Below are 144,179 nucleotides of genomic sequence, written 5' to 3' on the forward strand. Positions count from 1 at the left end.
ATGTTTGTTATATCAGTATACATGCTGTACATTTCTGATTTTGTTTAGATCATAAAAAATTCTTATCAATGGGTGATCTTAAAGTTTGTATGACATCACTTTATTAAATAAAGAAATAAAATATATATATAGTGTACGAAGTCACTTCTTGTTTTGCAATTAGTGATTATGTTGTTATACTTAACCCCCAGAGCTTTTTTGAATATGATTTCTATTAAATTGCCAAATTATGATTTTGTATAAAATCAGCCAGGAATAAAGTAAATGACCCCCCACCCCCTGAGCCAAAAAGTAAATATATGTTCCTGTAATATAACACAAAGCCGCAGGGTTCATAATAGAGTTGTGTAGGAGAGAGAAGTTATTTCCACCAAGTATACAATGAAGATAATAAGAGGGTCACCGCTGCTCCCAACGCACGGCACCTGCTGCTTTAAATACTTGGGATTTATTTCTATACTTAACTGAACATTCACCATATTGCTATATTTGCCCGTCATTGGGACATTGAAAGCCACCACCGCTTGATCCCTTCATATTTATCTGATAAGCCGGGATGAGCGCCATTGTTTTTTTAATGTTTGACCTACGTTTGTCCAGCGCGTTCACACAAAGAGATCTATAGAGTCACGATAGGTATGTCCGTCCTCAGCTGTTCTCGTGTTTTTCGATTTGCAGTCTCTTGATGGTTGGCATTCCTCCCACATTTTTATAATGTATAGGCAATGGACGTTTCACGCCTCAAAGTTATACCAGCCATGGATTCCTTCATCACACATTCCCTTCCGAGGTTATATATATACTCTTTATGTTAGATTACTGAGCACTGCTGTTACTATTTAAGTTTATTTTGTCATGCTGCATCAGCTGTTTTTATAGTATCAGGGATGGAAACCCCGAGTCGTGCTTTCTGTTTTTCTTTTAGACGTTGTGTCTTGTTGTTGGGACACTGCCTTCAATTCTCAACAGTGACGGGCTGAGAGTAAAAATCAGTCTTATATTGTATTGAGTTGGTGTAGGATACAAGGCACACGTTTATAAGGGTACTTCAGTGCACACAGAACCTGGATGTGGTGTTACTATGGTTACTATGGCCTGGAAAGGCCTTGCGCTTCTCCTACTCTCCCTACCTGATACCTCTACCTGTTCATTAGAAGAAACGCGTGTGGTATGAAGCAGGTTAGTGTAGTTTGAAGAAGATTTTGTGAGATTTTGGTTAATTTTTATTAAGATTTATATTTATGTTCACTTTTGGAGCTAAGTTGTCTCGAAACGTAACATATTTGCCCCATCTGATATTATTTTATTGACTTGTGTGGGTTGTAGTAATATTACCGACGGAGTTTGAGATAATGAATGCCAATTAAGGCTAATTCTTTATTTGTTCAATATGGTACATAATCAAATGTGTAATCTTCAGGGGTAAAAATATTAGTAAACATAACAATAGCGATTATTAGGGTCAGGAACACGTTGGTAACCAATCAAATGGCAGATAAAAAACATTTGTCAACTTATTTAAAGACCTTAGACTTTACGCAATCCTTAGTTTTGTGTTATTTGGGTCCAAGGAGAGCGGAGGTGAGATTAGGACGGGTGCTTGATGGAACATTACCGGCAGAATGCCGAGGATAGGTTTTATGGGGATAAATCTAGCTCCCCATTAGGATCTTAAAATAAACCCAGAAAATAACGAGGATGATGATGAACGCCTGGTTTTCAGAAGCAAAAGCCAAAATCTGGAATTTGTATGGATTTCTGTTCTAAAGCAACAAAAGCAAACGGTTTTATTAAAGATACAAAACCTCAGATCAGGGCATTTCGTTTCCGCATTTATTTTCAGTAAAGGAAATGTCAGGAGAGCAAATGGAAGCTGTAAGCAAGCGATTCTGTCCATCAGATAATGGAAAGCCTCTCCGTAAATCAATGTAATAAGTTAAATACAAATGCCCTCTAGTGTAGGCATTTAATGTCACCGATCTCTTTTCCATAGCCGTTTTATTCCAGAACCACGGAGAGATCAATGATCCGCTGGCAGCGAAGCGCCTTAATAGATATGAAAATTTCAGATTTAACAAATCAGGGCTAAACTATTTTAAAGAAGATAGATATAAAATATCTGATATATTTTTCTGTTTGTTCCTTTGGAAATTCGGCTACTATATTACGGTAAATAGCGATTTTACATCTCGTAGGTTCTGGAAAATAAATTAAATTCACCTTCTCTCCGTACTAAATATTAGGGATGGTGGTAATTTTCTCATCTTTGTGAGCAGTCCTGCCTAATAAAATGCACATGCGCAACAGCTTGCATTTGATGAATTTATTCTTTAGGCCGTCCCACTAGTTGGCGTGAGATACCAAGAGCAAGTTTTTGGTTTTCAGTGTGTGTGCCCACAAAAAATTGCCTTATTCTACAGAAAATGACATTAAGTGCCGGGGAAGCTGCAGTACAGAAGCAATAGCCCTTGTGCAGCAGTGAGTATTAGCGGAAGCTGAATCCCTGTTCTTCTTACCTGTGTGAATAACCCCCCGCCACACTATTATATATATATATATATATATATATATATATATATATATATATATATATATATATATATATATATATATATATATATATATATGGTCTTGAGTGCTAAATAAAATCCAAGTCTTTTTCTTTGTGATCTTTTTTATTCAAAAGTTTTCAAAAGAAACAAAAAACAGAAAAAAAGCTAACAATTGAATCAAATTTACAGTTCAAAAATTTATTTTGGCGTTTTAACAATTCCTAGGAAAACAAAAAACTACAGAGTTTTCTTGAACCGGACATATAAGTTACCACTGGCAAGTTTGTGGCACTAGTAAAACAAAAATAAAAAATTAACTCTCTTGATCATATAGATATCTCTATGAAAATCTTTTTTTTTTTTTTTCAATCTGTACAAAAAAGGTCTTTCATCATAAATTAATTTTATTTTATAATTTAATGGCTGTCTACTATGTGATGTTTAAGTAACTGATTATGTTTTATGTACAGAGGCTATGTTTTTATTTCCAAATCTAACCCAGACACAACGTATGGCACCGGTTCAGACATTCGCAGCAGTGATTTCCGTCCCCCGACTGAACCACTCGGTACTTAAATTAACCGGGTTCCGCTTTAAAAAAACGTTCTAGATCAAGATTAATAATAAATTCAAGGGGTTTGCTGCAAAATCTGGACTTTAAATCTGCTTAAGGGGCCTGTTTAGAATCCAGAATGATTAAAACATATCCCTCAAGCAGCAATGGTTATTAAATTAAAGCAATTAAATCTTAGGGAGCATTGAACCAATTATACCACAACTTTTGTTATGTTTTTTTTTTCCATTTCCTCTGTAAAAAATAAAATTGAAAAACTAAACAAACAAAAAAAAAACACTTCTCATGAATATGCATTTTCCTAGAATCTAAATTCAGAGCAGCAATTACTTTTGAAACTATGAAATGCCGCTGGTGGCTATAGGTTAATACACATGCGGTTTAAATAGGAAAAAAAATATTTTAAAAAAATAAAATAAAAATAGGGAAAAAAAAAAAAAATACAAAGAGAAAGAAAATAATAAAACTGCTTAGCCCTAGCTCCAGCTAGGTGGATTTGGTCAGTAGGGACAGGCAGTGCCAGCAACCCGTCCCGTTATAAAAGGAAATAAATCTTTGAGGTAGATAACTGATCATACACTGCTGACCAGGCAAGTACATAGTTTTGGAAGACAACATAATCTCTCTCTATTACATTTGCAATTAGAATAAAAAAAATAGCCACACACTAAGATTGATCTCATGTGTCGCACAAAAATAACAAAAAATAAATAATAGAAAAAAAAATTAAAAAAAAAATATATTGTGTATTTTGCCAAACCAAGAATTTCATAGTTTCAAAAACATGTTTATATAATTTTTTTTTTTTTTGTACAATTAATACTTGTAGTGATGTGAAGTGTGGCACTGCTTGGATCCAAGTCTTCCTTCATGCTTTTATTGTGTCCATACATTTATTAAAACTATTAAAAAAAAAAAAAATAAAAAAAAAATGCAAATGTACAAAAAAAGGCACATTCTCCTAACCGCAAACTGGTCCGGCAAAATTAAAGAGTACAGAAAAATTTCATGCTGAGAAAATTCAGGGAAATTGGTTACTGGCTCTTTGTTCTTTGGTAATATTACCTTTAAAAGTGCCAACTCATATATATATATTTTCAATTTTGTTTTTAAAGATATTGATGCCTAATAGAGAGCTAGTTCCCAATATTCTGACAATTCCACTTTATATCTCAGCTTATACATATTTTTAAGACCTTTAACTTTTTGCCATGTTGCTGTAACAGCAGGTTTCTGTTTGCAAGGTTTGAGCACAATCAACTATCTAAAGCACATCATTAAATCGTATAAAGAAACGAAAAAAAGAAAAAAAAAAAAAACATTCGCTGATAAATCCCCTACCCCGATTCCTATATTCTACATACACTAAAACATCAAGTTAGTCTAGGAAAAGAAGGCAAAAAGTTTTTACATTGCTTTTTACAGCAGATGTCCTAAAATCGCTTAGACTATCAGAGAAAATCGTTGGCGTAAGGCCTTACAAAGAACCAATTCTATTAAAACATACCCTTATCAGAAAATGTATTTCACACAAAAAACATTTTCCCTCCAGCCCTCCCCCCCACCCACTGCAATCCACTACCATACACATTACGAGAAAAAATAAAATCATTAAAACACCAACTACACATTAAAAAAAGCCAGGCTTTCAGCAATTTTACTTACTACCTTTTTTTTTTTTTTTTTTTTTTTTTTTTTAAAGCCCTATGCTGCTGTTTTACAAGGCGTAACTGACCGGTTTACTCGGCCAAAGCATTCTACACGGGTGTACTAATTACTTAAGAGGGGAAAAAAGAAAGCTACAGCATCGAAAGTTTTAAGGCAAATTGGAATTCATTGGAAAAAGATAAGACACTTCACGCTATGAGAAAGAAATGACAGAGTCAAAACGGACAGCAACTGCAACACTGCACTACAGCAACACACTCACACTGCAAGCAGAGACATCAAAAACTGTCTTAATTCACTTAAGAACCAGTTCGACGACAGAGGGTACGAGTGACGCTTCGCTTTTTAAATCTCGCCTAGCGACCCATCACTAGCATCTCCGCTGGTGAAATGGTTTACCTTCAGATAAAACAATTCTTTTAAAAAATAGAAAAACAGAAGAAACTCATACATTTAAAAAAAAATAAAAAACAAAATCTTGTGTTACGCACATGTGTTCACCCAAACGGGCGTCTGTGCATACCCAGAAAATAAAACGTCTTTTTTTATTATTTTTTTTTTTTTTAATTTTGTGTTAGAACTTGATAAAAAATCTCGTAATAAAATAAACTTCAGGGGAACAGCCACTAGATGAATTGAAGGATTTTTTTTTTTATGCACCTCAAAGAACTTATAGCAAAAATAGTTTGAGTTGATTTCATTATAAATAATGTTTTTTTTTTTTGTTTTTTCGAAGAACCTGTGCAAAACTGTCAATTCATAAAGCACGATTGTTCAGAAAATTCCATGATTGTTTCAGCCTCTGAACCTTTTTTCCCCCTAGTCAGTCATCACACAACCTGCAGAGAGAAAACAAAAAAAAAATAGCGACTTTAGAATAGAAATAGAGAGGAAAAAAATAATAATTAGAATTCAAATTATAAGCCTGTTATATTCAGTGTCGTCCACTAGATGGCAGTGCAGAGGGCATTTTCTGCTTGGAGAAGCGATCATCTATAAGACCTTTTAAACTTCTTAAATCTGACACTTTGTTTATATTATAGTAAATATTACTATTTATAACAAGACACGGGGTGATTTAACAGCGGCCGAAGGATTTGTAAAAGAGCGTTAGCAGCAGTATATGCCTCCTTACCTAAAATTACTTGTTTTGTTGGTAAGTGTACGGGGAATGGTCACTAGATGTCTCCACTGCCACTTGTTGACCACTAGGTTCCTGTTGTGGGGGGAAAAAAAATGTATGAGGACGATTAGGAAATAGTAATAGCAAGCGAACAAGATGAGATAAAGGACACAATTTCAGAGACGGGCCGTGAATTTGCGTAATGTTCAAAGATCGCCTCTCACACATACATATTTTTAATGTCCGTGACCCAGAGCAGTGGTCAATCTTTGGCCACCCAGCTGCTGGCGACTATAGTTCCCAATATGCCCAGCAGCGAGTAAAGCTTGCAGAGGATAGTGAGAACTGTAGTCTGATGGCTAAACTTTAGACCTGGAGTTGATGCTAAAATTAACCCCTGAAAGTTTAACAGTTTTGGTTCTGTAAGGGAGATTATGCAAATCTATTAATTATACCTGGAAGCATTGAGAGGACTTCGATTTACATTTTACATTTGTCTATCACACTTTTTTGGTACCATAATTGGAAAAGACAAGTCATTTATTTTATTATTATTTGCGTTATTTTTATGTGACTGTCAAAGAGCTCATTCGAATCGTCACGCCAAGTCTTATGAAAGGAAATGTCAGGCTGCAGTATTAAAGATCATAATCAGTATTGCTTGGATGCTTTTACAGTAAAAACTCTCTTATGTAGCCTTGGAGGCATAACAAATAGAATCCTGTTTTATCGTGGAAGGGTTAATGTATAAAAATAAATAAAGTTAATAAAAAGCCAAGTACATGGCAGGTGGCGAATAAAGAAGAGTATTGCAGGAGTTTTGGAAGAGAAAATATTTAATGTTCTAAGTATAGCAAGAGTGCAGAACATAGAACAATCCGGAACAAATAAGTAACAACGATTCCGAGCCAGGTTAAAACATTATAGTAGCTGCAATGCTTTCCTGTAAGGGAGCAGGACATACCCAGAAAGCAATTAATAAGTGGCCAATGGCTTGTGATAGTTCAAAGGAAATTAACGAGCAAGAATCGGAGAGGATGCCCGGCTGGGAGCAGAATTAATTAAAAGGGAAATACGAGGTAAAGAAAAAAACAATACTTGATATAACACACAGGAATACCAGTGTCATCCCAATACAAATTCACTTTTTAAATCAGAATATTAAAGAATTCATTTAATTTGGATTTAATTATTTTAAGAGACATTTTCTCATGCAGTTAATGCAAATTTGGCATTTTGACTATTTCGCAGTTCACTTTCCTCCCCGTTTGCATACTTCCTTCCTATACGCGACATGAGAAGTCTCTACTAACCTCCACGGAAACAGCAGCTGTCTGAACATGCGTGTACTGGGGTATGTAGGCTCCTTGCATAGCTGTCGTAGCGGGCATATACTGCAAAAAGAATAAATAAATAAAAAATTAATATAACCAAATTTCACGTTTCTACAAAAAACTAATTCACAGACAAGGGATAACGGGAGACCATCATGAATAACAGACATTTGTCTTCTTGTGCAGGGGGCTATTGTTCGATAATATAGGTGGGGTCAAAACAATATGGCGTCCACTTTTCCAACACCAACGTACGTTAACGATGTATGTTTTCGCTATATGCATGGTGGCATATTTCACCGTCGACATGATTAAGGAAGCTACGGTATAATACTCTCGCTGGAGTTTCACCATAGATATAAATGCGGCGTTATAATAACGAGGTTCCGCATGTTGACGATACTAATTGTATAATGGATGGACTTTGTTCTAGGTTTCGGAGATTCCAGGAAGTAAAACATGGATATTTCTGTATTGATTAAGCAGGGCATCTCAGAAGCGCTGCCAGAAACAATACTATAAAGTTATGAATAGATTGGAGCAGCATATTTGGTACAAGGCCAGCTATCTAGTGAGGTTGTCTGGCTGCAGGCAGAACAGGTTTGGTATAACTAAATTATATTAGTCATAAGGAACACTGCCAATGGGGAGTCCATACTGCGTTACGGTGCGGTAACCGATCACCACTCCTTAACGGCTGGAACGCTACTCTTAAGCCGCCAGCTACGGTCACAAATTTAAAGGCAAGAACTAATAAAGTGCCCGCTTCTTAATTACACAAAAGTTTAATGCTCCCTGATGGGATTTAGAGATAAGATAAGCAAGGAAAGCAGACCCCTGACAATGCTATATAGTCACACATATACACACACGTACACATACATACTCTGTCAGCTTTAGTTTCCGTTAGTTTTCAGGTGTCTGTGTAATTTACTGATCTACCGCGTACCCTTATATGCATGTACCGTACTGTTCTATCTCAGGACAATATACGGTTTACAGCGATACGATGACATCATATAGTATATTTAATGCAATGTTCCCAGAATACATTGTATAAAGTGATGCTTGGAAAAAAAAAGTGGGAATTCTGCAACAGAGTTATACCGTACAGATAGAGGGCCCAAATTGGGGCCAGACCATGGATTATATGAGAATTTCATTATCTGCATTATGCTGGGGACGTCCATTAAAAAGTCATACATTAAAGCCACAATTTAATGTGTGATCCCAGGACCTTGGAGCCAGGAGATTTGGAAACATAAGCACCGGATTCTTCAAGGAAAACTCCAAGGAAACTCAGTAGTTGTATCGCTGCAGAAGAGCGGACGCGGGGTTCATAAAATTTTATTATTTTATTTCACGTATTTATTCTGGATAATGGAGTAATGCAGCCTATTGCATAATTCTGCGGAGCGTGCACATTCATGCACTTATTACCAACACAAATAAATAAAGCAAAAATGACATGGCCTGTGCATGCCGCCAGCAATAAGGCACCACTTACTGTTCCGCTGCTACTTAATGACAGGTGACTCATCTGCTGTGTCAAAGGGCTCATCATGGACGCTGGCTGAAGAGACATAGTGTGATCCATGGATGGAGTTAAAACGGCACCCTGGACAAAGACACAAAAGACACTAGAATTGGTATACACAAGTGCATAGCTGCGATCGGCATGCGTAATAGTTCAGAGTATAATAGAAACACAAGGCAACAATAACGCAAATAACCAAACCATTAAATAAACGAGGGGTCCATTAAGCGCCTGCTAGTGGAAGCATTCAGGGCCGAGAGCGACAACTTGGGTGCCGTTAAGTAGCAAAGGTTTGTTAGGCGTCTATAACTAGTTAAAAAGGCAACCTACAGGAGGGCTGATGTTAACTGGAACAACATGAACTAAAACCTTGCTTTTGCTCAATACTAAATTCCATATATATTATACTCAAGAAAAAAACATTTTTTAATGAAACTTCCATCTTAAGGGAGAGACTCGGCTTTCAACGTTGGCTCGAAAGTCTGCAAAATGTTCACAAAAGTTATGTTTCCACCTAAGCGCGGTAACAGAAAGCCAATAATCGGGAACCGCTGACCCACTTCTTCTACACTGGCAAGCCTCCGCAACAACAAGATCCGAGACGGGCGTACGATATATAACGGTATCTCTCCGAGAACCAACTCTGGCGTTCCAGAGCGGCCCCCATTCTATAGGCTGCGAATTTCTGCCGTGAAATTCCTGTCCTTATTAACACATTAAAGTGAGTTAGTGGTTTTTAACCCGTCTATAAAGTTCAGATATAGTTGACTACCAGAAGCAATCAGGTCGTTAGCTGAAAAATAGATGGTAGGTAATTAGCGTCGGGTTTCATACTGATGCCCTTGAATTTAAACGGGATCAGTTGGGGCGTACTGTTCATTAACTGAATCACAATGTGCTCCGAGAGGTCTGTTCAGACTGTTCCATGTACATTAGCATTCTAATGAGCTAAATTACCAAAGGGGAACCAATGTTTAAGACACGGCCTCTTCTAGGTGGGACGTTTTATCGAACATTTACAGTCCTATTCAGAAACACGAGGCATGTGACAAACGGAGAAAGGCGCCCGAGGCACTCCATGTACTCAGCTTTTTCCTGTTAAGAGGAAACGGATGTAGCGTGATCTGCGGCTGGCAGTTATTCTCAGCAGCAAAAGGAGAAAAAAAATACTGATACACAATAACTTTACTCTGGGAGGGAGGGGGTTTGGGGAGTGAAGAGGATTCATTCATTCACAAAATAAAACCACAAAGATATTGCAGCTCAAAAAAAAAAAAAAAAAAAAAAAAAAAAAAACAACACAGAAGTGTGTTTCTATGCATCGTTCAGCTCTAGCCCTCGAAGGGTTAACAGCCTGACAGTATAGATGCAAACCACTTCAGACCCTCTAGCTCGGTTAAACTGGAATAACAGATGGGGAAGCGAGAGGGCCTGAGGCCAAGCGAAAGAATAAAGAGGACGATGTTTATTTAGAGAGGTGTGTTACTCTACGCATAAACAAAACCCCAGAAAAAAAAAAAACAAAAAAAACATATAAATAAAACTTTACGGCCAGTTGTTTAAACAGTTGCCCAACTTACAATGCAGCCTATATATAAACGCAAAGTGGGTTACCCCCATGGTAATTACGTAGCTTCGGGGTTATAAACTGTACACAGAAAATTAGCTTTTTTTACTTTTTTTTTTTTTTTTTTTTTTTTTTTTTTAAAGGAAGAGTTAAACCCTCCTTGCATTGTATTAAACATATCATCATCTGTTGGGGAACCAAGGGAATCACGGTCCATCATGCCCCCTTTAGTGTTACGCTCACAGAACAGAAACATGCGGCTGGCAGCTTATATTTTGGGCTAAAAGTATAAATATATACATTTTGGAGCAAAATGACCAATAAATATATTATATGTCATTGGGATTGGGTAGCATTGTAAGTTGGGAGCAGAGCATTTAGGATGCCCAGCTATGCAGGTAACCAACTAGTAATCTAATAGAAGGGAAAATGCGCCACCGCGCCGGAGAAACATTTCATTAAGTGCCATTTTGAATACTTTTAAAATAATTTTTTTAGCACATTTAAAAGTCTCCTCTTTTGGGCCATAATAATCAAGGCGCAACTGCAGAAGAGTCTGAATCATTTATCATAAAAAGCGTGCAATTATCATTTTAATTATTAAATCCCTGGGAGAGATGTAATAAGAAAAGAATTAGAAAATAATTGTATTTTAAGGTTAAGAATTAGAAGACTTCTGCCCAAAAACTAGATTATTGCATGCTTTTTAACCTAAAAAAGTTCACGATTTTTAAGATGCGGCTAATTAACCAAGTGGAAATAAGTCCACAAAATGTTATTTGGGTGATACCTAATTCTAACGTGGAGGGGAAAGAAGAAGGAAAAAAAACCTGTTCCATGAATGAACACGGCTGGCAACGCTCTGTATAATCAGCACGGAGCCCAAGCCAAGAGACTAAACGGAGAGATAATTAGAAAAAAGTGGCAAGAACAAAAATAAGAAGCCTTAGGAGAAACAGTGGAAAAATACAACCAGGAAGAGTCATCGGCAATCAAATCAAGACGATGTTAGTAACGAGATGAGAGAGACACAGAGCAACGGGGGACGCCGCAGAGTACTGAATCACGGAAAGTGGAAGACCGCAGGTTGGTAAACTATTACTATTCAAAGGTCACGGAAATAAAGTCACATGAATCCGATTCCAATTAAAACCTGTCCTGCGTTGGTTTTCTGTCCGCAAAGCTCCTAAAGCCCGTCCCCGCTTTGCTCGCCCCAAAGGCAGGGAGCCTCCAGGTTCGATACTGGCCAAAGCCTTAAGGGCAGAGGGTGTGTTAGGCGCAGCAGGATTTAGTTTAGTATGTATATGTATATGTATATGTACTAACGTATATTCGGATTCCAGGGACTGTACCCCTACAGACGGAGACATACTTACAGCATGCTGCATGATGTAGGGCTGAGGCTGCATCCATGAGGGACTCTGCACCTAAAACAAAAATTGGTATTCAATATTTGTCCAGTTTGCACTTAAATCTGTCTTTTTTTGTCTCGTTTATTTGTATAAAATGCTTTTTTTACTTTGAGGAAACGGGGGAGAGCTTTAAATAATGACATTTCCAGGCAAAACATCACAGGAGACGTAGTCCAAAAACCGGGCAGCCTGTTCAATAAGATCTCCCGCTATCAATCAGCTTTTTTTATTAGGATACTCCCTTTTTAAGCTCTATTTATAAATAAACATTTATTAAAATACAGATAATTATAATGGGGCACAATAACTCAGTTTCTCACCAAGAATTCAGTTCTCCTTTTCTCCCCCCCCTATCTTTTGATAGAGTGCCCTTTGCCTATATCCGAGTATGACTGACCAATCACGTGTGAGATGCCATTCTATACATTATTAAGCTTTGTAACCCCCCTCTCCACCCTTATCATATAAACAATACATGGCACCAGAGGTGCAGTCACTATGGTAACCACCACTAATACTTCTCACTGATGCTGCAGGCACCAGACCGAGATGCACAAAAATCTTTTAGCGGTCAGTGGATTGCGTTTTCTCTACAGTAAAGATATTCATGCCTTTCCAAAACCAACTAAATTATTAAAGTAGCTCTCGAGCTGGCAAAGTTAAGTCATTCGTAGCGATAAAGGAACATCAGCATTCGGAAGGCCAGCGAGATCTCAGCATTTCCAGTAAGAATGTTAACTAGCCCAGCAGGCTACTACAAGCCGCTGACATTTAATGCAAAAAACAATGCCCCAAAGAAAATGCTCGCTGGATATTTTGTTTGGAACATTCAAAAAGGTGCCATATGTGAATTTCCACCCAAAAAATATATAACTGGCGCTGCGTGCAACCAAATTCTAGCCCCGATACACAAGTAAATGCTAACCACATGTATTTTAAGCCCATAAGTAATGTGGTTAAGATATCAAGATGCACAAATATTGTTATACGCGTCTGCGCCAAGAGCCGAAGAGAGGATAGTAGGATTTGCCTTCAAGACTACTTTCCCGACGGATAACAATTCCAGCTTAGTACACGCAAAATAAGTATAACGCAGATTTTGGCAGCCGTTAAATATTCTTTATGTGCCGATCCAATTGCTTCTCGGTTTGGCTCTTAGCTGGGAATCTTAAGGCAGATCACATTCTTCAAACAACATGTTTGGTATTCATTCTTCAGCATGAAAAAGAATCCCGCCGTGTTGCACATATATATACGTGGGCTGGAAAGAACTGCTTCGGAAGAAGTATTTCAAACCGCTGTTATGTTTCTTAAAGTTGTTTTTAAGTTTGAAAGTACTCTCGAGAGCGAACGCCCCATCGGCGCAGTAAAGCAATCATCGAGGGGAGACTCACCGGGTACGTTGAGACAGGAGATGCAATATAGGGTGTGATGGACGTTTGGGTGATCATCCTGTTGGTGGCGATGCTGTATGGTGACGGGTAAAATCTGGGGCGAGAACAAAGCGTACGTTTTAGATCCCCCGTGGAAGGCTGGGACCGGCAAAAAAAACAAAACACTTGAAATAAAAGATTAGAGTTTGGAAAATCACCTTCTGACATACCCATTTTGAATAGCAGCGGTGGGGTCGTAAGTGAGCGTCATTCCGGCCTGCAAAAAAAAAGGAAGGACAGGAAATAAGTAGGAAGTCTGATTCGTTTGCGGCAGTAAATCTGACCGCGGGGTCTGTCATCTCTGATCCTGCTTGTTAAACAAAACTTGGAATATCTTTTCGATTCATTTTCTATGCTTTTGGGCTGACTTTTACTAAATCTCCATCCTAAAGTACTTTACAGCTGGAAACATGACTACATGGGGATTTAATGGCTATGAATATATTGCTCAACCACCTGGCACACAAAGTGTTAAAAGGCAACTTCTGAATGGTACAGTTTGTTTGATTAGTTACAATCTCCCATCTTATGTCCATTAAGCCAGTCGTGCCCTAGAGGTAAGCAACTCCCCAGCCAACCCAGCACAGCGGTCCTTGCATCCCTCCTCTTAGGCATTTATTGGGACCCCGTCAAAGAGTAGAAACTTTAGCTGGTTCTGGCCCGGCTCCAGCTTGCGTTCCTTACCACTCTTTGCTGGGCTGAGCCTGTTTTGTCTCCTGGAATCCCTTGATATCATCATTTCAGTTGACTGCCAAAAGCTTTTCCACTCCAACGTGAATTCCTTGATTAATACTAACGACTGCAGAGGGGAACATCCCGAGAAACAGCCCATTCCAGTCGCCTTCACACTTTAAGGTTAAGTATAATCTTTAGACTTGGAAGTAAAGCCCTAAAATGGCCAACTATTCCGTAAATGGTAACCGAAGCAAACGGGGAGGCTGTTATTCCAAAAAACTGGTGTTTTAATAAATCGGATAAACAAGTTGAAAATTAGAAACGTAAGAGCTTTTAGCGAGCGTGATGTGAAGACGTACAAACTACTAGAATGGAATGGTATGAATCTAACACACACCCAGGCAGCTGAACGCGCCAAGCCAACAACCCTTTGCGTGAGTCATGTTTCCAGCTATTTATTATTCACACACCCACTCCGAAGTTTTATGGAAAGACTTACAAGTCTCACCTCGCCCTCTCTAGGCCAGGCTCTTCCATTCTGGACGTATTTGTTCTGATTCTGCCTCTTCTTTTGTCCCCCATCCGCAAACTTGCACAGCAGGGGCTCTGTGGGAGCTGCAGAGAAGCCACATTCTATTCAATTGTCCTTAAAATTACACCCAAAGTAAGAAAGTCCCCCAAAAAGTTCTCCAGCCGGTCAAGAAACATCTTTTTAAGACATCGGGCTCCCGATAGGAGAAGGATCACAAAATAAAACAAACATGATACACAAATATTGGGTAACTTTGTATCCATGTATATACATTTAACACTTTTTGGTGAACACAAGTCTTTTTTATTTGGCATTGCATTGTCGATCTGTACTCAAGCAGAAGGACTCGATGGAGTGAAAACTCCTGGGTAGTTTGACACAGACACGCTTTTGCGTTGATGAATCAGCGCTGGAGATTTTCCTGGTGTTTTAACTCTGTAGGTTTTTTACATTTTTGTCACATTATCCCTTAAGCGTCAATTCTTCTGCACAGACAAATTCTCACCTTATTTATATAATATTTATACACTGGAGTGCAAAGAATATATTAGACAAGGAAACGAATCAGAGGTCTACACGCTTTACATTGGCAGTGATTGCATTTTAAAGTAATATCCACTAAAACTAAATTCTGAAAGCTGTGAGTTTACATTTGCTTATATGTCGGCCCAAAAAGAGTATCAATTTCAACTAAAGGATCCATTTCTGTAGGGTTAATAAATATATATATCGGTTTTCCTTTCCAATGATCTATTGACAAACATATATAGATATATGTATCGTTTTCTAGATAGTAATCTATATATAGACACAAACTATGTACATAAACTATTTATAAGAGTCCATACACCTGAAAATAGATTGTGTTTGCCAAACCTTACGCATGTAGCTTACACAATGTAATTATTGTACGCTGTGTTATATATAGAAAACCGCTTGTTCAACATTGTTGGCTTAACCAACAGGTGACGGGGTTTGAAGGTAATATATAACAACAGGTATGTCTGGCGTTTTGTATATCAAGATATACGTCGGTGATATCTAACCGAAGGAGTGTTTTTTTCTTCTTCTTCTGTTTTTAATTCGCAAAGCCCTTCACACTCGCCCTGTAGTACCAGAGTAGCGCACATTGCAAAGATTCTTGTAAGTGGAATGTGTTGCTTGTCGGGCTGGTAGTCAAAGGGTTAAACTCTGGACGATAGGCTTGGCGGGGGGGGGGGCGTTACAACTGAAGGCAATTTAGTTAGGTTATTAGCCAACATTATGCCTGCTTTCAGAGACCAACTGATGGTTTTGCCATTAAGCTTTTGAAGGGTAGAGGTGGAATGCATCCTCCATTGGAAACTCCCAAGGGGTGTGCACAATGCCATGAAAGAGCGGCAAAGCCAGCGGCGGCTCGATTAAAGAGCATCTTGAAAGTTAAGGTGTGTAACGCTTACTATTTCACAATAGCACTAGTTAAGCCTCTGATGTCCTTATCAAGAAGCCTGCAGTTCTCTCTGGGGGCCCAATTTAAACCTCTATAGACTCATGCCTACTATGCAGACCTTCGATGGAACGCTCAGAGAACACTCTTCAAGTCCTCGTGATCTACCTGCCGGGTACAGAAAAAGCATCCGGTATCACAACAAACTCATTATTCCATTCCCTCCGTCCTCCGCTCAATCTCTCTGCAGCCGACGGGGCTGCAAGCAAGCTGGCTTCATAAGAAAACGGCAGACAGAGAAAGCGGATAGAGCCTAAGACGCTGCTATCCAATTAGTCCGCTGCTCAATATGATTAAAAAAAAGCCATGGAGCCTGCTTAACAAAGCGCTGTTAAATGGTTCCAATCCGCTTCTCACTGCGCAACAAGGGGTGCTTAACCTTTGCACTGCCAATAGGACAGACACTGGCTATTCCAACTAAGAATATTTCTGCTGCAAATAATGATATAAAAATATAAAAACTATTATATCCGACGGCATTACAATAGATTATATTCATCTATATAACACATGCATTGCGCTATATTATACATATTCTACTGAGATTTATGCAGAGGTAGCAGAACTGCACTCAGTAGGTGGTTAACTATTTGCTTCCCCAAGTCAAAGTGCTGTAGCTATGGAAACAGAGGTTTATAAGCTGAATGACTGCATCTCCTATCATGCCCAGGCAGACACCACCTCTATAGGGTGTTTACTCTTCTTTTTCCCTTTGCCTCCTGGATCTGTGTAGTTCTTAAAAGGTGCCTGATGGATTCACGTATAGCCATATATTCCCAATGACATCATAGAAATATTTATACATCAGCCTTTTAAGATAGAATTAATAAAATCTTACGCATCGCTCCATGTTATACTAGACTCATACTGATTGGGATAAAATGTAAAAACTGAATATGTTCTTAACATTATACACGGCTCAGAACAGAGGCCAAAATCCAGAGAAGAGATTTACGTCGGGGTGGCTGGATTTTCCAGGAAAGCACATACGATTAAAAGGGTTTCGTGTTAATAATTCACTCGTCGGGGAAAATGAAAACCTAGAATGCCGTTCGTTGATTATGCCAAAGAATTTGTAACTTCCCACCTTTGCCTTCGGTATTGCCTTTACAATGGAACGTACGTTTTTTTGGTTGTTTTTTTTTTTTCCTTTTTTTTTTTTCTATAGTTAAATTCTTTGAGCTGTGACATGAGTTTATTAGAAAGGGTAGCGAGTACAACCAACTATTACATTTCAAGACAGCTCCCCGGAGTAAATGCATTCCCTGAAAATACGCAAAGAAGGCATATTTACGACTGTCTTTTATTAATGTCTACTAACCACAGGGTGTAGAATTTGGTGCGACAAACAAATTTCCTTGGACTAACAGGCTATAATTTGAATTTCACAACTTCATCAAACACTCCTTTATCTCATCACACACCCCTCGCGAGGCGTGCCCGGCTTTGCTAAACACAACGCACCGAACGCTCCGTCTTTATCTGCGTGACAAGGTAACGCCAGCGGAGAGCGTATCTGGTGGAAATCTGTATTACGGGAACGCTTCATCTCCTTGCAGCGCCGCGCAGCTCATAAAGCGCTTCCAAGCGCATGCCGTAATTACAGCTTTTCAGTTTAAGAGGTGCGCCTATTGATGTCTCTGTATTTATGTATCTGTAATTACGTTCATTTCTAAATCACTACCCCTGGTGATTCATAGAGCCCCGGAACAAGCGGCGCGGTCTGTGGAATTAAATGGATACATTACAAGTCGCATGGTCGCAACGCAGCGCTTTTATTCTGTAATAGAGGGGTTTCAAGCAATCCAAACGTAAATGACTACCTATGGGCCTTTTAAACCTCCCCCCGATATTTCCGCGTTGATCACATTTTCACGTCGTAACATCTGAGCTTTGATTAGTTCAGAGGCTACAGAACACCGAGCCTTTACGGCTTCTTATTTTGAAGGGCACAGAGATCACGGAGAATTTCTTAATGTCCTAACCGAGTGCTTAAAGCTTATACTCCAATCATTACATGTTTTTTGCCTTCTCCTGCATAAAAGGAAATATTGCGAACTATAGACTTGAATGTTATTTATGAAAAGAAACCGATACGAGGCTGACACTTGTGTGCAGACTAAACGCCTGGGGTTAAGAGGATTCTTTTGGTTCTCATCGTGAATAAGTAAGCTTTCAGCAAACATTTTGAGGCTGCGGGTTCTCCTTTTGGCGGCTGCTAGGACAGGTGATGTACTTGCAAATCCAACTTTCAACCAAGATGTTTTCACTAAATACGGAGGCTTCGGCTTCCCAATCTTTTAACAGATATTTGGTGTGAATCGATTCCTGCCAAGATACAGCGATCTATCCCGGAACCCGAGCTGTGACAACTTAAGCTTTCCTGGAAAGGCCAATTCTCAGGAACAACGTGGTAGAGGACTCCAAAAGCACCTTTAGCTTACTGGAGAGACTTCTGAGTTCCCCTAAGGGATTTCTTTATGTTGTGTACTTTGGGCGGCAATTTCCAAGTAATTATAACCTGCTATACTTGATTTATGGTCCACAGAACCATCCCTGAAATGTTACTGGGTGGTTTATTGGCTGTAGTCACTAAATGGGAATTCCAACGATATCTACATTAACATCTCATTCAGATAATCGCTTTCATCTGGCGGAGTTGCTTAGGCCTCTCCCTTTTGCGTTGAGAACAAAAGTTGAAAGCTTAATGGAGCGAATTAAAAAAAAGTCAATAAGACACAATCCATTTGTAATAGTTGTGAAATTGCATTTTGTTTGCACTGTAGTAAACTGGTGCACAGAGACGTAGCCCGTAACAGCAGATAAGAACCATCTACCTGCCCATTTTAAACATGGTACATTTCACCGGTTACATAGGTTACGGATCACTTCGCTGCCATACGGGACCTTTCCAAGTAAAGTACTGCAGATGTGGCTATTTAATCTATAAATTAATTGCACATAAAGTGAATTTTGCCTTTTAGGTAACTTCATCAGGGCCATGTCCGTTCCGCATGTTAAAAGGGATACCCCAGCCTTTAATAAAGGCATCGAGAGATTTGGCATTGCCCCCCCCATGCGTATGTCTCTTTACTCACCCCCTAGCCCCTGGGCTTGAAGGACATGTCTCGCTTTTAGACTAATTAACCTTCTACTGTTATCAAGTTACTAGGATTTGGCAGATCTCTTAGCAGTAATGTCTTAAAACGAGGCAGACACCAAACAAATAGCAAAGCAGCATTTTCATTAAAAAAAAAAGAGCTCGTTTGACTTTTGAAATGAAAATGTGTCAAACTATCATAAAACACAATTTAAGGTCAATTTCATCTTCTTTGCTTCGTGTTCTAGAGCACTTACATATTGATTTCTATAGGAAGCATTCATCACTTTTAAAGCAGCATTAGCCTGGCTAAAAGCCCCTCTGGTTACCGAGCCTCTTACACAAACGACAATAGCCTAAAATGACTAAAAAATCAACGTACCAGACACTCCGGGTAGCGGCTTAATGAATTTTCCATTAAAATGAGTAATCACGGCTTCACATTTCTCTGTGGATTCCATCCTGAAGAAAGAGATAACGCAGTATAAAAGGCACGGTATACGGTTGTAGCTCGGAAAGAGTTGTGGCTAAATAAAAATGATCTTACGCTGAAAATATATATTTTTTTATATATAATAGCCATAGGAACTTATTGACTAAATTCTCCATTCTAACATACATGTAATATAAAGACACAGAAGCCAACATATGGAGAGGTTTATTGATGCAGAATCTGTGATGCCAAATGTGCCACCTACATGCAGGGATATATAAAGTACGGACTAAGAAAAGACACAAAGTGAGGAACATTGAAGAAGGTCATCATCCGCTAGGAGGACAAAGATTCTTACCTGGCAAACCCAACACCACGGCTGGTTCCACTAGAATCACGGAGAATCCTGGTAGAGATCACCTGTCCAAAGGGTTTCAGCATGGCCTCCAGCTCCTGTTCGTCCATGGACAGCGGCAAGTTGGAGATATATAGGTTGGTTGGATCTTGTTCTTGTTGCTAAAAAAACCCAAAACATTCATTTATATATACACTCCTTCCAAATATATAAAAAAATAAAGCGTTGAAAATGAAAGCAGATGGGGGAGAATATTTGCGGCGGTATTACAGAATTTGTCTATCTTCACTTGGACACCCATATCTTCAGTTCCGTAGAACATGTAGTATGGCAAAGAGACAACTGGGTGTTAGCCTATTTCTTCCATAATATCTTAAAATATTAAACGCCTTTACGGGTTTCATGATTCCGGCAGATAGAGACCATCCCCAGGATGAAATAAAGACAGAATAGTTCAACATGGAAAATACACCAAAAGGTGACAAGTCCTCCTTGTGCTCATCATGTTTAAAGACATAATATGCGTAATAAATTGATTTCACTCATTAAAGCCCTTTAACCCAACTAAAAAATGTTGCTTTGTCTATCTAAATAATCAACGTTGGGTGTGAAAGTTTTTGCATATGGGGTGAGGTCACAACGAAGGCAACGCATTAAACACAACCGAACAAACTTGTTGCGTCAATGAAAATATTACTCGTCTCCCAAAATGCGACAGCACTCTACTATTTAACCTTATAGAAAACGATCACCCGGAAGTCATTAAGCGCGCCCCTCACGCCCTTCTCAACGGCCCCAGCGGCTTAATCATTTGCTAAGAGAGCTTTAAATGGGTGTGTGATTTACCAAGAATATCCTAGTCCTGTTCAGTTTGACGCACTCGAAGGGTGAACACCGCCTCACGTAAACTCTCTAAATAAATATATATAGTCATTTTAGCTCGCTCGTAAATTACAGATTATTTTTCCAATACTTTTTCAGCTACTAATACTTTTTCTACACATTTCAGTTATCCAGGTATTTTATATTTTCTTATACATATCACAAATGAAAAAAATTTATAATAAAATAAAAATAGGATGAGTCAACTGCAGACGGTTTCCAAGTGACCCATTCACTCCTCGATTAACTAGAGTCTGTAAAGGCACATATTTTGAAGCAACGCCAAGAGCCAAGCCTCGGGAACACTGCAGACAGGCCGAAAGATTCTCAGTTTTGGAAAATACGCGTAGCGGAGATATCAGGAAACACTCCGCCACTGACAGGGGTTTCTATGACCTCACCCTTTCACAGGAATCGTCATTTCCATGGAACAAGTGATTTACGTTTTTTTTCTTAAATAAGTCTTTATAAGACCGGATCTCTGGTAAGAGAAGCTTTACGATTTAGTAGTATCTTGCTTTTATTATTCTTTTGCATAGGTTTATCAAAGTAACTGAGAAAAAAGGTATATACGCTTTCTATTTTACAGGACTTACAACGTTAAATTGGGATGCATCAAATAGCCCCCCAACATTTTAGGTCTCTAAATTGGGACAATAGCATTGGTGGTGTCGCGTGGCCACTAGGCATTCCCAAAGAGCCACCTTGTGGGGCTCAGCTACAGGGCATCACGAGGTGGCCACAGAACAGACCTGATTTTTCAGCCCCCTTGGGAGACATCAGGAGACATCTAAAGACCTCCTAAAATGATCCCCACTGCCTGCCAAAAGAGGGGCAGCTCCCAGGACTGTTGGGAAGTATGATATCCGATACGAGTCTGTAACATCCTTTGAAAATGTAACAAATTATATTTAATTACAGGCCCCGAACTCGCAGCTACTATATATTTGGAGACTATGTATCGAAGCTCCGTTATAGAGATCCAGGGTGGTCACGCCACAATTCTAAAAGCTCGGATCGCTATCGAAGCGGCATCAGAACACGGATCGATGCGTCTCCTCCGAAATGCAGAAAATTCATTCCATTAAACAACCTCACCCAAAAGGACTGCTGAGGTGAAGAAACGCTTTGGCTGTTTGTCAATCTTTTGAAGTATTACATTCCTGGAGAAATGCAAGTTTCAGCATGTTTAGGATTCTTTTTTTTTTTTAAAAAAGCTTTTTTTCATAATATCTTATTTGAAGCTACTTTAGTCCAGTAGCATCTTAATATTTAACATCCTTGTAAGAGCCAGAAAAGAAGCAAGCACTATAAATAAATAAGATTGGCTGTAATTTGTAAACAATTTATTATTTTGGTCACTTCAAGAAATCAAAAATATGATTTTACCAGCAGGTTTCACTTTTTCCATGTTCTATGACGAAAACGGTTATTACTGTCCTTGCACCTTCTGACATCACATGCAGTCATTGCTGCAATTACTATTTAGTAAGATCACCTAATAGTTCTGGAAATTGGCAGAAATTCGCCTTAATTTCCTATCCCGAAGTTCATTTCCTTCTCCTGAACCCAACCAAGCAAAGGCTGCCTGAGCCGATGGAAAACAATCAGCACCTTAACAGGGCAGAGATAATGTTAATGGGGAGGAACAGGCATGCAGGTCCCGAGAACAAAAGGTGAATGAGTTTCCCCCTCGTTAAAAAGGTTGAAGTAAAGCAAAATAAAATATATTCATTTATGTTTAACGGTGTCCATTACTTCCTACACTACAAATTGGAGAGGAAATCAAAGTTTCTTGGCAACATGGATAATGGGTCCATGTTAAAATACACAAAAATAAACCGTTTAGATACATATAGAGTTACTGCCGGGTTCCTGGCATGGGAAACAAAATGATAAAAAAAAAAAAAAAAACACAAAAAAAAAAACACAAAACAAAAAAAACTAAAAAAAAAAAAATCACCCATCTGAAAGAAATTACCAAACCTCTGTGTGTGCGTGTGGAAGAGAAAGACACAGAAAGGAGGAGGGGGAATACTTGGCACATCAGGAAGACATCTGTTTTCTCTTGCCGTGGAGAGGATCACCAGCTAACAGAGCGATATTCACCATCATGTGACCCACGGCCGCTCTCGGCGTGGACGATCCTCTGGCAGCGCAGAGAGACAATCTATCTCTTCTATCTCCCAAACCGTTCCTTAATTTGCGCTTTAGCGGAAGGTCAAACTATAAAATTCTCCTACTTGTAGATACGTCTGTGAGTCCAATTTATTGAATATGGATAAAAAAAAAAGCATAGTATTTGGATAGAAAGATTTTCTCTGGCAGGGTTCCTCCTGATATCCAACCTTTTAATAATGTAACAGCTACTCTTCCGGCCCGATTGGGGAGTTGATTGCAGGAAACATCAGACTAAAGGTATGGTCTTGAAATGGTTTTATTTTGGGAATAAAAAGGCCTCCAAATAACGGTAGCGCTAGGGAAAGGCGGATATGGTCTGAAATGTAGATTTCTTTTACGTAGAATGGGCCTTGGCTACAAAAATATTTAGGATATAAACCAACACTTTGGACGCAAAGTAAATGGAGTGTTCCCTGAAACTCTTTTATAAAAAAGTTACTTGCGTAGATCATTCTGTAACAAGTGTGTGGTTGCCTTGTTGTTTTCATGAAAAACAAGAATATTTCTGGCTGTAACATAGTTGCAAAAGGGTTTTCCAACAATCAATTATCCTTTTAAAAACTTAAACTTGGATTAGCGAACACAACGTGCCATTGGAACGCAGGAGTGATGGGAGTGATAAAGGGCCATTGGAACACAGGAGTGATGGGGGAGTGATAAAGGGCCATTGGAACACAGGAGTGATGGGAGTGATAAAGGGCCTCTGTACGCCTATGAAGATATTCCATAAAAAAAATCAGCCGTTTCCAGCTACAATCGTCATTTACAGCATTAACAATCATGACTATCATAACAGACTATCATGTCATTTAAATGTGTGTTATGCCTATGCAGGAACTTTATGCTTTCACTTAGCGATAGGACTGCCAATGTTACAAGAAACAGAATGGCAAAACTGCAGTCGCTTGAACAGGATTATTGGCCAAAAGTGGAATTATTTACCATCGTGCAGATAATATACCATCCATTGCGCTCCTGTTTGTGCGATGCATTCTTTACCTTTATGGCACTGAAAGCACTAACTAAAAAGAACTAAATACATGAAAAGGCAATCGGTAGGAACCGGTGTTTTAGCCGTTTATCGGGCACTTTGATGTCGTTTCTTTGAAGGCAGGAGAACTCTTCTAATAAGAAGCTGGTGTCTTCAGTGCCTTTTGATTTATTTATGAGTGTACAAACCAGTAATCCCCACAATGCGCCACTTACGCAAGTTTATTACGGATTGGCATAGCAACTAGCAACGCTCTGCTTCCTGGCCGCGGCAGATATGTAAACAGGCTAATCTCACCGAGCTATGCACCTTCAGCGATCGACAGTCCAGAAAATATTTACTTATTTCAACATCTTCCAAACGCATTCCGTGTATCTCCGGATGTACTTGGCGACGCAACTCAAACAAGCCCACGGATCAGATTTCTCTTTTGCATTTATAGTCCCTCGCTGTTTAACTCGCTTGTCCTATACACTCGCCTTCCCATATAGCATAGAGCAAATAATCGAAGGAGAACGCGGAGAGAATACTTTAGAGATGGAAAACGAGGTGTGTAGCCAAAAAAGGCATTTAAAGCCTTCACATATCATCCATTCTGAAGCTAAATCTTAAGGACTTGGCTGTCGGAATAGGTAATTTATATAATTGAAACGTGTAGATCTTTCTGGATAAGCTAAAATATGTTTCATAGATGAATACATGCGTCAGAAAACCTAAGAAACCAGATGTTTCAGGATAATCACCCTTTTCCTGGCAGTACATGCATATAACATGCGGCTTTCATCGTATCTGAAATGCCAGCTTCCATTGGAAGGATTGGGTTATTTGCTCTTCCCGTTATGTATATTTCAGAATGATTTACGTATAAATCTTATATACTCATAACATATTCTTACAACAGCGTTCAAGTCAACATTGGCTTAAAAGAACTTTGTTTGCAAACAGTGCTTAGGAATTATACTTGGACAACCTGTTTCACTCATACCAGACTGAACAAAAAAGTGTATTCAATATATATTATATATATATATATATATACACACACACATATATATATATATATATATATACACATATTATATGTTACAATATGTATACTTTGGAATTCTGTTATTAAAGGCTCACTTTCTAAGAAGTGGAAACATAGCCTAGGAATAGGCTGCTACGGTTGCAATAAAGGTTCTATATTACAATATATACAGTATGTGATTATATAGATATATATATATATATATTCTCATTCATTGTTTGGGTGGAAGTCTCATTTGTATTCTGAAGGAGTATCTCGTATACAGTACAACCCTGTTTATTGAGTATCCTTTTAGCAAGCAGAAAAATGAATGACATGCAGTTTGACAGAAAGCTGGGCGGCTAAAGTTAGTTAATCACTAGTCTGATTCAGAACGCTTACTCAACTCGTTGGAAGATCAGATTTCGTTGCAATATCAGGACCTGATTAATTAATCAGGTTAGCATGACATTACACAGACAAGAAGCTCCGTGATTGTATGTGTATACCTGGGAGCTTCCAGAATAAGTAGACCCTTACATAGACCATCATAAGTACTGAACGTGTAGAAAGCTGGTCCTCATGGGGACCTGAACGCGTCCAGATATGGGTTAAGATGCTAGTAAGAAACGCAAGTGAGATTTTCCAGGTACCTAGCTAAGCCAAGAATACAAATATGTAATATTAATAAAAAGATTGTTTTCATATGGTATGCAGATACTGAAAACTAAGATCACAATGATTAAAAAATGGAAGTCCCTTTCCCTTATAGGCAACTCGACTGCACCGTGCTAGTGAGGAGAACCCTAATTTGGGGAATTGAAACACTTTAATGAAAAGGACCTGTCATAGTCCACACCAAACACCGAGAACGCCAGGTGAAAGCCATCTGTCCACAATGTCTCCACCAGGTAACCTGCTGGGGATTCCACCTTGAGTGGTATCGGATTTCATGGTTAATCACGTTGGACCGGGTTCCATTTTCACATTTTGCATAATATTTATTTAGATGAGTTGTGTTTTAAAGCAGGCTTTGGGTGCATTCATTGGATAAAAGGCCAAAAGATAATGGGTCAAGTCAGTAAATGTTATATGGGCTTCACACGTGAAATATAGTCCCCTTGAAAGAGGGGTTGGAGAAACCTTCTCTGGATCACTGGAAAAGGACAAGTGACATTCAGAAGAAAAAAAAAAAAAAAGGAAAAAGAAAAAGGAATGGGATTTGTTCTGCTTCACCTGTATCTCTAATTGCAAAGAGGAAAGAGGCTTTAGCTGGAAAGGACATAAATCAGAAGAGTTAATCCAACAAAATGATGGATTAATCCCACCACACAGTCTCATTCACAATAAACTGAATGGAGTCGGGTTAATTCTCCCTCCCCCTATTTGTCATACAACAGCTGCCTTCAACGTTCTGTGTTCTCCTGATGTAATTTGTCACTTTAAGTAAACTACTGATGCTTGCTCTGGCAAGGACAATGTTATTATATAGCCTGCATTTCCTCAGAGCAGTCAAAGGGAAAAAGGAATAGCCCAACAAATACACAATCCTGGAGCCAGGTATCGAGGGCTCGAGTGTTGGACTTGATCAGGCTTTCTGGGGCGGACTAAGGGTTTGGGAGCTGTTCTTTAACATCAGATGGGCCACATCTGGCTCAGACCAAACGCAGTAGGGAAACAATCCCATCTCTAAAGTTTAGGCATCTGTGTGTCATCTCCTGCAGCTTCACACATGGTCCCCTTATGGTTGCTTGGTGCCTCCTTAAAGATATCCTTAGGAATTCTGCATTAGTATATTTCACGGTTAAGCTAGAAACAGGGGATGTAAGGGTTAAAAATAGATCCTAAACATATCCACTCAATCAAAGCGAACAGTAATGTCACTTTAGAGCCTTTACTGGCTCCTACTCAGCTCTCCTAACCACCCGGCGTCATTCTTACAACCCATCAGGTCGTAAGAACTAGGTGTCCTACCGGCGTTTCTCAAAACACACATATAAAACATATAATACTAACAACTAACCCATGAGGTATATTACCAGTTCAATCATAATATGTCTTTGATGCTCTGTGGATCTATTACCCCATCTCATGACTCTGCAAGAATTAGCCCATTGAAAATGATATTGTCCATGGCAGCCATCTTGGTTTTATAATAAGCATAACTGCTGGTCCTCCCCCCACAACATGATTTTATTTTTCATTTATTTTTGAACAAATATAAGAGAAAAAAACATCAAAAGATATGAATGTCAGGAAGCCGCTAGCCCTACTACAAACACATCTGAACGTTTATCAGACTTTACCTTTGCCATCTGCGCTTGGACTCCAGTAGCCTTCAAAGCAGAGACCGCTTTCTGAGCAGCTGCGGGGCTGTCAAAGTCTACAAATCCATAACCTGTAAACCCAAAACACAAGTTAAACACGTATGACAAGAGGCCTGAGAAGCACAGATAGACTCGTTCTGGGCTACGCTGCTTAATGACGCAGAATGCAGTCTGATTGTTAGAAGAAGTCATAACCTAAAAGTAGCAGGTCATAGGCTTAGATGTAATGTAAGGAGGTTTTATTTAGATGAGACACAGACGGTGGTAGATAAGTAGAACAGCCTCCTGGCAGACGTGGTAGAAACTAATACAGTGAGAGAATTTAAATACTGTACATATGGCATACAGCTATCCTGAATCAAAGCCGAGACCAAAGACATTTAAGGTTTGGGTCTTTACATCAGATAAAACAAGCTGAATAGATGGGCTGAAAGGTTCTTATCAGCCGTCAAATTCTATTTTACTTTGTTGCTATGGGTAATAATGGATCCAGTGCGGGCGTAGCTGGGCAGCTGTTTGGGTACAATAGGAAAGTGCGATGTAGGCTGTTATCTGACCATTCCTATGTGCACTACAGCAAAGGAGCTTTCTGATTCAACACTGTGGTTCATTAACCTCACTGGCTTTCGATATCAGATGTCGGTTGCCCTCTGATTTCCTCTGTATAAGATAAAGCAAGGGTGGAAAAATGTGCTCACAAAAATGCAGTTACAGAAATATGTTCATTATCAGAGCAACTTCAAAAGGAATAAGATAAAGGGAAATGTGCAGAAAGAGAAAGATTTGGAGAAAGCACAATAGAAGTCAATATTCCAGCACAAAGCGAGCGTCCGCCAATAACACGAAGAGCCGCTGCGGAAGCGCTGTCAGTAATAATTGCAGGATTGGACATGACATGGTCAATTAAAGCTACAGAGCCAATTATTCTCAGAGGCAGGCAGCCAAATGTTGGTCTGGATAGAGTAACATTAAAAAGATGGGAAATATTACATTTTTGAAGGATTTGGCAAAATTAAAAATAGGTTAATCCCTCCAAGCTGGACCCATGGCATGCCATTTTACTCTACTCCTCTCCAGTGGTGTCATATCGCCTTACCTATAGCTTTTCTCTAATATGGGGGGCATAATACTTCTTTTTTTATATAAAGAGCTATTTTAATTGAAGATGTTTTGCTCTACAAAAAAATTGTATTGAAAACATTGGATTTGATTCCACTTTTACGAACTGTTAGTTGTGCCACAACATACATGCATGCACTCCCTTCTCCTCCAGACACAAAGCACGTCGGTCTCTCTGAAGGGGCAACAAGATACCTCTGCCCTAAACAGGATCACTGCTGTTGGATCTATAAAAATGGCCACAGGCTATCCCTAGGAGGCCAACGTGTCTTCTCAAGAAACCCCAATGTCAGAGGGGGGGGGCGAAACATGTACAAGATAACGCTGGATGTGACAATTGCATCAAAGCCCAGCATCGGGAATAAAAAACAAAATTTGGTAATGTCATATTATGAGATGATTACTATCATTCTTTATTCTGCATCATTAATGCAGTCAGGAGGTATCGCCAATTCCCCCTTTTCAGTTTAACGTTAATAACGTCCCTGGAGAGGAGCCCACATACTGGCAAAGGAGTCTAATACACGGAATCCACATAGTAACGGAATAGGTTCTGGGATTATTACATGGAATGCAAATGACCGATTTCATGAATAATGTAAGAAACGCCTTTTCTTTCATCCATTCTGAATCAAGGTCCGAACTCCATAACCTGTGTCTTTAAAAAGAGTCCGCACTACCTGTGACGGGATTAGGTAACATGCAAATAAACGAACGGTATAATATAATATTATATAACACGAATCACAAAAAAAAAGAAAAAAAACAACTCGATGCATTAAAATCCATAAATATTTTTCCCCTGCATAGCATCCGTTAAGAGTCAAACGTTAATTGACTCGGGGTTATCGATTCTTCTTTTGGTTGAGATGCATTACTATATAAATAAATATATCTCTTAAAAGCCCCGGTGCTTACTCATGGGTCAGCGTTGAAATCAATGTCATCTGACTGAATTCCGTCCTTTAGCCAGGGATGTCCTCCCCCCCCTTTTTACTAGCAGGAGGGATTTCTAGAGACACAAATAGCAGTGAATATGACCCTTTAGTATTTGCACTCGGTCTCCGCTTCCCACCTGTGATCCTGCAATATTAGCCAATTACGACGCGGAGAGCAGCAGGTTAAGCCCCCCGATTTCACATGACGTGTACCCCAGGGGGAAAAAATAAATGAATTGGTTCAAAGGGAGGATAGCTGCGTTAATTAAAAGGGATAAAAGGACACCATTCGGCAAAACACTTCTGAGAACAAAGAACAAATGGCAAAGTGAGACTGAACACATAATTGAGTGGTGCTTAAAGTGACCCCCTTCTAATTAGATAGTTTGCACAAAGTGATCTTGTCAAATTATTAGTACTTCAAATTCACATGAAAATTCTGTCCTGTCTTAAGTAAATCTTTAGGATTATTTAGGAAAATATCAGGAGTTACGGATACAATGGGAGTTACGTCGTTCTGGAACCAGCAGCTCCGCATTTTCATGCGCTGTCACTTTAAATCCTAAACTCTATATAACCATTCATTTAAGGCTCATGGGGATTCTTACCGAGGGGCAAATCAAATGAGAATTGTAGCCTAATGGTGGTTAGAGGGCAAACGAAAACAACCCCTGCTGTATGCGGATGCCCCCATTGCAGTCAATGCAAATGGTATTTTGGACATGCAGGGAGGAAGAGATTAAGTCAATCTCAACTACTTCAGTTCATTAACGTTTATCGGAAACCCCTATTGTTTGCCGAGTGCTAATGTATTAATTCCAGGAGGAAAAAAAAAAAAACAAGTTTTATGAAGGACACAAAAGTTGCAAAATTCACTCTAAACCCTGAGCGACATCGCTAGCGACTTGCCTAAAGTAATTCTTAGCGACCCATGGTGACTGGGGGGCTATTATTGTATCTTACTGAGCACATACAGTATATAAAAATAGGAGCCAAGCAGAAACGGGATCCATTCATAGCGATCAATATAATATATTTCAAAAAGTCGTGGCTATCTGGCTCCAAGGACTTTTCCAGCCCTGGTGGCAACAAAGAAGCTTTAGCAATCCAAGCGTTAAAGCACAGATGAGTTTAGGTTTTATTAGGCGGTTGAAACTTGCGTAGGGTGGTCTTACGTAGAATTCCAGTGCCATCTGTGTAAACATACCTTTGCATTTGTTTGTTGTCTTATCCAAAATAGCTTTTGTGGAGACGATTTTGCCATACCTGGAAAGCAAACAAATGGGACAATTAGAAAAATGTCTTTCAGATTTACTTTTACATTCTTTTTCTTTTTTCATCCCCCCCAGCTCTCCGGGTTTATTACATACAATGTTTAAGCATATTGTGCAAGGGGCGCGTATCATAACGTTACTTTACTTACTAAAACAAAGGCTCGAATATTTGACGACATGAAGTCGTGGGTGACCTAAACGGACGACCATAACAAGAAGAAATTAAGGTCTAAGTGTAGATTTTGTGGTTTTTCAGCCACTGTATTGCGAAATCCACTGTGTATCAGTGGACCAGTTTTAGCGCTAATATGGCACCCATCTCATTTTACTGCCAATGCCATCGATTCCAAAACCGCAGCACAAGCAGTACAAAATTCTGCAAAGTCTACACACAATTACCTGGGCAGAATATTCTGTATATCAGCCTCTTTGCTTAAGCAAGAGCTAAATACATCTGATCATTTGGACTGCAATCCTACAGCAACACATGGATACCAGAGAGCACGCAGAAGTCACGCGGAGATCAATGTCCTCGGCAGAATTTGAGCTCTCATTACCAGACAGCTTGCTCAGGATCAGTGTTTGGCTACTAAAGGACATTGAAAGTCCTCAATGGCTAACATGAAACAACAGGAAAAAGCACTTTTGACCAACGGTACCAAAGTCTGGATTTGGGATCTTATAAAACATGCGCACCTGACGTAAAATGTTATAACTGGTAAAAGTATGGGAACTCTCCAGCTTTTCCCCGGAGTAAAGCTCAGATTCTCCAGGAAATTTCCCTTTTCCTCCCTTTGGCCGTGCCCTCTCTCCACTCTCACCTTCTGCCAATGCCCACCCACTCCGCTCCCACTCTACACTCAATATAAGGCTATTTGGGGCTAGCCCTACATAAAGCCAATTCCCCTACAAGGTGGAGCGCTCTGAATAGCCTTCTTTGGCAAGTACCCAGGTATACTCCCTGGGCGCATGAATTTTCAGTTTCATTTCTCCTCTCTGTGTACATAAGGCCTTTCCCTACATAATACAGGAAAGCCACAGCACCGGGTGGAACAAATCCACGTGAAAAAGAAGGAGAGGAACAATTCAAATCCGGACACATCTCATGGCTAGGATCTTCAAGCCTCACTGTATTATAGCAACATCTCGTCCTTTCCAGGGCCTTTGAACACTTGGTGATTTTGCTACATTGTTACACTAATCAAAGTGACATCATTAGTTTACTTCCTGATCTCACATGAGACTTTCTATCACTCATACTCCGTACAACAACCCCACTGCAAATTGGCTCAATCAGCACCACCCAACCCTTAAGACCTCCACGCTGCTGACTTATTCACGTGACTCCGGCACAAATCATCCTTACTCAAGCAGCCCCTCGCTTACCATCTCAATCCTCCAATTACACTATAAGTGTGTGTACGTAGAGCCCCCTTCTCCTGCTGTACCAGTATGCCTTAAGAGACTTTGGGCTTTCACCCAGCATCTGGGAGGTTTCGGTTCTTCACTCGCTCAGATTTTTTGTTGCAAACTAAGATCTAATGCACACCGAGAAGAATTCCTAACGAGACTTAACCATAGACCAGGCTGCACTAGAAACATCAGGAACTTAAATCGGACTCCGAGGAGGGGATAATAAGACAAATTCTTCATACTGAAGCGAACCAAGGGACTTTGCTAAAAGGTTTGTGAGATCAAGTGTTGCTTCATGTGGCTTCCCATCATATTCACTGCAAATTAGGAGATAATGTTACAGGAACCTGCTGAACGTATCGTTTATAAGAATACGATGGGCAACAAGAGAACCTTGGAGAAGGTAGGAAAGTTAAAGGTGCTGTCCCACTTGGACAAAACATTAAATGCACTAGTTGTTCCGTTTCTATGGCCACAAATCAATGCTTGCTTTTTTGTCACATGACATTTACTGTTTTCCCTGGGAAAAAAAAGAATTTTACTCGCTGGGAAGGCTTTGGGCATTTAAAATGGACTAGAAATGTGTCTTATGTTACATATAATTACAGAAGTAACAATATGTACAATATTCTGATTAAGTGGGTGTCACAAGATGTACGAAGGAGAAAGAACATCCCAAAGTGACACGGGGTGGAAAACAGGCTCACGGGACAGGATTTATACACATTCCAATCGTATACGCTCACTACAGATGTTTGTCTAACTCATTATTAGCACATTATAAGAGATAGTATCATACAGGCCAACCCAGGCAAACACCCTCCTGACTGTCCTGAGGGCATTGTGCTCTGGCAATAGCTAGTAATTAAACCTTTTTCGGTATCATCTTAGTGGGACGCACCCATGTGAACTCCAAACCGAAGGATTCATTTACAACAGTGGCGCTTTGTAAATGTGAAAAGGCAATGAAGGGGGAGGGGGGGTTAAAAAAAATAAAATAAAAAAAATCTCAATTTCTTAATTTTTTTGCCGTTGGTCCGACGGCAGAAAAACAGGAAACTGATTTACATTATACAGATTATTAAAATGATGTTTCCTCTGCTTGAGTTTGATATATATATTCCTGAAAGTCTAACTCTATGTGGTAAAGAATAAGCGGCTGAATAGACGAGAGAGAGAGAGAGAGAGGAACCTGGAGGAAGAAGCTTTCAAAGATATTAATAAAATGGAGAGGTTATACTGGCGCTGCATCTCTTCACGGCAGGTACCAATAATGACCAGGAGCTGCTCTGTGCAAGAGCCTTATTGGAAACGGCCGTGAACAGACAAGCCGGAATATAAAAGTCTTAATACACGAAACATCCTGATTACTCATAAAATGAAGGATCGCACCGGAAAACCACGAGAGAAAGCGTCGCCAGCGGGGCTTTCCACAGTCAAACTGTAACTGAGAAAAAAAAAAGGCAATAGCTTGTGTGGATTGCTCAATGATTACTGCCATCATCTCCGGACGAAGCGGCGACATTCTGCAGCCTGAGCGAAGCCCCAAGATTTTAACGTTACAGTAATAGGTCTCGATCAACGTTCCTGTTGGTTATTCTCAGAATTCTGAAAGTGAGCCAAAGATCTGAAATTGAGTAACCCAACTTTCCAAGCTTGGAAGCCATCATCAGGTATGAAAACACAAGGGTAGCCCCTGTGCTTATTTGCATACCTGGGAACTCTCTGGGTTTGACCGCTTCTCCCGGGTAACACCCAATTCCTCCGCGTCGCGGGGTGTTCACACACCCCACTCATTACCCTTTTAAATGCCTGCCGACGTCAGCGGGGTAGGCTCCGAGTAGCCAGAGCTCAGAAGTTCCCAAGTACGCTTATTGGAGCCAAATTGACCGATCTCATTGTTTTTGCTGGTGTAGTGAGATTTTTTTTTTTAAAAGTTTGTATTTTAGTGAATTCACCCCAAAGAGACCGGAGAATTACATTATAAATGGTTAGATGAACTGTGATTATTTCAACCACTGGTTTAACCAATTTGCCTTCAGAACGGTCAAAGAAACCGACTAGGTATATAGTTATTAGGATTAAAGATCAAGGACCGGTAAATCGAATTATATTGAGTTGCACTTCTCTCGGTCTTTAAAACATTTCCGTCACACTTGTTTATTTAACCAATCACTATTCATCATTTTCATTAGTTCCAAAAAAACCTCTTCTTTTTTCCGCGAAAACCGAGAAATACAGAACAGCTGATATATAATCAAAACACTGCTTACAGCGCTAATCGGGGAGGTGAAAGTGGCACTCCTCGCCATTTTGAAGGTGCATTCATTCGCCTTGAACCAATAAAAGAACAGTTCTCCATTTGTAACTACACCGCAAATTAGGGATTTCATTTCTTTCAACAGGGCCGAGGTGAAAGGGTTACAAAAAACATTGTCCCAGCTAAAGTCCTTTGTCAGTCAAACGCAAATAGTGCAGAATAGGCCTATTCAAGGCTGGAGTATGTATTTAGTGAGCCGCGAATGTGTACACATTTAACAAAATGCAATGGTTTAAATGACAAAAATGTGTCTGCTGGCAGAGTGGTCAACAACAAAAGGCTTATCCCTTTATAGATTCAAAACCCCAATCCTTCCAACGCTATACATCACGATGTACGGACCTTACTGAACTATATATATATATATATATATAAAATAAAAAGAATAAAAAATACAAAAATAAACTAACATTCGGTTGGAAACCTTATTATTGATGGTTACCATACAAGTTGAAAATATAACAAGCCAACGTGTGCTGCGATTTCGGACATGGCATTGCGGGGTAAACGTTCTTTAAGGATGTCACCAACAAAATCATTAAAGCTAAAAGGTCCAATAGAAGCCCTCATATTACTCCTGGGCTATATTTTTTTCAAATAACCCCCTACCGCCTCTGCAATGGTAGATAATGGTAATTTTTTTTAACCATTACATTGTAACAATAACATTGTTAAAATGAAATCGGACCCGGTATGTGAAGCACCTACCCTAGCCGAAGGGTCAGAGCCTGGTTTAGGAACCAACAGAATTTGGGAAAACGTCATTCCCATCTTCCTCCTCACTGCACAAACACCAGCAAGGAGACAAGATGTATGGGAGAGGAGACAGAAGGTGAAAGGATACTCTATGTCTGCACAATCCCAGGCAAACTGAAACACGACTAACAACACAAGAGAAGCCATGTCTCACCGGGATAGAACGGCGAGACGAGGCTCAGTGGCGGAAAGGAAAACCGTATATTACCACGGCAATGGAGGCATTCCCTTCAATGTCTATTTTTTAGAATTAGGAGGTGGACATGCTGGTGCTGGAGGTTTTGGATTACTAGCTAACCCCTAGGACATGGCGAGGAAGGATAACCATACCAGCATTGATTTACCGAACGTACGCGGCTTCGATACTGAATGTATCAGTGTGTGAACACAATACTGCATTAAGAGAACGCCTGACCTTGCTTTTGCCCTCAATACGGTTGAGTCACACACTCACAAACAGCTCAATCTTTAAACGCGCTCACGTGATGTAGAACGTGGAACAAAAAGGGAAAGTTTTGTATGATGTGTATGTAGCTCTTTTGCATTGAGGGGTTCACATGATTATGAAAACCTGCAATTCAGTAATATTAGTAGAATGGGTGGTTTATACCTGAGAAGTATAAGTCCGCTCATTTATAGATAAAAAATAAAATAAAAATAAAAAATTAGCTTAATCAATGCGAAAACATTTTTTTTTTTGTGCTGAGGTGCCATTTAAATTATATTCTATAACAGTTTGCTTGAAGATTCACTTTCTGTATATGGGTAACTTTTTTAGAACAAAAATCCTGTGGTCAAGAACGAGTGCTAAATTCTGTTCATTGATTCTACACAATTAATTGTTCCTTTATAACAGGATAAAGCAGCGGAGGCTGAAATAAGGCAATGAGGTACACTGCATATTTTAGTGGATGGCAAATGTAATTTTCGAGGTCATTTAAAAATGCGTAATGCAGATGAATACATTATTGATACTATCGCCACTGAAAGGGTTAAAGCAAGAAATATAACCATGTAGCGCCTACTCATTAAATCACGGAAAAGCAAATACACCAAATTTATTTAAATGCAAACCAGACCCAAAAAAATACATGGGCACCGATTCCTATATCAAATAACCAAGTATGAATTGCGCTTTAGTCCCACTGGGGGAAAGGCGCTATATAAATATTAGTGATGTTGCTAGTTTTTACAGATTGTGTTCTCTGGGGGTAATTAATGTTCTCGCTTCGTTGGCTGTTGCCTGTACCGTCAGTCAAGAAAAGAATTAGATTTAAATAGATATTTGGTTTGCTTTTTGAAAACTCCAAAGCAAGAAATACGCAGATGTTGCACATAAAAGAAATTAAATTGAGAACCATCAGGTCAACCCATTATTACTTATTTCTTCGTATTCAAATAAAAGTTGAGATGATATTCTATTTATAGAAACATTCTTTAAAAAATGTGATAAAAGGAGTCTTAAGATCAATACGTATATCAATCCCGTAAAATACCATCTGCGCCGTTTAGTTGTTGTAGCAAGGCAATAAAACTTGACATTTTTATGGCATCACAGCTGCTTACTGACCAGCTGAATTCTGATTCTCACACAGTGTGACATCATACAGCAGAATTAGAGCTCTTATCCGATCAAACCTCTAGCACAGCCGAAGAGTAAGAGACCAAGGCTACCATTTTCATCATTGTCCTTTGGAACGGGTCTCCGTCTGCGGACACCGAGGCAATTTTCTAAAATTCACTTTTATTTGAAAGCAAAGAATCAGGAAATCAATACGGTTCACTTTATGGAATATAACAAAGCTCCTTGCCGTCCGCTGAAGGGACAGACTCATAAATAAAATATGAAGATAAGAAATGGCTGAAACACGAGGAGGAGTCGAGGCGTCAGTTCTTTTCATTCTGATGAAAGATCCCGAGACACAGTGGGGAACCTCATGCCGGGAACGTAGGATCATGCACAATTTAATCGCCCCTCTGGTACACTTAGAAAATGTCACCTAATGTCACAATGGTAATTTTGGCAGCCAAAGCCATGCGTGACATTATATAGGTCTCGTCGCCAGTTTGCTTAGAGCTGAAGAAACACATTGGCACCTTAAAGTGAAATTCACAAGCAGAACAGTAACAAGCACAATAGGTTTGGACACTTAGAACCCTAATTCCAGTAGGATCAACAAAAACCCAAGGCTGAAGGTAACCGGAAGGTTAAACTGGACATAACGAGGTTATAGTACGATGCACATGGTCAAGCCTCACGGGGAATCAGTAGAGACATTAATGCCCCTCATATGTCTACGCAGTCCATAACACATCCCCTCCGGAAAAACCATACACGTTTTGGGGCAGCGGCTCGGAGATACAGAACCCGGAAAGTGTTGATGCCGGCTGCGTTCTGAGCAAACGTTTATCAGCCTGTGTTATTGGACATATCTTTTAGGAACTGATTTATACAGCACCATCATATTCTGTGCAACGTGAACATTACTTCCTTAGGGGGAGGAAATTCATGAGTTTGTATGCGCGTAACATTGTATATTTACAGAGTCAGCAAGGTTCTACGGAGCTGCTGATGGCAGAAAATCCGAGACATAACGCCGGCATAGGATTGGGAAAAGGGCATTGTTAATGACGTCACAGGTCGTTAAGGGTTGGTTATCTCACATTTCGCTGACCCAAGATGTTCCTTTATTAAAATGATTTTACACGTATTTAGTAAGTGGAAATCAGTAGTAACACGTGGGAGATGATCACCATACATTTAATCATAAAAATCAATGCTATCGAATCCATACTTACTCATTAAAACATGCGGATATACAAAGTGTTAGCATAATCGGAACACGTCATTCTTGGAAGCTTTACTTCTCAGAGGTGGATGTGAAAGCTACATCTAATTTTGAGTTACAACCATTACTGAAAAATATTTTTATATCAAATGTCCAGTGGGTTAATATCTTGGCAAAGCCACCAGCCGCTGCGGGCATGCAATGTGTGAACATATTTGTAACTGGTGTTTACTTAATCATCTTAAGACAAGTATGTGCTTGCAGAAGTAGAAAAGTATCTCAATGATGGGCTATTTGTTTTGAGTAGGTTTTTTTACTTGCGCAACTGCATGGTAGGCTGTGAAAATCTGGTCTCTGTGCAGACACAAATTATACTCAAACGCAATCTAATTATTATAACATGGGCTATAGAGCATTATATTATATGGTATACTACTATATACGCCGCACACTGCATCAAATTGGTCTGCATTGATTGATTCTTCTAAAGATGATGCACAAGAAAGCCTGCAGTTTGCTGAAGACCAGCAGACTAACGACATGGGTTACTGGAACCATGTCCTGTGGTCCGATGAGACCAAGATAAACTTATTTGGTTCAGATGGTGTCAAGCTTGTGTGGCGGCAACCAGGTGAGGAGTACAAAGACAAGTGTGTCTTACCTACAGTCAAGCATGGTGGTGGGGGTGTCAAGGTCTGGGGCTGCATGAGTGCTGCCGGCACTGGGGAGCTACAGTTCATTGAGGTAACCATGAATGCCATCATGTACTGTGACATACTGAAGCTGAACATGATCCCCTTCCTTTGGAGACTGGGCAGCAGGGCATTATTCCTACATATCGACCCAAAACACACCTCCAAGATGACCACTGGCTTGCTAAAGAAGCTGAGGGTAAAGGTGATGGACTGGCCCAGCATGTCTCCAGACCTAAACCCTATTGAGCATCTGTGGGGCATCCTCAAAGGGAAGTTGGGGGAGCGCAAGGTCTCTGACATCCACCAGCTCCGTGATGTCGTCATGGAGGAGTGGAAGAGGACTCCAGGGGCAACCTGCGAAGCTCTGGTGAACTCCATGCTCAAGAGGGTTAAGGCAGTGCTGGAAAATTATGGTGGCCACACAAAATATTGACACTTTGGGCCCAATTTGGACATCTCCACTGATACTCACTTTTGTTGCCAAGGTTTAGACATTAATGGCTGTGTGTTGAGTTATTTTAAGGGGACAGTAAATTTACACTGTAATACAGGCTGTACACTCACTACTTTACATTGTAGCAGAGAGTCATTTCTTCAGTGTTTTCACATGAAAAGATATAATAAAATATTTACAAGAATGTGAGGGGTGTACTCACTTTTGTGTAGTAAAAATTACCATGCCTTAATTTTAAATGGTTTAAAATTCATGAATTTCTAGGTTACAGATGTCCTTGAGCTTCACGTTATGATTTTCCAAGATCGCATCGAATGCGGAGTGCGTTTCATTCTCTTATACATTAGGATGTTGCGATAATACTTATTTGCTTCACTTGTATTTAAAGCATTAAGGTCATTTTCGCCCCAGGGGTACATTTTGCCATTTTGATTTATGTAGTCTGCCCTTACCAGGCATCCAGAAAATGTACAAACTAGATTATTTTTTCAATATATGAACAAATTGAAGTGTTTGATATACTCCAAGTAAACAATTTTAAACAATATTCACAAGGAATTTTTGAAGTTCGCAATTTCCTTGTATTTAACAACAAAATAAATGGGTGATACAGGAGCTAAAGCGTTACGTTATTAACCATAAACATATGCATTATGAACGAATGCAAAATCTTCATTTATAACCATATGAATCCATTATCTACCTCCTCCTGTTTTTATGAACGCCTTGGAAAGCTGGGGCCGTATAAAAGTTTAGACAACGAGCATAAAATAAAAAGAGTCCCTTCGGTTTATTATCCACTAAAATCCAATAAGCGGGGAAGATTCTTGATGCATTATGAAGATTCAATGTTCTATCCTGGAACAGTACAATGGTCTGCAGGGGTAATTATATCTCTAATGGCATTATTTTCCACCAGCTGCTGGCCTAGTTGTAATCCAATTAAATGTCTATTCCGTACCCACGGCAGCAACAACATACAAAGAGGCATAAAAAGAAAGAATTGGGCACAAAGTTTCCGCTTTTAGAAACATTTCCCGTTTTATATGAATTATTGGGGCAATCGCAATGAAATATCAGTGGCAGCAGAATGTCAAAGAAAAAGAAAATATAATGATAATAATTTAGCTTTATTATTAGGAAATTATGGTAGGTATTTCAGAAAATAATGCAAACGGAGATCATGTGCTCAACGCTGATTTAATATTAGGTAATTTGCTTGACCTGAATTTGAACAGATCGTCTGCTTTTTTTGATTTTTAGTATTATAACAAGGAAGCCCCAAGTTATAGGAAGAAGCCGGACTTCTTGGATAAAAACATTTCTCTAGAATTCATTTTTAAAAATTCTGTAAATATAAAAGATGTGTTCTCGTTCTTTTAATATACGACATTGGACTTGCGCAGGTGCCGTACGCTCTTTTATGTATGGCACGCAGGTATTCTTATTTTGCTAATATGTTACAGATAATTGCTAATAAAAACAAGCACCCAAAAAGTGTTTTGACGTTACAAACACAAATACATTGAGTTACAAAATTGTGATAGCCAAGTAGCTACTTGCCACCTGTTGTAGAGCTACATTGTAATTCATGGTTAGCGGTATACATAAATAAACACAAATAATAGTAACAAATAATAAAATAATAATATTGACTTTATAGCACCATCGTATTCCACAGTGATGTACAACGATACGTAAGAGGCAGGTGAGGAGGGCTCTGCTCCAGCAAGCTTACAATCTAATTTATAATTAAATCCGTTATTTTTGAAGATATTGCTGCACTGGCGATTTTCAATCTGTTGGTAATTAATGCATTCATTCGTGAATCCAAATATGTAAAATGCAATAAATCTGAAGCATGTAGAGTTATACGACACCTGAACTGCAAACACAATTAAACATTGTGCATTAAATATTCGCACAGCTGCCATTATCAAATGTATAACTTCAGATTGTTGTGTGTATATTATAATATATAAATAATATTATATATATATATATATATAAAATAAATAAATAATATTATATATACACTAATTTCAAAGATTTATGAAACCAGATTCAAAATGTAGAATTAAAGTGTTATTTAAATTATAATATTTTTTCTTTCCCTGGTGGCAATAGTTATTCCTCAAACATTTTACACGTGCAGGTTACCAGCCATCAAAAAATGAACATTGGACATGATATGTTGATGTATATATAGTGGTGATTTTACTTTCAATGCAGGGGAGGAAAAAACAAGCCAACGGGGTATACGAATGACTCATCACCGGTTTCATTCATTCTAGAACATATGGCTTCATTACGCTCCAATAAAGACATATTTGATCTGTCACTTAACAAGGATGAACTCTCAACGTCTTGTTTCGAAGTTCTAGTCAAGCACGGAAAGTCAGCCACTTTAATCCGCCATGAGCTTTTCTCGTTGTGTTCTAATAGATGAATACGATTGTATTCCTCCAAGAGCTCTGTACCATTTCTCAGATTTACAGACTAGATAATAAACAGAGGACAACCAAGTCGGATAGTTAATCGAGTGTTAAGCAGATCTCAGAACTACCATACAGAGCGCGCTGTGTAACGTTTGACCTTAACGCAGAGACGCTTTCTATAAAGTTCTTGTGGACGTTTCACTATCACATCATGAATTTACCCTTTAGTCGAACAAATGAATCCTATCATTTTCCTGCGGAGGTTTAACCTCTAAAAACACAGAAGAAGACACTTCTCTTGCTTTCTACGGCAACAACCTATCAGTGTCTGCTAAATGTTCCCGGCAGAAACTATGAAGGAGTCAACACGATTACAAATTTCTGGGAAGGGTTTGGTCATCCAAAAGTAATGAGAATAATGTCTCTGGTGCTGTATTTAGCTACACAAGTGTCACACTCAGCAAAGTAAGTAACCACTCAGCTTTGACTCCCATGAAGCTCCGCAACAGCAGCACTTCGGTATAACGAATGAAAAGGTCACCGACCATTCTGGTTTGATTCCTTTTAATGGAGTACATGCGCCAACTCCCAACTGGAAATGAATAATAATGGAAGCGAGGACTTACGGTTGACACAGCTTCACTAGGTCCTGGTCTGTGGTGTTTGGAAGCAGTCCTCGGATATAGAGGTTTGTTTTGCTTAGCTGATCCCATCCTGAACTGCTGCTGCTGCTGCTACTGTTATTGTTGCTGCCAGTTGTACTGGGACTGGGAGGCGCCATAGGGTGGGCAGGCACAATGGGTTGCTGGGGGGGAAAAATTAAGTATCATTAAGAAACATACATCAACGCACATCATATATAGGTTAACATCAAAAACAAACGGGAAACCGACAGAGTGACATACTCTACCGGTAAGCATTATATTATGTCATTCTATGTACATAGAACATATATAGCAGTTATAGGCAATTAATACAGTATCAGTTACTACATCTTAACCATGGCTGCGATCTTTATGTTGTTGCCACCACCCTGCTGTGTTTATCGTCAATTGATCTATCAGTAGAAGGGGTGCCCTAGTTTTCGGAAAGGAAGGTGAACATTGCATTGACTCGTGATGGGTTCCATATCCGGTGCGAAGTCAAGAGCGTAAAGGTAAGCACTGAGAGAAGTAGAATAAAACGTTGCTTTAGGAACAATATCCCCAGTTTTTACATCATACCCCTGATTTTTACTTAATGCAGCTTAAGAGTACTTAAGATAGGAATAAAGATATAAAAAAAAGAAAATTTTTAGGTGTTCAACTGACACACAGAACATATAACCAATTTAATCTCAAAAACCACATAAAAGCCTACGGGTAGCTCCAGGCCGACTGGTTTGTGTGTCCGTTTTTGATGTAGGGCTACAAGGAATAGAGCGTATAATTCAATGTATTCTTTTTAGTAGAGCCCTTTCACATAGCATGCAAGCGATACGACACAAGTACCAAGTAATTAGTCTTTGCGATGCCCTTTAAATTGCGAACAGAAAACATACTGACCTATCTATTACGGAACGTGGAGTTACTCGCTTTCAGTGCCAAAGTAGAAGAAGCATGTCGGGCACTTCAAACCTAACCAAAACGCCTGCAGGCAACACGCTACCAGGCTTTTCAACGTTACAATCCATTGATAATGTCCCAAAAACAGCGACAACATCCCCAAAGGGAATAAAAATGCCAATTATTATTATTATTATTATTTTTAATTTTTTTATTTTAAAGAAATGGAGATTTTCAAAAATGATTTTGCCTTATTTTAAAGTATTTTTCCAAATTTTGCTTCTCGTTGCCAAGTCTCAAACTTTTGAGTCGCATTCATTATAAATTCGATCGATCAAACATTCTATAAACGCCAGACTAAATACAGAAAATATCATTTGAATTCTTTATGATCACATAACATGCATGGAAGAACACTCGCTCCCTAAACATTTTCAATTACTCCACGCACTAAAAAGGACCGAACGCTTTACAGCCAGGGGCAGCGGAAGTCAGATCACAGTTATGATGCCAAAAGTAATACGTTTTTTCTGAAAGTCACCTTTCTGATTAAAACTACACATTATGCAGGGACAGCTCGATCCTTCTCGTAGAGGAATACACCCAAGTTTACCTTTTATAATGCAGAGTGAATGTAAGGGGTTAAAACCTCAACTCTCGCTTTAGTGAATAAACCCCTTTGTTTTACAAGCCCTTCCTATTCTTGGGAAATCTGAGAAACGTTAGAATACTTGCGCCGCCATAAACACGATAAAAGGCAAAAATACTGTAACAGGCTGATCGATTTGGTTGGAAAATGGATAAAACAAGAGAATGATATTTTACATATACAGAAAGTAACCTTGTTGAAGAGTTAAGCATAAATGAATCTGCAGCATTAGAAAAATACACAGCGAGCCTAATCTTTAATCATACACACAAATAGGATTATGGGGTTCGTATTAGGATATCAGACCATGATACCGTCGCTAATGATCAGACACCGCTGCTTGGAATTCAAGAGTCTTTCCCCGAATCCTTTCAGCAAACAGAAGAAAACACGGCTACATGGAGAAGAGGATTAAACTCCCACACAATATCACAAACCCCAAGGGGCGAGCGGAGCAGATCCTGATAATTCCATTTTTAGGAGAAAAGTCGTACAAAATGTGTACCGTTACTCAGTTACCCCTCAGTTACCCCTTAATGACAAAGCCCGTACACGTACGGGCTCAAGATGCATTGTTTTCAATGGGTTTAGGTACCGCCCGTTGTCCTTAAGGGGTTAAGCATCATGGACGCCGCCATGTTGTGCCCCATTCCTCCAGAACATTTAATAGAAGTTTGGTTAAAACTCGATCATTTTAATTACGTTTAATCAAGTCGATAAATGGAAACCAAAACTCTTTGGTGAAGAGATTAGTAAAGACCCCCAATATCTGTTTTTTTGTATTAATCATTTGGCACACGAAGGAGACAATGGCGAGGCTGGAAGGAAATAAGCAATCAAAACTATTGTCCCATTCTTTTTCCGTAACAAAAAAATATACATAAATAGTAGCTAAAATTTAGCAGTGGATGGAGATATTTTTGGAATAGGAAATTAAAAACGCAGGACGTACGGTATATAGTACTGGAGACACCAAGTCCGAGATTAGCAGGAGCTATAAAAACGCTTTTCCGTTGGAGATCGGTTAGTCTCGGAACGGCTAATCAAGATGTAGGTCACAAAAGGACTCAGGAAATTGGTATATACCAGAAAAAACACATGCAAAAAAATCAAATAAACTCTGCCTATATTATCTAGGTTCTGTCGGCCATCTATCCAACAAAAAGACAGGTTGAGACCTTGGGTGGTTGATTAATTCTCTGTACAGATAAAGGTGTCTGATGTGTGGCCATGCCATGCACGCCACCACCCAGCCGTCAAACATACAATGGATAACAGGATAAAAAGACAACTTGTTTAAAAGGTTCACAGGCTTCAATGGGGGAGATCAGAACACTTAGCTGGCAAAGAATCAATTAAGATTGATGTGTAAAGGCACATTGGCAAGCAATCGCTCGATCCCTCCAAGTCAAGCGAAGACCGGCATTCATTGTCAGGGGAAGTAGAATAATCATGAAGTTCAGTGTTTTCAAAGTAATTAGGATATATTTTCCAACAGAACAAGTTTGTAACAACGTGAAAGAAAATCTTACAGTGAACAGGTCATAAATTTTTTTTAAATAAAATAAAAAAAATCAGATTTTTAAGTAAACGCCATGCGGTTCCTGTAATAGCTGGGAGTAAAAACATTTTAGTTTCAAGCAGAAAAAGGTCCAGTTGAAGAAAAAAATATCAAAGTCTATGAAATTATCAAAAATTAAATTAGGTGCATAAATTCTATATGCAAGGAAACGTATAATGGGGTTATAAATAACTTTATATCGTGGCCAAATGGATACATAATATCAAACTTAGAAAGACTGACTGCTTTTGTTATCATTATACATTAAGCCATTTAAACAACTACGTATTGTAGCACTACATATTATAACAGCAAAGTAATAAAGTCTTCAAGAAATGGGACATCAACAGAAAGCTTGTCAACATGCACGGTATTACTTTACTATGGTGAATAAAAACCACGTAAACCCTAACAACTGAGAAAAAATTTAAAAGTGGGTTTCCAGAAAGGCTCTTGCTGGGAAGCGAGAAAAACCCACCATAAACAAAAAAAAAATATATATATAAAAAAAAAAAAAGAATAATATCTTAACTGCAGCTACATAACCATCCCACATCAAAGTACACGCTAACACGGTTGTATGTATACGTAAATCAGGACTTTTGCCTTAGCGCTTATTATTTCCCGCCTTGGCTTTTTTGTAGGCTGCTGTTCAGGAACTCAACAGGAAGGACGTTTTTTCTTTTAACATTAAGCAACGTATTTCATAATTTATTTTGGCTACTGTTTGTATACTTATGCTATTTCTTTTTAATTTTGTTATAAAAAAACACAAGAAAACAAAACAAAAAAATATACATGATAGAAGACGCACACACGCCTTATTTAATAAAACTGTTAAGAAGTTTTGATGCTACCAAGTTAGGCAAGTTAAAAAAAAAAATATATATATATAAAAATACACATTAGTACAGTCATAACGCCTTAATTTAAACATCAATTATCTATACTAAGAGTATTTCCCCCAGTTTATGGATATTAGCTCCGCGTTAAAAAATCCATGCAAGACCCCAACCTTTCCTAGACTGAAAAAAATGTATACGTTCATATTTTCAGGGTTTATAGTAGAATTATTCCAACATGTATAATTAAATCAAATTCAAACAAAAATGCGAGGATCCGCCTCTTCCAATTTTTAATTGATGGATAACGTGTTTTAATCATGCTCCAGGTACCCAAAGATGAAGATTTCCAATTCTTTGCAATTGTCAATTTCGTGGCTATAAAGACGTGGAATAAAATTTGCTTAGGTAAATTCAAACGGAGATGAGCCAACACTGGCGTTCGTTCTAATTAATGATGTTATTTTTTATTGTGTGCTTTGGCACATGCATTCCCTGCTTATTAATGCTTTAATTGTCTTCCATTCGAAATATTTTGCTACTGTAAAAACTGTACTGTGAACATTCTTTTAGATGACGCAATGGTGTGGCCGTGACAACATATTGAAATCTCTCTTAAACCCATCAAACGGAGATGAGCCAACACTGGCGTTCGTTCTAATTAATGATGTTATTTTTTATTGTGTGCTTTGGCACATGCATTCCCTGCTTATTAATGCTTTAATTGTCTTCCATTCGAAATATTTTGCTACTGTAAAAACTGTACTGTGAACATTCTTTTAGATGACGCAATGGTGTGGCCGTGACAACATATTGAAATCTCTCTTAAACCCATCTAGTAAAATTACTATTATCTGTACACCCATATAGCCACATAGTATGTGCGAGATATCTATCTATCTATCTATCTATCTATACACACACACACACACACACACACATATATATACACAGATACACACAGAAAAATATATTTATATTTATAGAAAAAGTAATATGTATTATAAGAAAAAGATTCAAATATTCTTTGCATGGAGTGGAACATGTGAATAAATATGAAAAAGAAAATGACTTGCCATCACATTCATAGAATCCATTTGCAGACAATAGCGACCACTGTTCCCAGCAATGATTCACATACGTTTCTAACAAAAGGGAGCTGTAAGCCTTGCATTATAAAAGGAACCCTCCGAGCCAATCGAAGGTCCCACTTTTTTTTTTTCCCCCCTTTTTGTGAACTTTTATGGAAGAAGAAAAAAGAAAAAAAACCCCTTTGACCAAGCCCGTTCGCTTGTTCCTGTGGAATATTAACACGCATGACTGTAACCGGTTCTACATTTCAGTAGTTCTTCCCTTTTCCATTTCATTGATTTCATAAATTATTAACCCCGCTGGACACTGCCTTTTTCCTGAATTATACCATTTTCCAGTAAGACATTTGTATGCATTCTAGTCCTATCATAGCCCGATCACACGGTGTAAACAAAATGGCTCAGTCTTAATCACCCAGCGGCAAACTCTGACTAATGAAAGTCTGTAGATGAAAGCTGCCATAAGGAATCGGCTCAGTGCTGCACGTAGAATCAACCAAAATATCACAACTGCCCCAAAAGGGCAACAAACTGCAACAAACGGGGTAAAACCAGATTTTCGTTAATGCTAAATCTGCATTACTGTAAACATTTTCTTTCCATGGCAGCTCCCTTTGAGGTCCTAAAAAGAAATATCAAGGACAATGTAAAGAAGTTATGTGAGCTTAAAGGGTGTCTAAGAGGGTTACTGTGAAGCTCTCTAAACCCCAAAACAGGCTGAACACCCAAACAATGAGGTTTGGGGTTCTTTAATCGGTGTGTAACAGTGTAAAAGAAGCACAGAAAGTATCTGAATATTGAAAATTCTATTAAAATATGGGGCGGCATAAAAAGCAATCCATCCCGGCTGGTATTGTGTTCAGCTGCCGTGCAGACATACAAGAGGCGGACACCGAGGTTAAATGAAATCCTTTAGGATATCGTGGATCACGACTCCCCCTTCTTACGCGTTTATACATTTCCCGAAACATACTCTATCTTAGTTTCCGCTAATCTCCAGTTTCCTGCCAACGCTTTCCACTACGCCCTTAATTTTCTCCTTCGATTTTCCATTATCGCTCCTCTAATCTCCTTTCAGAAGTATTATGGCTCTAGAGGCAAATGGCAGACGTACACATACAATTATAGAAATTAACAAATGTTTGGAAGCATCTCAGGTTATTGTTTTAAAGTGGATGAAATGAAAATAAATATTTGATGCAACATGAAGCATTTAGTATCCCATGCTGTTCTACCCCCAAAAAAAGCTCTGCTTCTTTTGTCTATGCCTTAACCATACAATTCCCAATCCACCCAACAGAAAGTCTAGTTTTTCTTTCATATGGCTTTGGAAAATACATAAAAGGCCGCTGCGTGCTAAATGTTTTATCACTAGTATCCCTACAAAAAGAAAGCGATAAGTGGTCGAGGAGAAGCAAACAGACTTTGTACAGAAAAACATGCCCTGTATGTCTCAACCCTTTAAAAAAAATTGGGTCTTCATCCAGGCAAAAAGAAAACTCGAGCAACACTAAGATGACCAACAGGATCTCAGTAATCTTGAAATTGTGACCAAAAGTGCTGCGTTTGAACATTCACAACACTGAGCCAAAAGCCGCTGGACTGGAGCAAGTCAGTAGCCCATAATCCGCCCATGTACGCATGGGAAAGCCTGACGGACGGCAGCGTTGCCCAGGACCTTAGTCAAAGATGGAATCTTCTACGCACTGCGTGTCTCTGCAGCGAGCGGCAAGATGCCACATCCTAGATATCTCCGTCTCGGAAGAAGAAATGGTGCGTGGGGGTAAGAAAATAGGGATGTATCTGCTAGCCAGAGTAGACAGGACAGTTACAAACGGGATCTCTGAGCTCCTCGTTGGCCATCAGAACCCCGAATGCCTTATAGGTCCACCGTCCCCTGGGCTTGCCACCCGAGAGCGCCCCACGGCACAATTACCGAAAAACAAAACTCCAGCGCTATCAAGAAATCTGTTTAGTGTATTCGTCAATACTTCATGCGGCTTACAATGTGCAACGGAAAGCTGGTCAACACACAACACACGAATACCTACAGGGAAACAAACAGAAAACACTGACGAAGGAGCCACGCCGCCCACAGCCGTCTACCGTTTGTGACACTCACTGCTTGTCAAAAAGGTTACGCTACAGATGGGTCCAGCCACGAAACTAATTCCCACTTACTCTTCTTTCTTAAAGAATAAAAAGTCCAGCATCGAAGTCGGAAAAAGTCTCCAATGGTTCAAAAACATATGGATATATACGTATTATTCATATGCCGTTAGTTACAGGAAGTATTTTCTTGTCCAATTTAGCACTAAATGAAAAAAATTCCAGTATCTGCAAACGGAAACACACGTATTATAATATATGTAATAAATGGCGTACATGATCACTCGATAATACGCACACCCTGTGAAGAATGTGTTTCTGTACTGGATGAAAGTGTAGAAGTAAACAGGAGTAAAACAAAAAAAAAAAATGTAAAACAGCCAACAATATCATCTGTTTCCAGAACACGTGAAAATGCTAAAAGACAAACTGTGAAAGTAATTAGAGCGTTATGCGAGTGGGTGCCAATAGACTGCATCAGAAGTAGCAGATCTGTTTAGCTACGAGAGACATGAAGGCAACGCTGGATTTTCATCAGCCATTTTTAAAGGAAAAACATATGCACATCTTAAGAGTTGGGTTCAGCGTGTTGCGCAATACCGCAATGTAAAAGAACACTGAAAATAGTCACGTTTTGTGTTTTATGGTTACATTAATTGTATAATTGTACGTTTCTGCTGTCCCGGAGGCTGCCATTGTAGGTAGTTATGTCATATAAAGAAACATAACTTGTTTACTGCAATAAAACATGCTAAGCTTTGATGAGGAGTTCAATAGAGCTGCATTAGACACAAATATTCTATTCGATTGAAATCAACATTATTGCGCAATAGAGTGTTTAGGCGATACTAATAATTATAATTATTTAATGAGTGTTCAGAACATAAGCCGACATCAGCCAGTAGCACGTCCAGGTATATGAGAAGCCCACCCGGGCAGGGCATGCCTCATAAACATCTACATACGATACTAAGAAGTCACCCGAGTGACACCGTAGGATCCCGAGGCTCCTTCTTTGGGTTCGGCCAAAGCGTGCCGTAGTTTGCTTTACTTCTAAACGATCTCTCACCAAGCTCACAGTCTCGGCTCGTTCCTCCTGTCAATTTAATGCTTTTGATGTTGCTGCGCTCTAACATGCTGTACAGCGTGGCTCCACCATTATTATCGCAGCGAGATATCTTTTCAGGGTTTTTTTTTTATATATATATATATATAGCCCCTTATAGAACCATTGGTTTAATTCTATAGATTTCCACGCACTTGAGACCACTAGACATGCTCTGTGGGTATTACAGATATGCCATACTCTATAACTTTCAATAAATGAACACTGCAAGTGCTTCTTGACATTATCAATTCCATTTTACAAAATAATACAAGCCCTACGGGCTAAATAATCAATCCTTCCCTTTTTCTAGTAATCATTTTCAGGAGGATCGATTTAGGGATGCAAGATCTTCAAAAAACCAGAAGCGCTAAGCACAGTAAAGCTAGGATTTTCAGCCTGGCTGTTTTTTTTTTATTATTATTTCAAATTAAAAATTGACAGAAATTAACGATCTGATGATTAATGCTGGTTTCTTAAGGAAGGGTACATCAACATATCACATCTTTACAGCTCTTACTGTACACAACACACGCCGTTTTACCTTCGCTCATATAAAATGCGTTCCCTAGTAAACGCTACCTAATTAAGTAGACGGTCCTGTTTAACCCCTACACGTTCAAAAAGCAGACTTGTATATTAGCCATGATGTCATCTAGCTTTTAATGGAGGACAGCTGGATTTGCCAGTTTAGAAAATGTGAGAATCTTCCTTAATCTGTAGCGCGCTAAAACAGTGGCCAAGGGGTTAAAATTACGCAAGCGTTTCACAGACGCGAAAGCTCTGTGTGTTGGCCTCTCCTGTGTGTATCTGTCTTGTAAAACATCTTGAAAATGCCACATTGCGTTTCCATTTATCATACTTTCTACATGGAACAGCCGTCAAAAGGATCTTTTCCAAAAGTCCTGGAATAAGTCAGCGAGGAGAGATTCCTCTTTCTACCACCACATGATATCCCTTTAAAGAAACGCAAGAAAGTTGAAGGCTTGGTCACGGCTTTTTTTTTTTTTTTTTTTTTTTGAGTTTCAATTATAATTTACGGCTAAAACCTCCTCTTTGCTCCCCGCTTCCTGCATCACAAAGATAGAGAGGTCTTGATGCCCTTGGTCTGTGGAGCAAATTGAAAACCCTAAAGGGGGGCATTAGAGATGCATTACGCTTCGCTACAACTAACTGTATCTTTTGTATGTTTCCTGCTGGAAACTCTTGGTCCAGCAAAACCTACAGATATCAACTAAAAAGGAAGTATCCGGACCGACGTAGGCTCAGCTACTAAATATAACAAAAGCCATTAAAAACATACGTCCGAAAAAAGAAAGTAAGAACGGGGAGAAGCGAGCATTCCGATCGCAAGCCACAGGATTGTGGAGCAAGTCTGATCTTTATGGATATATAAACGAGGTCAAAACATTTGACATGTCCATCTCAACTCGGCCCATCCTCCCAAACGCAGTACCGGCTGGAACACCAGGACTCCACTGCTATGTAGTTTCCTCCAGTGCTTGGATTCACCGTCACGTCTATAAATACCGGCTGACCGCACCGGCGAGTCATTCATAAACGACACCTACGTTCCCCTGCAGTCTGATGTCATCACACAATCAGCAATGACGCGGCTGTTCTTGGGAAATCACAGTTACCGGCATCGTTGTGGTAACATCGCCTCTATGACTAAAGCCATCCCATTAAACTATTTTACCGAGTTGTTACGAAGCTCTCTAACGCGCCCATTAAAGCCACACAGGCAGGAGGTTCAACAAACAATACAAATAAAAGTACTTTAAGTACTCTTATATTCATTGACTAATGCTAAAAAAATTAAACTGACTTAACCCTTTAAGAGAAGCTGCCGTTCTAGTGTTGCAGTACCTCCTCCGTGGGCCTAAAGCAGCCAATCAGTGGCAGGAAAGTTCTCCCACTAAAATAATTGTCAGGAAAGGGTCTCAAATGCTCTCCAGAAGGCTCACGGAGTCAGAGCTGACTAGAGGAGGGTCTGTATCCCTCCAACCAAGGGGAACACCGTGAAAATTTAAAAAGGACCACTCAGCTATCTTATGCGTTATAGTACATGCGATTGCTTGAGTGTCCCTTTAAGAGATAATGCATTGAAAACCTTTCTGCCCTTCCTGATGCATAACTTATAAGCGCCTGGGGGTTAAAGGGACATCTTTTGTAAATGTGTCATTAGTTTCAAAAATCACCCAGTTAAAGGGATACTCCGGCCATCAAATGCACTTTAATGCATAGGATAGCAGCACGGTCCCTTTAAATTTTTGTAGCGTCCCCGCATGTGATATACGCATCGCCCATCAGCTCCAGCGTGGAAAGCCCTGCCGTTGAAGCAGCCAGTGTCAAGAATTGTTGGGCCACAGACGAGGAGAGCAGCAGCAGGGCTGCAGCTGCTACATCAGGTGAGTATTTTTTTTTTTTTATTTTTTTTTTTTAGAATGCATACTAAAAGCACTCATAAAATACTCATTTTACTGGGACTGTCAGGGGCATAAAAACCGTCCCTTTAATCCACCAAAGCCAGCTTTTGTGTGATCGCTTTACTGTAACGTCCGTTTGTTCGCAGAATTTGGTACCAGCAGGAAGGAACCTGGGAGTTTCCAGGGACCTTTGCGTTGTTGACAATTCAGAATGAAACCTTAAATTAAAAAAAAAAAAAAAAAAAAAAGCACGGTTGGCTTGTGTATCGTTCTATGATACTTTAACACGGAATCCTGACTGCTGATGTAGCAAAAAGGGACTGGTTTATAACGGTGTGATAATGTTGAAGACGCCCTGAACGTACAAAACACGCTTACCATCTACGGGTAAAACCACCATAATGGCACAAAAAAAAGCTACAAATCGTTCCAAGTTGTAACTAAGTGAAGTTTGCTATTCTAATTTGCGTGCGAAAAAACCAAAATACGTTTTACGACAGGGAGAAGGAATTTGGCTTTGGTATCATTTTGCATATGAGAACATTTTTCCCCCCGGCCCTAAGGGAGATCTTAAAAGCTCGCTGCTTTGTAGAACCGCGGGTCTTCTTGACCGGAATATCTTCCATGAGCTGTGCTGGTCGGGAAGGCCAGCTGCTTTATAGAGAACCTCCCAACATCTGTTCAACAATTACACAAGACAGGAAGGGCCGGACACACATATATATATATGCTGAAATATTCATGACTTTTGCAACCAAACCCCTTTCTTTTGCCAAAGGCACAGATTGGAAGCAATCTACAAACACCGGTATCAGTCAACACGCCGCATGCTGTGCCAGCCAGACATGCAACATGCAAACCTGGAAACAAAGAAAACCTTTAAAGAGACACTCCAGTGCCCCAGGGAGCCCCCTAAACAAACAATGCATATGAAAGAACTTTAATAAAATTAAAAAAAAACTTTGCTTAGTGAGAAGCTGCAGCTTCCCTTCCATGAAGCAGCCAATCAGCGGCAGGGAAGCGCTCCCATTGAAATCAATATCAGCGTTTTCCACGCATGTGCATCTCTCTCGTCTCGATATAAGCCATTGTGCGGGTGTTTCGGTAGCAAATATATTTTATATGCATGGGCTTATTCGGTCTCAGCATTTTTATTTATTCCTTTTCCCAGCAACAGCCTTTCAGCCGATCTGTATAATTTCTCTGTCACATGGCTAAAAGTTAAACATTCCATGAAAAAAAAAAAAAAATAGATGATTCAGGCAAAATTTGACAGGCATAAAAAATGACTTCTTGGCGTAGTTTGCGAATCCAGTAGTAACACGATTGTTGTTTCTAATGCTGGATTCGGTTATCGCGTGCGTGTCATATGCAGTAGAATAGGTGAAAAACACCAAATACTAAGGAAAAAGGTAATCCAAAAAAGGGTATCTTTCACCTGAGAAGGTTGTGATCCAAAGTTTAAGAGAAGCTTTTCTTAAAGCATGTTAAATGCATAAAAAAAGGATCCGACGCCCCTCAGTCTTTCCTCGTGCATGTCACCTCGCTACTATGCTATAGTTTTAGCGTTACAAATCATTTCTACGCTCTATGGTTACCATAGTAACTGTAGTCTCTATAGGGCTCTGGGGAGGCATCCATTTTAACTTCCCCAAGAACATACGATTCCATAAAATTAGATCTCCTGAACAAAGCCAGGAATTAAGAAAATTAAAATGATGCCGTGGAAAAGAATATTTAGGAACGTATAAAATCGCAAGCAATACACTGTACTTACGCACATCAATGTTCGATCGAACAGCTATTAGAAGAGTTTTTCTCCCATTTCATGTAAATTACTTAGTGCTATTGTAAGCGTTAAGGCCTTCCGGCTTCTTCCTCCGAAAACTCCATTCAGAGGAGGGATAATAAAGAGAGACGTTAACTGAAAAGTTTACTATTTGCCCCAAAACAGCGCGCCGTGTATTAAGAGGCCACAGTGAATGGACTGAAACTCCGGAATGAATGTGCGTGAAGGGGTTAACTCAAGAGTTTCAAAGCCAGACCAAAACACTTGAAATGCTGCTAAATTCCTCACGTGCGGTGCGGGTAACACCCGGTTAATCTACTTGAAAGTATGTAAATCGACTCTGGAGATAACCCCTTAGAACCAATCAAAATGCAAAATAGACGGGAAAAGGTCCAGAACATATAAAAGTTTTGATATTTTTTTCTCCTTTCTAACTTTTTATCATGGGCAAGATTTCCTCAACATGTAGGCTTTGGCATCAAAATTTGCCAATTGTCCTGTTTAGGGCAACATATGTTACTGTATCCATAATTAGGAAACAATCTGCTGAGCTCTCTGTGTTTTGGGGGTCTATCACCTAAATAAACAGAGTAAAGACTAAGATGTCTTGTGTAACATTAATCAATGAAAGAAAAAAAAGTTTTTTTTTTAAATCCTAAATTCTAGAGAAGTACACAATCCATTAACACTTTAAATTCAAAATTATTTTATTGACAGCAAGGTAGATGATCCAGACAAAGCATTGTGGGGGGTCTATACGCGGGGTGGGCATATACGCCACTGGAAAATGGAATGCACATCCTTCCGGCAAACAAAGAAAACACAGAAACTATAGAAATAATGACATCTCGACTGAAAACAGTTCAGCGCTGTATGGGGCTCACAGTAGGAAGTATAAATAGGAGGTGTGGTTGAACTAGATCTTATCTGGACTGCCTACTGGTAATTAAGCCTCATTTATTTTCCCGCAATCCAAAAAGTGGACACAAAACATCAACTTCACAGCCTGGAAGCAACTCGACTTACTATACGCATACTACTTTATATACAGAGGTGGACCTAAATATCACCTAAAACATTTTCCTACCGACTACTTGTTGATCTAGCTCTAAGGTGAAGACAATGCAATACATGTGCTCTGGTACACATAGGGTTAAAACAAAAACAAACTGTAGCATTGTGGACTAATTTGAAGGCTGATAAACTAATAAAATATAATATATAATGTTTCTTTCAAACTACAGGTATCTAATGTGTTGCCAAGAAGCAAGGGTTGTTAAAAGGAAACCCCTTTTTTATCGCCCCATTCATTTTACAGGTTAACCCTTGCATTGGCGGGATGGGTGTTTTGAAGGGGGGTGTTCGGAAGGATATGCCCGCTATCAGCCAGGAAATCCAGATGACTGCGAAGGACTTCAGGGGCCGAGACTCGCTGTTAGGAAGAGCATTCCCAAGAAAGGATTAGGGCTGTTCCCGTTTAAATCTGCTCTCAGACAGGCGAGTATGAGTGCCTTCAACAGACTGTAACAGGCAACAGTTTCCTGATGGGATCACAAGCTGCCTTTTTGGGTTTTCTGCCAAGTTAAAAATGACCGATCAGAGCAAAAAAAAAAAAAAAAAAAAAAAAAAAAAAGTCATTTTTTCTCTAATATAATCTAAAAAGCTCAGGGACTTTTTCTGTGATACACAAGAACTTTAAGAGGCAAAATGGTTAATTAAATCAGACCTAAGACTAAACTGCCCTGGATTTTTTTTCTTCTATTAAATTGTAAACTCCTTTGGTGCAGGGCCCTCCTTAACTCTTGTTTGTAAAATTTTGTTATACCAATTATACAGCGCTACGGAATATGATGGCGCTATATAAAAATGAATGAATCCCAAAATTCCTTTTTAAAAACGTGTGTGTATTTTTTGGTTTGTTTTGGGTCATCATCACTATCCGTGCATAAGTAGGAGTTCTGGGGGGGGGGGTATTTATCTTATGCCCGGCTCTTTTGCACCAACCTATCTAGTGAATCATAAAAGAAAAAAATAGTCCTTTGAAATGTGACACTACGCAGTGGTATACAAGATGGGAAAACCAATACCTTTTAAGTGTAGAGTGTCACATCAGGGGGGAAAACGCGCTCTAATAACCTTTAATTTGGCAGACTAAACAGGGGGCAAATATTTTCAAGGCATAAAATATTCTACATAGGATCAAAATAAAACAAAATTTCAAATTTCCATAATTCAAATGATTAAAAGTTATTATATATTTTTTTTTCATTATATATATATATATATATATATATATATATATATATATAGATGTTCTGGTCCAATAAGATGCTGACAGGTGTGGATTAAGCTGCAATAGTTACATCAGCACATAGGCATGTATGTAAAATGTGAGCTGCGCATGAAAACAAAAACACATAAAGGAGACAATTTAAAGTTGAAAGCTGCACATCTGTAATATTGTCACAGGAACTAACTCCCGGAGGACCGCTACGCCCCGAGATTCCGAGCTTACCTTAACAGACCTCACCTACCAGGAAAAACGTCACATTATCCCAGAATGATGAAATACACGCACTGACTTAAATTATAAGTCTAAAATAACCAATAACGATAGCTTTCATTTATACGTCTTTATTAGATGAGACGACAGCCACATGCGCAAATTTCAAAAATACATAATTCAAAATACATGATTTTGTTGCTCTGTAAAGTTATTAACCTTTTAAAAAAAAACCCCCAAAAAAACTAAGAAAAAGGCGTGGAAAAAATTCCCTAAAATCCAAAAGTTACCTGAAAACATCAAATCTAAAAAGAATGAAAAAAAATAAACCTTGAATCCAAAATGTAAAATATACAATATAAGGATGAACTTATTATTATTATTATTATTTTTTTTTAATATATATATTTTTTTAACACACTATACAAGAAACCGAAGACAACAACTCCACAACGATCAGGTTCAGGTGAGCTGAAGCCACTTTGGAAGACTGAACGTTGATCCTGGCATTGGCAAAACTGCTTATAGATGCCCGGCTGGTGACATCCTCCTTGTGTAATAAGTGTTCATCCAACTGTCAGCCAAACGCTAACAAAAGAAGGCTTTTTTTAGACAAATGCCACCAGTAACGGAGTCTTATGTCAGGATGAAGCCTATGCATTTTTCAGCTTACAGTATTATAATGAAAAGTCTGTTTTTTTGTGGCCGATTCTCAATGCTTTTTAGGATTTTGAATGGAAGAGGTATGCAGCAAGCGAAGCATCTTATCTGAGAGCTCCAGACTAGGCACCAGAGTCACATCCGCACACATAATAAACAGCCCTTCCAGTAAAAGGCCTCGCCCTCTAGAGTTTTTTTTTTTTTTTTTTTTTTTTTTTGCATCTGGCTGCTAACACCCTATGGTGCTGTGACAAATGAAACACACAAACACACAACCGAAACACACAGCACCCATAAGACGCTATAACTTATTAACAGTTACAGGGAGAACAAGAAAATACACTAAGAATAATTACATTAGCTTTTGGTACAAGAGCGAAGGGCGTGTTAAATGAACAATGGAGTTTGATGAGCTGCTTTGGTGGCGGTTAAAAAAAAAAAGTTAAATAAAAAACACAGATGTACTCCCATCCTAAAGGGTGGCGTCTTTAAGGAAATACCTTAAACGGCCTAATTCGATGCATAAATTAAAAAAAGAAATACTAATTGTAAAGTGATTTTTTTTTTTTTAGGATAGGCAAAATAAAGCTAAAAAGGGTTTCTCTGATAAGCACTGAAAAACATGCCCCCTGCTTTGTGAGGAACAGCTGTGACAATATCTTTATTTTGTCAACTAAGCATTTTGTCCCTGACAATTAGTCTATTCACCTATCTAAACAGAAACAAAGTGTCACAAGTCATCAAATATATTTAAAAAATAAAATGTAAAAAAAACTCATAAAAACTAAATGCGTAGGTTTAGTGAAAAGGGTTAAATATCCTACCTCTGAGTGACAATTACCAGACCTTTAGACATGTAGAATATTGGGTTAGGGATTTTATTTAACAGTGAGCTGATATCCCACACATGTCATTCTAGAAAACAATGTTTTTCTTATATTTATATTCAGAATTATTATATTTGTATAACAATTCTGCAATGGTCAGTTTTGCCTGTTACAACAAAGTGTTGTATCCATTCTTGTTACAACATATATACACACACAGGATTGTTTATATAAAGCATATATGTACATCTGATATGACTGCTGTAGGGAATTATATATAATTGCACTTTTGGGCAGACACATTAATATTGTATCAATCAGGGATTAGAAATTGCACAGGGACCCAAAGCTTGGCGCAGTAGAATGGGAATGAATGTACGATCGCTTAAAATTCTACGTGTGGGGCAAATCCTGCCTGGTCTTACCATGCAGGAGGGCATTTACAGCTGGCAATGCTGCAGCAGGGGGCAATCTAGGGGTGGTGCGGGTGCCCATTATCCCACCCCCTGTCAGGGATTAGCCCTAAAGGGTTAACAAGGAGACCCTCCACTCCAGCCGAAGACAAGGTCACCCAGCAGCAATAGCCACAATGCCCCTACAGCCAGGACACATACCCCCACCTCCCCCATACGGGGCTCCCAGAGGGCACAACCAGACTGAACTTACCTGCTTCCGATACGGGGTTCTCACAGGGTTACTGCTGCTTGGAAAAATCATTCCCGATCCGTGCTTGGAAGGAGAAGCGTCCCCGTGTCCGTGTGTATCCACCGGATAGAATAAAGGCAACTTTGTATCTAAGTTTCCCAAGTGCGGGCGGCTGCGGGCAGCGAGTGCGGAGCTCCTGTGTTCGGGTATACGGCGGCCACCACCCAGATCTCCCCGGTATACAATGTCCACGGCTCGGCGGGGTGACTAATGGAAGCCCCTATTTTTTCCCTTACCCCTGGCTCTCAGCTCAATTGGCCGACCCTTCCATCAAAGCGAACTCATTGATCTGCCAGAGACTTCCCCGCAGAACCAACCCCACCTACCTCGGGCTGTACCAACACAGCAATAGGGGAGTCACTGTGACAATCCGGGCTCTCTTTCCGCCGCTTCCAACCTTTAACACAAATTTATATATTACCGCAAGATGCTAAAAAACATTCAGAGGGACACTGAGGACGCCACGCTCTACCCTGCCCGGTTATCGTGAAAGGAGCTCGCCAAGGCCCGCTACATACACCCCCATGACAGGAATGGTTGGCTCCGGCAGGCATACCACACATTCCACAGTGTAGCCATCACCTCCTTCCTGTAGGCAGCCAGCAGCAAAGAGCAGTGAATGCTAGGGGCTACATGGAAGGGTGGAAAGGCAGGGGGCAATTACTGGTGGCTAGTCACTAGCATTTCAACTGGTACCAGAATTCATCTAAAAGCCCCAAGTATAAATCCACTCGCCCCACTATGCAAATGAGAAAGCTTATTAATAAAAAAGGTTATCATATGGGGCCTCAGCTGCTGCAAAACCTCTTGGGGGTCATTATTGTCCAGGGGGTGTCCAAGTGGCTTGTTCCTGTTGATGTGAGGGCAAGTACAAAAGAAAATGCACGATTCCAGGGCAGCAATGATTCAAATGCAACCCTGCACCATAGCACCCAAGTGTCCTTATCTAGAAAGGACAGTCCCTCTGTGGCCCAAATCACTTTGTTCCACTTAACTTCCCTGATGTCCTTCTGTTCTAGGAGCTCTGAATGTTTTTCTGGGAATGAGCGTATTGCAGTGTTCTACAGCCCAAAAAGTCATATTATGAGTATAAAAACAGCAGGAAATGGGTATAGAAATTAAATTGGGTAAAAGCATTGTCTTCTACATGCCTTATTTATAAATAGCTATCGCTAGGTGACGAAGTCACATTAATGCTCTGCCCCTAGTGATACCTTTACCCGCACCCTTCAAAACAAAAGCCCTCGTTGGCCATTTGAAATATTGGCAGGTACCCTCGGTATCCCCTCTCCGTGTTCCTGGTCACGCTACTGGTATTCTGTTTGTTCAAACACACATGCCTAGTACCAGGCCAAAAATGAAAACGGGGGCATGTGGTATACCCATTTGTAGCGTTACTAAAGTATTAACAAAACGTTAAAATCAAACTGTCATACCTCCCAAACTTCCCTTGTTAGCAGGGACAGTCCCTCTTTTCTAGGAGCTCAGAATGTTTGATGGGTACGAGGGTATCACAGGGATCTACAACCCTAAGAATCATAATCGTGTGTATAGAAACAGCCAAAAATGTATTTATAAATTCAATTATGTAAATAAAAACAAAATTCTTCCTGAAACGCTGGGAGGGATGTTTTGTACAAACACAGATATTTACGCTTGGCACGCATACAGCCATTTTTTCACCAATCATACAGAAAGCATATAATATCACCCATTCCAGGTATACCGGTTTCAGGTTATAGCCTCAATCTGTGTTATATGTGATGACTATGACCTTAATCCCCGTTATATATTTCATATTATCGCCCATAAGAAACTATCCTCCGATCACTGTCAGGAAAGTGATCCTATTGGGATGAATGGAGCATGTTCTGTGCATGCGCGCAGAGGGGTCTCTAGCACAAACCGGCGCTAGCTGGCGGTGAGTATTTCACATTCACACACACACACACACACTGACAAAAAGGACATATGTTCACGTTACTGCATCTCCTGTACTCAAAGGAGCGGGGGGCAGAGACGGAGTAAAAATGCATAAGTGGGATTCTGATAAATCCCGCATTTATTTGCAAGAGAGATAAAATAATTCAAAGGGGGCATTAAAGTGCATACAATGGCTGGTGCGTCCCTTAAACGAGGCAGATTTCCTGGAAATCATCTCAATTGTTTGACTATGCATTTTGCGGGGCCGGCTCAGCACTTCTTGCAACAGAAGCTCACAGATGGCCCTTCATGATGGGTAATGAGGTCGGTGAACTGAATTGTCCGGCTGATCAGTAAGCTCCCAATTTAGTGAATAAACATGCAAGTATATTTATATTTTTAACAGTTTTGTGTGCTTGGGCAATTAAGGTAAGCTTGTTAGTTAGTTGCGCAAACAGGGCTGCTACATATGTATTCACATTTACAAATACGATTTAAAGCAGAGTAAAGGAACCTTTATTCCTTAGCCTGATAGAGTACAAGACTTTTCTTTCACCCAACAGGCGTTTCAATCATATATTTTTTGTGTTAAAAAAATATAAATATTTACATTTTTACATAGAAAAATAAGAGAAATTATCTTGTGGATTTTAATTAAGTTTCAAATGAAAACCGTTAGTTTTTTTCTTTTCTTCTTATCATCCTATAATAACCACACAATGCGGTGATCTTACCCTTTCTGCTACGGTTATGTAGGTAAAAACCCATCTGTGTTGCTACCTCCTGCATCATGGCTGGGACTCTGACTTACCCCGGTGGGGTTAGTTAATGCCTGAAAAAAGGATCATAGAGTTGCATTCTACCTTGTTTAGGCTGTTAGGGCATTTCTATGGTAAGGAAAAAGCAAGTCCTCCAGGGAGACTTATAGCGCTTATATATCAGATAAAAGGGTTTATTCTGATTGAAAGAAGAAATGCATTAATTTCCAAATCAGAAAAGATAACTGCACAGAAAAATTTAGGAAAGAATAAAATATATTTTCACTTTACATTATACATATAATACATAAAAATAATCATTTTTGGTTTTGCTGTCATTTTTATATATAATAATTTATATATATTAATGGCCAATAATATATGTATATATATTTAAGGGCCATTAAGAAAACCCCTTTTAGCCTTTGTTGAGTGATTAGATGGACCCCCCAAGTATTATTTTTTATGGGAAATAAGTTATAATCGTCCTATTTCCTATCCAGGAAGCGGTCGGTGGAGAAGGTAGGGGAATGTTGAGAGACAGCATGAGAGAGCGTGAGTGAGAGTGTGAGAGAATGAGTGAGGATGAATGACAAATAATTTTGTTTCCACATAGAAAAAAAATCATGGAACCTGGCAACATTCTAGTAGATGATTGCAACAAAAGAGTCCATATTGCTTTCCATTGAAACTCAGAGGATAATTACCCGGTTACTGTGCGATACATTGCAAAAGGAACCTAATATAACACATATATCTCTGTTATTTAATGATTTAAGAGTTAAAATTATATCAAATTACATGTTTGTACATCTACCAGACAAAAAATAATACAATGGATGAGGCTGGTGAACAAGACCACTGGAGCCTATAAGGTCAGTGAAGCTGGAAATTAGATTACTTTCAATACGGCAAGATTTGACGAGTATGGTATGGGCACACACAGTCAGATATTAATAATATGGTAATAAAAATAACTGCGGTTTTGTATGCGAAAAGAAAATCTGTTTGCAGCCATTAATCTTCCAGCTCCACAGCAGCCTTGGACTAAAGCTCTGAGCTCTTTCAATTGGGTAAAATGAATTAAACTAAAACAAAGCCCACAGCCTTAGTGGTCTGGGTAAAAATTAAACCCACAGACTCCCTTAGTTTGGTCCAACACATTTATCAACCTTACGTATGTTCCAGAAAGCACATTATTCTTGGTCAGCAGCTGGCAGCGTCGCTTATATTACATTGACTGTTCCTTACTAAATCCATTTGTACATTGCAGTAACTAGGGCATGAGTAACAACATTCCTGGATTTTTGGACAGTCTCTTCTGTTGACACACTTTCCTCCTGCTATATAGAATTTTGTATGAATAGAATTTTGTATGAAACATGAAGGGCATTTGTTAGACAAAACATGGGTGAATTTCCAACAGGATTAAAGGGACACTCCAGTGTCCTAGGGTAGGATCTTCACCAAACAATACATATTAAAGTACTTTGTAAGTACTTTTATATGCATTTACCAAAGCTAAAAAGAATAAATCACTTGGTTTTAGGAGAAGCTGCAGCGGAATACCTTTTGCGTGGTACAATGTTGCATGCCACTGATTGGCTGTTTGAGGCAGCCAATCAATGGCAGCAAAGAGCTCCCATTGAAATCAATATTCCTGATAGAAGGATGCATAGAAGGATTCTGCAGAATCCTTCTATGCATTTTCAAGGGCACTTAAAAAAATTAAAGGGACCTCTGTGCTATCAAATTCATTAAAGAGCATGATGGCAGGAGTGTCCCTTTAAATCTTAGTATTTTTGACTACATCTGCAAGGCAAACCACGCTTGTTGCTGCCAAACTGCACAGTATGACATGCACCTAGTGGTGTATTATTCCATAGTAGAGTTCCTGGACACCAATCGTATATTCGGTTATCCCAGCAACCATCGCTGGTGAAAAAACTTATATTATTATTATTATTCATTGTTTTATATAGCACCATCAAATTCCGTAGCTGACCCCTGCACCCTTAAACACTATGTAAGAAATGTTGTATTCTTTAAACAAGACCCAACTCCATATTTGAATGAGATCTCTTTGCGTAATAAATCTATTTTTTAAAACTAGGATATATAATCGCCGAACAATCAACTCCCATTGAAGGCTGATGTAACAGCTCACAAGAGGGTTTGACTGTGTTAACTCACCTTACAATTAGTGGCCGCTAAGTTTAGCTGCGATTCCTAAGAGATAATGTTATTCCCTTCTCGGAGGAGTTTTCTTTTCCAGCTCATGCTGCTTCAACAATATCACCACCGTGCATTTTTGTTTAAGAAATAATACTTAACGAACGGAGAAGCGGCATAACACAAAATGAAAAAAACAAAACAAAAAAAAGCAAAGGTTTCTAAAAATTGGTGATGGTGATAATAGGGCTGTGTGAAACCCCAACTGTTAGTGTTCATTAACCCCTTAATGACAAAGCCTGTACACGTACGTGCTCTCAATGCATTGTTTTTTAATGGGTTTAAGGACAACCCATTGTCCTTAAGGGGTTAAACAAAAAAGAATTAATGGGTGCCAAAGGATGGAGAGGCAACCAACATTTGTGTCTAACTGTGGAGTCTGTAAAATGTAATTGAAAACATAAATGCCAAGGTCTAATAAAATAGTAATGCTTGAAGACAGGTGCATTCATAATCGCAATTAAAATGGTCAAGATACTCCAATATGCTAATGTCCTGTCGGGACCGGATCTTAACACAAAAGATTGTATTAGATGCCTTCTTCAAATTAAATTCACACGAGCGTTAATAGGAAGGAAATCCGTAATCTAAACACTTGTTTCAATTGGTCCAGGAGAGCTGCCAAATGATTCAATTGTGGAAGTGAGTGTTCCTCTCGGTCACCCTCTTAGATACTTTTTTTTAAAAGCCCCTTTTAAAAATGTACAAAAGACCAAAGCGACAGTATTGAGCGCTTCAAATAGAACCCCACATCAGTCACAAAGCCACCTCCATAATAGAATTTAAATTTAGAACTGGAATTTGTATTTCAGCTACGCAAAGGGCTTTATTGCTATCCAGGCACTGAGAAGAAACGCTGGCACCTAAAAACGGCTAGAAGACGAACAGATACTGTTCTCCGTAAATATAAACACTGGTCTGTGTAATTAGAATGCACGTTTGTATGTAGAGCGACATAGTAATCTAGAAATATAAAATTAAGTAGTGTTGAGTGAGAAAAGGATACATATTTTGAAAGATGAGTGCTACTATCGTGTAGCAAATATTTTTGGAAAAACTATAATAATACAATTAAAGCAGGTCTGTAATTCACCAAATCCTACATTTTCCAGTTCGGCACACTATGTAATGGGGTTTATAGAAATCAATATACAAAAATTAGAATCCTACCTTATGTGTATGCCATGAGAATAGCTATGTTCACAGACTTATACATATAAATGTAACTAATCAATATATTATTTCTGTCCTTGGGTGGGACCCAGGGGTAGGCTACAACATTGCTCATGGTGGACATTTACTGGCTTCTGTGCTGGACCTTCTATGGACCTTCACAAACCTTGCTGCAGACAATGGTATCTTTGTACGGATGCTTTGCCTATCCCTGGTGGAACCTGGTTCTGGCAGCCTATGAGTGTTATAAGGAAAGAAAAGACAACTTCTCAACACAAAATCAGTTGTCAGGATGATGAGATCGGCCACTTAACCTAGCTCTGCTGACATTAAATAGTCCAGATCCACTGCGTATTCTAGGCACACGCCTAGGGGCCCCCAATGTTAATCAGCTGCCACACTTCTACTAGGCACATTGGAGCAGCTGCACTGTATAGGGTGCTGTAGCTAGGTACACAATTACACCTATGATGACACTCGCCCAGATCTTGGAACGAGTCTGGGGTGACGAAAGTAACCTCAGGGCTTTAGGCTATCCCAGTCTTAAGGCCAGAGGACCAACCTCTACCTCACTCTCATAGGCACTCACTTGATGCATTGGCTCCTTCTCTGTACTGTAAGAAGAAAGCTCGTCATACACCTTTGTAAGATACAATCTGTAAAATCTGAATACTCACCAAACCGCCTGTGGCGGAAAAGTATGCTAAAAAGTTTTCTAAACGAAAGGATGATCCACAGACAGCATGCTATAATTAGCAGTGTTAGACACTTTACAATGGATAGGATAACTAGCTTCTCCGTCACAAAGAGATCATATTTTATTTTTGTAACAGTGCGGCATAGTCAGCTGATATTAATGTTGGACGTCGTTCAGACACTTGAACCCTAAAAGCAGCAAGCACCTGAACAGCTGACTGCTATCAGCACTTAGAGGGTTTGAAATGCATATTACACCTTTGCCCTTGTAAATGCGCTTTTAGATATGTTTGTTATGTGAAAAAGTACGTGCGTATGAATCAGATGCTGTGAATACGGTGGCATACTAAAAGGTATTGCAAACAACTAAAACCCTCGGTCCAAGAGATATACACCCGGTAGGTTCAGGTTGATATAATTATTCAATACTGATGTATATGTTCCAGACCCAATATTTTATTCACCTTGGCTTAATCAAGATTAGATAGGAGTTAGACTTGACTTAGTCCAACTTAAATCTATCTAGAACTAATACCAAACCCATGTATTCTGTACAACCTGTTTATGTCTTTGTGCCTTTTTATTTGAGCACATTTCTAAACCCCAAAGAAGATGCTGTGACTGCTTGATTGTTGTGAATTCAAGCCTGATAGCTGGAACCTTGCTGGATTTTTGAAGCCATATTAGGTAAGGAGAACAGAATACTTCTTAAAGTTCTTTGAAATATAGATTTTTCATTATGGCCAAAACTAATATTTCAAGCAAAATAAAATACGCTTTTGCCATAATGGGTGTGTTTAAAACCCGTCCTGCTCTGAATTTAAATAGACATAGCTTGTAAAGTGCTCTAGGAATTCTACGTGGAGACATGCAAACAAAGACAGACACTTTTGATTTCTTATATACTGTTACGTGGGCTCCCTCATTTCCTTATGCCTGCTACTTGATACACAATATAATGTATCCTGCACCATTGTAGATAATACTGATTGGAGACCGATCAAGATAAACTTAAGTCAGCCCACATATTCTACAAAAATTACAACTTAATCAAGAACAGATAGCAATTTAATAACAACTTAAATGATCAAGCTTATGATCCTCCTCAGAAAAATGCAAGCAAGTAAGAGAATCCACATCTGGACTCACCTTTACACCTGGCGTGAACCCCAACAGAGTTGTCATACTTCTTTGTATGCGATTACCCCCTTAATGGTTTTCTTGGTGTTGGTCCCAAGTGTAAAGGTGAGTCCAGGTGCCGACCTCCATGTTCACACGTGCCTAGAAAAATACCAACTACAAGCCATTGACAAGGTCTACGAAGGCCCAGATAGATACCTGAGATTGTTGGTTCTCTCATTCAGAGGATGCGTGGCTTGTCTAGCATATTTTCACTTCTCTTGCGGGCAGGATCAGAATGATATGGAGATGTTTTTCTCTGTAACGGTATAAGTGAGCTAGAACTTAAGACACTCATGTGTAGGGATGCACAGTAGGGCAGGCTCTTAAGTTGCTTCCCATTCTTGGTTGAGTTATTCTCATGATTCTTGTTATGTCATTTCAGGGTTTTTCTTGGTGTTCATGCCAAGTATTAAGGTAAGTCTGGATGTAGGCCTTCTGGCTTACTTGTGCCCAGAAAGATACCAACTGGAAGCCCAGGGGAGCTGAAGAGTTGGGTCTTTTGTCCTCAGAAATTTTGCTTTGCGTTTTGGTTCATGACTACCTTATTGGGCAGGCTGAGACTAATATATTTCATATTATATATATATCAGCTGAATCTTTAGTCACCTCAAGGATACAACGTACAACAGGCTATTAAGTTATTGTCTGTTCTTGGTTAAGTCGTTATTCGGCTTGTAAGTATGTTACCCTAGAATATAATTTATCACAATAGATGCGATCTGACATGCTAACACCATATACTCACACTCTGCTGCCATAAAGTAACACTTACTAACATTTCCTTGACAATCCTAGTGTCTCATGTCACAATAAATACATTGAACACTATCTGGGAACAGAAAATATTCTCTTTGTGGAGTCTCATATCAGAAATAAAGTTTAATTTAGTCGCTATAAACATCTCATGTACCTCCCGAGCAAAGAAAATTCAGTTTAACGCCGTGCGGAATTTCTTATTCGCGCTATATACAGTAATATATCACTACATTTAAAGATAAGTAAATGAAGAAAGAATTATTTATTTGGTATTTATGACGTTCTAAAAATGGAAATGTACACATAACAAATCAGATTCTTTAGTCTTCTGGACAATGTATAACTGCAATGCCTGGTAAAATGATACATTCTGATAATCTGAAAACGGAGTGTTCCTGGTCGTGGCAAGACTGCTGTGTGATCTCATCTGGAAATAAAGTTAAACAAGAAAGCATCAGTACTCAAGCAATTCCCTCACAACTCAGAGATTTCCTTTCTGTGCAGAAGGTCACCAATTGGAAGTGACCTCTGTTATTTTATGCCTGATGCCAGATAGGACTAGGTGAGAGTTGAACAGACCTCGTTACATCTTAGAATTAAATCCAAATAGGACAAGTAGACAATTTTCAGACCCAAATACCCAGTAGTTTCTGTTTTCCTATATATATATAAAATGTTAAAAACCATATATATATATGTATCTAATAATGGTTTTCCGTTATTATTCATGTGTAAGGATCACCAGCATTTCATAGAAGAGCCGTCAGAGGCCCATCCAGCATGCTGAGACTAAATACAAGACCCCAATAAAATACATGATTACAGGTCCCATGCTCAGAAATAAGAAATTAGATGTCACGTGAGCCGCTATTTGTCTGTAATGGAGACATTGTGGCACGTATAGCGACTGCCAGAGGACAGTATAGTGATCCTTATGTAAAGGCGACTAATATAGTTTATCAAGAAGTGGTACATTCTAAGACTGAGGTCCGTCGCCCCCCCCCGTTTGTTAACAAAAACATTAGTCCTAACATGGCCAATCGGTCCATTGGACAATACCAGAGGATACATTGTCAGATATGCTTATATCTTAACGCATTGTGTCTCCAGGGGCAACACGTTGACTTCTTGGTTACCGTCTGAGGGTACTAGGAATAATAGTCCAACACATCTTTAGTCTAGCTCTGATCTGGACTAATTCTCAGTACTGATTGTTTGCTAGCATCTCGCGTTTATAAGATGTGGCAAACTCTTAAAATTGAGCAAAGCTTCTGAACCTTCTCCCCGCTTTGCATGATACCATATGTGTAAACTATGTGGCTGACTTTGTGTTCTGTTTCCTAACACAGCTGCATCTGTCCCTCGGGACTCTTGTATGAACAGGATGTTGCCTGGGAAGAGACTTATTTTTTTTTTTTTCAAGGGGGCAAAAAATAGCTTTCCTCAATTCATTTAGCTGCCACAAGCTTGCGAGCATTCCTATCAGAGTCTCCGCGAAGCTGCCTCGCGGATGTCCCGCTCACTACCACTTAAGTTGCAAACGTTTAAACACAGATGTTCTGGTTTTTTTGTAACTTTCAAGAGCCAAGTTAATTTTCAAACAAATGATTTCTCTCTGAGGAGGCAGGGCTGTCACTTGGTATAAAACTAAATACATTTGCTAGGTTTGCACGATCAACGGAACTGTACAGAGCGCCAACCAGCCTTCTTCTCTAGACTTTAGCGATGCTATATGAGTAACAATGTGGCGTTAGCATTTAATATAATTGTAATAAAGCTGATTGGGATCTGATTCAGTACATGCTATTTAAGAGGAGGAGGGGCAAATGGATCTATATGGAATATAGATTTTTGGCACCTCGGCCCCCCCACACACGCTCGATTTATTATTGATCCCTCACTGTTTCATAAGTCCTTCCAATAGCACAGACCTGAATGCTAACTCCTTGATGCTCCTGGCCATATCCTAACACTAAGATCCAGGATCTGACATCACATCTGGAGGAACGCGGAAGCGCGAGGGAATGCGAGAGAGGCCTTTACTATCACCAACGCTCTACGTCGGCTGATGAAAGCCCCCCAATAGCTCATACAGGACAGGCTTTGGACTGCTGTGGCACCAAGTCATTGAAAATAATATATATATTGAGTTATGGGCAAACGTAATACTTTTCCTGCCTTTTTGCCAAAGAAGTCCTGCCCCCCCAGCTATATGACTGACATCATGCTGTGTATATCAATATAGGATCAATTGGTAGACAAATACTATCTGCTTTTATATTGCCATGCGATTTGTACAAAGCTGATTTACAGCAGCAGATCTGTGTGTAACTGTTACATAGGATAATGTTAACCTTGAAAAAAGATAGTAACTTAAATGTTTAACAGAAATTAAATTGATATCAATGATCTCTCTGCATACACAGCGCGTTACAAGCAATATCATCACAAAAGCTATTGTATTTGAATAGATAGAAAAAAGAGGAGTAGGAAAAGTATTCGTAAGGGGACACCAATTTAATGCTGGTTTCACCCATTGGTGCATATGGAGTATTTAGTAAAAATGTCTGTTATGTGGCCTGTTGCTACCTGTGAGGAAGACCCGCTGTGAACAGTTTTGAGAAACGTTCTTATATATATATAATACCAGAAAAAGGCAGAAAGTAGCTAGAGTGAACTGTATTATAGTGGCAATTTTTCATCGGAAGTAATTGAACAAAAGTTTGTCCAACTTCTTCAAGGATGGATAACCTCAGTGATTTCTCATAGCATGGAATATCTACCTATAGTTTAAATATGATAACAACACTGAGTGCCTTGTGGCCTCCTAATAGTGCGAGCTACATTAATTCAATATTCTGTAGTAAAAAAAAAAGGAGACTAGAAGAGGAAAAAAACTGAAACATCCCGTAGGGTGATTACTACTCTGTGTAGGGACTGTCCCTGAAAGTTGAGACTCTTAGAACCCAGCTCCACAGCTCAGAGGCACATTGCAAGCATTTGCAAGACTGGCTTTCAACTTGTACAAGGTACAGTTAGAGCACCAAAGGTAGAGTTTGTATTAGAAGTGCAGAACAAAGGGAGAACGTGAGACCAAAATTCAGACACCGACCCGCATCACCGGAGATCAGATCTGCTGCCCTTTCCTTTTCTTATAGCGGTGAGTAGATGCTCGGCAGAGACATGATAGAGATAAGTGCCATCCCTACTTTTAAAAGACTGATCCCAGAGCTCTTGACATCAGAAATATGGTTCTTCTGCCCAAATCCTACCAACCCATGTTTGATTTTTGTTACAGGGGTTTCTTGGCTGTAAGTTTGCCAGAGGTTGTACTTGAGCCAGGATACATATCCTATATATGAAATATTTAAACATTGCTTTGTGCGTATTATGTTTTTGGACACATATCTTCAGACAATACCATATCAGACATCTACTGCAGACAGGGGAACACAGATTTAAAATGTCCTTATCTCTCCAAATATATTTGACATTTTTGCAGAACAGGGAAATGACTGATCTGCAAACAGAGCCTCTTTCAAAAGGAAAAAATGTATTTAAAACCAAAAAGCATCCTCAAGCGATGTGAACAACAAAACTGTCATCACGGTACGACCAGTTTCACAAACAGACGGCTGGTACTTCGACGCAGCCCTGTTTAGTTTGGACCTGCTTTTGATTGATGTAATTATTTTTTTAGGTGACTGATCGACTTTAACTGGCAAACACTGGCGTGACTACAGGGGGCCCTTAGTTCCGGTTGCCCCGTGCCGGTTCAAAATAGTTTAGAAACTATGGACCGTGCCCACCGGGCGACAGGAGCGTTTCGGGGGTCACATGACCCCGCGGTGAAACCAAGGCTACCCGCACAGGACATCTTAGGTCCCATAGGAACACCCAAAACACCGGGAAAAAGGGTATACAGCCTCAAAAATATTTAAGGCACATGCCTATTGCTGCAAAATCATTTAACCTGAATAAGACATTTTCTTTTTGAATCATATGTTCATATGACTTATTAAATAAAACGGTTTGCTTTTGACTATTAACCCTTTAGAACGACAAGGCATGCCCCAGCATGTTACGTGTAACAGGAAGCTCAAGCTGCACATCCAAGGTCTAATTGCAACCAAAAGGGATTGGGATTGTAATTTGATTCGTATGAGAATCGCACACATTATGTCAGTGGAAAAAAATGTTCACGTCAAATACTTTCACAGAGCGCCTCTGTAATCTTTCTGAATATTTACTGATGTGATGCAGACCTCAATAAGTAAGGCAGATTAAGGCAAGATCAAGTCTAGCTGGATACCTTATACTTTAATGACCGCATTTCATGGCTCTGCGTAAAAGGCTCCCCTTCCACCACACCAAAAGGGCTAAAGATAACAGTGTATAATGAAGCTGATTGTAGTTAAACACTTCCAGTCCTACAACATAGACCAATTCCTTGTAGATGTTAACTCGCTCTTTTTCACATTTAATCATTTTTAGTCTTGAGCCATCATGTCCTATCCACACCCCCTTGGCTGAACAGGTCCCGAAAAATACTGTTTCTGGCTTTACATGGCATTTCCACCTAAACAGAGCCTTGGAAGACTTCCATATATTCACCCAAACCACATATTGTCAGAAAGAGTATGAAAGAACAGCAGCAGCGATCCTCATTTGACCAGGAATCCATTAACACTGACATCCAAAACCTGAACATGGAGTTATGATGGCCGCTGCTATCGAATAAAGTGGGTCATTGCCTACTATCATCACGTGAAGCAACCCTTCAACCCTTCAAACATATGGTTGTGGTTGTCACCGTACGTTTCATTTCAGTACCAGCTATGCACAGTTAGCAAACAGAATGTGTTGAGACACGCCAAACATACGATGCATAAAACAACTTTACCACCACAAACAACTCCGATAATGAGTGTAAGAGCAGTGTGACAACATATAGTGAAAGGTTTGTGTTGATGATATATGATATTCTGACCTTGGTATCTGTTTTAGTACAAAGCAAGTATGTTTTCGATTAGTAACAGGGGCTTTTAGGTTGACACTTTAGTGTGTGTTCTACCGGCCAGCTCAGCGTGTGCTCTACTGGCTCATTCATGAAAAATGTACACAATGAAATGCATGTGTCATTGGAACTGCATATTTATTTGTTTCAACAGCACCAAAAAACACCAAAATGTGACCAACTCATTTAATACGATAAACTGTTTTCAAGTTATTCAAAACAGAAATGAACAAATCTTCGCTTAGACTACTTCTTGCAATTTTCCAGCGCAAATGATCTAGATGCGATTGGAAGAGTTGTTGACTTATACTTCTCACTTTCCTTAAAATTTTTATTTTCGCCTAGAGCCAAGATCGGCCAATGGACTGGATGTGATCGCCCGTCCTTGGGTCGACATAGCTTTCCCGGTGATTGACAGTGGATTAACGGAAACCTCTCGCATTTAAATTGCTTTTGGCCAGCCATTCATCTCAGTGTATTACGGAGCCTATTGCTCCCTTTCAATAATGGGAACCAACGTCGCTCTGTCACAGTGTTCTACGTAGAAGTACCAGCAGTCCGATTCCTGTTTTTGCCAAAACACCCATGGCCCATCAGTTTTCCCCATGGTTCCTGTTAATTACCGCACCTTCAGACGAAGACGGCTTATCACGTCTTAAAGTCCTCCCACAATTGTATTTCCATCGATCGGCAAACCTGGCTTCATCTATTTGAAATGGAAATACTTTGTTTTTGACCATTTGACCCCTTGCTTTAACAAAGACTATAGCTGTACAAACTTCCCTGCACAAGTTAAACCAGTCTGTCGTGGTGACTTTCCCGTCAGGTCAGTCACTACAATTGTGGGAATCTCCAAGACGAAAATATAAACAAGTTGTAAAATATCACATGAACTGAGGTTGCAATGAAAAGTTTTCCATTTAAATCTTTGTAATGGAAAAACACATAACCAATTCTCACTGAGAGTGTAGTTTGGCATCCTTTTCGTGGACAACGTAAGACTTCTCCCTTTTTGTTTCATCTTCTTTTTTTCTCCATGGTAGCTCTACAAAGATGGCATAGCTCTGTATTTGTTGGCTCATCCAACAGTTCACGATGTCGGAGAAATGTAACGGCAGTCTCTTTGTTTAATATCATGCTGCAATAGAAATCTTTGGTCAACACTTGCCACGCAATAACTAAAAACTGCTTCCCACTGTAACATTGTTAAGTGCAATAATAAGTACCAACATCAAAGTAGCACCAAAGCTGCTTCAGGTGGTAGAGCATGAAAGAGGATAGAGCCCACGCTAAAGTGGCATCAAATGTTGTATGTTAGGTAAAAACTGAGAGGTGGCCAAGAAAACACTGATTATGGTTTGGGCCGTTACATTAGGAATAATGTCCAGACTAGATGGGCCAAATGAGTCTTATCTGACGTCAAATTCTGTTTGTAACAGGTGAACTATGCAGAAAAGTTAGGAAGCATTCATTGAATATTAACACATCCCACAAGTCCAAATCTTAAAGCCGTCAAATGAACAGATTGTCTACATGAAAGGTGCTTTCTTATAATAAGATAACAAATAGGGTTATGGTGACTTTATATGCCGTTTCGAAGTTACTCTGTGTCTGGAGGCTAACTGCTTGTTTAAATTTCAGTTACCTTATCTGCCTGGCTACCTATGAATCACATACGTAACAATGCAACATTATGTTGGCAATGCAAGCAGCTATGCAAACTCTTGTGGTCTCCATAGTTCACAAATTCCTCCTAGAATGCCGCAAGCCTTAGTTTACAATGTAGTGTAAGCTTCGGTTCCTTCTAACTTCCTCTTCAGTCATTTCCTTGATTAAAAACATCTTACTGAGATGAACCATTGCAGAAAAAAACCTAGACATTTATCTCAGACATGATGCATGTTACCTCTTTAGTGGAGATCCAAATCCATGCGTTTGATACAGACAGCACGCATTGGTGTTAAGGCCAAATCGCAGAAGATAGTGTTGCTGGGATAATCTGGCTGTTTGTGCAAAAATACAAAATCCAGCCCTTTTAGGAATCGGTGGGGGGAACACAGAACTGCTATGCAGACATTAAGGTCAGGAATAGCAAAGGTCTGAAAACCAGGAGGGGTCTTTACGCAGCATCCCAACACACATACAATTTTTCAGTAAAAGACGCGTCTAAAAAACATTTAGCATACCCTTTTGGGTTAAGGTTTAAATATCTGAATAGGTAGTAGATAAGTGAAATGGCTTTGCAGCCAAAGTGGTAGAGAAAAGTGCATGAATTTAAAGCTGCATGGGATAGGTATAAGGCTACCCTGAATACAAGAGAACGCTTTGGACCATGTTTGGTTTAAAGGTCTTACAACATATAGAAAAACTGGCTGACTAGATGGGACAAGTGACTGTAGGGTGCCATCGAGTTCTCTGTTTCTATATTTGCAATGGAAAATATTGGTATTTAATCTGTGAATGGCTGTACTTCCTGCGAGGTCAGCTTATCGCTAGGCTTCTACCATTAAAAAAAAACAATGGAACGGTTTTTCAGAGCACCATTCTGTGGATTTGCATTGGCTATAATGTACTGTTGTGCATTTTATAGTCATGTTTTCCCTGGTGTTTTGCTAGTAAACACATGAGAAGTAAAGAATAATGATCTTCTTGGGGATCTAGTTTACAAAAAAAAAATCATGGTTTTGTGGATGACCTAACGATCACATGCACCTCAAAAACGATCATGTTGTTAACATGTCCATCATGGAGCGGAACGCAATAAATCAGCAGGTTTACATATCCTTCATTCTGCATTGGGACACAGAATAGTATTACTGAGATTCCTGGTGAGTCTCTGGGATTGACTTGGAGTCTCCAGGTCAAGGTCTTCTTCTCTAGATCTCTGGGACACCTTCCTTCTTCTCTGGGCAGGAGAAGAGCATTTGGACTCACCCACTCCCAGCTAATTTGGAGCCTTTGTGCAACTAGCCCATGTATAGCTAGCCCCATCCTTCACATGACTAGTCGTACCTCTGCATAAAGCTACCATTTGCCCCATAAGAGGGAGAGCTCCAGGTGGCAAACCTAAGGAAGTTCCCATGTATGCTAGTTGGGGGCTTTATTGAGTTAACCATAGGCTATGAATCTCACAGAGGCAGTTTCACTTATCACCTCATACCTTGAAACCACCGAGGTAATGGTGGACTGGGGGGCTCCCCTTCCTCTCCATATGGGAGCTTCGAGGCAGGGAAGTTAGGTCAGGCAGCAAGGCTCGACAAAAAGGGGTAGAAGTAACATCAAAAAGCTCCTCCAGCTTCTGTGACAGATTTGTAGAATTTGTGCCTAATCTTGACATTTAAAAAAAAATGAAAATAATAACAACAAATAATCCTAATATATTATGTAGCAGTATTTTGCTACCCTTAAGGCCATGTGTTTGGTTGTTGGAGAAAACAAAATTGGTTCTTCAAGTAAAAAAACAACATTCCAAACAGACAAACTGTGCGGCTCTGATTTCAAAGGCCAAAACTGATGTCATTTCTGTGGTTTCACAGATCTGCCATTAGAGGCACCTCATCAATAAACACAGTGACAAGGAACCAGCCAGGTCATTTATTTATTTATAATTTTACGCAGGAAGAATATATTGGAAATTCTGGAGAGAAGAAGAAACAAAACAAAGATGCGCATTTATACCCAGAAAAAAGTAAACATCTGACTATATACACAGCACTGTGTTTATACCCACTGTACAGCGCTGTTGAATATGATGGTGCTATATGAATTAGTAACTAATGTGGGGATTTTGGACTAGTAGCAGCTCTTAGGGGAATTCGGAGCTGATGCTTTGCCCCGACCCTACACCAGAATCTGGGGTGTTTGATGAAGTGTGCCTATGAGTGGCATAAACAGTTGGTTGGATTTTTCCCCCAACAGGGTCATTTTATATTCTGGCTTTTTGGGTTTTTTTTCCCCTTTCATTAAGATCCACAGTTTTGGAGGCCATCTTATAACCAAGCAAATATATTACTTAAGAATGTGAGTTGAGCTCCTATCGACTACAGAGTCAACCCCCATTTACTTTATACATTGTATTACTGGAGTCCATGCAAAATGATCTTTGGTGGGCATTAAACCTAGGGATTGGAGTGACCCTTTAAAGCCTGAAGCAGGACGTACTCTGTCTCTGTATTCCATACAAAGAAAGGGGCCACTTAAGGCTCTGTTTTGGTGTTTCACCTTAAAGCTAGCAGATGGACCCAATGAAACCCTGCTCTAAATCAATACTAAGGCCAGTGAATGACATGACAGAGAATTTTAGTAACAACATCCCTTTCACAAAAGAAGTGTTTGATCACCCACCTCGCCGAAAGGGATTCATGTCAAACAGCACTTTGAGGGGAACCCCCACTATAATAAAGATATATATATATTTTGAGGTGGCGACCCCTGCAAACGTGGTTATTGTGGGCTTACGGGGCAGCTGCCCCTTTTGCCCCGCGTTAAAGAGAGCCCTGCCCGATACGCTGATCTAGTTTACATTTCATCTCAGAATATTCAGGATACATCTGTATTGCGCCAGCTGGCAGTGGGGGTCACATCACGACAAGGAGCATCTTTAGTTCTTTGGAGAACAATAAGGAAGTACATTACCAGGTTTTAGTGGATACCAAAAATAAACACTTTAGCTTCAGACATCTTAAACTTGTGTTGATGATCCAATAGTAGTAAAAAGCGCAGGCATTTAAGGGGATAAGAACACCTAAGTGGACACGCTCCAGGTGATTCGAATATTCTCTAGTAAGACAGTCTCCTGCAGGGAGATTATTGTTATTCTTGCTCTATCCCCGCTTGAGACTTCTAAACAGCCTGGGGTCAGAATGTCATCCCTTTAATTAGTATATACCAGCTGTAAGGGGAGTAGAATACAAAAGCGGGTGATGGGGAGAAAAAAAGAAAGAAAGAATGCAGGCGGACATTATAAAAACTGGCCCTCAAAAATGTAATCAAGGAATGACAAAAATGCTGTGTTCTACTTGGGAGGCATCTTAAGACACACAGAAGAATTTTAGGCTAAATCCATAATAAACAATTGCATTGGCATATTTGTCCTTGGAGTGTCATTGGTGAATTAAATTGGAAAAAAAGACTTAAAATCTATTTCGATTAATTATCAGTCACTTGAAACATGGTACAAAAATAAAAAAAAAATCCCCCTTTTTAAACAATTTCAGCATTTTAATACCAGAATTTATGTTAAGGCACCAAAAAGCAACAGCAAAAAAAAAACCAACACAATTAAAGGTTTATTTTAACTTAAAAGGTACCTGCTTTTGTGTCATATGGCAATTAAGTGTTCCCGGCAATACAAATATATGAATATAACATAATTTTACAAAGTTAAAGAATTATTACCAGAAAGGGTTTGGGTATCGAATATTACTCTTGTTATTAAAAGCTGCATTTAGTTACACATTTGTTAAAGCATTAGCTTTTGAGGAACAGCACCTTTAAGCGTTTATATATTTTTAAATATAAAAATAAATAAAGCCCCTTAAAAAAATCTGAGTGCTTGTAGTCTACACCATAAAGCTTGACATTTTATAAAAAGATGCTGCGAACATCTTTGGCAAAGGCATCCAAGATGCTCACGAGATCCTAACTTGTTCAGGTTTATTTTAATGTCTCTATAGATATGCACTAGTATGGTAGATCACCAAAGGTCTACAGCAGTGATGTACATGCCTGGGAACTCTCCTTGCGGGATGCGGGTAGGAGGCAGGGCCGGCCTTAGGGGTGTGCGACCTGTGCGACCGCACAGGGCGCCATGGTAGCAGGGGAGACTGCCCGGGACTTAACTTGAAACATCGTTTTTGTGTTTTGTTTTTTTTTACTTTATTTAACATCATTCATGTTAAATAAAGTTTAAAAAAAAACCAAACAAAAAAAACCGATGCTTTAATCTAAGTCCCGGGCAGGGGCGCCGAGCGTTTGCTCGTAAAGTTCTCAGCAACCGCTCGGCGCCCCTTACTCGTCGCGGTGCCGGCTTCTCATGTTGAGCGCTGGACTATTCACTTCGCGGCAGAGCGAGAAGACGGATGCCTCCCGCTCTCACCGCCGGACTCCGACAACAAGGTAAGGGGGGGGGTAGTTTGAAGGGGCATAGGGGGGGTAGTTTGAAGAGGCAGAGGGGGGGGTGTAGTTTGAAGGGGCAGAGGGGGGGGGAGTTTGAAGGGGCAGAGGGGGGGGGAGTTTGAAGGGGCAGAGGGGGGGTAGTGAGGGGGGGGCGCCAGAGGAGTAGTCCACACAGGGCACCACAACGCCTAAGGCCGGCTCTGGTAGGAGGTACCGCTGACGTTGGTTCGGTGGTCTCGCTGATGTTGTGGGTGGTCCCGCTGATGTCAGTGGGTGGTCCTGCTGATGCTGCGGGACACACGCTATTGTTGATGGGGAAGTGAATGAAGAGTGGGGCGTGAATGAAGAGTGAGGCGTGCCGCAACACCTCTCCCGTGACCCGGTGTTTCCCCGCGGTGACCCGGGGCCTAGGATGGTAAGTTTCAAGGAGGCAGCAGTGCCCTCTTGGTCGATCAAGTCCCCCGGGGTCCCGCTGCTCAATGAGGCAGTTACAAGGGAGATCTTTGATTTCCCCAAAAAGCCCATTTACACTATGGAGGCTGTGCCGGCTCACCACTGCCTCTGTAGAGAGCATAAATGGTGCGCCTTTAAAACACAAAGTGCCTGTACATGAAGTTATATCCTAACTCTCTGTGTCTTAAAGGCATGGAACGCCATTTAATGCAGTATTGTGGCCATTGTGGGACCAGTTGGACCTAGAGAGGTAATTATGTCCCTGGGTTACAATTCAGTAACATCTGCAATGTAACAATATTGTAATGTAACAATATCATCTGCAATGTAACAACATGCAAGAACCTTTTTATCTCTAGCCATCACTTTCAAATGAAAAGTATTTTCTGGAAAAAAAATCATAACAGCAAAGTTAAATCAGCGATATGGAATTTGATGGCGCTATATAAAACAATAAATAATAATAATAAATCTTTAAGAATGTAACATTAATTTTTTTCAAATGTTTACTGTGTTGATTTTTTGCAAATTATCACCTCTATTATTTTTTTAAGTGGTTTCTAGAAGATTATTTCCCTACCAACAGGCTATTTTTTTTTTTTTCAATTGATAGAAACTGGTTTTTTTTTTCTCAATTTTTATAGATTTATAGATCTGTTTATAAGTATTTGGTTCCTTCAGAACAGTTGTACTAAAGCCACAGTTTTTAATGAAATATGGATATGATTTATTACTTTAGATTTTATGGGTTTATATTACATATACATGATACAGAGTTAACCCTACAGTTTTTCCCATCTATTATCATTCTTTTTCCCAATGATGCAAATCCAAATGGGCCTTTTATGATATTTACCTACACACCCTAAGCAGGACAAATAATTAATGGTGTTAATTTAGACTTGTCAACATGGCAGTTCCCATGAGAGAGCTGCTTAAGCACAAAGAGGGCATTGAAACAAGTTAAGAGCTGCAGACCTGTTAATGTAGGGTCTGGGCAAAGTATCAGCTCATAACAGACTACAAGGGACAGAGAGCTGCACATGGTCTCCCATTGACAGCTGCAATTAAGAGGACAAAAGAAAAGGTTTCTCACCATACAGTAGACTTTTAAGGTTTGGATATGAAACAGAAAAACAATATGATGACAAATGTATTTAACTTGAGAAGATACAGATTATGTCTTCTACATTCAGTTATTGGCTTAAGCTAAAACAGACTGGCAAGAGAAGCGAAGGGGCAATTTCAAGCTCTTACGCACCCACCATGTTCATTATAATTACAGATTCTCATTTGTATCCTGAAATCACAAATTACTGCTACAAGATAGCTACTTCTCCCTCTTTTTTTTTTTTTTACAACTGTGGTCTCAATTACTACTATAATTCCTTTTAGGTTGCAAGCTCACGAGCGGCCCCCATAAGCCCACCATTTTTGCCAGGAACGTTGTATGAAAGTGTCATAAGGCTAGATGGCAAACTCAGAGTTCTCAACTCCTGTTGTGTCTGTATGTGTGAATGTATATGTGCATTTGTTAACCACTGCATATTTAAATTATACAGAGCTGTGGAATATGTTAGTGCTTAATAAACAGTAATATTTTCTCCAGGCTGCTTTGATAAATTGGATTTATTATGAATGTATTTATTGCAATTCCACATACAGCCACAGGGGGCATCCAGAGTAAGCTACAAGTCCCAACTTCCTGCGGTCCATTCTTTGTAGACCATTCTTTACGGTCTGTACCAGATAGGAATTGCCAATGTGTATCAAATTTGTGTTAGGCTTTATGTGAGAAATACTTTTATTGTTTATTTTAGATTACTTTATTATTTAATGCATTATAATATTAAATCGCTTAACTGGGGATGTCTACCAGCCTTTAATGTTTCCAGCCCCTCTGGGCCATATTCACTGGTGTTCAAATTAATGCTAATGATTTCCTTTTATTAAAATAAAATACATGTGGTCATTAGTATTGTGATACAGATGGAAATCTCTAGCTGAGTACAAATCAGTACAAATGTGTCGATAGATTCTGTAGAATTGCCCCAGCAAGTATTTGCCTCTTTCTCTTTCCCCCAGCTCTTTGGCTTGCAGCAGAGGTGGCTGAACATCTCCTGCTACCTGCGCCAACGTGGTATACTTACTGCCATGCAGCTAACTTGCTGGCTCAGCGTTCTACAGGAGATGTATAGCACACTATATAAAGCCGTCACCCTCCGCAGTCAGAATCCCAAATACAATAAAAGGTGTTGGGATATGATGTCATATCCTGGCATGACATGCCATAAAGACATGCAATGCCTTTTAATCTATGGAGTCTATGCTGAGCGGGCACAGCCTCTATAGTATAAATAGGCCAGTTGGGCGAGATCAAAGATCTCCCTTGTAACCGGCTCATTGTGAGGCGGGACACCAGGGGACTTGACCCTAGGCCAGGATAGATCACTGCCTTGTTCCATGCTGGTTTGTCCCTCTAATATACTCAGTGCTGAATGAGTAAATCTCAATTGACTGGATTATTTATTCCATTAATGTCAAATCGTACTGCCAGATTTTATGTTTATGTGTTCAGATAGAACCGCCAGAAACTGGTACGTTAACTTACAAATTCAGAAAATAATTCCGGAAATTAATTCTGGACTGTTAACAAGAAATTAACTCAGCAGGGTGGGTGCTTTGTAATCAGGCAGCACATTTATAGTCAGAAAATGTAAGTATTTAAAATATTTTTGGTCTGGGTTGGTACATGAGTTAGTGAGTTGCAATAAAAAAAAAAAAATCCATAATTTTAACTTTTGTTTCATCCTTTACAACAAAAGCAGCCACATTTTACCATCATAAAAGATCAAAAATATCACAATACAGCACAATAACATACATGATGATTATAAAGCTATTTTTTATTTATTTATCCAGTTTACTTTTTTTATTATGTTTTAGTATTTCTCATCAAAAAGATGTAAACACAGCTTCTTCTCTCACATTTTAAGTTCACATAAATTATTTTAAAACAAGCATTCCCGATTCATTTCACTCTCCTATTACAGATTTTGTTTGAGGTTTGCTGCTCGCTTAATATTTTGCAGAAATAATTGGAGTATTCTGCCCACAAATAGTTTAGAACAAATGAGAAAAAGCCAAGTTGTAAACTATATTTCGGTCAAGAACTCCAAATTCACAAAAAAAAATTCTGCCCAGTAACTTTAAGGTTTTGCAACTATAAGCAGGTTCCAAGACAGCTTTTCAGAGCATATGTTTCAAATATTTCCCATTTATAATACAAAAACTGCCTTACAATTATAGAGTCTTATTTCATTTTCAAAATTGTTCCAATTTTCTTTGCTGAATCACAGTCCCCTTTGCAAAAACAAATGCATTTATAACAAAAAAAAAATATACCCAATCACGTAAACAGAGCTATCATCTTATTCTAAATAAAAGGTTGTTAAAGGCTGACTGGTTCTTGGTATTTCTTGGCAATAACTAGAAATGCAGCTTTTATGGAAAGTATGTTTTTTTTTGATGCATTGTTATAACTATTTTACATGTCCTGCTTTATTAAGGGATACATTTTAATTCCACTCCGATGAGCCACATGGCGAGGTATTCCATGGCAGGGAGTGGGGCCTCTGCAGAGGAAATGCCACCGGCTAAAATCACAGGAAGTAATCAGAACCACGAGAGACAGACTTAGCAACACACATTTTTGGAGAAACTGGCAAAAAAAAGCGATGGCCCCTACGGGGTGTTCCACGAAGATCGCTCACCTCACAGATTTTGTCTAACTACATTTGGAAAAGTGGTGGCATGGTCGTGATACGACTAGCTCTAACATAAGGATGTCTCTGTGATCACCTGCCATTCGACGCTCAAAAGTGTACTAGAAGTTATAGATTATATTCTTTACCTTTAAAGGGAAAATCATTTGATTTTTTTTTTCATTGCTATTTTTTTGGTTTAATTATTAAAACACGCTTTGCTGGGAACAGTCAGGGTTTTGCCTAGAGACCCCGGGAGAAGCCACCGGAAAACATTGCGTTGTGGGGGGCGACGTTCTGACACGCCCCACTCTCCGCCCATTTCCCTCTTAAATAGCAGTGAGTTGGAGGGGGACCGAACTTCCTGTTCGCATCCCGCAAGGGTGGCTTCAGGAGCCGTAAAGTTCCCAGGTATGCCTATGAAGAGAAACTCAGTCCATTAATGTTTGATATTTTGCGTGATATGGGCTGTGGTGGGGTTGGGTCCTGAACCATGTAGCTGGGGTATAAAGCACAGACACCGAGCACAAAACCCCCCGCACAGATGCCTCTACATAGCTGCTGGTTGGAAGTTATTATTATTATTTATTGATTTATATAACATCTTCGTATTACGCTGCGCTGTACATAGTTGTTGAGTAGTTACTATTAGTGGGTCAATACAATTAATCTTTATGGTAGACTATTAAAAATGTAATGCTTAAGAGTCTCGGGGTCAGCAAACTTATAAGATTTCTAAAGTTCCTACGTGTTATCAATAGGGTTGATAAGAAGGGCTGAGTGGTTCTCCTCTATAAAAACCTTTCCTCCTGCACAGTCATTAGTAAATATAAGTATGCCGTGATTAACGCAAGATGAAGTTAACAATGGACTACTTGGGAAAGTCATTTTATAATGATCGATGCGATGAATCTCTTTAGGAATCTAGGTGTGTGTATTTATCAGACTAGCAAATTAAATGTTTTATTAACTCTGTTGGACATATCCTGGGATTAGCGCCGGCTACATGGGATAATGAAACAAAATTCTACTTTGCTTTGCTATCGGAATAAGACACGTTAAAGGTGTTTATTGGAAGGAAATTCAGTCAGTGTGCAATTCTTCATACGAAACAACAAAGGTCTCAAAACGTTTTTTTGATTTCACATTCAAAACCTGCAGAGAAGCAAAATTCTGCTTAAACATAATCAAGGCAGTCCCCGCTAGGAGTCTCTAAATGGATAAGAAGCACTATACATCTCTAAAATATCATATAACCAAATAAACTTGTTTTTTATTAAATTTCTCCAGGTCCCGGTTGTACTGCAGTTATGTAGATTAGAAGCTGGCAACCTATGGAGCTGTAGTCTGGTAACAACTTATGTCATAGAGGTTAATCAACACAAAATCTCTTCCTAGACTACAGAGAATCATGTTTTGTATATATGTGTATTTCGAACCCCAGTAGCCTTAGGAACTATCTATCCTTATTTATCAATTTCTCCTTCAGACTATTATGTCTAGTGAGCATGAGACTCCACGTCTACTTTCTAAATACCGTTGTATGCAAACCTCTGTGGAATAAGCTTTACCCATAATGTAATATTAATTATTAATTTAATAGGTCACTATCATACTTGGGACCTGCCTTGGAGAGGTCAGATATGGAAGTTGGCTACTGGGCCACCTAGGTAGACTTTTGATCACCAGGAGGAAAATGGGTGTTTAATTTCACCAACATTCAGCCTGTTTTAGTCCACTTTCTACCACGGTCAGATCAAGAACAGACATAATCATTCCAGAAAATTAGTAACAAGAAAGGTATCTCTGCCATAAAGGTAACTTTAGCTGCCTTGCCAAAAATGAATGCAAACATTGTATATTTGTAGTCCATGTGTACCTTGGAAAATTTAAAACACAATTAATGAATTTGATGATTGTTATAAATACCCAAGGAATAAAAAGGAAGTCTGCACCTTGAATAATTTATGATTTTTTTTTTTAAAAAGGACTTGGTTTTGCTTGCTCTCCCCCATCAGAAGATGCCAGTTCTCCTCTGGGCATGTGGCTCTGGTGTAGTTCCACCACTGCTGACGTAGAGTCTCATGTGTGTCTGGAAAGGACACCAAGGGACCCAGAGCTAGACAAGCAGCTCCAGATTATTTTTCTCCCCCTGCCATTGAGTTGGATCCACTCCAGTGGCACGTATTTCTCCTCCTGTTTCTACTGCCTCTTACTGTTAAAGGGCAGCCAGAATTGTGAGCAAAGGGAGGAAGATCTGAGTCACTCATCCCTCCTGCAAGCCCACCAGGGCTCACAGGAATTAGAGCTCTCCCTTCCAAAAAAAAGGGACTGGTGATGGCGGTGGGGTGGGGGAGGTTGGGAAGAACAAGAGGTTTTTGATGATGCCTAAAACACATCATGGGAAGTATTTTGGGAATTGACCTCTAAATGATCCCAGATGGAAGACCTGACCACACCTATAGCTGGCGTCTTTGACTGAAAGACAACACATCTATTCCTGATTAACTAACCTTTCTATAGTTTAGACTTCATATTCCCTACACGAGTTCCTCCTATAAACAGCACTATGTAATATTTGTGAATAAATATGTATTTTTAGAAAAGCACTTTGGAAACTTGTGACACTCATTGAGAATGGCTGACCTAAATTGTCCTATCCTTGTTTTTGGACTATTTCTAGCTATGTATTTGGAATTGTACATATTCTGGATTGGCTTTTCTAAGTAAGTGAAACTGAATAAAGCAGCTAAATAATTTTTTTTATTTTTTTTTGGAAATTATGAAATTATATTTATAATTTCAACAGTGTACTGCTAAAGACTACAGATGATTCTGACCATGTTTTGCCCATGAAATCCATTAACATCTGTGATCTGAGTGAATTCAGTGTGTGGGCCAAATATCTATCTGAAAATATTTGATACAGATGGTGCACATCACAAAAAAAAATGTTGTGTAACATGTCTTCCTTAAACTGCGTACACAGACTACGAAGTATTAGGAACCGCTATAACGCCAGAAAACAAGTATTTTCATCACCTAACAATGCATATAACACATAATATATATAACACACAATCTAAAAGGAGAAGCTCCACCAAATGTATTATTTAGCAGATTAAAAATGTGTTTTTAAAAAAATATGGTTTTAAAACAGTGGTTTTTGCATAATATAATGTTTTAGGCATATTTTAGCTGGGTTATTTTAGCCCAATCCACTAGACAAACACCCTGACTTAATATTGCCTGTGGTAAACCATATAATGGCTCAGTCATATTCACACAGACTAATAAAAGTCTATGGAGGAACGGACTTCATTAGCAGTGCCGTAAAGCATCAGCTCAGTGTGGTGTTTGGACAGGAAATGTCATCCAAAATATCACATGACTGACAACAATGGCTGCCTCCGGGTCTGCAGATAAAGACAGTTTACTGGGACAAAATAAAATACGATAAGGTTTTTTGTCAATACTTTGCTCTATATTGTATAGAGCAGTGGAGAAAAAAAAAATCCCTTTAAATTAGAGCTTAATTTCGAAGAAAATAATATGAAAAGGCCACTTGTGCATTAATGCAGTCTTTCTGGGTCTCCTAAAAAAGGGAATAAATAGGATTATTTTACGTGAGGGAAATTAACAGCAAAAACAAAACGCAAATAAAAAAAAACATACGCAATACTGCATACCGTATACATCTTTTCTGGAAGCTCAGACTGTTTGGTGGCTGTGTCACAATAATGAGCATAGAAACAGTATAATATATCTTTACGAAGTTGTGTAAATAAAATACATTATTCTTCTAAATGCTTTAAGAAAATAGCTATCGCTGGCTAACAAAGTCACTTAAAAAGTCTAGATAAATATGCAAAAACGGTCACGTATGCTTAGAGCGAGGCTAATTATCCAAAAACAAATGAAAATGAAATCCCAAGTGGCATTTAATTCTCCCCAACTATGCATGCCTCTCTTTAAAAAAAGCTAAGTTTTTGTCCCTCAACAATGTTTGATTCTTTCATGTGTTTTTGTTATTAGGATACCAGTTAGGTAAAACTTCATAAAACTTGTTGGTCTTGTAGAATAATTAGAACAATGCACTTCTTGGGGTAGAAAACATTCGCTTCTCGAATAGGTTTCGATGTCCCGGTTACAATTTGTTTCTTGGTAATCAAAAATAAGGCAGGGATTAGTAGTAAAAGGGGCTGTTTGAAAGGAGAGAGAGACACAAACTCATATCTATCCCCTGTAATAAGCAATACTGTAATGCTATTAATGCATTATGAGCAAATGCACATCTCTCCTAATCCTGGTGGTCTAGAAGGCCTGTCTACCTGTAGGCCTGTAGGCCTGTAAAATGCTGACAAAACATTGCATTATATATATATATATATATATATATATATATATATACATATATATATATATATATATATATACATATATATTTTTTATTTTTTTTCGTTCAGCTTCTGTGATTAGTGAATCCACTACGTGGCCAGAATGACAGATTCTCGATGATTGCGCTCTCCTCTGCAGTGCACCAGCTAACACATAATGCAATCAGAAAATCGGAGTGTTTAACACAGCTGCACAACCAAAACTGCAATTAGGAAGCAAACATACTTGATCGGGCCAAACGCACATAGAAATCAAAAAAAGTATTGAAATATGTTACTGGTTCTGTTTGCACCAATTTTATCTTAGCAGTAGAAGATAAAGAAGATAAAAACTCCCCTGGATTCGGTAGTTGAATCCTACAGTTAAGGTATACAAAGCTGCATATTCACGCATAAATTGTAAAGTATGAAAACAACGTTTTTAGTGAAGCCAAAATATTAGGATGTATTAGTATTTTGGGGAAAAAAAAATAATAAACGCCTATTGAAAAGACATCATCATCCCAGTCACATCTGGTCACTTTGGAGTTAGCACCCATGGCTTTAAATTTGCTAAGTTAATAACAAAATAAGAAGGAACAGAGATTTTAATTATGTATTTCTTAATATAACTCTTAATATAAGAGTCGCCCAGATAAGATGTGGGTTCTGGTCACCTTGGCTGCATTTTAGGTCTTCATTTGGGTCTTTTTCCCGCATGTCTGCTGTTCATTCTCATTGTGTTTCTCTTACAGATTGTCCTTCTGTGTTGCTGCCAATACTAACAGGCAGAGAATGCTGCACGTAAACCGTGTGTTGTGTTTAACAACCGCGCTCAGTGTGATAAGTTGGCTCTCGTGTCATTGCATGGACATCTGGGAACATTTTTTCGCACTGCAAGCTGCGATATCCTGGGTATGAAATATGGATAAAGCTGAAGGCGCTCACTTGGTGGGGAAATCAATGATGGCAGGAGCGCTTAGAGTTTGCTTGAATGAAGGTGAATGCGGATAAAACAGTCAAGTTCACCGAGCTAATACAGTCAATTGCAATAGTTTGATTGGTTCTTAATGTTTTATTATAGATCACCTAAAACATAAGGAAAGGAACTGTCATTAAGTACATTTCGGTTATATTATCAGTGAATCTCATTGCCTCAAATATACATTGTTTCCAAGACAGAGGATTCTGAAATTCACCTTCTCTGCAGCTTGCGTCTTTTTTTGCTATGTGTGTCAGTAATGAGCGCTTAATAATCTGCCGCACATGAGACCCTTTTCCCTAAACATAGTCTTCCACAGCAAAACAGACATCAAAAATAGACACATATGTTGCAGAGAAAAATGAACTTAAGAGAAGATTAATGACTTGCTTTAAAAAAAGTTCCTCTGGGCCTAGAGCTCTCCTAAAAAAAAATAAAAAATAATGAAAAAGACATTTAAAAAAAAAAATGTAAATAGCCGCACAAACTGTCTTGCACTTGGCCCTGAAAATCCTACCACCGGCCCTGAGAGGAGAATTTTGCGGAAATGGAGTATGTGGTTGGGTGCCCCTGGGTACATGAGATGAGGTCCTGGTTAGGTTGTGCCATCATAGGTTCATAAAGGTATAAAGGGTGGCCTACATTTTTTGGAACCCCGGATTGCTGTATTTGGATGCATCTTTTACTAATTGTAAGAAACACGTTCAAAATTTTCACTGAGTATTTTCCTAATTTATTGTTTAAAAAATGGTGTGTTTTATATTCAGATGGGTCTGGCCCCCGTCTATTTTCAAATGATAAGCAAAGTAAGTCAGAAATGCCCCCCTGCAGACACCCATGAACCCTGGTAACATCAACCCTACAGGGCAGATTCATTGACAGGTTGCACTGATGTAAAGCTAGAACGCTAATGGCTTAACAACTTTTTACATATTTCTCATCATTCTACTATTTTTCACCCTCAAGCGCTTTGACCATAATGGAAGCCAGCTGATTCCCCATTGCTTTTCAGATTAAACTAGCATGGAGACATCATTGTACTGAATCATGGAGTTCTCCACGAGGCCCACACTCGAAGGTTGGCTTGAAAGATTTGGCCAAGTTAATGTCTCATTATATCGTGAATATTCACACCTATGGGTTAAATCTCTGGGAGGTATAAATAGGTGAGATCATTCATAAAGGCTGATCTTATAAGCACAAGCAAGCTTTCCTAAATAGATTGCCATGAGATTTTGACTTTCTACCTCCTGGCACTATTTCGCCAACTATTCCAACCAGCCGGCCAATAATAATAATCTCGCCAACGCAAGCACTTTTACCCTCCATGCACGTTAAAGCCTGCTAAGTAACGGCGTTGGAGGACATCCTTAAAAGGCTGCAAATAATAACTAAAGCGAAATGAAAAAAAAAAAAGAATGAAAGCGAGGAGTCCTCTCTGTTAAAAGTCTGAAACGAAAGCATTTGTTTGAGTAGATCTGGCCACAGGCAGACTTCTGCAGAGCTGTGGTGAGTCAAACACATGAGTAATGCTTTGCAGCAGATTGTGGGAGAACAGGAAGGAAACAGACTTATTGGTTATTCAGCATACATGAAATTAAATATTTTCTTCAACGTGGACTGTTACAAACATCGCATCGATATTAATGATCTGATGTGAACAGTTACAGTGATCAACTGGAAAACGAAGGAGCGCGAGGACTGTTGTTCCACTCGAGTCCTTTGAGAGTTAGATGGTTCAGTAGCACCATGCTGGTAATAAAATGGTTAATCGTAAACTTAAGATATATACTTTTATACCCTGAACAAGTAACATGTATAAGAAATTAACACAACCTTTGCAGCAAACAAACCTAAACCGTTTTAGCGCAATTAGCATTTATTTGCTGAATTAAAAGGGAAACTCCAATGTCCCAGGCAGGATATTTGAGAAAGAATGCATATTAAAGTACTTTGTGAGTGGTTTAACCCCTTCGTGACACAGGTGTTTATCTGAGCTTTTCCATATTTAGCTCACTCACCCAAATTCTACATCGTTTTTTTCATCCATAGATAGGGTTTTCTCTTAATACTACTTTTTTTTTGTAAATTATGTAAAAAAACAAAACAACATAATTTTAGAATTAGAATTTTTCCCATAAATTAGGTCCCACTAATAATATGGGCCTGCAGATGTTGTAGTCCCCAAAATTGTGTCTGTCGGCACCTGACACCTGCGACCAGTTCAATGCACCAAAATGCATTTGACAAAAAAATAATAATTTTCCATATAGTTTAGTTCTGTATCTGCCCATAAAATGGACAATTTCCGAGCCTGGTGCCCACCAGGGACAACCGTCCCAAGTGTCTGTCTCTAGAGGGTCCAAACCTCCCTTTGCCAAAACATTTTAATTTTTAGAATGCCCTCCTCAGCATTAAGACATCGGGTAACCGGTCTGCAGAGCAAAATAAAGGGCTGTCTGCTTCTTTCCATAAGTATCACCAACCCCAGTCATCATCGTCATATACTTAACACTACAGCTCCGTAGAAGAAGAAGGCAACTCGTTAAACATATGAAGATGGAGAGTGCCTTGTCCCCTAGAGCTGGTGATCTATAACAATGATTGAATGCTTCTGTTAATGAAATCATGCAAAATGTGTAGCAATGTATTAGGAGAGTGACACATATGGAGAGGATGAAAAGAAGAAAACAACGGGGGCATATCAATCTGACGAAGGCATTTGGGGATCACATAGGCTGTTAATGTTCTTATCAGCACAGACACACGCCAGACAAACAGTCCAATCCAGATATTACTTACAGTATACATAGCCGTTGGACAAGCAATCAAAGGGACACAGTACATGTAACACAAGACTCTGCAGAGGAAAGGAGGCAACACAAGACTCTGCAGAGGAAAGGAGGCAACACAAGACTCTGCAGTGGGAAGAGGCAGCATAATGCTCGGTATGAGAAAACTATGAGAAGGTTTTTATTTCTTAGCTGGGGTTCTAGTAAAGTAAATTGTTGGTCTGATCTGCCCATACAGACACATTGAAAACCCCCCCAACAAAATATCACATATATTAACCATTTTCGGAATGTCATGGCCCACGATGCCTCACAAGAGTTTCTGCAACAGCTAATGCCTTTCAATTCATTTCACAAGTCAATTAAAAATGACATATATCGCACTGCATTTACATAGAAAGCACTTACTGCTCACACTGTGTTTCAGGCGAATTCTTTAACAGTCTATTTATTATATAAACAAATAAAACCAATTCTTCATTTCCAAAACATACACCCCATACTGTCATAAAATAATAATACATTTGAAATGTCAAAATATAGCCTTTTACATAAGCCCTTATCGATAGGTCCTCAAACGAAAGTGGCAAAGATTTAGAAATTCAGTGACGTTACTTTTTATGACAAGTCTCTGATTTCATTGGGGGAGAAGTCAATTTCTAAGATAAATTGGGTAATAAGTGGGGATTTATCCACAATAAAGCTTTGCGCTACTTTAAGTGAAACACCTAATTTAGTATACGTGTTGTGCACAGAATTTGCAGTCGGTTATTTTTAGGGTTCATGGTTGATTTGTCTAAATATTTGGATAGCCTACGATTACCGGCAGTAAGGTTAATATTTAAAATGAGGCATAACGTACAGTTTGTTCAGGTTATGAAAGGCTGCGCTTCTAGTCCATATAGCCAGCCCCAGGAAATAGGGCTCACGGCTGTAACACATTCATTGCCAGAGCGTGTTTTAACCTCACCCAGGAAACAGCTTAGGAATCACGCTCCAAATAACAGTACGTGAAAAAGTAACGGGCAGATACATCACGTAAAACACGACGTGGAAAGCATTGATTCAGAAATCTACTTCTCTTTTCTGGCTCTGCAAGAATTAACAACCAGGCAGCTGAGTTTAACCCCTTAAGGACAATGGGCGGTCCCTAAACCCATTGAAAACAATGCATTTTGAGCCCGTACATGTACGGGCTTTGTCATTAAGGGATTAATGCTCTGTGGGAGTCTCTATGTCTTAAACAACAGTCACTGATGCTATTCACTACTGGAGTAACTCTTCATGCCATCTGATACATCATAGTAGCTTTGAAAATTAAGCTGCAACATGTAGCAAAATCTGAATTTGGTCTATTGAATTCAGGGTAAGACCGTGAAATCACAAATCATACACTCATATGGCCAACAGTCATGATTTGGTCTGGACCGTCTTAGACCCCACAGAACGCTTGCCAAGCCAGTGCTGGAGTTGACTGGCGATAAGTATATCACTTGGCGAATAAAGGGTAAATACATTATATTTGTCTTGCCAAACTATGGTTTTGCATTGGCCAAATAAATACCACCATATTTATACACATATCACAGTTAATACCGACAGACAACCCTGAAGGCTGCTCGAGGGCCGAGTATTTTTTTTTAATGTTAAATATTGATTTTTGTTTTATTTAACTGCTTTCGTGGAAAACTATGATTGCGATGCTAAATTGAAGTTGATCTTCTTTTAAATTTTATTGAACTACAGAGAGGAAGAAAACTGATTGAGCAACAGCAACTAATCTCAGCGATGACAAATACCATAAATGCAGCGTTCTTAGTGTTTCTAAATATAACACATCGTATCCTTCTCAAACATCAATGTATCAGCCTTCAAGTAACAGGTTTATTCTAAATCAAGGGAAAAAGATGGTAAGGGACTCTAACAGAGATGTTCAAATAAGCAATTCAACTACTGACGAGGTAAGATCAGGGGCATATTATTAACTTTAATTTAAATAATTTCCGCAGTGCTTCTTATGATATATTTACAAAGGGTATGATAAAACTAGAATTTACAGACTAAGATGAAGAAGGACCCTACTTGAAGGCTTACAATATTATGTAAATCCAACAGATTCTGCAAACAAGACTTTTGCTAAAATCGAAGACTGCTTCCTAAAATCATACTTAAAAATAAACAGGACACTAATCCAAAATAAAATACCCTTAACTGCTCAAATGTATAGAGTGTATTTTATAATCAAAGCTCAGTATGTGAAGATTCCACATCTATACCACTAATAAAATCGATGAAAATCTTGCTATTGAACTCAGCACATGTTGTTGCCACAACAGAAGCTCATTATAGCCAATATTACACAGCCAGTAGTGTGAGTACTTTTATCTTTGTTCTTTTGTATGTCTGAGTTAAATGTTAAGAATTTTTTTTGCAGCTAATAATATGTATCAACCAATACAGTTAAGATTAAAACAAATAAAAACATAATCAGATTTAGCCCTTAAATATTGGGATTCTTTAGGATGTGTATTATATGTGTTTTTTCCATCGGGAGGGGGGGGGTGCTTGAGTGATTTTGCTCTTGGTACTAATTATTCAGTATATTTATATAAATAACATATAACTAACATGATATCAGTTCCTACATTTGTGTTATAAATATGAAACTTTTAAAAGTTACTATTAAATATACACATAAAAATTGTAAATGCTTATTTTGGGGGTTATATTTTCACACACAGAGGACATGCAATCTGCAAGGTGCAGTGGTAAGCCTCATACACAAACCACGTAGACCTCAGAGTTTGATCTTTAGGTCCCAGCCCCAACCACAAGTATAAGACCAACAATCTACAGGTGAGAGCCATGCTACGGTAAAAGATTTTTATTAGAACTGTACCTTCACACTTGGGGAATGGCAAATGTGCATTATGCTTTTTATTATTGCAATCAAAATTGTAGTAGTTAGACACTGTATATTGTAATTCAATAACAGGATTTTTTTTTCTTTTATCAGGTTTAGCTCATACTGACTGACAACCTGGTTCCAGAGGACAGATTGACAAACGTAGAAGGATATCACTTTATTTCTACACTGTCTGGCTGGATAAGGCTAAATCAGGTCACAAACTGGCCGTCTGGCACACGAGGCAAATGCTTTTTGGGCCACTGGCTGACAGCTCCGCACATTGACCTGATCCGCTGCTCCAGAGACAGATCCGGTGCTGCAGCGGTCGGACGGCGGTGGCATATACCTGGCCACACGCTACATGAGCATAAAAACACAGCATGCAGCCGTGCAGATCCTGCTGTCTGGCCCTGGGCTAAATACCTAAAAATTACGATACATTAGGTATGGTATGTAGCGCAGAACGTTTACAATCTACCCTGTCGATGTTGTTCTTCAAAGGGAAACATGTAGAGTCTCATAAGCTTTCAAGACTTAAAAGGGAACTCTCGCTGTTTTTTGTTTTCTGTAGGCGTCATATTTATGCTGTCAGTAGGGTATCTAGCATTGTGAGCTATTTAAGGATTTGCTATTAGAAATAGAAGAACAGAGAGACTTAACAGCAGGTCTTGCATGGGTGTTCTTTAATTCCTGGTGTACGCATTGTCATATACATTGCTCGCTACAGTTGCACAGCCTTCACTAGCTGGACTTCAGACACTCACGGATGATACTAGCCTGAGCTGAAGTCAGACTCATCGTACAGAAAAGACAGATACATGTTGCTATTTTTGCTATGGTATAGTACATCATATTTATTGATCAAATGGCACTCTTTGCCGTGTTCTCATCTCCAAGAGGCGTCCAAGTTACAAGAACTAGAGGCTGAGATACAACACAACTTACTGTATGAATGTTGGTCCACTAGGGTGTCACAGAACTTTTAGGACTAGCAATCTAAATGTGTGTCTTCCAAAAGCCAGTTGGGTACATTTTAATGTACAAGTAGACATGGAAATAGTAATGCTCAGAATGTATCGGGTGATTATTCAAATGCTCCAAAAAGTAAAATTTAAGCTGAGTTTAAATTTGAAAGTCTTTAAAAGAAACCTCAGGTCATGTCCTTATTTTCAGCTTTCAGTCAAGGGATGATTTAAGGTTACAATAGTCACTTTTAAAATGTATTTCATATTCGGCTTGATTGGCTTTAAATCCTGTGAGCTCACATGCACAGGTCAATCCGTTCCCACACCAATTAAACCTTGATGGGCTGAAGGAAACCTTATTATAAAATGCCGACTTGCAGGTTTTGGCTGTGTGCAAAAATATAGAGTGGAGGAAATCTACTCAAAATACGTTTCCATCTTATTATCAGCTATGGAGCGTGGTGGCCACATGCCTTCTGTATAGGATGAACATATGACCTTGGAGTCTAAAGAGAATGTAAATCTTGGATCTACTAATAAGAAGGTTCTAACCATTACAAATTGGAGATATGATTGAACGGAACAACCAAAACCATATATCTTTCATAGCACGCCTCTCGTCATTACAGATTGGGAAAGCAGCACCCTCCCAATGGGCACACGGTTTAGCTTTAGATTCTACTCAGTCTTGTTGTAATTTACAGTTGTTATTACTTAATATCTTTTTCATTATGTCATACTGGTGATGCATACTGGTGATGACAGCACGTACTTCATAATCCAAAGTGCACTTCTGGTTACCTGCAAGCAGCACTCCAGATCAATACAGTATTTCAAAAGGCAAACTCTGGAGATCCAATACCCGCTTCTCCGCGAGATTCTTAATAATCCTTAAAATGCCAGGGGTTATGCAGCAAGAATTGCACGCCCTTCCACAATTAAAAGGCACAGTATCATCCCAGTACCAGCAGATTTCACTTCAATTCCCATTAATACTTTTAATTTGACCTCGTCATGTTCGGTTCTGTGTTTGGTAACCACGAGAAAACATATCAAGCTACCTTTAGGTTCCCAACACAGGTTAGAGATAAGACTACCATTCCAACATCACAATGAAATTGATATAAAATGCGCGTCGAAAACAAATAAATATAAAACTAATCTTGGACTGGGTTTACCAGACCTAGCTATGTTTCGAAGCCGCCTACGATTGAACCTCAGTGTGAGAACTGGCCTTGTCTGCGGGTTCAGACAGAATGGGATACAGTTACTAATGTATGGCCATGTGTTTGTTTATGTCGAAGGTTCCAAGCCACATTGAAACATGGGTTTACTTAGCATCATGCTGACTTGAAAGAGCATTTCGGCGGCGCAGTTTCATTGTGTATACCCCACTGCTAGGCAACCGTCCAAGCCTTATTGTAAACACAGTAAGCTCTGTCAAGAGAAGAACCAGCGTAGCCGTGTTGAAACTCACTATTTGCTTTTGTCAGCAAAATAACCGAGGCTTTTTTAAGGGGAAGTGGAGACTGACACCTACACGCCTTAGCAGAAGAACCTGTTCTTGATGGGGTTTGTACGTTATGGATATAACATGATGATATCGCTCACTTTATCCTGACATTTGTCTGAAGAGCAGCCAAATGGTTGACTTGTTTCAAATTTACCATCTCTTCTGATTACAAAAACTGTGTGAACGACGTCGTGTCACGCCAAGCCATCTGTGTTTTTTAATTCAGCAAACTATAAATCCTTTGCACAAATTGCCCATGACTTAAACGCCATGGAATACGAATAGCTGGCCAGAGATCTTTACCTATACGCTACACCAGATCATTAGAGCTAATTGTGAAAACAGATATAACCTCGGGAAGGATGCCCTTTTTGAGGTTGAAAGTTTCCATTTTGCTTTTTTAATATTTGTTCATTCTATTAGCACCACGGCTGGACTGCGGATGGCGAGGCAACACTGGCACTTTAAGGCCAGTAACCGCCTGATGGCATATGTGCGGCTGCCAGCTGGATAAATGCAACAGTGCATTACATGTTTACGGTCATATAACATGCAGTTGTGCACAGCCAGTGAGCCATCATACACTGCAGCACCCAATCTGCCACTCCAGCGGTGTAAATATGGGACACTGTTGGCCAGCAGCCCACTGGGCATTTGCCCTATGTGCCAGATGGCCAGTCCAGTTGAGCACTGTTATATGTCAGTAGCAGAGCCTGATAAATATTATGCCCTGGTGTCCATCTATGTCCCTGATTTATTGCAAAACCGTAAGCAGATCATTTAAAACCTAATTTATAGAAACCTGATCGGCAGGCTCACAGGATAGGTGACCTCAAATTAATTTCTATGTGCAGCATGTGGATAGTATATTAAAAACACAATTAATAAAAAGATTTGATGTACTTATCCCAAAATGCCATTTGGCTTAACAGTTACACATTCTGCCTCCAAAACTAGAAGAAAAGTGCTGAATTACCAAAAATGGATTTTGGAAATATAGTTTTAAAGCTGGTCTGGTATACTAAAAGGAAACATTTTTAACAAATTGTAATTATTCCAGGCACGCTACTCAATGTAACTCATGGTAATACTCACACAAGACTCTATCGGGCTGAATTCTATACCAGGGTAAAAGAGCAAACTGTTGAAACCCTTGCATAGTTGGCTGGTTGCCTGCTGATTGAGAAATCCAGTTGAACACTGTTGGACATCATGCCTACTGTTTTGCAAGCTGCACAAATTGCTCACAATGTCCAACAAATACTTACATTGGGGAATAAGATGAGGAAATGTTTGGTTTCTAAAAGATGAGTGGCATGAAAAGCAACAGACATTCAGACTCCATGGTCATCTAATTACCACTGCGCATAGACTAACCTTTATCCTTACATCCCTTTAAAACAGCATTTTCACGAAAACAGGAATTTTTATTATATCAAATTGATCATCAGTAGTGGAATAAGATAAAGGTTGGAGATGAAGCACAGGTGTAACAGAAGCCCCCGCATTGCCTGGCAGTCAGACGTAGACGCAGAAGAACTCTCACCGGCAGGTAGGCAACAAAGGTAGGAGGGTGGGGGATAGGTGCTTGTGTATGTAAGTATGGTAGCGTGGATGTTTGTGTGTTTAGTAAGTTAGTGTATGTATGGTACTGTATGTTTTCAAATATGTTACTGTGAGTGTCTGTGTAAGTATTTTAATGTGTGTGTTAGTGTGTGTTTAAGTTAGCATGTTAGCATGGGTGTAAGTATGTTACTGTGTAAGTATGTTACTGTGTGTGTTTTTAAGTAGGTGAGCATTTTACTTTGTGTGGATGTGTAAATATATTGTCCGTGTAAGCATGTTAGTGTATGTGTGTAATTTTACTATCAGGACCATCATCAAGGGGGTGCACCCAGTACCCTCTAAGCGAGCAGGGACGTTGGATCCCCCTGGTTTGTCTCAGGGGCACGCTGAAGTGGGTGCTGCAGGTGCATGGCACCCAGGTGCCTGGTAACTTAGGTGCCCAGCGAGATCACATAATGTGGATCATGAGACCACACCACCATAGTGATGCAGCGGCACATTAGTGTATGGTGTTAGCATCAGTGTGTGTTATTATTTCGTGTTAGCATAGGTGTGTGTCAGTGCGGCCATTTTTGAAAACTATTTTAAGCCAACATGAGAGGGGGGCTGATCATTAGGTTATCAGATGAATCCTTCTGTAGCATCTACGTGAAACGCTGCCTGCTACTTACTGAGATTTTCATAATTTAGGATGCTAGGCGTCTAATTCCCATGAAGTTCCAGAAGTCATAAGAGTACAGAACACACATAGAACGCCATCATAAAACAAAGGTTTAACAAAGGGGTGGACGCTAATAGAACATTCCAGATTGTACCCAATAAACATATAGGTTTTCATAAATAAAGTAAATAATGGACGGACCAGTTGAGCTAACTGGATTTTATTTGCTGCCATAGTCTAAGCTACATTGGATGCACAATAGCTTCTGGTAGCTTGAATATTCATTTGTTCCACCCAGTTAAAAAGCAGCCAGCTTGAGTTTCGGAATCAATATGAGGTTATGTTTCCGAAGCAATAAAATGTATCATCTTATATCTGGGAGTGACCCAGACTTCAATAAATGTGGCATCTGCTTGATTCAGCAGATGCTCTCCCTGTGATGTTGCTTTGTGGTATATCTGTGACATTGATTCAAGTGAAAAAAAAGAGAAATTAACCCTGTAGGTACCAGCACAGTGAGCAATCTTTGAGCTTCTGAGTGGTAAAGCGACCCACTGTTGTGAAATTTCTTGCTCATCCCAGCAAGGGTTCGGGTGGGGGGGGGGATTGGGTTAGCTCATTTAGTGCCATATGGATTGTCTGGCAGGAGATGAGTTAAACCATTTCCTACTGAATAATACAGAAAAATGCAGAGAACATGATTTATACAGAGTGTTATTTTTTAATCAGATTTCTTGCCAAACAGGATGCTTTATGGAGACTGTAGTTATCAAAGGATGAGAACGGCTACATTTCTGGCAACGGGAAAGGGAATCCCTTTTATGTTTTAATGTGCCAAAGGTTTCAGAGTAAACAGAGAGGGAGAAACAGCATGAAGCTTGTTTGGAGTCTTTCAAATGAATGGAAAGATGAAGAACGAATCCAGCGACATCATTGTCCCGTTCAAGGGAAATGTTTCAAGCATAAGTCAAAGGTAACGTGATACTTGACACAGAATTAAAGGAAATCAATAGGAATTTTCCTTTTTTGTTGTTGATTCAGATGTGTAACGGTCTAGTGTGTTGAACTGTCACATTTAGTCATGGCCATGGCCAAGTACAAGGAATCAAATTGATTTACAAAAAAAAGAATGATGACTGTTAAAACATGGTGGGTGGGACACAGGTGGCAGAAAGTGTGCCATGGAGGTACCACGGCAGATTATAGGTAAAGCTGTTGAGGAAAGAGGTACAGTAGAACTTTTTTTGGTTGCAATTCTAAAAAGATTGGCCATTGTGTGTTTCAGTAAAGCCATTGTATTGATCTGACCTTCTTGTAGGAGCCTCCGAAATGTTCATGAAATTTTTCATGTGGGGTGTTATCTTCTTTACAGTTGGATACATCCATCTAAAAATGAATATATAATAATATATGTCAAATACCCATGGGCCATACTCATAACTGGGAACGTCCCTGGGTAGGCTACCCAGAGCACTCTAACTTCTGGGAGATTGGCTTCATGAAGGGTCAGCGGAAGCTCCAAGGGTGGGGAGTATGCAGCAGGCATAGCCAAACACCGAGTGTTCCCAGGTACTATTGTATTGTATGTGTTATTGTACTTTAAATGGCTCATATGTAAAATACGGAATGCTAGAGATTCCTCTAAAAGCCTTTAGATGAAGAAAACTTCTCTCTGTTTTACACTTTGCTATGTCCATCAAAAATAGAACCAGAAATACCTTTGATTCTTAATTCAAGGTAAAAGGCGTCCAATCTCTAATTTGAAAGGAGTTAGAAGCCAGAGACGTTGTCCAGGGGGCTGGGGATGATGTTACTGCTTGCTATCAGTGCCGAAGAATTTCTGATCTTAAAGTTCTGCAATCTGTACGTGAACATTGGCGTGTTAAAAATATGTATGTAGAAATGCGTTACAAAAACCAGATTCAAACAGCTTACATACCAATTTTATTTCAACACAGCACTAAAAATCATATAACTCGAAAGTAATGGTTTATATATAGAGAGGCAATGAGGAACACTGAGTCACATAACATTAGTGGTGTGTTAAAAAAGAGTGAGGTCAAGGGTAACGGATAGGATATGAGAAGTAGGGAGAGAAGAGAGAGGCCAAGAAGTGAAAGGTCAAAGCCGTTATATGGCAAAGAAAGGACTGGTGGGGCAGATGAATGATCTAAATGTCAGGAGGAGGTGTAAATGATCAAATATAAAAAGTCAAGGCCAGGACTCAGTATGGAGTGGTACGGTCTAGGAGAAGTCTGGACACTGAGCGAGTTCAACGACCATCAACAGCTCCAGTCAAGGACAGAGCCAAGAAGAAAGGGTGAGAAGAAAGAGTCATCAAGGATTATATAGTCAAGGAGAGAACTGCAGGAGCGGTTGGTTAGGCCGGTAGAGCGGTGAGACGCCCAGACAGCAATATCTCCAGTTCTACATTCTGGATAACAAAGTAGCACACAAAGCATTTCTTGAATCACAATCTATGCCCATGGTTGTCCTGGCAGTAGAAGCTAGGATATTAGAAACTGTGACAACATCTAGACTTTGAATCTTCCTGCACTTCATACTGTACTAAATACTAATAATAAACACCGACATACTATTACTTGGAACATAAGGTTATACGTAAACTACTAAGCACTGAAACGATGTCAGTTTCCCTATTAGTTTTGATACAGTTACAGGACACGTTCAGATGTATACAGTTTCACGTATATGTGAGAGCCATTAATAATTGTGTATTTGGAGTGTGCTATTTTTTCACACACGGAATATATATTTTGATTTGGCATGCCCGTGTTTAATGTCCTTGTCATGATCTGCTTACTGTCTTTACACAAAGGGGTTGAAGCAGTTTAATGGTAATGCGTTCTTGCTATGTTTCTTGACTTATGGAAGCAAGACGCACTTCTGCACGTTGATGTGAAATTATTTATAAATTCCTCGCTCCTTTTTTTCTGTTTGACGTGCAGTAATTTTAGAAACATGCCAAAGAATGTCTGAAAGTTCAGATGGCAGCAATTTTCTTCTTCAAGTTTGTCTATATTTTAATTGGCTTCATGCCATGCCATGTTTTTTTTAACAGTTCTGGCGTTTTCGGTCAGGAGCGTCAGAGTTTCTTTTTTTTTTTAGCCAAAAAATTGCTTTCCGTTAACCGTGTATGTTTTTGAATTTGGAACCATGGGCTTATTGTTAACAACTCTTTTGGCATGTTCCTGTGTTCCTGTGTTGCAAATGTAGACGAATTCCTAAAATGACTTTCTATATCACTAACACTGTATTTTATTCTACAGTCGCTTCAATATTTATAAACAGCTTTATGTTTTTGTAATGGGTGTAGTTTTCCCAAGTAAATTCTCCAATAAAGAGCCCAAAATAGAATCCAATGCTGAAACCCAAACTCTCTATCACTTGTATGGGCTGAGCTGTAAGCCCTTGTAGGCAAAACACATCAAGTGGGGTATTTATGCTGTGGACAGCCCCAGCCATCTCTAATACCTCGGACGAAGAAGCAGTATTACAGTTGATGGTCTGAAATAGGTTTTGTGAGAAGGTAGTCCTGGTATGTTTCTTCAAACAGACAAGAGTTATTTACATTGACTTTTGTGTCAAAAGTGGGTATTTTCAGTGAAGGGAATGGGTTAATGAGTGTTCACTATACATATGTACAGAAATTGTAATTTCACAAGGCTCTCAAATTAGCCTTTGAAAGATGTGGTCTCTATCACGTCTTTAATACTTTGGCCCCTATGTCTCATTAGACACGCGAGAAAATCCACCCATGTTGGCATGACTGATGCACAAATATAACAGCTGGAAATATTGCCTGCAAACATTCTGGATTTCCCATAAACATTCTGTCCTCCTAAAAAGAAGGACATAAGTGGAAGGAAGGTTAATATGTGGTGTTGTGTCCAAAAGTGGGACACTTCCCAATAGGGTCACTTGGTATGTATGGTATTGCAACTTTTCATGAGATGTGGTATTGATACTATTGATTTCTGTTTTCAAAAGTCATCCGACCTAAACCAAGTCCCATACAAATTAAGGACCCAACACATGTTGGGTAATGTTTCTATGTACAACTATGTAAGTTCCTTGTTGCATTTAAAACTCATGATATGGTATTGGCATGACCTAGGTTGGCATGATTTGGCAAGTGTTTGGCTAGATATAGAAGCAGTAAATGGACTTGTTAGGATTATGTTTTTTGCAGCTCGACATATGATAATGTGAATGGAAATATTTCCACACACACTCAAATCCTACAAATATATAGCGGGATAGTACAGTAAAAGGAAAAACAGATGATTACAGGAAGGGCGCTTGGAAGGTATATGGTGTCCAAATCATGTTAAGGATGTTGGAAAGCAGTCTCCTTCCTGCTATCTCCCCAAACACAAGCAGAGATTTATCACTGCCTCACTGCTAGCACAACAGCCATAAATTAGGCTTCCACCATCAGCACTTGATGTATGACCTGCTGCAGGATTCTCTTGGTCAGCGGGGATGCTGACATTATTAGAAGAATGACCTGCAAGTAGAAGTCCAACACAAAGCTACCTTACAGCCATGGCGAAAGATGAAAGATTTAGAGGCAAAGCCTTCTGTTCTCTTCCAGGTGAATGGAAACCTACTCCAGTTTAATAAATTATGCAGCCAACACTAACATAAGACATTTTTTTCCAGATGATATATCATTATGAAAAAAAAAATCGTAAAGTCAAGGCACCACATAATGTCTACCCGAGAAATTATTGAACATTTATTTTGTATCCATCATTGGGGAAATCATAACAGGCCCATCACAAAAACCTTAAGCGATGCGAGCTTACTTCTGAGTTATATTAGTTATTTGAAAATCCCTAACAACCAATGGATTAAAACCATTAACTCAAATATTCAAGAATATATAGCAAGACATTTAAACTCAACACAGAACAGCTGAAATCCACTCCATTTCTGAGTAAATGGGTGAATTGATTAGATAATATCACTATCAAACACTGATATCAGCTTCAAACTATCTCTAAAAACAATTCCAAAAGAACAAGTATTAGGTTGTTTTAATTAATGAAGTTAATTAGTTGAGGGATTCAGCCTCTAACATAAAAACTGGGGGGGGGGATAGTGACACACATCATACCTACCGAAACTCTGGTTGATCCACAATACTTGAACGGAGTGATATCTCAAGAAGTTCCATCTATGAAATACCAAGTATCCACCTCAATGGGGGGCTAGCCGTGACTCTTGGCAGTTATGGATAAGTTTGGAACCTTTGGAAATCTTGAGTCAAGAAGATTCCTAAGCATTTCCCATCATATACCCTGACCTAGGAGCCTGACAGTCTAGAAGAAGCTGGGTTCATTACCAAGTCATAGATCACAGAAAGTATGACTGTTCCCTTTTACAATAAAACTATTTTAACGGCTCTTAATAGAAGCACAAAAAACATAGAAACAAAACATCCCAAATACCAAATAATACAAATTATTGTATTCATCTTATAAAAAGCAGAAGAACTTGGATAGTGCGTGTATCGTATGTATATTTGGTCTAGTCTATGAACCTACGCAGACGCGACATACAAGCTCCTATCTTTAACGAGATAGCGGAATAAGATAACTAATATTTTGATTAAATTAGGTTCTCTTGAAGGATATAGTTATACACTAGTTAATCTTTTTAGGCTGTAACATGGATATGGAGTAATGTAATTTAAGCCGCCCTAATTGCGCATCTAAAAGTGCAAGATAAGTTTTCAAAATGTCATTGACTGTAAGAAAGATCAATAGTAAATAGTTTACAGAGGAAGTAGACTCTCAGAAATGGCCGTTAAAGCTTTCTGTGGATCCTACCCTCATTATCAGCGCCTGCTATTACAGCTTATCTCCCTCTTAAATTATTTACGCACCCAAAGTGCCAATGCATTATATATATTAAATGATGGGGACAAGGTTTCTGCCTTGATAATTGCAGAGGAAAACAACAGAAAGGGTAAATGTTTGTATGTATAAATATCTCTGCAACTGAATTTTTATTTATTATTCATCGCATGAGGATTTTTATGGCACAAAGCTGACCTTTATAGCCAATCGTACGGCTCTGCGCGACGGCAATAGAGATGCTTGAAAAAAGAAAAACATGAAATTAGGTAGTGGGAAAAAAAAGTGCAAAATAGTAACTATCATGCTTTTCCCATTATGGGACTTCCAACAATACTGAGTTCTATATTTAGCTTCGAAACAATGTTAGCCAAATTAGAGGAAAAAAATGAATATTATAGAGTGTAGAGCCTATGATAATAATGTAGATCCGCAGACAGTATTAGTGTTTCTTTAACAGTACAGCGCATGCAGAAATAAATAACAGAAATACAGGGTCTCATTCAGAGGGGTATGTTCTGTGCCCCTGTTCGGCACTAAGGATTAAACGAGCTGTGATAGGCTATTACCAAAATAATAATGGTGCGAAACACTTGGACGAAAGACAATGGGATGATGAGGTCCATTGTTGGTATTGACTGAAGGCCTTTAAACTATGGATGTTCTAAATGTCTATGTATTAGACATTTAGTTTTACACACGTCTGATTATATATATTATTATAGATTATATAGGTTTGACTAACCTCAAACTAAAGCTGGAATTAAAGGGGGGGCGGGTACGCTTTACAATCCAAAATTTGAGTGACTACCAAGAAGTTCTCATCTAAAACAGCATGCAGTTGAAATAAAAGTGATTATAAACGTGATCGTCATCATTCCAAATACGATAAAATGAAATACTAACTCAAAGGTTCAACTGATTGCCCATTTAAGGAATTGAAAACAAAAAAGTGAAAACCTGCCAAATTTAGTAAGATGTGTATTTCTTGCAATGGCTTGAGTTTTAGGAACAACAAACAAAGACTGAAACAGTAATACGCTTCTGTCAATTGACCATTTTAGCTTCGGACTCGGACCAAGTTGTTTCATCTTGCAATTCTATCAGTATTTATCGATAGGGTATTTTGACCCGGAATCTCCGGGTGAAGCCCCGCTTCCCCGATCTCCGGATCTGTTTTCTCTTTCTCCGGGCAGGGGGGTGCTATTTAGCCACACCCATTTGCCCCTCTTACCCCCACCTACATGTGGAGCTAGAACCACTCCACATGGACCGGCAGCCCCACCCCATGCACGGTTAGCGCTGCCTACACTGCTGACTAACCCCGTCTCCATATAAAACCCCCTCCCTTAGAACAAGGCAAGCTCCAGGGAGCCTACTCTGGGGAGTTCCCAGGTACAATAACAGGTAAAACTTGATTCGCATCCAAAGCAGACCTTTTGTTGACTAAAACACCGAAAGGTGTCCTTGGCCCACATGTTGTGAAATCAATCCAGGTACATAAAATCACCCAAAACAGTAGTATATCTACAATTATTTTAGTAAATCGGTAAATATGTACACAGATTAACATGAGAAATATAAGTATTTAAACCTATACATAGGAGGAGCGATCTTAACTTCCTATTCACAGAATTAGTATTCTATTCCTCCACATTCATTTACTCTTCCCCATTTATGGAAGCGGATGAATGTAATGATCACAAAACATTGCGGGTGACAGTTCCACTTTACTATGTAATAAGACTTTTCATATTTGATAGTAAACATGCATAGTAAATGAAAGAATAATAAAAGTATAAAAAATTAAAATGGCAAGAAAATTGCTCTGTTTTCCTTGGATTCAGGAATGAAGACATTTTCAGCCTTGTTACGGGAAAGCTGAGTAATGTTATGCTGCGTCCTTCCAAGAAAGGTGTTAACATATGAGCTTGGAGTGAAAAATTGATGGGGATTCTTTTCTAGTCAAATAAACTGTATTAAGCCGAGCCTAAGCCCAGACCAAGAAGAACTGGCAGACGTCCAAGGCTCTGAATTTTACTTTCTGTAGGGAAAGCCAATATGAATGTTAAAAGTACAAATCCGTAAGCGTGGATTACAAGGATGACCAATACAAACCTCTTTTGAAATTACTATCAACATATGTAGAAAAAAAATTCCAGCCATAAAATTATTTTAACCCAGAAAAAAAAACCTGTTAATGAGAAGAATACAATACGCATTACGTACAACCAGACAAAAAAAATCACTCATCTTTTCACCCTGGAGAAAATCCCACAGCAAAAACAACTTGTTCCCACGTCTGAATTCCAGAGTGTTGTGGCACAAACGTAACCGCTAGTGATGTCACGTGATGTCACGACAATAACAAGACGTTTGTGGTAGTATCATGTGTGCTGGTTTGGGACATTTTGTATCAACAACTCCTGCAGATTTCTGATATTTCACCCAATTCTATTACTAACAGAGTCTCAACAATAAAAATCTCAAGGGGTTTTATGTACTGCAATTTAATGTGAACTTTTGAGTTGGCTTCTATCATGGAGATGGTGAGTGTGGACGGAGTTACTATAAGACCACACTCATGTCTTCGCCAATGCTCCTGAAAAGGTGGCGCTCTAGGTAAATGCCTAGTTACTCTTATGGGAAATCAGGCCAGGCCCTTATAATAACTGGATGCTAGGGGAGTGCAGATGACGCCATGGCACGAGTGATCATTGCTGCATTTGAAACTGCGTCCTAGGACTACAAATCTTAATAGGCACAGTGTGCCTTGGCCCTTTAAAGGACCTTCATCACTTAAACAAGTGACGGTTCCACAAATCCATACCGAATTATTGTCAACGGGAACAACAAGCTTGAACACGGGAGAGAAATATATATATATATATATATATATACATATATATATATATATATATAATATTATATATATATATATATATACTGCATATACATGTATATATATATATATATACCGTTTATATACTGCATATACATGTGTATATATATATATACCGTTTATATACTGCATATACATGTGTATATATATATATACCGTTTATATACTGCATATACATGTGTATATATATATATATATATACCGTATATATACTGCATATACATGTGTATATATATATATAACGTATATATACTGCATATACATGTGTATATATATATATACCGTTTATATACTGCATATACATGTGTATATATATATATATACCGTTTATATACTGCATATACATGTGTATATATATATATATATACCGTTTATATACTGCATATACATGTATGTATGTATATATATATATATATATATATATATATATATATATATATGTAACAAATGTTTGTAAAAATCACTGCAGTTTTCTATGCTTGTCTGATATATCAGTAAATTATAGACACTATCCCCATTTCCTGTACTTTTCTCCAATACACATCCAATTACATAAAATGCCAAGGGCGACGTTGTATCCTCTTGTCTGCTTTATTAACTGTGATATGATTAATAAGATTTTACGATATGGGAGAGAACATATGCTCTTCAACAGAAAGACGGTTATTGAATTTACCATTTCTTATGCAGAAATCGGCGCGCTGGAAATTTTCCATGCAGGTCGGTGAAATATTAAAAAAAAGGCAAGGATCAGATACTCTGTTTTCTTCCTGTACTAACCAAAATCATTCTGCTATTCTCAGCAAAACCGTAGATATCTCTGTAAGACCACATGTGCATGCTAATATACCCATACCGAGAACAGTATGACGTACACAGCCTGTGGCCAAACATTAAATAACATTGGCTATACAAGCAATCTTTGGTGCAGCGGCCCCAGTGGACTACAACTCCCATTATGCTCTAACACCATGCACATACAGATATTCTCATATAGGGAGCTTGCAACAGCATTAAACAAATGAAGCAGTTGGTGAGGCATGGGCTTTCACTGCTTCGAAAAGCAACTCCCATCATCCTCAGCATGATGCATTGTTTAGAATATCATTACACAGTGTATATGAACTGGATACATTTCCGTTTTTGCGGTCTGCTTTTCGCCGATCAGATTGTATCCTTTAAGGAGGAAGCATTTTCCGTTAATTATCTTTTGTCATTGTGGCTATAGAAATTTGAAGCATTTCAAAGTGGAGCTGCTGCATTTAACCACCCATTCTCTAGGATGATGAGCAAAGTGAAGCTTGAAGAATGATATACGAAAAGAAAAATATTTAATCATCGGAATATGATGTAATTGAGGGGCACACAAATTTTTAATTTCTAGAAGATTTTTAAAACAGTTTAAAATAATTGACCTTGGACAGCCACACAGCTAATCATTAAATTAAAAATGTATGAAAAATGGCTACATTTACAAAGTTTATATATATTTGTTGGAAATTTAAAAAAAGGTTTGCATCCTTTTCCTGATACATAAACAGTAATATAAAAGGCTGGTTGTTTTTAAAATAAATTAAACGTAAGCTACAAATGGTTCCATTGCAAATTAAAGACTTGGATATTTCTAGGTGGTAAGCATGGCCCTCTTTACCTAAAGTAAGTTCTAGTTGTGTATTTAAATGTATTTATGATATATATATATTTATATACATTTCTAGCTGTAACATAATTGCAAAAGGGTTTTCTAACAATCAATCAGCCTTTTAAATTTAAACCTGGATTAGCGAACACAACGTGCCATTGGAACACAGGAGTGATGGGAGTGATAAAGAGCCATTGGAACACAGGAGTGATGGGAGTGATAAAGGGCCATTGGAACACAGGAGTGATGGGAGTGATAAAAGGCCATTGGAACACAGGAGTGATGGGAGTGATAAAGGGCCATTGGAACACAGGAGTGATGGGAGTGATAAAGGGCCTCTGTACGCCTATGAAGATATTCCATTCAAAATCAGCCGTTTCCAGCTACAATCGTCACTTACAACGTTAACAACATCTGTGCTGTATTTCCGACCCATTTTATGTTATTTTAATGGACAAAATTTGCAGTTCTTTAAAAAAATAAGGATATTTCTAAGTGACCCCAAACTTTTGAATGGTGGTGTACGTATATATATATATATATATATATATACCATTATAATCTCAGAATCTTCATGGTTTCCATGGCCAGAAGTTGGGTTAATTCCGGCACTGATGTGAACACAAAGCTCATCATGTGCCTTAGCTGAAGGTCAGGAAAGCCTGATTCATCATTCTGTGAATAATGTAATTTGGGGGATGGCAGGCCAGCAGGGACAGAAGAGTTTCTCATCCATTGAAAAATAAAAAATAAATGTATCATGCAACAGAATACCAAATAAATGTAAGAAATAAAAATAGACTCATTTTGGTGACAGATCCAACCTAGCAAATAAAGGTGAAAAGCTCACCTGGCAGCAATAGGGCTTATGAAACTTTTCTTTTTTTAAAAATCCAACATCAGTCAGTGTTGATTTCCAAGGCACACTTATACTGGAACCAGACCAGTGACACTGGGTAAAGTCAGCTAGTGACCTCAGATCACTGACACATACAGAGTTAAAAACTGCCCCACATCACAATGGACTGGGGTCCTTTTGGGGGGGGCAATTGGATTATCTGGATCACCAGATCGTCCCCAAATGTGACCCTCCACTCTCACAAAAAAGATAAACAGCGCTGCTATTATTTTATTTAACCCTTTCAGTGCTAGATGGAGTGAGGTCATTTCTGAAGCACAGATTGGCATATTCTGTATTAACCCTGGGAAAACCAGATGTGCCAGTAACTGTCATTGAAATCAAGAACACAGCTTCTCCCTCCCAAGATGTTCACCAGCAGTGACCCAGTACCCCCCCCCCACCTCTGTATTACAGCCATTAGATTAGTAACAATTGTCATGTAACCAAGTCACAGATAGCAACATTCTAGGTTTGCAACATTGTAGTAAAACTATGCATTATATGATGTCAGCAACCTGGCTCATCCCATCAACTCTCCACCCCCTTGTTAAAAAAAAAATCCAAATCCTTTAGATCAGAGAAGGCTTGAGTTAATCAGAGCTAATTAATGTAAGAACCTCTCCTTCTCCCAAGACTGGCCATTTAACTGTTATAGACAAACTAGGGGCTGATGCAGGTAAATGTGACAGCAGTGTGCATCATACAGTACCTTAGCCTGGAGATACTGGGGGTAGTAGTAGGTGGTATACTGAGGGTACATCTGCTGCTTCCACACTTTTCCCATGTAGATGGAAATGTTATTCTGCAGTGCAGAGCTGGGGACAGGATGATCCCAATTCCAAGTTGCTTGTCTCTCCCTCTGCTTTAGTGCAGCAGCTGTTTGATGTCTGCTCTCCTGCCAATGCAAACCTCGCCCTAGAAGAGAGTCTGCAGAAGACCCCCCTCTTCTCCCTGGCAGCAGGATGGAGTGAGGCTCTCTAAAGAGTTCCTCCAGCTAGGGCAGGTAGTCCTGCCTGATTCCATGCAGCAAGCAGACCCAGGGAAACAATCAATAAAATCTGAACTGCTGCAGCTTGCTGTACAGTGACAGGCAGCAGGGAGGAAGGCTGGCAAACTGGGAACATAGTGGGGGCAGGGGGAGGAAGGAGTGGCTGTTCATTTAATTATAAACTCACAAGGGTCTGAGGTGTGTGTTTGTTGTACTTGCTACAGACAATATTTTTTTTTGATACAGCGAAATTCTCACGACGGATGCCAGAGCCGTCGCGGGGACTATGAACATTCCATTGACTGCTATATTAATACATTACGTTTTATTTATAGGGCTCCGACGGCGCTGCTACAAAAGGAAAGTCAAAACTAACATTATACAAAATGGACAACACTATTGACGCACGTCCGAGAAGAGGGCCCTGCCCTTGCAAGCTTACGTTCTACTAATGCCATAGGGACTGCGCCCCCCATTCCTGTTATTTTGTGCTTGCGATTGCCTCATGTGTTTTCTTATTTATATGTCAGTGGACGTAAGAAACATAATGTTCTGTGGATGGAGCTATTAAACGCTAACTTTCGTTTTCTAGTTAAGTGCTTTTCTCTATTTTTCACCCGAGCTTCATCATGTAGCGAAGCAACAGAACGCTCTCGTTGAGAATGTATGAGGATACTATGTCTGCGCTGGGATATTATAAGAAATTGTCAAGTTTGACGCAACTTAGTTTAAAAAGCTAGACACTGACTTGTTCAACATAGATAGCAGGGTCAGGCCAGAAATGGCAATTGGGCAGACTGGAAAAATACCCAGTAGACCAGTGTCCAATGACATCTCTCGCCGTTATTACCTATCATGGGGCAGATCCCATCATTGGACGTGCAGCCATCGGCTATACATATACGTGGCTACATGGCATGTAGTCACTGATACGTTACTAAATCCCTAGTGATACCATACCAGAAAGTCCAATGGCGATGTTGGCTCTCTTGGAAGGAGAAAGCCTAATATGTGTTTTTGGTGTATCTTTGTCTTCAAACGTTTGATCACTGCAATATACCGATGGAAACATTCTTTCCGTTAGTGACCAAATAATTGAGAGACTCCATACCTGACACATGTCTTAGAGAAAGCAAGGGGTAACTACTGACAACAACTTGTCAACATGCTTTCACAAAAAGAATCCCTTCATTGGGTACCATGCTGTCTATCACAGATAGGACACACACATAGGTAGTGGTGCTTAATTTCCAAACCAGAACAGCAGTGGGGGAGAGAGGGATTTGGGTATCAAAGAGGGGCACTTAGGGAACATATAAGAAAACCTCCTTTATTCTGTGTTGTATATGCTGTATATTGATATTTGATGCCCGGCCTTCAGATGTTTGTGGAAATAACTTTACAGAGGAAAATATATATATGAATATATAAAAGTACATATAAAACATTAAATAAATGAAATAGACATAGGAATAAAATAATTGGTAAATATTGTTTTTAGAGTTAATTTAAGGTTTTATCTCAGATGTGATAATTCTCCTTTAAGGGACAAACCTCATGGCATTGACTGAGTGATCTCATTTTTATTGCAGTACCAACATATTGACTTAAGTGGATTTTCTCTTTTAATTTTCTGCTTCACATAACTTTAGGCATTCTGGAAAGACTATAAAATTAAATATAAAAACAAAGGAAATTCCCGGTGGAATAAAAAAATGATAAATACAATCCTAAAAACTTTATAAGAAACAAAAACATTGAAACAAAAATGTGCTGGAGGCCAATTATTTATTTATGTGGCATTAATGCACTTTTACAATACTGGGATGTTTGCCATCAATTTCATATCTCACAATTTCCGAACTTTTCAGCGGTTCTAATGTTTCCTTAATGGAGTTTTTGTACTGTGCTTCACTATGTTTTTGTACGTGATTTCCAATTAGTTCTTAGCTTCTGTAACTTTTCTTTGTTCAACAGAAGCAAAATGTGCAAAATCCAGTAACATTCCACTCCAACATGTTTTACTTTGAGATTCTTGAATAGATGTGAATTCTGTTATGTGCCATATATATATATATATATATATATATATATATATATATATATATATATAGATATATACAGTGGCATTAGTTTACATAATGATTATTAGACTCGAAGTCTTTGTGTTTCTTTGGAGGAAAAAAACCCATTCCCGTGTTCGTTTTGGGTGAATATTCATATACGTTCTTCGTGTTTGTTTTTCTGTTAGTTTTCTAGCAGGGGTTAATAAGGGGTTAACACTGTAACAGTTAGCAGCAGCTTTGGGGCCAGGATTTTAACGGTCTCGTAGAGCGACTCCATTGGTCGCCGGCAGGGGGCTCCTCTGGCATTAACCAATGAAGGGAAGCTGCTCTTCATTGGTTGACGAGACAAGCCCTTCTGCCGGCGACCAATGGAGTCACTCTTACGGACCATTAACTCATGGCATGATCCTACGGATTCTCGTTCCCGTTAACCCCTGCTATGCTACGAAAACTTGACTTGTATGTGACTTGTATGGGGGGAAGGGACCAGGGAGATTAGGTAGGAGATATTTCGCGTAAGTTGAAAAGGACTAATTAAGACTTGGGTAAAAAAAATCTTAAAAAAATGGGCAGATGAGATGGAATAAATGGTTCTTATCTGTTTCTATGTGTTGTTAATACCATACTCAATGTTGATGTGCAACACCAGTTTTAGCTAACGTAGACTTGCACTGTAATAATTATAAAGTATATAAAGAATATATGCATTCTGTGTTGGTGAGGCTACATGGGACATTAACTGTCCCTTTTTTCACTCCCGTTTTGTATACTAACATCATCACAACCCTGCAGATATGCAGTGTGATATCATAATGGCGTAGCCTGATTGTATATAAAAGCCATATGTCTCAGATGTTGGCAATTTGTATGCATAGCATTGACTGTGGGATAGTACATTCCTGTTATTGATTGCTTTCAAACTGTAATCTTGTTCCAAGCATCTGGATTCTTTGTTCATTCTTTTAAGGCCCGGGAAACAAGATTTTGTTTTTGGTGAAGCTACCTTAGTCAAAACACCAAAAGACCATACTTGGCCGCCTATAAAATTGATAATTTGTTTTTTTGGCTACTAAAGAACTATGGAATGGAAACATTTCACAATTTACACTGGATTTACAACCTAGCATACAGGACAGGTGTTTTTTCAGAGTTTCATATGCTGCTTTAAAGCCATATATTTTTACGTGCATAAGCCTTTCTAAAATTGGAGGCTGCCCCCCTTTTGACACAATAAAAAATGGTTATGACTATTTTATTGTTCCTTGCCAACTCTATGTATCCCATAAGATTAAGGCTTATATGATCCCTTCTATAGTACTTTTATTCATACTTAGGAACTCTCTGGGTCACTTGTCTATTTTTCTGGGCAGGGATAGCGGTGTTTAGCCACGCCCACTCCCTACCCACTTTCCCATCTACTCCATACATAATTAGCTAGCTCCACCCTCTTCAGTTGGTTAAGATTAATGTAGGCGATGGGTAATTAAATTTAAGAAGATACATCAATAAAGCTATAAAAAACATACAGTACTTGTATGTATAGAAACAAGCACAGTTCAAAAACTGTTTTTTCTTTTGCTATTTCACAAATCATTTAGTTTTTTTTTTTTTAAAAAAACAGTAGGATTCACATGTGGCTGTAGTTCCAAAATAGAATATTTCTAAATATTTTTACAATGAATTATTCACAAGCAGAAAAAATAATACTATACGAATCCGCCTGGAAAAATGTTAGATGAGTAACGTGAACTTATTTTAATTTCCTGTAACTGGTTTCCAGAGAAATGTGTGAATCGCATTATAAAGCAGGAAAATACATGACATCCATATTTTGGTAAAAGAAAACAAAATAAACTGGTGATATTTATGTTTTTTTACAGTGTCTTTGGACCTTTAATGTTTAAAAAATAAGCCATGATGGAGATCTGTACATATGGAGATTCTAGTGCAAAAAGATCTTATTACCATAGCAACCAAGCTAATGTTCCAGTTGGAGAAGGTTGGCATCTTCCAGCCCAGTGGGAATGGTGTTGCTTTAGGGCGCCCTTGTATAAAGTATTGCCTCACTTTGGCTGAAGAGATACCAGCAGGGCCTCATTAACAAGACCCACAAAGAGGTTCTCCGTCACTACATTTTGGGTGTAACTTAATTTATGGGTTAAACTGGTAATGGAGGAACATTATGAGAAGCTAGGTTTTTTTTAATAAAAATATTTAATTATCTTTATCTTTTTTTATTCATTTTTTCATATTTGAACATTGGTGGTATGTGTGGACAAGATATGAGACAATTGACACTGTACTATACTAACATATTAGTATTTGCACTGCATTTTATTGCTGTTTCTTTGTAATTTATGAGTGTGAGATACACTATATAGACAAAGCTATTGGAACATCTCATCATTACAACAACAGGGACTTTTATGACTTCACATTCTAAATATATAGACATTAATATGCAGTCGGCCCCCCTTTTGCAGTTATAACAGCTTCCACTCTTCTGGGAAGTCTTTCCACAAGATTTTGGAGAGTTTCTGTGGGAATTCTTTCCCATTCATCCAGTAGGGTATTTTTGAGGTCAGACACTGATGTCAGACAAGACGCCCGGCTCGCAATCTCCCCTCCAGTTCATCCCAAAGGTCTTTGATGAGGTCAGTCGTCGGTCAAGTTGTTCCACACTAAACTCATCCAAATATGTCAACAAATGGAAAAGCTGATCATTTATAATTACTAATTGTTAACATTTTAATTCTAAAGGTGAGGGGAATCCGTTATCAGCTCCACTTGACTGCCTGTCATATTCTCCCATACTATTGGGGTAGATTTGATGGGTATGAATGAATCTAATTTTCTGTATGATAATGAATAATTAACCATCTAATGAATATTCAAGTACCACATTCTCATTCCTTTCTATGCTAATTATGCATAGAATTTATACAGAAATACATATCTAGCTTTGTTTTGTTAGCACATGGCACGCATTCCTTGAAATTATAAAAGAGAAAGGCAGCGTATAAGTAAGACTGATATTATTTCTCTTCTTGGCATCCCATCATTGAAATAGGTCCAACCAGGAGCACCCCAGGCTGGTCCAAAACAGGGCTGGTCTGACTTGGACTTGCCGTAAGTAAAGATGGCTGCTCACGTAATATACACATGAGGTCTCTTATGAGACAGATACTTTTTTTTTTACTGTATTGTGAACAGGAGCACTGTCAGTAATATAGAATAAAACATAAACTGTAAGTAGCCATAACGTACAAATGAAGAATACAGACATTCCATCCAACGTATTGTAAAGAGAGATTTAAATAAAGTGAGAGGCAGCCGCATTTGCATCAAGCCCAGATATTGACTTAACCCTAATGCGAGTGATCATTTTGGATACAATTAAAAACAATATACTTAGAAGGAGACAAGTGATTCATCTCGTGAAATCCCAGGAGTTCGAGCGTCTGTATCTTATTTATTTACTTACGCTTAGCTTGTACTAGATGGTAATGTGTGACCTAACCTTGGCCTCTATTATCTGGAGCTACGTCTCTAAGCATCTTGAATGAGATCACTGAAATGAGATCCTTATAATGAATTATTATTTTTACATCTGAATTAAACGTTTTTTTTCATAGTATAATATAACATGATAACATTCAGAAACAATATTTTGGTGTTACTATTCTCACCTCTCCCTTCTTACCTCCATGGTTGAGAGGGTGTCCAGTGGCTCTTATCATGGGTGGAGGAGGAAGGTAAATTCCTGCCTTGGCACAGATTTTCTTTTTCTTGCTTACCAAAAATCTGTGAATTGCAAAGGACTTGGGAGCCATAATTTAGAAACAAATACACGACGTCCATACCATTGTACCTATGGGTGGGAAGCAGGAGCAGGTATAACTGTAGCAGCACAGACCTTGTTTTTACCTATGGGTAAATACGCCACAGGGGATACAAATTACCCTATATGATTAAAAGTTTGTTAACACCCGACCATCACACCTATATGAGCTTGTTAGACATCCCATTCCAAAATGATGGGCATTAATATGGAGTTGGGAAGGCTTTCCTTGAGATTTTGGAGTGTGTCCATGGAAAATGAAGGTTACGTTCATTATTACTCACCTAAAAATGCTATTTTTTTTTTAGCTAAAGTGATCTGCTATATATTTTGTAAACTCGACGTGTACAATTCCCTAGGAAATGAACTTTTGTATTTGTGTGAATGTTACTTGTGTTGCAGCAGTCTTGATGCTTAGCTCTGTCTAGATCGTACTGGCAATCTGAGGACACTTTGGGGACATTGATCTGACAAGTTTACCGCTCCATGCAAACTCTGCGCCTGCAACCGTTTGTGAAGTACTCTGTAAAATGATGTTCCAGACAATTTACTGATATGGAGGAAAATGCAACACTAGGAATGTCAAGGATAATTGTTTCAAGTGTGACAGCACACAGTGGAATATATGAAATGCTTTGGTGCTTGAGAGTTTATAGGGAGTGACAGACATTGTAAATCAGCTGAAGATACCAGATTATTTCAATCCAGGTTGAAGGGTGCAATTCATGTATAGTGCATTGTTTAAATAGACCATACATTTTGGGATGGCCTTAAGACCACTTGATTTGTGGGAATATTTTCGGTAGCGCTGTATTTGGTAAGTGACATAAAGTCATAAAACGTTTTGGTCGAGTGCCTAATCTTATGAAGTTCTTTCATTTCAAGTGAAAAGGCTGGGGGTGAAACAAAGTCTTCATAAGGAACCACAATGGCCCAATAATTATTTTTTTTATATTATTGGGCCACACTCCTGTGCAACTCCTTCCAAAAGACCAAAAGGTCTGCCGGAAGGCAGATTCTTTTTGATCCTCCTACGAAGAAGTGATCCATTGAAATTGTAGGACGTAGGAGCTCAAAATGACTGCCTACCTCCCCTACCAACTCACAGCGCACTTACCCTATGGCAGCGCAATCCACCCCATCAGGTAAGGGCAAAACTGTAGGGGGGATCTTAAATTCTCCCCCCCCCAAGCTTCTAGCCAGAGGATCCCCCTCAAAGGGAGATGCTATACTTGGTATTCACCAAAAGAACAAAATGCTGTTTTGATATATTTTTTTAAGGTTTCCTCGCTACTCTGGCTCATGTAAGTAAATCTTAGAATGGTTTCTAGCCAATGATTCTGTACGGTTACGGCAAAAGTGATAATTCCTGATCTACAAAGATTATAGTATTTTGTGGTATGTGCACAGGTAGCCCCTACTGATTTAACATTTAAGAGGACAGAAGAACCATCTAAACATTCAACTGGTCACTAGACAAAGAAACCTGGGACCATTACCCCTGATTCTTGTACGAATATTTGTGATTATTTTAATAGAGAGGAGAGATTTATAGCAGGACCCCAACTTTACAGCCTGTAGTTATTCCTAATCTGTAAATACGATGCATAACGTGAGCTACTTCTAGATTTTATAATAAATTGGTAAATAAAACACTATTTTGTCCACACTGAAGAAACTTTCTTTCTTACAATGATTTTAGTGACGGAGCTTTAATGAATAATTCATAAATAGATGAGTTGTGTATCTGAGACCCAACTAACCTTTTTTTCTAGGCAGACAGGAATTGCTACGGTCACATCACATTTCACTTTCACAGCAAACCATGTCCATGAGCCTTTCAATAATAAATCATAAAAAAGTGTTTTAATTTTATTAATTAACCTTCTTCTATGGAATTTTAATTAAAATACAGTCGTAAATAACCTGCAGTTGTAATTAGGTAGGAATTTATTACTGTCATACAGTTTAGTGACACCTCCTGCTTGCCTCTAGAATATTTCGTTTCGTATTGTAGAATTAATATTCCAAGGGTGATAACCTAATTTTATGTGTATTGGGCTGTCAGAGTAGCTCAGAGTAACACCTTAAGGTTTTTCTTGGATATATCAGGATTTTTTTTTTATAAAACAGATGTTTAAAACCCATTAGTCCAAAAGGAACGCGACAATGACATCCTTAAGTGAAAAATATGGAAATTTAGAAAACTATGATATATTAACCATCGAGCTGCTGTAGGGGGTTATAAATAAAAGTAACTCACCCTAATATAGACGAACTGTGACACAACGTATGTCTGTCCCTACTGTATGCATTGCGTAAATGGCAGTTTTTGTACCATCTGTACCAAAATTGGATTAATTTATTATTAACCATGGATTTTTAAATGTTAATTTCAGAAAATGTCAAAATATTAAATTATAATAACACAAGGGATACCTTCCGGTGTTGGGTTCACTTAAGGGTTTAATTTTGGTCCGTTTTCATTTTAATTTTAAAATTCTTGCAAATAAATAAAATAAGGATTTTTTGTTGTTGTTGGTGAGGCTGCATTTTTTTTTTTACATTTTTTTTACATTTTTTTTTAAATGTGATGTTACAGTTTCACGTCTTAATATGACTTCGGAATTAATATGATGAAAACCAGTAGTCAGTATTTACAAAAATGAGCTTGCTTAATGAGGCACTTCATTTTATAATCCAGTTTGTTTCTGTCTCGGCGGGGGCTAATGGTAGTATAGTCAAACTCATGCACTTTCATTGCACCTGCGGTGAAGAATACAGCATTTACGTTCTGCTCAACAATATTTAGTGCATTAGCCTTATTTAAAATTCTATAAATTTGGTGCCACGTTGAGAAATACATTGACAGCAAATTGGAGCTTTTTGGCTCACGGTGCTATGCAATATTTATAAACAGTAGTACTGAACGCAGAATTATATATGTTGTGCATTTTAATATCTTTTTAATATTAATATTATGTTCAGATATTGATTATTAATATAGCTTTCCAGGAAGACCCTTCTACATATATTCAGCACATAGTTTGCATCCCTGATGTTGCAGTCATTGTTTCCATTTTTCCGGGGCCTGCATATACAGTGGGTTTTTTTTTTCTAGGAAGCTAAAATTGTGTTAAGTTCCCCTTCTTTTATGTTTTTCAGTAAGATGTGTGCTGTTTATCCATTCACACATTGTTATTGCTCTCTTTATGTTAATTTATTCATATTTGGGTGGAAAGTACTCTCTGGGTTTCACCTGGAGTATCCGGCTGAAGCTCTGGTTCCCTGGATCTCCGGGTCGCTCTTCTCTTTCTCTGGGCTGGGGAGCGGCGTATTGCTATAGCCACCCACCATCCAATTTCCCTCCCACTAACTCATTTAATGCTATCTGGGGCAAGTCCTGCCATTGTATGTGACTAGCCCCACTCATTGCACAACTAACCATGCCCCCCCCAGTGGTTTCTAACCCCCACTACCCAGAAGAAGGTAGCCTGTCTGAAAAGTCCAAGGTAAGCTGCCTGAAAACCCCTTTAGTGCCAAAGATTTTTAGTACCCTAAAGATCAAATGTTTTTTGCCATTTTTACCATATTCGGGTTTAATTAATAAATGATTTATGTGATTTCATGCAATATACACAGACAGCATGATTTTTTATCAGTAACAAGGTGCTTTCATTTCTATTTGTGGCCCTCTAGTTCTGGCTCAAGGTGTTAGGGTGTAGTGAACGGGGGGGGGGATATACGTTTTACATGTAGTGCTAGGGCAATGGGATGTCAGGGCTTTTTAATTTAATTTATTTATTTTTTTCCTAAATTAATTTATTTTGCACAATATGGATAGAGATCCCATTGAGCATATTTCATACCTCTTATGAGCTCACTGTATCCAGTGACGCCTACCGGAGGGGTATTCTTTATGTACCAGCGAACGATCTGTGTCAAAATGTCCTAATGGACTTCTTAACCCCAAAGAGGTTAAGCTATGATGCCAACTCTCAATATTATTATTATTATTATTATTATTATTATTAATATTATTATTATTCCATACAAAAAAGCGTGAGATCAACTCAATGAGAGTGGGCATGAGAACTGAAATGTGAGGCAAGTTTCTTTTGTATGAGACATTTCTTCTTTCACAGGCCTTACCAGTGGGATCCAAGGGGGTCCACATCTGGACTCACCTTTACACTTGGGGTGGACCCCAAAGAGATCATGGGAAGTTAAATGCTATGGAAAAAAAATAATATACAGACTTTATCAAAGGATTGAAAACATGGAATATAAAGAGCACGAGATGTCAATGAAGCTTTGTTCTTCTGCTTTAAAGAAAGAGCTGATTCACAAGGAAACAGAGAGAAGTGAGGGCGGTCAGGGATCACTGCTGAACCAAGCGGCTCACATCTGTTTTTCCCGAATCTCAGAGGGAAACAAGACATATGCTCGGCTAAAGACACGATTACGAATAGGAAGTGCGGAAAAAGTGAAAACTCAAACTGGAAGTCTCGTGGAAAAATAAATATTTTTTCTTTGAGCCTTTAATAAAGTGTTATACACCCTAATGACATTTAGCACTGAAGAAAAGTGTGTTTTATTTCATTCTGTTACAATAAACTCTAAGTCTCCATTATATTAAAGGGTAATTTGGTTAATTTAAACCCCAAACTAAGATGATTGTTTGTGGCAATACTATTGTAGCCTTTTACTCTCATCAATCAGGTGGGTCCCTGTAGGTGATTAAGACTGAGTCATTTCATTATTTACCACAAGGCACTACGATAAGTAATGACACTGTTTCCTTTAACTCTTAACGAGCTTAGAATAATCTGCTAACACTTCCTATTCACAAGTATATGTTTTATTGAAAGAAAGTATTTTATTGGGCTCCATGGATGAATGGGGACCCTAACACAAGCCTTGTATACTGACCCAGGGCGCGGGAATATACTGCGGCTGGATGCCCACCTCACCCCTGCAACTGGAAATACGCAATTCTGGATGGAAATGAAAGTTTGACTTGTGGTATGTTTTTAAAATGTTATGTAAATGAAGATATATTTTTTTGGGGGGGCAAAAGTAAGAATAAAATGAAACAATTCCTTTCAAGTTGGAAAAACAACAGCTGCATATTAACATAAATCAAAAATCACTATATTCTTAGTTAATTTCATGCCTGCAAAGCCACTGGCTTCTGAGCTAAAAAGTCCTAAATTAGTAACAGTTTCAGCAGATGTACATGAGCTTGCGGTTCTTGCCCTGAATATTTGAATCGCGGTTTTGGCTTCACACACACTGACCTTGCTCCGCAACAGCTGCTTTTAATATGATTTTAAATTATGAATGGGGAACAAATGCAGCCTCTAATGGAGGCTGTTTGATCTAACGATCAGTAAACAGAAGTAGACTCCAGAGATAAGAGATGGTCTGTCATCTCCCACCCCAGCTTATTGCTACCCCCGTGCCTTTTGTAATTGCCCTATCAAACGTGGTTTGCCATTAGCTCCGCGAGCTTAATATAGCAAGGATCTGTCCATGAAATATTCATGACTTCAGTTATCCAGTGCTGCTGCCTGCAGTCCACGATAAGAACAGTATAGCCATATTCTGGAGTAATAAATGGCGCTCTGCACTTTTAATAATAGTGATCGGGGATGGAGAATCCTGGCAGTTCTGATCTGATCACAGCTGGAGTACTAGGTCCCTTATTGTGAATCTCACCAACGCCAGAACTTTTATTTGCAGGGTAGAAATCACGGGTAAAGGCAGACGGGGGCAAAGAGACCCTGTACCTGTGGGAATTCCGCCTATACCTAAAGTAACCTGCATACGAAGATGAGGAGCGCAAGTCACATGAAGGCAATAATACCCTGCATTTCTTCTAGATTGTTACGCTTCCGCCCTAATCGTCTTGCCTCGGACATATCCTACCATTCTTCAACACAACAATGTTTCTGTGTTAACTGAAAAGAAACACATGGCAGAAGATGGCTGTGCTGTTTGGCAGAAATATCACGTTTTTACGTTTTTATCGTTAAAAAAAAAAATCCAAACAGATGCTCAAGTAATATGCCTGTCATGTGCGGAGGCATCACTGGGAATGTAAGGGTCATTTTGGGACCTTTTTGTGTTTATGCCGTAGGTTTGATGTATTATTTTTAGCATACATTCATGTAACTCATTTCACAATCTTTTTGTCTAGAAATGATCACTTTCCTTTTCAGTTTATATTAAGCGCAGAGCTCTGTAAATAGTAATAGTTGGCTTATCAATAAAGAATTACAATGTAATGTTTTACATATTTTTTCAATAAGGCGTCCAATATCTGTGAGTTGCTTGGTGAGGTAGTGTGGACAACATTGATTAAAAGTGGAGATGAAGAAGATATATTTGGTAAACTACACAAAATTTGATATATATATTGGGTATGTTCTTAGGCCACGGAGCTTACAGACTTGACTAATAAAATAAATGCTGTGCTGTGGATGCTGGCAGTAGGAAAGGCCTCACTATTTACATGGGCCTCGGCAACGGTTGCCATGTTGGCCATTTATTAAAGGACATCTATCATTTGCAGTACCTAGAACGTATAAACCTGCAGAACCGAATTGGTCACTTAATCAACATCAACCATAATGCAAGGCAGCACTTGATTGGTGGTCAGAACATATAAAAATGACATAAAAATTAAAACAAAATGTCTGATATGACAACCCTACTGATGTTATTACTATCTAAAAAATGTTAGGTTCCTTTTCATGGCTTACAAATTTCCTCAAAACATCATCTTGGATTGGAAGCATACGGGCGATAATTTGGGTAGCACCACAATCTTAACGTGACAGATTGGACAGGATAAGTAAACTCAATTAGACTCTTAGGATATGATTCAAATTATATTTAATTAGTCTATTCCTGAACATGGTCTTATGCCCCGTCCATATCCTTGCTCTTCGTATGAAAAGTTGGTTCCACAATTTGTGAAATTTTATTGTGGTTTCTTGTGAAATTCTTTTGAATATACCTGACTGCAGAGAGCATTGATTGTTTTTTTTTAAGGGTATTTTCATTAAAATAATGATTGATTTAAGATTTGTAAAAACCAGCAGGGAAGGCTGTGTACATAGCGGTAATCTCTTTGTTCTCGTATTAACGTTTCTGTTGCAAATGAGATTTGATCTGCCCTCCCAAGAATAATGATATTCCGAAGCTTCTTACAGTAGTGACCGTCATTACAAAAATGTAAACCTAATTATCACATTTAAAAGATATTTATTTTAATCCATCAAACGTATACCGCAGGCTGCTTAATAGAGAAGGTAGGTAAACTACAGCTAAATTAACAGAATGAAAGTTTACCACATTATATGAAAACTCTATCAGTAGCATACACAAAAGTCAACTCAAGCAAGGACAGACGGCATCCTGCACTTCCACTCAGGAGCATCTCAAGGTCTGAGTGAGGGGGTTCACATCTGGACTCATCTTTACACTTGAGGTGAACCCTGAAAGATCTCTCTGTAAGGAACAACATCCGTAATGCTGTACCAATTTTTACATGTTGTAAAGTCTCGAGCCGGACTAAGTATGTCTTTCCCGCAATAAGCTGTTCTGTGATGGTTGGTGCGCGATGCCCTACTCATTGGGAGGGTGCGTTTACTCCGTAACCAGATGTGTAGGGGTAGGGTGTTTACCAGACGATCCAGTGATCATTGCCTACATGAGTTGACCCTTTATAAACATAACTGAAATCCTCTGATATTGACTATACATTATTCAGGGCCACTTAAGCCTTTCATGGAAGAGAAGCCCATCCAAAAGGGTGAAGTCGGCAAGTTGGAATGTACAACTCTCTAGCAAACTCATCGTTTTGTCACTGAACGCCAATGTTATGATCATACCAATCTACCAAATGAAATACAGAACGTCTACAAGACCAAAATGTATCTTTTTTTTAAAAAAATGTGTGCCTTTTTTCACTTCAACTGTATAATTAGCATCCCTTACCATCACTCTTAAATAGATTTTTTTTACTAAGTAATCCTTTTAAAGGTGAGGGATATGATTGAGTCCATTGCATGCCGTGGAGATTATTACAAAAAGCAGCTGGATGTTGAAGTTTAATCAGATGTACTGCGGTTCTTAATCAATATTTCAGAATATTGTTGGCTACAAAATACAGATATAATACTTAGCAGTCAAATTCACTTGGATGAGCTTTATAAATCTTGATAGGATCAAAGGCCAACTTGTCAAACAAGTTTAATTTACGGAGCTCATTCAAAATCATTGCAGAACATAGATTGAAACTGTGTCTGACCTTTCTCTGGTTTGGGGACTATCCAATTTAAATTCATTGGTTATGACTTCTCTGCTCACATAGATCTGTTGGATTTTAACTGCTTTCATAATCCAAAAAACTTTCTCTGGCGGTTCCTATTCCAAATATACTGTAGACACGTGTGGGCTTTAATTAAAAACAAGCATATACCGCCATATGAGTAACCGAATTTAGTGTTGGTGATCCTTTAATAAGTAGGAAATGACCCAACGTGGACACGCTAGTTCTAAAGAACTATTATACTTAAGATATGAAATACCATTTCACCCATACATTGTGCTAACTAAATTGCTTGCAGAACAAATACTTCCACAAACACAGACAAGGTTAACATTTAATAACAGACTGGGAAAACGGCTTATTTATCCCATTTTGGGGTCAAGAAGGATTTTTTTCCCTGGTTAGTGCAAAATTGGAAAGAGCCAAACTGGTGTTTTTTTGCCTTCTTTTGGATCAACAGCAACAAATCAACAGATATAGGAAAGGCTGAGCTTGATGGACGCATGTCTTTTGTCAGCCTATATAAGTATGTAACATTTAATAATGATCTGATGTTTAGAAAAAGGAAATAATGAACAACAGTTTAAAATGTTCAAATATCAAATAAGCCTTTTATACAACATCTAATCTACAACTCTGACCTTTATACTTAAACTGAGCAAAGAATATTAAAATTCAGTATATCTAGATATTTTAAGATATTTTGATCTAACATTTCCTTACTTGCTACTAGCGAGCTATGGCTCACTGTATAGATTTCAATCATACTAAAAATAGCCCATAACTAATATATTATTTTTTTTTTACAGCCTTTTTTTCACCAATAACCTAGTTTTTCCCATCAATGCAGGGAGAAGAAATGTACTGCTGCCTATCGCCCGGAAACGAGAGAGTTAATAGACAAATAGTTTGCTCGGATAGCGAAGAAGTTCAATTCTCTGGAATCTATAGGACCTGTCACAACATTTGCTTTCTTTATGAATAGTGATTGCATGGTGCAAGCAAATGAATAGTTCTCTAGCAAAAAAAGCCCACTGCTCCAGTCTAAAGTACAAAGAATGTGCAAATTGTTCAGATTGCAGGGAACTAAAGAGTGTTTGTAAAGCGAGTATTTATTTAATGTCCGTCCAGGGTAGCCCCTGCGGTGAGATTAATTATGGCTAGAGAAAGATGTTTCATGTATGTACGGAACAGACTGAAGCAGCACTAAGGGGGTGGAATTTAATAGCGTGTGGATTTAGTTGGTTGGTGGGCTTTTTATTTTCTTTTCGTTTTAAAATGTTAATTCCCCTTTCACATCACATCCTAGGAAGTAATACGGCAATAAAAAAAAAAAAAGGTTTTGTTGTTTTACCCGAAGAATAAATATAATTCAAGAATAGTGACATTTTGATCCAAGTTAATTTTCAGCTCATAAATGGGCCACGGGGATTTGAAATGTAATTGTAGGAAAAACAGCGAGCTTCCATCCTAGTTATGTATAAAATGGCCTCGTATGAGGGATGGCTAAATGCAGAGGTATTCCTAGAGATTTAGGAAACTTTAAAGCATACAAAATGTACCATTATCTGGGGATCTCAGAGGAACAGTCAATGATGTCTGACCCTAATTATAAACAGGGCTACAAACATTACCACTGGTATAAGAGGGCTTTGACCAAACGCCCACCATCAAAGGTACCCTTCGTTTTCGGTCAAGTTGAGGGGTATGCAATAGTTTGTTTTTTCTATGAATGGGTGATTTTAATCAAGAACTGGCCATTGGCCAGAGGTTAGGTGAACCTCAACTCCAGTGATTTAATTTCAGCATCATTGTGGTAAAAAATCATGTATTTAAGTCATGTGGGTCCTTATCTACCGAAAATAAATAATGCCAACAGCACAAATTTGAAGGCTGAAAGGGAAACTATTTCTTTCACAGTTAGCAAAACTATTTTTTTTTTCATTTAGACAATTAAATTCTGCTTTTTAAGAAAAGCTGACATTGCTTCTAACCACAGTATTTATTTTCATATTCTTCTAATTATATTTTGGAAAAAAAACCCAGTTCGCAATAATTTGTTCAAAGTCATTATCTTGTTCCCGTACAACATATCCCACTGCATTAGCTTAATGTTCTCTAGATACCACTTGAGCACACGCAACGTGTGTAGAGAAGAGAAAATGGTTAGAACGTATCCCATGTTAATAACTTGTGCCACGCGGGGAGTCTGATTCCTACAGTCTTTGACCAAGCTGGTGTCCCTTACAGGGGCCACAGCTAGCATTGGATCTTTGTGCACGCCGACTGACCCCCCCAAAACAGAAATCTAAGAGAGCAAAATAAGGGATCCTTAATTTCCTACTTTTTGTAGGGGCTGGTGGTATTTTAATCCATCTCTGTTCCATAAGTGTGACATAAAGGTCTTGGAGGTACACTCATCTCAGCCTGCCAAAGGCTCTGTGTACGTAATAACTAAAATCAAGGCCTTGGGGTCTGCAAACTAGTTACAAGTTTTGGATATTCCAGCTTGAGTCCAAGCATATCATCAAAAATAATCAAGTTACATGTTTTTGGGCAAAAGATGAACACTTGACATGTTTGTGACCCTAGATGCCCGGAGTTCTACTCCTCTATTTGCTCACAAGGAGAATGGTTCATTGTGTCTTATTATGTGTATAACTGGGAAGTCTTTGTGTTTCACCTGGAGTCTCTGGGTGAAGTGCTGCTTCCCCAGATCTCCGGGTCAGTTGCGTCTTTCTCTGGGCAGAAGCACCATGTTTGATCATGCCCAGTCCTCCCCATGTTCTGCCTACCCCCCACGCAACTCCCCACGCTACTTCATCCCCGCTAAAGGCTGTCAGGGGCTACCCTTGCCCATCACAAAGCTACTTATCCCTGACTATAGGGAGATCTGGGTAGCCTTCCCATATATACGTATTTGCTTGAGGAATGGCAGCCCTCCCCATTTTTATTTTATTAATTTCCTTTTTTGTCACGGTTTGGACCTAGAATCTGTTGTGCCCATAAAGCACATTAGTTTATCATAAGGTTCACCTGCAGTATTTCCCCCATGGGCTCCTTAAATATAAATCTGACCCACTACATTAACAAGCATTTTTGTGTATTTTTTATTTTTATATACCCTTCTGTCAAGGGCAAATATAGTTTAATTCACAGAGTACTAACAATATTCTGTAGCGAAATTCAGATTTGGATTCATGCAGGACTTGCAACTTAATTAGTTCTCCAAAGTGCTTTTGTCTGAAAGTTAAATTGCTCAGAAATTATTCCACTTCAGTAAAGAGTAGTATTTTGGGATGTTAATTTAATAGCCTCTCACTTAAATAGTACATTTTGAAATCTCTCTGTTAATGAAAACGACCATTTCTGAAAAAGTACATCATTTCATTTTTTTTAGTTTTTGTTCTGATGTTGATAATATTCAAAGAAGCCCTTAATCATTTGACTTTTGCGAAGGAGCAGCACATTGCTGACCCCTCTGACACGCAAAGAGTTAATTTATATGTTGGGGGAGATTAAAATAATAGAGTCTTAATCTGATTCATTTTGTAAATGTTATACTCTCACGCATTTTATTTGCATGTAATTGCATAGTAAAGAAATGCAGGTCCATCAAATTTAGATTTTCCAAGAAACATTGTTGGCCGAGAAGAAAGCAGAACTCCGACACATCCAGTAGGTGAAAACAAACGATTTCCGTCTCCAATGTCTATCAACTCTTTCTAATGTCAATCAAATGTTTCATAGCTAAACATAGTTTTTTAATAAAATAATTTATTCTAATATATCCAGGCCTGGACTCATCATCTGGCACACTTAGGTAAATGCCCCGTCAGCTGCTGCCCAACATCGCCCCCCACACACCTGATGTGCTTCTTATATTCAGCTGGCTCTCCCCAGTCCGCCCCTAAATGTATCCATCCATAAAGACCTTTATTGACAGTCCTATGTGTATAAAATATTGTATTTTCACAATAAACCTTATTATGGGCTACAACTGGTGGGCTCCTCGAAGGTCTCTTTTTTTGGGATATGGGTAGACAGTGGTGCTGATGTCGTTGGGCGGTCTCGCTGACATCAGAGGCCATTCTGATGATGTCAATTTCGACACAGAGTTTCTCCGTGGTGAGCAGGAGACCCAGAGAAGCAGCGCTTCACCAGGAATCTCCGTGCAAACCCAGAGAGTTTCCAGGCATGGTTATGCGTAAAGAACAATTTCTGGTATGAAATGGCGAATGAGGCTTTATGGGTTCATTTTGTACCAGAATTGCTTCTTTTTTTACTTGATATTTATATTCATATATGAGAACCCCACCCCATTGTTCCTTCACATATTATAAACTATATACATATTGCGCTCTTAGATGTATTTCACATGTCTATGTGGCAGGTTTCCAAGTTACTGTGACTTAATGAAACCATGAGTCTGAGGTCACACTCACAATACTCACAGGTCACGATACAATCAGTAGAAATGCGGACACATATAAGCACGGATAATTCATTGAATGAATATAAATGGTTGTAGGTGCTCTAGATATAATAATTAATATCAGGTTAATTGACGTCTTCCTGAAAGGTGAATTTCCTGTGTCAATAATTACACATGAATTGTATCCGTTGCGTTATAATTGAAGTCTGATCTGGTATTTGTTCCAGGTACTGTAGCATAATATTTAACCTAAAAGATATCCTGGGTAAGGTAAGGTCACATCATTACTATGTAAGTCTGCAAGCAGAAAGGTTTGTCTCTTTATATATTCACCAGAGGCAGCAAACCCCTACTGGATCCATGCTGCCTGATCGTTTGAAGCTTCTCTGGTCTCTGAGCGTCCAGCTTTCGCTCCTTATGAGTTAATGCTGCTTTATTTGTTCTGAGCGGTGCTCCAATTTACACACAATGTTCAAATTAAACATTTCAGGTGTGTCAAGGGAGCAGGGGCCCTAAGGCATGGCATACCATGTATGTATCCAGGGGAAATTTAAATGGGGAGTGATAAGTACCCCTTTTACCCCTGCGCTCCATTACTGCTTTTCTGACTAATGCATAAAAAAAAAAAGAAAAAACAGATACAAATAGAAATACAAATTTTTGACAATGCTCTGCTTCCATCTTTGTGGGAACAGTTTGGGGAAGGCCCTTTTTTATTCCAGCATGACTGCGCCACAGCGCACAAAGCAAGGTCCATAAAGACATGGTTGGAGTTTGGTGTGGAAGAACTTGACCGGCCGCACAGAACCCTGACATCAACCCCATTGAACAACTTTGGGATGAACTGGAAAGGAGATTTCGAGCCGGGCATCTCGTCCAACATCAGTGCCCGACCTCACAGACGCTCTACTGGATAATTGGGCAAACATTCCCACAGAAACTCCCCAAAATCTTGCGGAACACCTTCCCAGAAGAGTTGAAGCTGCTGCAAAGGGGGGACCGACTGCATATTAATGTCTATGTATTTAGGATGTGATGTCGTAAAAGCCCCTGTTGGTGTAATGGTCAGGTGTCACCTGGGAAACCTTGGGAAAAAGTTTGCTAGACCAAGAGTAAGAGGGACAAGCATCCCTTATAGATACTACCACAAACAGTTAACATACCTTTCAAAGGAGGATTCTGCATTAAAAACACCAGATTAAATTAGGTGGATCATTAGACTTTGATTAATTTATCTCCAAGTTGAATGAGTCACAGTCTGTACGTCTAGATCACTAAATGTACAGTATATATAATTGTTTCTGAATTAACATTGAAATACTACTTGATTAAGTAATAATAATATATTTCTAATGCAAAAAAAGTCAATAATAATCCTTATTTTCCCTTTGATAATTAATCCCACTTTTAACTTAATTATTAATGATGACGCACTCAAAAGAAAACCTTTTATACATCTACCCGCATAAAAAGAATCACAACAAAAGGCATGGCCTGTGACTGAGTGCATTTCCAGTTAATTATGCTTCAAAAGGTTCAAAACTTTAATTTAAAATGTCATATATATTCTGGGAGATTTCCCATCACCAAATTTCCCTTTTTTTTTCGTGCCTTGCTTTTTAAAGAACCCCACGCTTTTTGTCACGAGTCTTCGCTCTGCCCCAGCAGTAGGTTACATAAACACACTGCTGTAGGTCTTTTTTTCCCGCTTTAAAAAAAGGAAGAAAAAAAAAAGAGAAAATATCTAAAATCCTTTATAGTGGGAAAAAAAATTAAAAAAAAACTGAAAAAGAACATGATTGAAAAAACTTCTTAACATAAAGGTACTCACACTGGGGATTCACAAAATGTTTTAATTAAATTAAAATGAAATATATATTGTCTTATATCGCATGGTTTAATTCTACAGGAGTACTATGGTCTTGGATGCATTCCATTGCTGACACAGCAGATAGTTTAAGGGTCTGAGCTGCCAAGTTATTGAGAAATAATTACTGCTTTTCAACCTTGTTTTTCTCTCGGTCATTAGCCCCGATTCAAGTGTACATGGTGGACGTTATACCAGAGCTTAAAAAAAATATGAAAGTGATATTGAACGTTATAATTAGCCATGTTGAAAATCTAGATTCGACGATGAATTAACCGGATAAACCGATTTAATTAAATAAACAGAAAATTACAGAAGCATATTTATGACATAAGAAAGTCATTGGGGAAGTTGCAAGGATTGATGTATAGGAAAAAAAGAGGCTTCTGCTGCAGCTCTGGTGCTGCGGCTTCTACTTAAGGCAAACTATTTGTGTTTAAAACTTTAAACATTAATCAGCTCCTTTAAATAGGGGAAATAATTAGTTAAAATGCAAATTAACAAACATCGCTTATTCCCCCCAAATTTTGGAGGATCCACACCATGAAAGGATGAAGCCATGGTTCACCCCAATGGACAGAGGTCCTCTAAAGCGGGTTTCTCATGAAGTTGGTTTTCTCATAGAGTGGGGGTTGTGTAGCTGTTATTTTAAACCTGCGCAGCCTTAGAGTGTTTCATTTTCTTTTGATGTTCCTTGGATCGCTTAATGAAAATATGTAGGTAGGAGTTCATAAACAAAGAGCTGACCGGTGATATTTATGAGAAAACGTATGACAAGTGATAATGTGGGAGTTATTCTGAGATAAAGTTTAGCCAGATGTACTCTTTGGAAATGAGTGTCTGTAACATAGAACAGCTGTAAATAACACAATTCCAAAAGTTGTACTTAAAACAAACAGAAGAAATATGAAAAGTCATTGTGGACGTTCACGTTCTGAGTGAACACCTTTTGTGTTGGTTGACATTTACTGTGTTATTTGATTTATAATTTCAATACAAAGAGCTGGAATGTTATATGGAAGTGTTTAATGACAAGGAAAAAGGATTCAGCAAGAAAAATGTATCCCGGGTACTGTTCGGAAGCAAAGGAGCAAAGGTTCGGAACAACACGCCAATAGATAATATTGTTTCTGTTCATAGATCCTCAAACAATCATTTTTAAACTTTATATTTTTAAAGCTTGTTCTCATATTTAGTATTTACATTCCCATCTGGTTTATTGCAACCTCCTACCAAGTGGTCGCCCTGTCTCCAACCTTTCAGCGCTCTAATCCATCCTGAACGCCGCAGCTAGACTAAATTCCCTTTCTCGCTGTTCTTCTTTCAAAAGCATGAAATCTGATAACGATATTAATTTACCGCTTGTTTATTTAGTTCTAGGAAAGGAGACATATTTACCTTATTCAGCTACATTATTCTCCATGTTAGAACAACTTATCAAGGTTTGCTTTAGATATAATCCCTACTGATGATTCTCTAGTAATATTCTTATCATTCTTATACATGCATTGTAAGTATGAATGACTGTGCGTAAGATGTTACATTTTGTCATGCCTGTGTATAAAATAAAAAATGACACATTATGAGCGTTGTGTGATTTTTCCTTTATTTATTCAACAGACAAGATATTATAACAGACTGTTTCTACACCATAAAGGTATACGAGGATTTAGTATAGCTGTAAATAGAATTATGTTACTAACAATAGCGCTGAAAAGCATAGGGCCGCAGTCAGCATTCTGTAAGCATTAGTACGATCTTCTGTAAAGAAAATATGGGCGAAAATATACAATTATCTCTGCTGCTTATCAACAATCTGCATTCACAGGCAATTATACCTCATCTATATTTTATAGAGCTTGCCCAGAAAACAAGAGAAATACTCACAAAGAGAGCACAACGAAATCCATTAATGCCCTCGGCAATGTGTTGGATTGCTAAGTATTATTAAAAAATGTATATTATTCATTATCACCATATTACATAATTTAAGATGGGAAAATTGCTTCTGGTAGTTTTACAGACCGGTGTATGTGCATGGAATACATTCAGTACAAAACGAAAACACAACGCGTAGTTATACTCCTGAGCGTTTAGTCAAAGTTGATAACTTTTATTTAACTTTACATTTTTTTTCTTTGTTGGCCCAATGAACTTTGACTAAAGACTCCATTTTTTGGGACTATTCATTATAAGTCTATTTGGCTGTTGTCACTCTGGCTCCATTGCACTGGGCGATTTAAAGGGCCAACACTAGCGAGCTTCTCCTACACAGAACGCTTGGTTGACCCTGTATAATGTTTTCTTTAAATTCAACTCATTGAATGTGCCCGGCTAATTCAGCCCTTGAGACAGTAATCTCTTGTCAGGGTTGCGGTTGGAATACTGTATATAATAAAGTTGTTCTCCCTTGCAAAGTGACCTGTAAACTGCCCTTGATTAGTACCACAAATGCCCCTATTTTGGAGAGACAGTCCATCTTTCTGACCCAATCCCCATTCCTCCGTTGATGTCCCTCTTTTGTAGCGGCTTACAATAAGTTGGAACTGGCTAAACATTTTATTCACATTAATGTAGCTATGAGAGTTGATCCATTTTTAAATGTGTTTCCCAAAATGAGTCGATCTGGCTGAGTATCTTGCACTAGACGTTCTTCTTGATACAGTGATCTGGGCCATTCATCTGGCCCTGATCCATCACTCTGTTGTCTCTGTTGGGGACGTTTCAATTAATTTTCATGGGTTCTATAGCCCTAAAACGCCCAGCAACCAGCTGCATATTCTTGTGAAGGCCAACTAGGCCTAGGGCGGAAAGTCTAAGGGCAGCAGCCTCTCTGTACCAAACCAGGGAGTGGATTAGGCTTTCTGGTGCAAGGCTGCCCAATGGACTGGGTACAAGGGAGATCTCAGCTCTCCCTATCCGGCTTATTTACACCACGGCGGACTGTTCTTAACAGCCTCCATTGCTTGATGTAGCCAGTCCCGCACCTCCTGAAGAGCCAGGCCAAGGCCAGTGCCCAGCTTGAATATATCACTGATATCATTATTAATATTATTAATACTGTTATTATCATGTATATATATATATATATATATCAGTGCCTCACACAGTATTCATAGGGTATTACAAAACTATAACTGAAAGACAAACTGATACATTAGGTGATACAGGCTTACAATCTATATAATATGTATACACATAAGAGGAAACATGTTTAGACATTAAGCAATGCAGAGGTACATTATTATTCTTCTAAACGTCTTACGCAGTTACATAAAGAGCCAGCTGTATAACACAAAAGTCAAATAAAAAGCCTCAGAGAGACTGCTTTCTTAGTTAGCTTAATTAGCTATCAATAGATCACAAGGTAGCATGAAAAGTCTTAATTACTTTATGGAACGTTTACGTATTCCTGCCAACAAAAAAGTTATAAAGCGCTTAAAGGTTTAACATAAACATTAAAAGGAAGCTATTAGAATTACATTGTGAAAGCAGCATTCTCTCCTAAGAAATAATAATGATGAAGTTTGATTCAAAGAACATAAGAATTAATCTGCTGTGTCGCTATGGTTTCTCCCGGATGAAAACTTTCAATGATTTAACCCATCTTTTGCTGGTTCATGTAGAAGCAAATGTATGTTGCTATATATTTCTAATACAGGATTATTTGCTTTTATGGGCAGAAGCTTAGATATAATGCAAGGAGATTTTACTTAAAACAGGGTAGAAAAGGGGAATAGCCTTCCATCAGTTTTAGTGCAGGGTAATATGGTGAGGGGATTTGGATGTACATGGAATAGGCATTTGAGTATCCTGAATATAAGACATTCCTGAATATAAGACAAGAGTAAGGGCCGAATAAGTTTTGAGGTTTTACAGAGCGAAAAATGGACGAACTATATGGTACGGATCTACTGTCAAGTTCTTTGTTTCTGTGTTATAGTCCTTCTTGAGGAGAGGATACTACCAGAATAAATGAGACATACTCTACCACCTTCATTCAATCAACTACTACAGGTCCTAGTGTCAGGGAAACGCGCAGCACAATGATCTGGCATGGGAAACACATAACTGTCAGACTCTAAATGGTTAAATTCAGTCTAGCAAATTAGAAACACTGGGCGATCAATGTCTATGGGCAGAAATAAATATCGGAGAAATACCAGCCTAGTTTATTCAGAGACATTTATTGTTTGTGTCCGGCGGACCCCCGTGTAGCTCTTTTGTCTCACACGTGCTACTCTGACCACCCCTTTGGCGCACTCTCTTGTTCTTTATTCTTAAAGCTCTCTCTTCATTCAGCAGTCTTGTAGGAGACAGCCAGGGAGGCGCAATCTTCACACTGTGAGAGTAACTAAGATATCATTGTGTGAAGCACATGGAAAGGAGACAGCAGACATGCAGGAGCCAGGGAAAATCTGGCTGTTTTGATGAGAGTTTAATTAGATTCCATGTTGCCTGCTTGTGAACCTCATTATAGTCAATGAACTGACTGGTCTTCCCATGCCTATCATCAAAATATTTACATTGCGGAATCATTTTAAAGGGATATGTCATGCTCCCCTTTTGCGTCTTCAACTTTTTATTTGTTGTGCCAAATATCTTATCTATCAGCTACCTATATTTGTTATAATTAGATTAAAAAAATAAAATGTGTATATTAAAAATATTTTTTTATGTGTATACCAATTGCCTTCTTGTTCACAAGATTTGGAGAATTACCCCTCCCTGGAAGTTATTTCTCCCGTCTTTGGTGGAAACATTTGTGAGAGTTGAGGAAGTATAATGGATAGTAATTTAATGGATATGCTGGTTCTGTTGCACTTTACTACAGATTTGAGCTTTCAAGAAAGGTAACATTACTATTATATAATTACTATAACACTATTATCACATTTTAATTATTGAGCACCAATTACAGAAATTACAACATGAACAATAACTCTTCAGCCGTCATATGCACTTTAATACATTTAATTAGAAATGTTTTGGGGAATTCTTCCCCGGACCCCCAGCTACTATGCCTGTACTAGATGTGTTTGGTCGAATATATCTCCTGCTCACCCAGGACCCAATCTGTAATGGTAAGTAGTAGCACTGACCACCGGCACACCAGGCAGTGCCAGACTGGGGATTACTGGGTGATCTTTAGGAATTGTGTGGAAATAACCAATTTGCATACCTCCTAAGTGTCTGTATTTTGGAAGAACATCCTTTCAGGACCTATATCCCTGTTTCTCTTTTCTACCCTAATGACCATGTTATGTAGTTGCTCAAAATATTTGCGTTCTAGAACATTGCAGCAATGCTCTAGAACAGCAATAATTTGTTTAGAAATTTGTTTGGGTAAACAGAGTCATTTGACATATTCTAGATTATTGATAATTCAATAAATATGTCATACGGTCTCCCAAAGATCTCAAAGCATCTGTTATTATTTATGATTTTCTCTTTTAACCCTCGTAATACCACAAGGGTTTCTGAACACACGTTTGCCTTAATATATCATGTTGCCTAAGAAATATGCAGCTACATTCCGCTGCTAACCCTTAGTTATTTAAAGTTATTTAAAGTACCATTACTTAACGATAGTTTGTCAGAATACCACAGACTTATCAGGTACTAGAACCCCGTGACCGATCTAGAAAATGTTTCTCATTGCCGAGATAAAGCACACCTTTTTAATATGAGTTGCACGTCGGAAAAAAAGGGTTCATCTTTAGGTCACTGTTAAAGAGTGTTTACGCTAGCTGGAATAGATGGAAGCTCTTAGGGAGTAGGGATACTTTTTTCTTCTGGAATGGCGAGCATGGTTTCCAGAGTAACATAAGCCTTGTGTGTTTTCTCAAGGAAATGACTCATTTGTTGATTTTGGCCCAATCGTCTGTTTTCTCAAAATTTCATATTTTAACTGCCTAATAGATCTGGATGGAGACAAATGCCTGCAGCCTCTGGCTTGGTGTAGCTCACCGAAGCCTTCATAGCACTATCATATTCTGTAGCGATGCACAACGGGATTTTAGACCAAGACTGCTAATTCATATTCTGATCTGTGCTTTCAGTAGACAAATGAATGTAACAACGTTATTGCTTAATTTCTTTTACTTGTGCATGTAAGAAATTGCTTTATCTCGATGTAACTCTAAGCAGAAACGGGGGCATAATTATTACACATTTTTATTAATTCCAAACAGGAGAGTATTAGAATGGGCTACAATCTGTCCAGATATAACTTTTACATTTAAATGGAATTGTAAAAAAAAAGGTATATTTTAAAGGATATTTTGGGGTTGACAAATGTCATGCCAGTCATGGTAACAAATTATATCTCCTAGAGGGAGCAAAAAATGTAATGAATGGCAAAAGCCAAAGGCAAATGACTCAAAACACCACCAGTCTGCTCTGTGTCGACGGTGAACTGGGATAACCAAGCAGTTGACCACTACTGGAGCCAAGGCGTTGCTGAAGGAACATTTTAACTGGGACAAGTGTCTTCTCTTGTCTTATCCTCCTGCCATCCATGGAAATATAGCTTCTTGCCTGTGAAGAACACGATATTCGGTTATGACAGCTAAAGGGTCAATTTTTACCATTCCTTTTTGGAGGGGAGCATTTAAGCGAACACAATACTGTTATATCCTCTGTTGTTGACATTAGATATAACAGCGATCGGGTTCTATTTCACAAAGGATGTTCATTTTAAAGCGCTATAACCGTTAAATGTCCTGTGCTCGATCTGATGTCAATTGCAATCATATCTCAAACTCTACTGACACAATAGAGTATATATCTTGAGTTTCCCCCTAACTATAGTTCAACAATTCCCATGAAATGAAAGCCATGTCATGTTGTATTATGGGCTCCATAAAACCCAGATTCCATAAAGAAAATAATGTACAATGTTGACAGAAAACAGCAGGCTCCGTTCCAAGAAGAATGTAAGGCTGAAATCCTTTTTTCTGAACGGTGGTGCAAAACTGTGCCTAGGCTATATATACAAACACCTCCCAGAATCTCCAGATCCCCGGTGTTCTATAAAAAGGAACATGAGAGCTCAGAACAGAATTCTTTGCAAAGTAGCGGGTTGCAATAATTAGGTCTAAATGTTTGAAAGTTGTCGTCCAAAATAAAAAACACATTTTCATGTCAACCTATTTTTTTCATTATTTGTAAAATACATCATATTTTGTTGGTGGTCAAATTTATGAGAAATGTATATTTGTTGGACTGCTCTGATAAATTTATGAGAGCTCTCCCGAGTCAGTTTCTTTTTTTCTCCTGGCAGGGGAGAAAGGTGTTTGGTGATCTTTAGACTCCCATCCGCTACAGAGTTTTTGAAGCTGGCACCACCACTTTGTACAGTGAGCCCCGCTCTTTGTGCAACGAGGTCTGTCCCGCAGCAAAGCCCCTCGTCCAGAAGGGAGGGCGCTCCGTGTAGCCTACCCTGGGAAGTTCCCTGGTGTGCTTATTACTTAAATAAAAATAAAAATGAGTGCATATCGAAATTCTAACACCATATAGACAAAATCAGTTTGGATATCATCAAAATGGTATTACGCACAACTATGAATTGTAAGCTCATTTGTGCAGGACTCTTCTCAACTTTTATTTCTGTAAATCCAAATTGTTATGTGATGCATTACTTATTATGTCCTGTTTACCCATAGTACAGCGCTGCAGAATATGATGGTGCTATTGAAATCAATAAATAATATATAATAATCCTGCGTTCTGTTAGAAAATTGTTACATTTCTCAGAGTAGGTGGCATGGCGCCATTTTCATAAGGTTGTGTAGATTCATTTTGTTAATGGGCTTCCTAGAAACATTTGAGATAAAGCTTCTTGGTAAAACAACTCTGGTGTTATAATATTCTTTCATCTGAGTTCATGTTTTCTAATTCCTTTTAATAGTTGAGGCAGATATTATCTTTCCTGTCTCCCTTAAATGACTTTGTTAAATGGCAGGCCTTCCACCCACTCTACAATGAAAGCGACCATGATCTGCACAGGATTACAATGAGTGTTTGACAGCTCGGCGCTAGCTCTTATAAGACTCAAAAATTAAATAAGCATCACACTTCTCTGAATATTTATATAATATTACTGCATCAGCTAACTAAGCTGCTAACTGAACATAATGCACAGAATCACAGCTGTCTTGCTGTAAGCCACCAGAAGAATTCCTCTAATTAGCATGTCATTAACTAATTACTGTTTGCTTTTACCAGTGTTCCAAGTTCTACCCTAAGAACATGGTTTGTCTCTGGCCCTCAAAGCCTTGGTTTGAATATCCTAGTTGTAAGCTTTTTTCATGGTAGTCCATTGGATATTTACCCCTGTCAATCAATCTTCAGAGACACAGACAGTGTGGAGCCGACAGATGGTTACTGCCTGTAACAACTCATGTAACATACCCCAGGCAATCACGGTAAAACCCAAAAAGGTCCACCAAATCAAGGTACCATATGAATTATAGTGTTAGAATGAAGCAGATGCTAACAGTAGCAATAAAATAGCATTCAAACAAGACACGTAGATTTGTTTCATAGTTGATCACCTTGTATACAAAGACGTATGAGATCATTTCAACTGAGAATAGATCAATAGCTTGCGTTACATTGTATTCCCACTCAGGATAGTCTCACTTGTGCCATCAGCAGATCAGCCCTAAAGTATCCACAAAGGCAACCCAGAATTATGAAAGAGAACCAGCAATACTTCACACAAGAGAACCAGCAATACTAGGGGTATGTTTCAACCTTTGTAGGTCTTGTAACCCCTTTAATACACAAGGAGGTTCATACCTGGACTCACTGTAAAGTCATGGATAACCCTATAATAAAGAAAAGCATATAGAAGGCTAGACTCAGTCAACCAAGAACAGACAGTACATTAAGAGCCTGTCTTATAGTGGTTACAAGCTTGGAAGAGTCTCAAATTATAGATAACTTGTGCTACTAAAGAGGAAAAACCTGCAACAGCAGATCTGTCCAATCCCACCAATAGGGACAAACAACAAAAAACTCGAATGTCCTCATCTTGAGAGAACTCGTAAAGTGTGTTTCAGCCTTCCTGTACATCAGCCGTGTGGAGAGTGCGCACAGGATCTGCACAGTGCCAGACTGCTTAGCTGATGGAGATTTTCCTTTGTAATGGTACAAGTAAGCTAAAATTTGAGACTTTTAGGATGATGTCTATTCTTGGTTGGGCTGGTCTCATGCTTTGTTGTACATATTTTCTCCCTGTGGGGATCTCTTGGGGCTTGCCCCAAGCGTAACAATGTGTACATATGTGGACCTCTTTGCTAACTTGTGCCTGATGGGGTACCAGTTGGGTGTCTTCTATATAGCCTGCCATAATGCTCCTGGCGGAAAGGTCAACTTTGAAAGCACATAGACTATGTTCTTTGAATCTGGCTTTTGACATTTTGCACAGTTGGAATTGTCTCACAAAGCTGGGAAAGCAGGCTGAACAAAACCAAACAGAATATTGGGCTACTAATCCTTCCTGTGCTGCATTAAGTTGCCCAAGTCAGTCAAGCCATCACCAGGGCAATTATCTACTTCTTCTGTGGCAAAGTAAAGTCCACAATTGTGTACAAGGAGTCTTCCAAGGATGATGAAGGAGTGCCTAATATACCAACTTTGCTTTACCTTTGTAGGGAACACCATGTCTTGCTTTTACTTGCATCTCCTCTGAAATGGGAAAAGCGGGACAGCTGAATTACCTACAACTAAAAACACCCTTTAGTAACATTTTTCCAGCTAACACGTCTACCAGCGGCACCAATAATCACTGCTTTGCTGTCAGTAAAATACCAATACTGTAAAAAACCCGCAATTTTCCTAGTAAGACACTGAAAAGTAGTGCTAAATGATTACTAGACGTTTGACATATTGATTCCTCCCCTATAATTGTACACTGAATGGAGTACACAATATGGGATTTTGTTTTACCACTGAATGCCCACATACAATGACAAGTAACACAAATATTCAGCTGTTGCTTTTACACCGAATCAGATACACCCACACAATCCCATTTTACACTCGGCAGAACTGTTATTGTTATCCTTTGTTATGACTACAAAGAACACGTATTGTACAATATAAGAAAATTATTATGTCTACAATATTCATGCTACAGTAGTTATCTATTATATTATACCTACTAGGGAGCATGCAGCGAACGCATAAAACGATTTCTTACAAGTATAAGTTTTAATGTATAATGCATAGTCTCACGTGTTCTCGGAGCAATGTTTGACTCGAAAGTAACCTTTTATTTTAAATCAATAGGTATTTTTAGTGCCCATTTTCAGCTGGGAAATTGTGTAGCCTACATAAATTAGACAAGGGGTTCTGAAACTTTTTGTTTAAAGCATATCAGACTCCCATGCTCTTTTCTTATTATGCATATTCCTAAAAATATCATAAATGGGGTCAATATACTAAGGGTTGAGTTTTACCCATCAAAGTTGGGTTTATTACTGTTAGAGAGTAGGAGCACAGAAATGGAAGGCACTTGTGCTTTGTGTTATAATAATAAGACACCTGTCAAGCGATTATCACTATGCTAGCCCTTTAGATATGTAATAGGGTCCAAGGTCAATGGGAAAGTGGGGATAGGAAATCCAGTGGATACTTTCTTTGCAGGTGGGCACCTATCTGCACCAGCTGGAACCTGTAGAAAACCAACTAGACAGGAGGTGTTAATAGAACTACAATGGCTTCCCCACCTGTGCAGCAGGTATGCAAATCCCAAGGTACATCGAGGAGAGATGAAAATAACATGTTCTGTAACTGAATTAATTTGTGTGTGATATTTTCATACATCCTTATTGGTTTCTACTATAAATTGTACAGCATAGACATTACTATAGATTATTTTCAGAGGAAAATGTGGTTGACTGGTATGTGGTTCCAAGGTGCCACCTGTCCTGTTTTGCGTGTCTCCAATCCTTTTTTGTATCTAAATATGTTTTTTCTTGTTGCCATGCTTTCTTAAGAGGATGTCCCCTAATATATCCTTGTTGTTGTACTTTAAAGAATACTAGATAAAATGCGTTGGGCCATAGAGTAAGATAAATTACTTAAGGTGTGTAGTTAGCTCCAACCTAGAAGGTCAGATCATTCAAAGCTACCAGAACCAAAGCTGCGTTTTTTTTTTTAGATTTTCTCATTTTGCAGTTACATTTATTTTCTTTATATACAGAAGAAACACAATCACAAAATGCTATTTATGTGATTTATTTTTTGGAAATAGAGCTTAACCATTTGTGAGCACGGCCAGAGATACGTAATAGTACGGTCATAGCCACAGACGCAAAGCCAGTGTTTTCCTTCCATGTTGTTTGGAGTGATGTTACAAGAGCCATGAGTTTTGTTCTCTTCACTTTTAAAACAACTAGTCAGCTATAAGGCGCTTTTTACTTAAATACTCTTATATTTTAGTGTTTTTGTCTGTAACAGAATGTGATGTTTCCTGCCTCTGGAGAGGACATCATTCAGTAGATATAAAAGTTCTGAGGCCCCTGGCAGCCTCCTCCTCTCTGTTGGTTAACGAGACGATTATGGCTTTTTTTGGTCTCTGTGTTTGGTTACTTTTTTAAAGCTTGAGGAAGCATGCACTAAATGTTACCATTCTCCAAAATGGATGCTTTAACATTACTGTTTTGATGAAAAGGTTTGAAAATGAAAGGTTATTATTCTTTATAGTATATATATATATGTCATCTAGGAAACCCAGCACTTAATGAGTTACGATTTTCAGCGTTTTTTTACACTCAAACATGCTGTGCCGCTGTGTAGGTTGGACTGTGCAGAATGATGACGTCTGTCACAGAAGAATTTCCTGTTTTGTCTCAATCACATGTGAATGCAGGAAAAAGGGCCGCATAACTCCCTCAGCTGAGAGAAGGGAAAATAGCGAAAGTCAATAACCCCTCTGTAGTAACGCACATTACATAAAAACTCCCTTCACAGCAGGAAAATGTCAGAGAGATTTTATTCTGTTGGCAAATTATCTTTTTTGTGTGTCCAGGATTTTTTGCTCTTTTGCATTCAGTGTAACATGTTTTGTACAGTTCATAGAGTCCCTCATGATTAAGAAAAAATATGGATGTTGACAATGTGTACATTCTATAGTAAGATCCAATTAATACTATTTAATACATTTAAAGCCGACAGTACAGCTAGTTGGCAAATGTTACCTTTATCAGAGGAATGGAAGATTTAACCCCTTAATGACAAAGCCCGTACATGTACGGGCTCAAAATGCATTGTTTTCAATGGGT

General features: G+C 38.8%; 1 protein-coding gene and 1 long non-coding RNA gene across 7 annotated transcripts; one reads left to right on the top strand and one right to left on the bottom strand.

Annotated features, from left to right (window-relative positions):
* Nucleotides 1-5,334: 5,334 nt before the first annotated feature.
* On the bottom strand, nucleotides 5,335-111,170 carry RBMS1 (RNA binding motif single stranded interacting protein 1). 6 transcript variants are annotated; one of them, XM_053471900.1, is made up of 14 exons: nucleotides 111,055-111,170; nucleotides 41,994-42,172; nucleotides 30,436-30,494; nucleotides 27,151-27,242; nucleotides 19,785-19,942; nucleotides 19,376-19,455; nucleotides 14,375-14,490; nucleotides 13,359-13,417; nucleotides 13,162-13,255; nucleotides 11,732-11,782; nucleotides 8,759-8,869; nucleotides 7,231-7,311; nucleotides 5,930-6,010; nucleotides 5,335-5,633 (listed from the first exon to the last, which is right to left on the bottom strand). In XM_053471900.1, the coding sequence occupies exons 1-13, from the start codon at nucleotides 111,127-111,129 to the stop codon at nucleotides 5,936-5,938; spliced, it is 1,230 nt and encodes a 409-aa protein (XP_053327875.1). In that variant the 5' UTR covers nucleotides 111,130-111,170; the 3' UTR covers nucleotides 5,335-5,633; nucleotides 5,930-5,935. The 6 variants fall into 6 exon arrangements, with proteins under 6 accessions (XP_053327875.1, XP_053327876.1, XP_053327878.1 ...); XM_053471901.1 differs by having other exon boundaries at nucleotides 14,384-14,490; nucleotides 111,055-111,169; XM_053471903.1 differs by having other exon boundaries at nucleotides 13,371-13,417; nucleotides 14,384-14,490; nucleotides 111,055-111,168.
* LOC128502166 (uncharacterized) lies at nucleotides 98,286-100,031 on the top strand. The gene is made up of 2 exons (XR_008355097.1): nucleotides 98,286-98,353; nucleotides 99,761-100,031. It is a non-coding gene; the product is annotated as an uncharacterized LOC128502166 (long non-coding RNA).
* Nucleotides 111,171-144,179: the final 33,009 nt, after the last annotated feature.

The sequence above is a fragment of the Spea bombifrons genome, chromosome 7, assembly GCF_027358695.1.
Source record: "Spea bombifrons isolate aSpeBom1 chromosome 7, aSpeBom1.2.pri, whole genome shotgun sequence".
Taxonomy (NCBI): domain Eukaryota; kingdom Metazoa; phylum Chordata; class Amphibia; order Anura; family Pelobatidae; genus Spea; species Spea bombifrons.

Excerpts from the sequence above, each read along its gene's own strand:
- RBMS1 (XM_053471900.1), bottom strand. The coding sequence starts at position 111,129 with ATGGGAAAAGTGTGGAAGCAGCAGATGTACCCTCAGTATACCACCTAC. Across the intron at positions 42,173-111,054 it reads CCCAGTATCTCCAGGCTAAG|CAACCCATTGTGCCTGCCCA; the intron begins GTACTGTATGAT and ends TTTCCCCCCCAG. Across the intron at positions 8,870-11,731 it reads CCTACATCATGCAGCATGCT|GGTGCCGTTTTAACTCCATC; the intron begins GTAAGTATGTCT and ends GTCTTTGTCCAG.